Genomic DNA, 135,266 nt, shown 5'->3' with positions numbered 1-135,266 from the left:
TTTGAGTGGGACTGGTCCGTCCGTCAAAACTAGAGGAATCAACCCACTTAGATGAAAACTGAGTCTTAACCACTCTGTAAATAATGCCATCCACACTCTGGACTCCACCTTATTCACCCGCGCCTCCAGACTAAGGGCAGAATTAGATACTCCTTTGGATACCTGGAGGACCGCTCTTAGAAATTTAGTTTGAATAACTTCTAATGAGGCAAAATTTGAACAAGGTCCCAACTGAGCTCCAAAAAGCAACTGAGCTAATGATTTAGCCTGAAACAGCCTAACAGCTGCTCGCACAAAGTGCCCCCCCACTCCAGACCAATAAAATATCATAATTGCAGTGGTACTTCACTGTGCTTTTTGCACTACATAATCCAGATGTGCTTTTCTCCCCCCAGAAGCCTGAAACACCACCCCCAAGTATGTAAAGCATTTAACCTGTTTGATCGCATTACCATTAATTTTCAACTTATATCATTTGGGTCTCTTAGAGAAAACCATTACTTTGGTTTTCTGAAAATTTATTGATAAACAATCTTCAAGACGGAACTGGGTAAGCACTTTTAGAGCTCTCCTAAAGTGTATAGATGATAAAGATAGAATTACTGTGTCATCTGCATAGAGAGGTATATACATCGGTCTTCTTGCAAACTTAGAAGGGTGCATGTCTGCCCTGTACAAATACTGGATGAATGAATGTATAGAAACATTAACTAATGGGCACTAAAACACAACCTTGTCTGACACCTATATCTGTGGAAATTGAATTTGAAAGGTCACCACTGGGATTACATCTCACACGGAGAGAAGTATTACTATGTAATTTGTAGATCAATAGTAATCAGCATTTAGCAATCGAGGTTGCCCTAACCTTTGAACATAACAGACCTCCTGAGATAGAATCAAAGGCAAATTTAAAATCACAGAGTGGCCAGCTCTAAAGCCGGCCTGCTCTTCAGCTAGAATTTATTCTTGTTCCAACCAGTCTTGCAACTTCCACTACAGATTTCTTGTGTAAAATTTGCTGATAATACTCAGCAAATGTATTGACTTGCAGTGGTCCGGATCACCTCCCCCCCACACACACTTTTAAAAGATGCAAATACAATTATTATAGACCTAAAGACAACTACACAATGTATGACATGTTGAACAGTGGAATTCAGGCAGTTCTGAAATGCCGGCACCATTGAGTGCTTATAAAAAATCATCCATTGTGTTGCACAAGAACTTTCTTGTGTGAATACTGAACATTGTACAATTGTCCTTCCATGATGCTACTTACATTGGAAAGAATGTAAGCAAAAGCACTGAAAGCAAAAGTTTCTTTTACAAAGCTTATCAAAAGCACAGACAGTGAGAAACATGATACAGAAGGCAGTGGGGGTTTCCACAGTTAGAGAGGAATCAAAAGAAAAAGTGGAAAGTTTGATAAGGGCTAATGAGTATACCTATACCAAATAGCAGGAAGGTTAATTTTACAAAAGGACTGCCAGTGTTGAAAAATCAGTGTTGAAAATTCCATTTATTACTGACAGATTTATCTGGCAGGCTCAGAAATTTCTGGAGAAATATGAGGTTAAATCTACACTCAAAAAATTGAAACAACAATTGGTTAGCTCTTGATTATGTGATAAGAAGTGTGAGCTTAAAGACTGTGTTATTTGCGAAAGGGGAGAAGATTGGTGGTGTCCCCTGAGCAAAGAGGCACCTTTTAAAAGTGGTGTTTCTCTTTATTTAGCAGGGGGGCAAGCAACTGGCCCTATCCACCGCCAGCACAGCATCTTTCCAGTGGTTTTTGCTCGTGTCTTTTTCCTTCTCCTTCTCCTTCGACTGTGAGCCCTTTGGGGACAGGGAGCCATTTTATTTCTGTCTGCTTACCTATCTACCTACCCACCCACCTATCTATGTAAACCACTTTGGTAACTTTTTGTTGAAAAACAGTATATAAATATTCATCATATTTGTATTCATAGTAAAAAAAAAGGGGGGGGTGATTTATAAGTGTTTGGAATGCTCCTTCTTTTATATAGGTGAAACAGGATGACCTTTAAGAGATACTGTAGATATAGTGAGCATTTGTCTATACCAAAGAGAGGCATGCTGGACGAGTGGTTGCAACTAAAATCTCTGTATTGATAGTGGAAATAAATTTGCAGAAGCGTAAAATAAAGGAGGCAAGGAATATAGAGAAGTTAAAGCCAGATATTAATGTAAAGGAGGAGATGCTTGTAGCTATAATATTCATTAGTTTTTGAATGATGGAAGCTATTTTAATTATTCTTCCCCTGCAGCTGTGATGTTTCTCACCCCCTCTACACACACACACACACACACACACACACCCTGCTTACTGTTTATCGTGCGGGAAGGAATTTAAGAACTGAGACATTCAGTCTGTATTAATAACTGAAGATGGTGTATTTACACTGAAAACTGTTTTGCTTTTAACCTGCAACACCTGTAACATCTGGTGGATATTTTATCTTTGAGCAATAAAGAGGTCTTGGTAGAAAGAACTATCAAAAACATGTTAAAAATTTATATTTTTGAATGGTCATTTTAATGAACTTCTGTACCTCATCCACGTTCTGATTTGTGAGACTTTTCTAATTAAAGCAAGAAGATAAATTTTAAAAGCTCTCAGGAAAATATTCTTTTCCCTCTAGAAGCATAGTAATTTTTTTTAAGGAGGTAGTCTGGTAATGTTAATTTGGCTACTTGACAAGGCTTGTCTATCAGCCAGAAAAAGACCTGGCAGGAATATTTCATTTTTGTACCAAAAGCTCTCAAGATTTCACTTGATTTTTTGCAGATGATTTGAAGCTGTGTTGTCCATTGAAAACAGCAAAGGGCAGCTGGGAATTGGTGAATAGTCCAGCTTTCAAATACAATTTATTTGAGAAAACAGCACTACAATAATAATGAGAAGGGTATTCACACTGAAGACTGTCCTTTAATCGCTATTCCAAATGTAAAAAGCCAGAGACATTGCAAGGATCTTATTTAAGCAATTCATTCACAGGATAGTAATTAGATTTTAATTTACTAATATAGAATTATTTAGCTAGTATAGATTTAACAATTATTTAACTGCATCATATCACTCAAGTAAGTGTGATCAGTTTGCTCTTCATAGGTGACTATATAGTATCCTAAAGGTAAAGTGTGTCGTCAAGTTGATGTCAACTCCTGGCGCCCACAGAGCCCTGTGGTTCTCCTTGGTAGAATACAGGAGGGCTTTACCATTGCCTCCTCCCCCGCAGTATGAGATGATGCCTTTCAGCATCTTCCTATATTGCTGCTGCCCGATATAGGTATTTCCCATAGTCTGGGGAACTTACCAGCGGGGATTCGAACCAACAACCTCTGGCTTGCTAATCAAGTCATTTCCCCGCTGCACCCTAGTAAGCAACTAATTTCTAAATACATCTGCTGTATCTTTATTGCATTTTTCCCCGTAACCGTGGTGCTTTATGGCAGACCATGTGATGCTTTATGCCAGCATTACTGAGTTCATATAGTCCATTGTAGTTTCTGCAGCATACTAAAGTGTCTCAGATTGTTTCTGCTGTTCTGACAACACAGTAGCCCTATTTAGACATTACATTGCAGGAGTGCAAAGATGTCTATACACTGGTACTGTACATGTTTTTATGGTGGGTTTTTATTTTACTTTTTTGGTATCTATGTTCATTTTAAAAGTGAACCTGGGTACAGGGCACCTGAAATGCAGGGTACAGATAGGAGGTGTACTGCTGTACCTGCATTCAACGTAACATTTGAATGACTGTACCTGTGTACAGAGCTCAGCTGAAGCTACTACACACACACACACACACACACACACTCATCCCTGTAAACCAAAGATTTTTTGCTTTAATTTGTTAGCTGCTTTTGGCACTTGTTTTTTGGTTGGAAAGATGAGATACCAATACCTTAAATAGACAAATGCAATTTCAGTTAGGATTGGGAAAAGACCCCACCTGAAAACCCACTTGATCAGCTTTATCTAGGGAACATGACTATCAGCTGCGCATCACTCCTCCTTGGGCTCCTTCCCCATAGCGCCTAAATACTGTTCCTCTATCCTTGCAGTCTTATGAAAGCTCTCTGTTCCTGTTTTCAAGATAACTCCCTTGGGGATCCCTCCATTGTCATCCCAGTTTTTGTTCTGGCAATGTGTCACACCAACCTGTCAGTGCATCAAAGCTTGGGTATGCTGACGGGTCCTTCTGGTTTGCATCAGGTGCAGACTATGTGGGGAAATTAGGTTTTCTTCACTGTTGGTAAATGTGGGGGTGAGTCAGCTGGGACCCTACTTGGGGTTGCAGGTGGAAGGGCAATCAGGGCCTGGGAACCTCAACACCTGTATTATCTACTCTGACTGACAGTGGCTTTCTAGGATTTCGAAGATTTATTCTTCAGTGGCGTTCCTTAGGCAGCTATTTATACACAGGGTAACTTGTATCCATATTTCATTCCTAGGACCCAGTAAATGTTGTCTTCTAAGGGTTCATAGTTACTAGCTTTGCCATGGGCTTAGCAGCCTCTGAAAAGTACTGTGTCTGTTAGACTAACATGCTAAGCCCATGGGGAGGCTAGTAACTAAAAGCCCTTAGAACTGTGGTTCCCAAACTGGGTGCCTCCAGATGTTGCTGAACTACAACTCCCATCAGCCCCATCAGCTACAATTTTTGTGGCTGGGGATGATGGGAGCTGTAACTCAGCAACATCTGGAAGCTCCTGGTTTGGGAACCAACCATTGCCTTAGAAGATAATAGTGTACTACCATATCTGACAACATGTCCCTATTTTCCCATTCACCTGAATGGGAAAATAGGGACATGCTAGCAGGTATGTGTACTACTTGCCCTGTGTATTAAAAGTTGCCTTAGGAATGCCACTGAAGAAGACTACGAGTTGAAATGCATTTGGCTGGCAACTACAAATGGGTGATAATTACAGCACCTCACAAATCACATCAATACAAGGACTCTGAACATGAAGCTAGGCTCCATGAGAGCTCATGTGTTAGGAATATAGGAACATAGGAAGCTGCCTTCTAATGAGTCAGAGCATTAGTCCATCTAGCTCAGTATTGTCTACACAGACAGGCAGTGGTTTCTCCAAGGCTGCAGATGGGAGTCTCTCTTAGTCCTAGCTGGAGATGTCAGGCAGGGAACTTGGAAGCTTCTGCATGCAAGCATACAGATGCTCTTCCCAGAGCGGCCCCATCCCCTAAGGCGGATATCTTACAGTGTTCATGTAGTCTTTCATTCAAATACCAATCAGTGCGGACCCTGCTTAGCAGAACAAAAAACTAAATCTAAAACTGGAGATTTTGTTGAGAGTGTCAACAAGTGTGTGGATCAAGGTGATCCAGTTGACATAGTCTACCTGGACTTCCAAAAAGCTTTTGACAAAGTTCCTCATCAAAGGCTCCTGAGGAAACTTAGCTGTCATGGGATAAAGGGACAAGTACATGTGTGGATTGCTAACTGGTTGAAAGACAGGAAACAGAGGGTAGGTATAAATGGAGAGTCTTCACAATGGAGGGAAGTAAGAAGTGGGGTCCCCCAGGGATCTGTACTGGGACCGGTGCTTTTTAATTTATTCATAAATGATCTAGAAGCAGGGGTAAGCAGCGACGTGGCCAAATTTGCAGATGATACCAAACTCTTCCGGGTAGTGAAATCTCAAACGGATTGTGAGCAGCTCCAAAAGGATCTCTCCAACCTGGGGAGTGGGCGACAAAATGGCAAATGCAGTTCAATGTTAGCAAGTGTAAAGTGATGCACATTGGGACGAAAACCCCCAAATTCAAGTATATGCTGATGGGATCCGAGCTGTCGGTGACGGACCAGGAGAGGGATCTTGGGGTTGTGGTTGACAGCTCGTTGAAAGTGTCGACTCAATGTGCGGCAGCTGTGAAAAAGACAAATTCTATGCTAGGGATCATTAGGAAGGGCATTGAAAATAAAACGGCTAACATTATAATGCTCTTATACAAAACTATGGTGCGACCACACTTGGAGTACTGCATACAGTTCTGGTCACCACATCTTTAAAAGGACATTGTTGAACTGGAGAAGGTACAGAAAAGGGCAACCAAGATGATCAGGGGACTAGAGCACCTTTCCTATGAGGCAAGACTACAACACCTGGGGCTTTTTAGTTTAGAAAAAAGACGACTGCGGGGAGACATGATAGAGGTCTATAAAATCATGCATGGTGTGGAGAAAGTGGAGAGAGAGAGATTCTTTTCCCTCTCACACAACACTAGAACCAGGGGTCACTCCATGAAATTGATTGCCAGAAGGTCTAGGACCAACAAACGGATGTACTTTTTCACACAACGCGTGATCCACTTGTGGAACTCTCTGCCACAGGATGTGGTGACAGCCAACAACCTGGATGGCTTTAAGAGGGGTTTGGATGACTTCATGGAGCAGAGGTCTATCAATGGCTACTAGTTGGAGGGCTGTAGGCCACCTCCTGCCTCAAGGGCAGGGTGCCTCTGAGTACCAGTTGCAGGGGAGTAATGGCAGGTGAGAGGGCATGCCCTCAACTCCTGACTGTAGGCTCCCAATGGCATCTGGTGGGCCACTGTGTGAAACAGGATGCTGGACTAGATGGGCCTTGGGCCTGATCCAGCAGGGCTGTTCTTATGTTCTTTTGGAGGACCTTGAACAAAACTTCCCCTCAGACCTCGGTCCCACACTGAAGGCCCGGCACCGATTGGCGCCCTTACCGACGACTGCACCTCTGGCTTGCCCTGGTCCTTTTAAGCCAAAACACCCCAGACCTCATCTCTCACGTGGACTCTGGAGCCCGGCTGATGAAACTGGCCCCCACACAGCTGCAGCTTGTCCAGGCAATCAGGACTGTGTCTCAAGCTCAAGCCAGCAGCAGGAATTCCAGCAGCCGGTCTTCTCTGTTGGTCAAGGCCAACAAAGGAACGAGGCAGGGCCGATGCAGCAAACCTTCCGGCTCAGGCCAGGGAGATTCAGATGGGGAAAGAGTCCCCAGCCTCTCAGCTAGCACCCTGTCCCCAGTCTTCCTCCTGCTTAACAGAGGAAGGTAGGAGATACAACAAGCCTGCTATTGCACAAGAGCATCTCTGCACAGGGGCCCTAGTCCAAGTAATATTGGCAAGACCAAGATGGCAAAGAGGCTCCTATGCTCTTTCTGTCTGGTGAGTAAAAAAGGATAAAGATGCCAGAATTTTCAGTCAGCACTTTCTAGCAGCATTTAATTCCCATGTGATTTTAAAATGGCAGTTTAAAACATCTTACTATAGCTAACCTAAGGAGAATTGGATTTTTAATGCTATGTTTTGTGAATTACCTCAGCAGTCTACAAGATACACTATACATACAAACAAACTGCTAATGCCTTTCTAATGACCTATATCAGCTTTGAAAAGCCTATATTTCTATGCTGTATCACCACAGGCTGACCAGAACTGAAATGGTTTCCAGAAGTTCCATAAACATCCTCAGACAAGTATCCAAATGAACAGGAGCCAAAATCTTGTTTCCTGCCTGGAACTAGTGTTGTGGTGCAGAGATCTGCAGATGATTATGATTATTATTATTGTATTCAGAGAACAGTAATACTGTGGCATGTTTTAAAATGAGTTTTCTACCTAAGCTGCAAACAGTTCAAAATACCATCTAAAATGTTAAACTCTTGTCATATTTATTGATAATAATGTAAGATGGATATGCAAAACAAAAATTTAAAATTATGGTTTTATGTTTACCAATTTTTAGTTTTTCTTTGCGCAATAAAAGGTCTTTTGTTGAGAGTTTGGAGTTAATATGCGCATTGCATCGTCGACATATCAACTTATTTAAAATTTGAATTTTTCAAGGTATCAATAGCACACCATGGTCCCCTTACTTTAATGTTCAGGAGCTAACCATGATGCAACGTACTGGCATGTTTGCTAATTTTGGTTAGCTGAGACCCAAACAGCTTGTAACCATGGTCACAAACTGGTTTGAAACTGACTATAACTAGTGGAAATGCTGGCACAAACATCATTATTATTAAGAATGGCTGATATACTGCTCAAAATTCCATCTGCATTTTAACAAAATGTGTGTGGCATGACCCAGGCCACACAGGGTCCCACTGCGTATATGCGGTAGCCTCCAAAATGGCTACCATGCTGGGGAATAGGCCCAGAAAGGGCCGAAGACTGCCTGAACTGGGTGATTTTTACATAAAGGAAGGCTGGCAGGGGAGGCAGGTGGACCCTGCAGACCCCCCCCCCCACACACACACCTCAGATAATCCCCTTGCAGGGGGTAAGTTTAAAAGAAAACGAAAACAATTGGGGAGGATTTGACCCCCCTAAAACCAAACCAAATGGGGGGATGGGGGGGGCAAAACCAAACTACCTCAGTCGGGTTCAGGTCCAGTTCAAACTCGGCAGGCAGTTTTGTGCACACCCCTACAACCTGGCTGGGAATGTGTCTTCTGCCTTTTAAAGCAGGGAGAGCCACTCCCGGCCGCACTGTGAACATGGTGCTGTCTGGAATGTGCTCACAAACAGGGTGTGTGGTCCCGTTTGTGAGCAAAACCATGCCCCCTGCATCAGACGCAGAGGGTGTGGCTGGGGCGTGAGGCGCGGCCCCTGAGTATGGCGGCCCTGGTTATTTGGACCCGTTTGCCAATGGTGGCTCTGTCTCTGAACCGCAGCATGTATGAGTAGGAGGCACATCAGGAAATACTGCTCTTGAGGCATTCAGCATAATTTTGAACATTCATTAGTGGCGCATGAGTGAGGATTTAGGATGTAGCCCTTGTGTTTGATTTGTCTGGCAATGCAACAAGGAGCAAAGGGCCCAAAGTAATTGCGTAAGACCCGATTTGTAGTGTATGGCATCTGACACAGTGTTTAGAGCATGATGACACAGCATGCTGAAGTTTAATGGGGTTGAATTGCAAAGTCCTAACAACACCAAGTGAGGGAGGTTGTTCTGGAGTCTTGAGAATGGAAACGCTTGTGGCCATGATTAAGCTGATGACAACTGTGTCAACCTCTCCAGTTAACCTGGAATTGGCCCAGGTTGGCTGCAGTCACTGAAAATAATATATGGTAATAGTGCTCTGTGAGAACAGCTCCCCCAAGTTTATAGCCAGGTCAGTTTGACTTGGGCTACAGACCAGATTGCTAAAAGCATTCTCATTACAGTGACAATGTATTAGAAATTCATCCAAATAACATAAATAAGAGAGAAAAGTAGGATTGCTGAAATAATTTTACATGCTATTTAAAATCTCCTCTTTCAGGCGGAATAATTACTCCTTTAAGTTTCCTCTACCAGCAAACTGAAGGATTATGTCATCCCAACACAGAAAGTCTACTATTCTTTGGTAGCTGTCTGTCTTTATGATTACAGCCTACTGGGTACCATGTTAAGATATTAGCACTGTAATAGTCATGCTAGAAGAGAACAACAGGAAGAGAAAGCACTTGGACCTCCTACCAAACTGACAGGCTTCCTTGCCCAAAAGCTTTTGACTTCCATAGGCTGCAAACACCATAATTACAATCAGTATCAATTGTTTCTGGCATACTCTGCATCTGTGGAATGACAGCTGGTTGCTTCCCTCCCCCTACAAATTAGCATCAAAGTGATTTCAAGGACAGCTCAGCTAGAAACTTCTCCAATGGAATTTGGTATGTCTGCAAAATGAAAATGCGAGACTAAGATGTTTCTGAACCTAGCTCAAGTTATACAGAGATTTCTAAGGAGTTTAGTATAAAAACTGCCCAGATTTAGTTGATTCCCAGAAGTTGGCCCTATAATTTGGTTGTTGAAGGTGAGCAGTTTATTTTCTACAAAAAGTTTATGTCCCACTGTCAATCCTGAAAGCTGCAGCCCAAAGTGGCTTAAAATAAAATACAAAACAATACTATCGCTACTACTACATTAATAGAATCTTTAGGCAAAAACAAATAGTAGTTGTAGCAATAAGCTAGAAGCTTCCTCAAACAGCCAAAGACAAAACAGCACAACCAAGACACCAGCCAGTTCCAAAAGCTTTATAAAAAGCCAGATCTTAACCTGGCATCTGAAGGATTGGAAGGCAGAGACCTCGTGGAAGGAAGTTCCATAATGTTGGAGTCACCACTGAAAAAACCCTGCTAGTAGACTCCCAACAGGGGTATAGCTATAACTGAGCTTGGGGCAGGGAAACCAATGTCCCTAGGCCCCTGATGGTAGGGATGTGCACAGAACCGCAGCGGGGCAGTTCGAAGATGGTGGAGGTCTCCCTTTAAGAGTGTGGGGAGGGTGTACTTATCCCTCCCACCATTTCCCCCCCCCCGTCAGCATTGGGTTTTTTAAGAGCCCATCAGGGCAGCAGTGTACCTCCCTGCTGCCCCGTTGCCCTCGTCTTCCAGATATGACCAGAAATTGCTGACGCACCTGCGTCATAATAAAGGGCCTCTGAACCGGTTCTGTGCACATCTCTACCTAAGGGTGGGTGATCCATTGGTTGGGTGACAGCTCGCTCTTCACTCTACTCCTTCCACTTCCTCAACACACTGGCACATTATTGTCTCCTGACTGAGGACTTATCTCAGCTTCAAGCACGACAAGCCCTCTCCTGGAGGTCTACAGTATATATATGTAGGTAGTAGGTATTTATGTGTTTATATCTGTATCTATATCTATATATGAGCCGGGGGGATGTACACGTGCAAGTGTTTGTGTGTATGTATGGGAAATGTTCATATCAGTGAGAGAGAGGGTGTGCTGAGAATGTCCTGTTTTATATAAGTGTATATCCTTACACTTCTTCTGCAGCAAAGACATGGGGGCAGGGGCACATCTTAACTTTTGTCCCATGGCCTTGCTAAACCTCTGACTCCCACCTCACCTACAAAGGCAAAGGCACATGAAGCAGAGCCTCGGATGAAGAAGGAAGTATGCAGAGAGGCAGGGGCGTAACTATAATAGGGCAAGGGAAGACAGTTGTCTGGGGGCCCACGGCCTTGGGGGGGCCCCCAGAGGCAAGTCACATGACTGACTCCCCCAGCTGCACACTCGCCTGGGCTTCCTTCAGTTGTATTCATCCTCCAAAATTGATGTGAGTGTTAAGACCTGGAGCTACAACAGCATGGGGCTATTCTCATGATCTGCAAAATTCAGGCTAGGAGAGCTTAGCCCAATTTTTGCAAATTGTAAGAACCACCGGGCTCGGCTGCAAGCCCGGTGGTTCTAGAGTGGGTAACCCGCTCAAGAACCCCTGCCCTAAAACTAGGTTTGTGGAGTGAGCGCTCCACAAACCTGGTTTTCTAGACCATGAGTAGCTGTGCCACGGCTTCGCGCCATGCCTACTCATGAGTAGACCCCCAGCAGAGAGGCGAAAAGCCACCTCCCGGCTCCGGGGGTCACGTCAGCATGCCCTGAGCACATCCTGGAGCTTGTGGAGGCCAACCGGCCCCCGGTCCCCGCAGCTCCCACCGGCTCCGTCACGGAGCCAGCAATCATGTGGGCGGCCGATCTGGCCTCCCAGGGCTCCCAGCAGGATCATCTGCGGGGAGAGCGGGCTTAGCTCGCTCTCCCCGCTCTGCTTCCAAAACCGGGTCTCACCGATCATGAGACCCGGGTCCATGTCTTTCTCTAGTACCATTAAATGACTTGCATCATCCACAATTCAGCCTCATTTAAGATTTCTTTACTTCATGAGCTGAGCTTTAGTGAAAATTTAAAAAAAATTTGTCTCTGGGCCCACTCCAACCTTGCTATGCCCCTGCAGAGAGGTGCAGTTGCTACTCTGGAGGAATGCGGCACATGCTCAAATTAGCCAGCAATTTAGGTTTTGGTGGGCACTTGGGCAAGATACTCTCAGGAGGCTTCCCTCTCTGAGTGCAATTTTGTCTCACTTCTTGCATTTCAGGGCAATTCCCCCCCACTGTTTTTCTTCCTCCCTCTCTGCCCATGTTTACCATGTATATGCTGCAACTGAGAATATGTCCACTTTTGCACATAACGGCAAACTGCGGGTCCAATATACCCATGGTTTGCCCCATTCCCCCCACCGCACTCCCGGACTATCCCAATCTTGGAGTTTGGGAGACTGAAAGCGGGGAGGAACTGTCTGTGTGGGTTTCCTTCTTCTTCTGAAGGACAGCCATTGCAGCCAATTGGAGAAGGAGAGAGGGAGGATCTTCCTATTCTCAACTTCGGTTTCAAACAGTGGCAGCCTTCGGATGACATAATGCCACTTCCTGACCAGAGGTTTCAGCAGTGAAACTGAAGTGCAACCGAGGGTTGAAATTCATTGGGTTGGAAACCTTGGGTCTCTTCTTAATGGAACTGTGGGTTCCCCCATTCGGATGACCACAAACCTGAACCTCTGGTATGGTTGCCTCCAGTTTGGTGTGATGTCTGAAGGTGGCCTTAGACCTCATGCATCTGAAGGGCTGGGCTTTAGCCCACAAAAGCTTGTGATGCAATAAATATGTTAGTCTTTAAGGTGCCACATAACGCACTGTTGAGTTTCCGGCAATAGACTAATTAACCATTGGAGGCTACCCTTCTGAAAGTTGTTAGATTTAAGAACTGAGAGGTTTGGTGTGTGTTTTTTCCTAAAAGGTCAGTAGAATGATTTCAAGACATGTAAGACTCATCCTTATTTTTCATCATTGCTTTCTCTCCTCAGGAATCCATTTCCACTAAGGTAGCCAAGCTTAAAACTGTCCTGAATGCTCTGGCTGGACGTTGGGCTGCACAAATTTTGACACTGATGGATCTTTTCCTTTGCCTACATAGAAATGTAAGTATTTTGACAGACAAAGAGATTTCATGGAGAGTGGAGTTTTTCACTTGGGGTTTAGCTGGAAGCTGGCATGTAGCCACAAATGGTTGCTAAAAACTATGCAAGTAGATTTGGGTTTCTGAAACTGGTATGAGTTCTTGGATTTCATAGCAGTGTTTTTTCTTCAAGTTCAATTTGAGATCCTAATGTACACATAGAGTTCTGTACGAGCAGGGGACTTGCCCCATTCTTCTTTATTTTGGAGGTGCTAGAGCTCAAGTCTGCATGGAAATCGCTACCTCTGAAATAGAAATCACGGCACCCCATAGCTTTGTCATGATCCATCGTGCATTCACACTAATGGGTAATGTGCCTGTGCAGGAAGAATTCTAGAGCTCCATGCAGCACTCCAGATTTCCCTCACATGCCTTCATGCTGGTGGAGGGAGGCAATCTACATATGCCATAGGGCATGTTATTAGCAAATACTTTAGATGGTATAGGAATGAACTCAGCAGTCTGAGCGGGATTTGGAGCTATCTCCACATCGATTCTGACTCTAATTCAGAAAGAACTATATGTTATGCTAACTGCATCATTTGTGTTTCTGTCTTTGTTTTGTGAAATTGGACAATAATATGCATGGGGGAGTGAGGTCTGATTGAGATTAGAGCATGTGGTGTGGGGCAGGGGTAACCTTAAAGGTCACCTCCTCCCATGGTTGTAATCCATGAAGGGGTCTGCTCCAGCAGGTATTTAACCTTAAATGCTCCCCCATCCCAGTAGCTTGATCCTTAGATGGCTTTAAAAGGGGTATAGACACTTGAATTGAGTTTAGGTCCATCTGCAGTGAATAGTACTTCTGACTGCACAGGCAGTCAGCCATCACAGCAGTGGTGGGCAGCTGCCTTCATGTTATTTTGTGGGTTTCCCAGAAGTCTCTGCTTGGCCACTGTTGGAAACAGGGTACTGAACAGGGTGCTTGATGGGTCTTTGGTCTCATCTAGCAGGGGTCTTCTTAATGCTCTAGAGCTTTATTGCCAAAGATATCAAGAGTTGGCCAGGAGTAAGGAAGATGCTCAGCACACTGATTTTATATTAACCATTATTCTTTATTAGACCTCACAGAGGTGTCAACTACACATACAAATACATTAGAAAGATACCCTCTTACAGTAATGTTTCACATTTGGACTGGATCCCAAGAGGGCTGCAAACATTTCCGTACATTCTACAAACCAACAGTTGCGGTAGCCTTTCTACAGTGTGACCAAGCCCTTAAAAAAAACACAACCAACTGCAATAAGTGTAGATTAAAACAAAAAACAAAACAAAAAACAAAACAAAAAACAGGAAGACATGAAAACCAAACAGTTAACTCTTGAAATTGTTTGGAGAGATCATGATAAATGTATATAAAGAGCCTTTCAGAAGCATGTATGCACTGTTGTTTATGAAACAATGTCTGCCGGATTATACAGTTTGCACAGACTGAGCAACATGGCTAAGTGGGCCTGTGAGAGTTGTGAACTAGCAAGATCTGATTTTGGAAGCATGAAGACCTCCATTTGCTTGGACTTCCTGTGTGTCCATGGAAAGCCTACAAGAGCTAAATGGGGAGAATGAGTGGTATTGCTAAAGTATTTGGTGGGGATGGGGGAAATTCTGCAACACTGATGTAACATACACAGTATGAAATATTCTTTACTTGTCATCAAGTCATGACATTTTGCATGTTTGAGGAACACAGGGAAACAAATAAACACTGTACACATGCAGACATTTACAGCCCAATTTGCAAAGTGTTGTGCTGGTACATTGCCCATTTGCCTTGGCAGGACTTGCGCCACCAAAGAGCGTTGAGGATTGTGGACTTGGGGAGAAAGAGAAACCCTGTGGCTGAATGTGAGCAAAGAGGCCCTTCAGTACTGTTTTACTTTATGCAATGGGAACCAATAGTTTTCATTCATGAATGGAAATTCCAGTGCCCTCATGTAGGCTTCTATGGTAAATTTATCTTCTAAACCCTGATGTTGATCATCCTCGTAACCTAAAGTGTAAGTGGGTCAGTTCATATCCTTTCTCTGAAAGAACCACCCTGTGGGAAACAGATGACTATTACTCTCAACATTTAGCGCTTTGACAGTTGAATAAAGAGAAAGAATATTTATATGGTATTTTTTATTTATTTATGCTTTATTTATTGTTAAATTTGTATACCGCCTTTCATGAAAAACAATCCCGAGGTGGTAGATGGTTACCTACAACATCGTAGACTTCCTGGGGGCACCCATCCTGTTATCGGCCAGTCCTCTGTCCCGTTAACTTTGAACTAGATTCTGTTGAACACAGTCAGAAAGGTGCTGGCCAGAGACAGGTGATACTGGAAGTCTGCATTCAATTTTGGTCCCCGAGCCTCTGAGGATACAGTTGGTTAAAAGTGTGTATAGTTCCAAAGGCTCCCAGAGCTACGTAAAACACATCACCACATTCTATTTTTTTTAAATCAACAGATATCTTTTATCATTAAGGAATCCTGTGCTTGGCTGGCAAACATATCTCGAAACATACGCTGTAATACGCCAGCTGGTTGCTTCCGTTGCTTCATAACTCTCCTTTGGTTGAAATTGATTTTTCATCATTTGAAATTGGTTAGAGATGCATTAGAGTCACTCTGTCATCCCTCAAAGTAAAGGTTGCTTTCATTTACTGTGTAGTGTAAGGAAGCTTGCCCATGTGTAAGTTTTGATGCAGGCAAGTCCCTTGTTTAAGGCTCCGATCCTCAATGGGGCTTGTGCCGGCGGAGCGCTTTGGGGATTGGGCTGCAAGTGGAAATAAACCTAAATTACAACACAGTTTTGGTAGACTGCTTACAACAGGCATTAAGCTCATGGACCCGTTACAAGAAAGTAGCAAAAAAGGCATTAAGGCACACAAAATCACCTACATGCACAGCCTGCTCCCAGCACACAACCTGTGCTAACACAGAAGACTTCCATGTGACCTATTGGTTGTGTGCCACCCCTTTGCCGGCATCTAAACTGAATTCTGCAATAGCAAAGTGCTGTTCATAAATCAAGGGCAATGGAGCACTGTGTTTTCTCCTTTGGAAGTTAATCCCCAGAACACCCCACCTGCAGCAAGATTTGAATGCAAAACATAGGTGGTATTGTACAGGCCAAGGTAGATGGGATTTCCATTGCCATGAATGGCGAATGGATCTCTGGCCTCAAAGGATGCTTTGCCTTCACAGACTGAGGAAATGTTCTGTGGATATTCCCACTGATATGCACAGAGCATTTGTAATCATAGGAGAAAACAGGGGCAATCTCTGCATGTGTGAAGCTCTAGATCATGAGCCCAGTGCCTCAACTGAATATGTATGATGGTAATTCTCTTATATTTAGCAGGGGGAGAGCAACTGGTCCTATCCAGCCCTCTGGACAGCATCCCTCCAGTGGCTATTGCTGGTATCTGCCTTATGATTCTTTTTATATTGTGAGCCCTTTGGGGACAGGGGACCATCTTATTTATGTATTATTTATTTCTCTGTGTAAATGGCTTTGAGAACTTTGGTTGAAGAGTGGTATTTAAATATATGTATTGGAAGTAGTAGTATACTTGGAATTGGGTCGTCCATATGCCATCTTGTTCTGGTGGGTCTCCTGACCCTCAGAAATGGATTCAGGGGTCACAGGAGGCTGCTATGGTGAGGAGGGGGCCTTAGGGGCCAACCCTTAGTATTGAATGGTTTGGATTGCATATCAACACATTACACATTGAAATAAATGTTCAAGGCTGCCATGATGTCCTTCAGTACTAACATCTATCTGTAGCCAAAGTACTTGAGTTGGAGCAGGCTTACATTAATGTCAGTATGGATGATGGCCTATCACAAAATATTTTAGCTGAGCAATGTTATGGATTAATCTGGGGGCTTATTATTCACATGTTATGTTTTTAAACGTGTATAGCTAAAAATGTAAAGTTTGGATGTAATGAAACCATTATTGCAGACACAGGTCTCATGCAGGTAAATCTGACTGTGGCTGTTGCTCCTGGTTGTATGTACAGTCTTTGGCAAACCTGAGTTTGCAGCCACATCATGAGGGGAAAAACATTTACATTTAAAATGGAAGCCTTTTAACAGTGATTGTTTTCCTCACACTTCCCTAATGAAAGTCAAATGATTCCCAGGTTCGTGCCAAGCACATGTTGCCAAAGTCTATGTGCAAGTTAAGTGTAACATATGCTTCTCAGAGCATAATATACTTCCTAGCAAAAGTATCCTATTTAGTGGCCCTTATAAAATAAGCAGGTGTGGTAAGCAAAGCAAAGCATTACTCAGGAGCAGCCAAAAGGAAGAAATTAGATCATTTTGAACTAAGAATGCATAAATCAAATTATTTCTTCTTTAGTATTTTCCTCTTTGAGGATGTTTTTGTTTATGTCCTCCAATGCAATCCACATGTTAGTGTTAAGTCTGGGATTTAAGATTTACTTGGATTTAAGATGATCATCTGCGAATTGTCAATACACGTATTTAGAATGTCAATTTATATTTGTGGAAACACGAAGGTCACTGCAGAAAACTGTTAGACACACCAAAAGGGGCAGGGAGATACTTGAGAAAGGGCAGTCATGATCACACAGATCATGGTGGCCACTTATATGTTCTCCCGGAGCAATCCCACGGGTTGCTACATGTATGAACCTCAGTATTTGAGGTGTGACAGTTGTAATCGAACTGCAGGTGTCATGCAGCACAAGACTAATTTTCTCATGCCTTCCAACAGGAAGGATGTCAATGAAGCTATGCTCATGCAGTCTAGGGCTTTTTCCAGACAGTGCCTTAAAATAGTGCCTGTTACTGGTAAGCAGGAAGCACTTATACTAGCAGATGTTGCAGTCCCTCATTATATGTTCGTTCTATACATAATGGAAGGGGAGGTGAATTTTTAAATACCTATTGACTGACTGACAATTCATACTGGAGACATGTATCCTAGTGTTTGAAAACAGGAGTACACAGCTGGTGGGGAATAAGAAATGAGAAAACCAAAGGAATTTTTTTGGGGGGGAAATATTTTAGGGAATTTGACTTTTTTAAATGACCCAGAGAAGAAACATGTATAGCTAACTGCCATGATATCACAGGGGCCATTCAATAGGTGCCCATGACAGGAGCACAACCAAGATAACCAAGGAGGGCTATGAAACACACATTTAGAAATGTTGGTTGTGTTTGGCTTGCAAATGTAAGGCTATGTTGATGCATATAGTTGAAATTAGCTACAATGCAAGATTGGTTTGCCTTGCTGAAAATAAAGAATTTAAGAGCTTACATGTGTGAAGCAGAGAACTTATGGTTATGTTGCAGGTTAAATATTTCTGGTTATTGACAAAAAAACAAAAATATGCACCATTAATGCAACTGGAATGCGGCTGGGTACTGAAGATAGTTTTTCTAGTGACTTGAAGATGGTATGTCAGAGCTATAATTGCCCAAGAATGCACATGCTCATTTCTTCTGTCCCAGGATGGCCTCTGTCTGAACAAAATAGCTACGTGTGTTCTGATTGTGATTGAGCTGTACAATATATGAATAAAGGCCCATCTATACTTTTAACTGTATATTTAGAAGGGCAAGATGAAGTCCTTAGTCAAACTCCCCCTTCTCTTCCAAATGTTTGCTGGAAGTAAATTATGAAGAGACTCAAAAGAACCTGATTTAAGATGTGCAGAAATTAATTTGCAAAATGGAAACAACTTTGGAAGGTGGCAGAGACCACCTGGACTTCAAACACCTTTCTGACTAGAGACCATAGTGGCTGGTCAGCAACTATTTTTTTCTGGAACACCACTTTGAGAATTGAGTGAGGGATGGTGAGCAGCAGAGTGCCTCTTGGGATCACGTTTGGCTGAGGTCCATCCAGTTGCCTACCATAGTGGGACAGAAGGAAAACAATACGTTCCCAATGGGCAATGATTACTTGGTGCAATGATTCAGATGTTCTGCCTTCAAGTCTCTGAAAAGCTAATGGTGCTGATCCAGCTACAGTTAGTCATGAATAAGTCACATTGGAAATGGGTCTAACTTGAACTTAGTCACGATTATGTTGCTAAACTGGGGCCACTGTATACCTAGCTCCAGTCTTCCTCGAGAAATGAAAGCATCATCTAGTTTTTTCTCTGTCAGAGTGGTATCTCTACACTGTTTTGTATGTAGTCAAGTTTCAGATAGTCTTATAACCTCCTTTATGTAAAAGTCAAACAAAAACGGTATGTAAGATACTGTGCATGAACAACAGTAATCCTATAGAATATTGCAATATTGTGATAAGCAAAAATGTCTATTGTAGGATTATGATGAGTACAAGTTTGCATTTAGGATGTTATTTTTTCTAATGAAACAGGAATTTGATGTACATGATTTACAAGTTGTGTGTATATAACTGAAGTAAATGGTTTGTGAGAAAAATCACAGATGAAAAATTGTGACTTATTAAATAGCGCAAAAAAAAAAAAAAAGCCAGAAAAACACATTTCCCAGTCCCCCTTTTAAAAATAACCACCAAATGCACTGGCATTTCAACTAGAATGACCATTGGAAGCCAGAACAATGGAAATTCTGCTTGGGTGAACTTTAAAGTATGTGAAATACTTGGGTGAACTGGAGTGGTATTTTTAAAAGAGGAATCAGTGGTATATACTGTGTCTTTAATAAATTATTACAATTGGTTTCCAGACTAAAAGCAGTTTTAAAACACATTAAATAGACTGGTTATACTTCCATCAGAACCATTTTTTCTTATCTAGTTAAAAGTATCTCTAATTGGGTTTAACTGTTTTTTTAAAAACCCAAAGGTGTCATTTTTGCACATTTTTTAAGTTTGTGAAAACCATATAACTTTTTAAAAATCACACATACAGACTCACCAAGAGCACACACACAATTTCAGCTTCACATAATGTTAGCCATGTATTTTAAACTCTTTCTCAAAAATGGGACCTGTTTTGAGGAAGCTCATGAACATCACTTGCTGGACAAAGAACCGTGGCATAAAATGTGCATCCAGAGTGTGGATGCCATTGGAACAGCATTGCTTTTCAATGTGGTGCTCATTCAGATGCACATGCACATCCACCTTCTGGTGCAATTTACACACAAACTTTTAAAGCTTGACTAGAGTTGGATCGGGGTATTAACATGCTTGTTTGGAGACAGATTGTGTTAGGGCATTTTCACACGTGAACCTTGTCAGGTCCCCCCTCTTCCATTTCCTCCAGCTCTCATGCAGATTTAAATAAATATTGGACAGGATCAGTCTAAGTTAGTCATGGCTAAGCTCCACTGAAAGAATGGGATTTAAATTAGTCATGACTAACTTACCTTATTGATTTTTATGGTGCTTAGTCATGACTAACTAATCTGGATGCTGCCCACTAGCCAAATATACACTTACTTTTTTTAATGGCACACCTCTGCATGTTATCCCTTGTTGCTAATACTCGTACATGCACATGATTGGCACAAGGAAGGTGCAAGGGTGCTTTTGTTGTGATATATGAAGATGCTCTCAGGCGCTGAAAGCAGAACTTTGAATGGAGTGGTGGCAATTAATCTTCTGAATGGCAACCTGTATTAAAAATAAATCACTCCCTTGTTTACATCAGGGCAGGATTTAACGTTTTCAAAAATTTGGTGCAATAACTTCTGGGACTACGATATTGATATAATTTATATTACTAAATATGATTTATGTTTTTGTATGTGGAGCATTTAATAGCTGGAGCTCCATATCCTGCTGCTAAGTTCCATGTACACATCTTGTCACAAAAGCAAGGTTGTCCCCTGCATTTAACAAAATGGGAGCTTATGAGAAGCTCCATGTGTGCACTGGAACTCCCACCCACCCACCCCCCCCACACACACACATGGGTGCAGTCCACTGTGCTATTTGTTCATCCCAGTTGTCTTTTTGTTATAGCCCAGAGTGAGACTCATCGAAGCACAAGGAGCTTACACCGCAGAAGTACTTGGAATATCCCACTATTCAGCTCCCGATATTCAAAGTCGCACCTAGCATTACTATACATTTTGTCAGTTCTGTCTCCCTTCAGATTTTACATGTGAACAGTCTCCCACTTTAACAGATATCTCCCTTTGACAAAAAGTTGAAAAAACCATGGCTAGACATGTTTCTATAGTATTAAGCAAAATCTATATATTTTTCACTTTCTTACCTTAAAAATATGCATATGTTTTCTTCTATATATATTTTTTTAGTCAAGTACTTTCTTAAACAAAACAATAGCACCACTTTGGCATTGTTGACCAAATCAGTAAAAGGTAAAGGGAAATTGGCTACATCATTCTTTTCTGAATGTCATTTGTTAAGCTCTTGCTGGAAATGGAAGAGCCCTGAATACAGCAGAAGACTTCATATGTATCTACATTCATCCGTTCCAGCCACCATCCAAACATCTATCCAAAGGACTGCTAGTTACAAATAAAGTGTACCCTGTACTGTATATCCATGCAGATGGGCAGGGACTATAGCTCATTTGTGGAGCATAGATTTTGCATGTCCACATAGATGGCTAACACAAGGACTTTGAACCATCTGCATCCATTCTGCATCCATTTTCATGCAGCACAATCCTACGCATGTTTTCCTGGAAATAAGTCCTCTTGAGTTCAGCAGGACATACTGTCTTGTAAATATGGATAGGATTGCAGCCCTAAACTGGCTTGTGTGCATGGAAAGCATTTGAAGTCAGCATGATTTATCTGCATGGATGGACATGCTTTTAGGGATGTGCATAAAGCTGCAGTCCCATGTGAGAGATGCATGGAATCATTCTATTTATTGGTTGGGGACTCATTTCTCATATTCTCCTCTCCTCTGAGACAGTATTGGTTCAAACCACTTGTGGGTTGCGGTCAGCATTACTTGTTAGACTGTTCCTATTTATGTTACAATATAAATGACTAATATTGTTCCCTATAACAGGGGTTCCCAGATACTGTTGACTACAACTCCCATTATCCCTAGCTACAATGGCCAGGGATGAGGGAAGTTGTAGTCAAGTGCATCTGGAAATCCTTGTTACAGTGAACTCTGGTCATAAGTTGTTTACAGAGCACTAGGATGAGTACTGCTGTTTTGAAGAATGGAGGGTGATACTTTCTGTGACTCAAGTTACATACTCTGCAGAATCATGTGATGCTGTTCATACTGGACTGTATTTATTTGGACTGCAGAGATCACATGGATCTCAAGTTCCAATGCTCCCCCAGATAAAGCACTCCCTGTGTGTAGAACATTAGTATGTCTGGGAGAAAGAACCATTTTTCTTTTGTATGCTATTTATCTTCGTATGCTATTATTTCTCTGTGTAAACCACCCAGAGCCATTTTTGGAAGAGCGGTATAGAAATCAAATTATTAATCATAATCATAATAATAATCATAATCATAATCACCTGTGTTCAGGGAGATGTATATATGGAGGAGCATTAAAAAACAGGATCTGCAACTTTTATAAACCAGATCTTGGAAGACTTAAGGAAATCACTAGGGAATCAGGAGAAGGTTTCTCCTAGAGCCGGGCTCTTCTCTGACAATATGGCACCAGAGCTCTATGGCAGGATTGCCTGCAGAAGCTGGGTAGTGAATTCTATCAGAAAGGAGGAAGAAGCTAAGCACTGAGAGTAGCAGTGTTACACGGTAGTGGCTGCAATCCCCAGAGTCTGCTGAACTCTAGAGTCATGCAGGTTGATTCCCATTTCACTTTTAGAAGACAGAGAGTTCGGTTCAGGCAAATAACGGCCCTTTCATGAGTGCCCCAGGAACGTGCAGGGCTGCTACTTGGCTCAAAGCCCCCATGTGCTCCTCTCTCGGCCCTTTTGTCTGAGCTGGGCCCTGACGTAACTTGCCCTATAAATGTGAAGGGAACAACTGCATTTCTTTCCCAGAAGAGATTTATGGAGACCCAAATTTCAGACTTGGTTCCAGAGTTTGTGCCTCTCCCTCTGGAAACAGAGGCATGGCTTGCCCTGTCAATTTTATATTTTCATGTATCATGCAGAGGAACAGGAATCAATATCTTCCAGACATCAATCACTGTCTTCTAAAAGTCCATGGCTGCAGTCCTGTGCATGGTTAGGTTTTCTTCCCATTCTCAGCCAGCTGCTTGAGAACTCTTTCCAAGTGGTAGAAACCCATGCCGCAGGGGCACATGCATAACATGAGCACATGGGCAAGACCAGTCATGCAAGACTTTCCCACTTGACCAGTATTCTCTGTCTTGGTGGAGTGCTGATGATGTGTGTTTAGTTCCTTCCACATGCTTGCATTAATTAATCACACATGATGCAAGCTCTACAGCATGGGACCATACCACGTGGAAGCAGCTCCGAAATTGCTGACTGCCTAGGTGGAGTCCTTAGACTTCTTAAATGCCACTGAAACAAATGAGATTTGAACTGCTTAGCTCTGAGTAGGACTGCTGCTGAAACCATTTTTTTAAACCTGTAGGATGCAGCAGCCAGTGCAACTCTACTGGTCTCAACAGACTCTTGTTGCTTATTCTAGTTGTGGAGCACTAATTAGGCTCAAGCCACACTGTAGCTTTGCAGTGGCTCCAAGAGTTGATTCCCAAACTAGCTAAGAACAAGATGTCAACTTCTCTGTAGTGGTACAAACAAACCACTCTTTGGGCCATTGCCACATTAGGGCTTTATGGAGTCTGAAAATTTCCATCATTTTGGGATATTAGTGTCACTACAAGTACATTTTTAATATTTTAAATTTAAATTTGATTTTTATAAAATAAAATTGCATGCTTTATAAAATTCCTTCCTTTTCAACTTTGGCATTGTTCCCACTCCACTCCAAGGTTATCATTTTGCTTTTACCTCTTACAGTTTTGGCCAGACCCTTTCATATAACAAGCTACAAAATAGCACCGTTGTACTATGATACATACTGTTGATATATGTGTATTACTGATATGCTAAATGTCTACATATTGCATTACATGGAGGAAAAGACATTTTATTCATATTGTTGCAAACTAACTCATGACCTGAAAGAATCTCTGAGGATTTGAGAGAGCCTCTATATGGTCTCAGCTGATTCTGAACAAAAAGGAATCCTATTGTTCAAGTTGAGTCTATTTGCATTTTTACTGTGTTGCATGGGGAAGGCAAAGCTTTGCCTTACCAACTGTCATCCTGATCCACACTTTGTTGCAGACGGGGGCTCCCATGTGTGCGGGCTGCTCTATTCACTTCAGTAGCTAAGAGAAACTTCATGCACACATGAGGGATGCTCCAGGTATAGCAGCGACCTCCATGGAAGCAAATGGTACTTCCTGAACATGCAGAAGTTCCATGTGCATACTGCGACACACGTGAAGCTCTGCCTGAGGTGAATTTATGTAACCCACATGCTGCCAAAATGCCACAGGTGGAATTAATGTGTTACTTTACTGCTGCTGCTACTGGGAATGCCAAACTGTGCAAATACGAAAGGGGCAAACAAACAATGTTATCAGACACTGTAAGACAAACAGTCTGCTTTTATGGAAGTGCAAATATTTAAAAAAAAGAAAGAAAGAGCCTACTTAGACAAGGCTGGTGAATGACTTCAACAGCCAGGGTTCATAAGTTAATTTAGTGCAATTGGATCCATCAAAGGCCTGTAGGTTGGTTGGCCTTTGAGGGGCACAAAGGACTTTAAAGAATTTACTGTGTGTGTTTGTATGTGTGTTTGTGTGTGCCGGACATTATATATATTTATATAGCTATATAGCAGATGAATGATTGGAACAGCAATCTACCAGTCTCAGAAACATTTCAGCACTGAGGTGGTTTCTATTGGAATGTTTACTTGCATTGTTCATTGGGAGAATGCCCATTGGTGGAGATTTCATCAAGCTTATTGAACTCTATCATTTTGTCCAATGTTTGACAATTTATTTACAGCAAAGTATCCTGCTGATGGCACATTCATTCTTCACTCTTATGGGTGGTATTTTCTTACATTCTATAGTTCCGGTTTCCTGTGTTTCCTCTACTTGTGTTCTTCAAATGCACTTCCTGAAAATGAAAGAAAAAGAATGTATTTATGGATAGCTTTGATAGCTGTTTGCAGTCCTATCCTGGAGGGGGGCAATTATTTTACAAATGGTGATGGGAAAATGGCAACTTTCCCAAGGTCATCTGCTGTTCTGCTGAGTCCGTACATGAGCCAGGATTTGAACTGAAATCTATTAAACCAAGTCCACCATGCTACTTGTTGCACTAAAGTGGGTTCCCAAATTGGTGTCCATTAGGTAGGGCTGTGCAAAGATTTGGCTTTGAATCACCCCCCACTCTGAAGGGAGACGGCAGCTCCCAGTACTTACCTCCATGCAGAGTGTTCCTGTGCACAGTATGGGAAGGGCAAAGAAATTTAGACCTTTGGAGAGGCAATTAAAAAGAGATTTAGAGGTGCATGGGATGCACTGGAAAATGTAGTCCTTCCTAGCACTTTCCCCATAGGGACTACATTTCCCACATGACTTGCTACATGCCTTTCACAACAACACTGGAGTTTTGTGCAGCTCTGAATCCCTTTAAAGCCCACCACCACCACCACCACTGTACTATGCACAGGGCAACTCTGTGCAGAGGTAAGCACTGGAAGCCACCACCTGTGCATGCTTGAAGTTGAAATCCTACACATTTCAAACTGCTCTTATACTTCCCTTTGCAAGCACATTAATAGAAAATTCTATTACATATATTACACTTACAGGAAAGTTCTGTTTACACTTATAGGATTTCACTTACAGGAAAGTTCAAGAATTATCTTGAACTTTCCTGTAAGTGTAATCTATGCAGAATGATTTTGCCCAGTCAACGACGGGCCTCACCTACTAGTTTAAAATAAATGGAAGCATCTGGTTCATGTTTTGATCATCTTCCAGAGTCTTAATGAAACTTTTCCATGCAGTCAATGATATCAGTAGAACAAAATCACTCTGAGAGTTTGGTCTAATTCCCATCGGTAGATTTTTCTTCAGCTGATTATGCTCATGTTCCTTGGTAGGTGCTAGGCTCTGGTAGTACCTCCTGGGCAATGATTGGCTTGTGGGCAGCTCAAGAAAGACTACACAATTGCCAGCTTATTTATCATGCTTGCTTGCTTGCTTGATTGGTCTATCTGTCTATCTATCTATCTATCTAACAAACATATTTGTATACTGCCCAACACTGGCATCTCTGGGCCATCCAGACATGTCTATTTGACATTCTGGGCCATCCTGCCTCTAAGATAAGGGAGAGCCTATGATACAAAAGACCACAATAAAATCATGGTAAAATACTGTATGCAGCATGTTTTTTTAGAAAAAAGTCCCATCTATTTAAATAGGTGCCATTGGGGAGTTAGCCATCATGTGATAGCTACTGAGTGCCCACGGACCTCAGAAGAGTCTACTGTTGATCCCTGTGGCCACTAATGTGCTCAGAAATCTTGTGTGGTGGCAGCAGAGTGATTCTGTTGGGGCCCACTCCAGTAGGAGAGGACCCATGGAGGGTTGTTTGCCAGCAGCCCACTGAAACCACGAGCCTCCTCTGAACTTACTACCAGGTAAGTGTGCATAAAGAAGGGGGGAAACAAAGCTGGTTAAAGATAAATGGATAATTGTTATAGGTTATTGAAATTTAAAATATATGCAGGATATGAATATATTAATCACTTTGAATTTATGGGAAGAGTTGTCCTTTCTTGAGTGAAGCAAAATGATAGCAAAGATGTCTGGATGTTAGGACAAGGATTTAATGATGTTATTAACCTTAAGATTTAAACTGAAGGGGAGTGGGTTTGAGGGCAACTGATTTGTGGAGGTGCTTAAATCACACAGAAGTCAATATGTTTGCATACTGTGTCATGTCCCTTATGAGGAACTCTTGGACTCATAATAGAATGCAATGTTTTGTGAAAAGCTGTGTTACCAATGGGCAGCTATGAGGAATACAAAAGCCTACACAGGAGGTTGGAAAACTGCTGCTTTTTCCACACTACAGGCTGGAAACTTGCTACATTTTTTTTTGAAGTGGGAAAACAAAGGAAGCTATATTTTAACTGATGTCCATGCAACTTTGGAAAAAGTCCTGAAGATTTAAGGATTCAAAATAGGCAAGGATTCAAAATGAGGGGTGGGGGGGGGGATCTTACTTTTTCTTCATTATGAGAGGAAGACAAAACTTTTCATGCTTGAATAACATGATCCTAAGTGTAATTTCATATGCAAATGGATTCCTTGCACTGTGGCCATTGAAACTTTTAATAAGTACTTCCTAATGACCTTAACATGAGGTTATTATTAAAGGGTGTATGCTAAAGTTCTCCAAAGCACCTGCTTTCATTGGCAAGCATTGGTGGCTGTGTTTTTATCGACTTGAAATCATCCTATGATGTTGACCTACTTCTAGTAACCTAGTTCCAGTTCGTGGGTCTATATTAAATAGGGGCAGAAACGTTTAGTCTAGGTCTTCCAAACTTTATTCAGGCGCACAATGGGAGGGATGCTGATCCTTTTGTCATGAGACAAAACTAATATCCTTCTCTGAATGCTCAGTCTGGCTTGGGTTTTCAGTGATGCTTATATGCCTAATTAGGCCTTAGAGCCTCATTTTACCACCAGTAACTCTGAATTTGAAAAACACTGGTCTTGTCCAGTGTGCCAGTCCACATTCATGCTACAGATTAATTCATGGTCCTCTGCACGCAGCCCACATAATAGTGTGCAAGGAACAACATCTGTCCTTGCTGCAGCCTCTGATCTTCCCCCACTACTGAGATGGCTTCACCTAGACTGCCATCAGAAGCCACCTAATGGCGATGTGGGGAAGTAACTTGCCTAGAGAGCAAGAGGTTGCTAGTTCGAATCCCCGCTGGTATGTTTCCCAGACTATGGGAAACACCTATATCGGCAATATAGGAAGATGCTGAAAGGAGGCATCTCATACTGCACAGGACATAGCAATGGTAAACCCCTCTTGTATTCTACCAAAGACAACCACATGGCTCTGTGGTCGCCAGAAGTCGACATCGACTCGACGACATAAATTTACCTTTAGATTGCCATCACCAGGAGTGCAGCTAGGTTATTTCAGATTCTGGATCTAATGACCTTACCAGGTCATTAGACCCCTCCCTTGTTACAGCCCCTCTATCAATAAAAATGCACACAGAAGAAAAATAAATAATAGCTAAATAAGATAAATTAATAAATAATAGATAAATAAGATGAGAGTGAAGAGGGGGTTTTCTGGCCAGCCAAACTCAAAGTTGTGGCTTAATGTGAATCTTCCATCACAGTCAGTGATGACCACCCCACCCTGCACACATGTCCTAACCTGTATCTTGCAGGCTTCAGCTACAGCTGAAGAAAAGGAGCCCAGCCCTTTGAGGCACTAAAAAGGAGCCTTGGAGTTGTAGTTCAGCCCGGCTGCAGGGGGAGAACCTGGCACAGCCTCTGACCTGTGGCTCTTCCAGTGAATCCCTGGCTGCTGCTTTTCAGATTCTCCAGCAAGAAGGTGGAAGAAAGAAGAAGAAAGCTCTGTGGCTTGGGGTGAGGACAGCTTCAGGTGTTCTCTGCTCTCTTCCAGAGACAAGCCAGGGGCTACCACCACTCCATCTTTGCTGTGGCTGCTGTTGCTTGGTTTTAGAGAGGTAGCAGCTGCTGATCTAAAACCAAGAGTGCTGGCAGTGTCCAGAAAAGTGTGAGGCTGTCTTGGCAATGGTGGGGAGAAGGGTGGTGCTCGTGAGGGAGGCAGGGCTGATGTCACTGTTGGGGGCAGCACTGGTGTCAAGGAGCAGCACTACCGCGGGAGGTGCCCCAGTATGTATCTTGCTTGGGTTGCCATTTGGGCTAGGACTGGCCCTGCTGTTATGGGATTAAATTTAAACATATGAAATTACTTGATTATTGAGTCAAATCACTGGCCCATCTAGCATTTTAGTATCTGCCCTTGAATTGCAGCAGCTTCCCAAAGAGTCTTTTCCAGTCTTTATGGGAAGGACTCCTCTAACTGCAGTTGGTAGGAACTCTAACTGGAGTTCCTTAGATCCTCTAACTGGAGATGGTAGGAACTCAACCCTGGAACTTATGAATGCAAAATGTGATCTTAAATATTGGCTGCCAGCCTCTGCCAGCCCATGTTTACCAGATGTTTATCATCTTAAGGATCACCAAAATGTCAGAAACAAGGGACATCTTGGGGCACGTATTTAGGAGGAGGATGATGATAAAATTAATAAATAATTCCTAGGTGTGTGAATGCATGAAGAGTGAATTATACATGGAAAATTTGGGGTTATTTGGTTATCTTTGCAATGATGCTGGACTTAAATCTTCAGGTGCAACAATGTTGTAGGTTGTATTCTGTCATGTTCTGCCTACCTTTTGTGCTTTAGGCATATCAGTGTGGCGTTGAGCTCGTACAGACCGTGCTGATTTAGGTGGTTTGCTAGGAGCGCAGTACATCTCCAGCCGTCTCAGTTCACAGCTCTGGAAGCAGCATTCATCTACTATTCCTTTGGTGGGAAGTGGACGTCTGTTGCCTCCATACCCCGCTGGTTTACCTAAATGTGACAAAATAAATAAATATTTTTGCTGATGTAGGTAGCAAAAGCTGCAAGATTTTAGTATTTGAATATGATTCACTGGGTGGGCCCACAGAATGAGAAGCATAGAGGAAGTGTTACAGTACCTTTTACCAAATAGTCTAATGACTACCAGTAAAGTAGTCAGTGGGTAGTAATTAGTAGTCATTAAAAATATTGCTCACAAGCCAACACTGCATATGGAGCTTAATGCGCATATAGAGAGCTTAGAATGTAGATGTACAATATATATTAAAAATACAAAGATGATTGGGTTGTATCTTACTCAAGATCACAATTGTTAGGTCAGTTCCATATAACTTAGATTATTGTAACATGGTACATGTATACTATGTTTACTAGTGGCGGGGGGATGAAATGTGTAATTTGTCTCTCTTTCAAAACCATGGGCCATCAAAGTTTGTAGGAAAAAAACTTCTTCTACAACAATGTGAGAATTCATATTTGGTACACTTGTAGCTCAGGACCAGAGCTGTCCCTAGGCTAAATAGTACCATGGGCAAGCAGTGACTTCAGGGCTTCTCCCCCACTCCTCACATGGTTAGTTTACCAGTGTTGATAAGTTGAGTGATTTGTGCAAACTCAGTTCAGTGTCCTCTTCAGGTTGGTACCCTGGCCCCTTAGGCCTGGCCCTGCTTTGGACACCCTGATTCACAGAAAAGGCTTTGACCCCACCTTCCTGCTAACTGGGCAAAGAGGCACCTTTTAAAAGTGGTGATTCTCTTTATTTAGCAGGGAGAGAGCTACTGGCCCTATCCAAGCCGATCACAGCATCCCTCCGGTGGCTGTTGATGGTGTCTGTCTTATCTTCCTTCCTTCCTTCCTTCCTTCCTTCCTTCCTTCCTTCCTTCCTTCCTTCCTTCCTTCCTTCCCAACCGCTTTGGAAACTTTTGTTGGAAAGCAGTATATATATATTTGTTGTTGTTGAAAATGGATCACTGTAGATCTCCCTCTCAAAGGGCAGGGTCGAGGGCCTAAAATATGTCTCCAAATTTGGTACTTTCACATAACACAGAAAGCTGAAATGTGGCACATACACAGATTAAGAGATGGTTATTAGAAAAAAGGGGTGTATCTCTTCCTCAAAAAGGGAATCCAAAAGGGTTAATGCTTAACATTATCTAGAATTCTCTATGCTGAGTCACATGTAGCCCAAGCCACACTGGCCGACATCCAGACTAAGTTACTCAGTAGCACTGCTCAGGAGTTCCTCTAAAGACTACATAATTTCAATAGACATGTGTACTCAGGATGTTAGCCACTGATTACTAGAACATGGAACTAGAAAAGTCTGAACATGGGAAGTTAGTAAATCTCTCCTCAGAAGGAGGGCATGAAGGGCATTCTGAAATAGTTAAAGTAGTGATGAGCAGTAAGTGCTTGCAGGGTTCCTATTGAGGATCTTAGAGGAAGGACCTCTAATTGCTGTTTCCTTTCCAAGAGCCATGTATCACTCCCAGATTATGACACTTTATAAAGTGACACCTTATCACTTATGGCTGGATAAGGGAGAATAAACTGAAGCTGAATCCAGATAAGACGGAGGTACTTATTGTGCGGGGTCAGAACCCTAGAGACAATTTTGATCTACCTGTTCTAGATGGGGTCACACTTCCCCAAAAGGAACAGTTTCACAGTCTGGGAGTGCTTCTGGATCAACGTCTCTCCTTGGTTTCTCAGGTTGAGGCGGTGGCCAGGGGCGCTTTCTATCAGCTTCGGCTGATACGCCAGCTGTGCCCGTTTCTTGAGATCAATGACCTCAAAACAGTGGTACATTTGTTGGTAACCTCCAGATTTGACTTTTCTAATGCACTCTACATGGGGCTGCCTTTGTACATAGTCCAGAAACTTCAGTTGGTTCAGAATGCGGCAGCCAGGTTGGTCTCTGGGTCATCTTGGAGAGATGGCATTATTCCTCTGTTGAAGGAGCTACACTGGCTGCCAATAGGTTTCCGGGCAAAATACAAAGTGCTAGTTATAACTTATAAAGCCCTAAATGGCTTGGGCCCTGGGTATTTAAGAGAGCATATTCTTCGCTATGAGCCCCACCGCCCATTGAGGTCACTTGAGGAGGTCCGTCTCCAGTTGCCGCCAACTCTTTTGGTGGCTACACAGAGACGGGCCTTCTCGGCTGCTGCCCCGAGGTTGTGGAATGCGCTCCCTGCTGGGATACGAGCCTCCCCATCTCTGGCAATTTTTTAAAAACTTCTGAAAACACATCTCTTCAACCAGGCTTTCTCAGCTTTTTAAAACATGTTTTTAAATTGTTCTGATTATTTAATTGCTGTTTTACGATGTTTTTAATTGTTAATCATTGTTTTATGCTTTATAATTTTTGTTTTAATTATTAACTGATTTTAATTGTGTTTTAATGTAAACCGCCCTGAGCCTTTTGGAAGGGCAGTATAAAAGTCTTAATAATAAATATAATAAATAAATAAATAACACCCCTACCCATGGGTGCACCTAGGTAATTTTGGTGCTTGGACCTGAAGGGCTTCAGAGGTAGCTTTGAAGGACCTGAAGGGCTTCGAAGGTACCCCCCCAGTGAGGCACTACCTTGGCGTGGTTGTGGGGGTTGTGTGCTCTCAGGAAGGTGAGAGCTATGCCAGAGGTCCAACCATACTGGCCAGGTCTCACCAGAGGAGCCAGACAAAGAGTGCTTCTCCCATCAACAATATGGTGAGACATAACTTTAATAAATCAAGGACCGCGCCAGGTGCTGGAGTCCCTGGACATCTGGTGGCAAGTGGGCTACAGGACTCAGGATCTTCAGTTGAGCAACTAGGGCTGGAGACTGCAAGTTTACTGGAAGAAACGTCACTTAACCAAAAAAAATATACGAAAAATGCCAACAAGGAAATAATGATCTGCTATTACAAGTCTAGTCCAACTAGAAGAGGTTATTTAAAAAGAATGCACCAAATTTGGAAAGAGAAGCATCCAGATACAGAAATAACAGAACAAAGGCTAGCAGACCAGAGAAGATACATAATAAAAAATAACATACTGTATTCACAGGAGCTGAGCTGGAAGAACTGCAAAGAGCAACACAGGCTCAATATATGGAAGAAGAATTACCACCAACTGAAGAAGTTGCTCAGGCGCAGGTGGAGGAGGTGTTGGAAATAGAGGATGCCACTGTTGCTGAACTGTTTCAAAATCAAAACCAGGCAACCTCCCCTTTGCCTTCACCTCAAAAACCTGAATGCCATTTAACAGAAAAGCAACAAGAACCAAAGCAAAAAATAACTGAGCATATGAACCAAACAACCACCAGGGTTCGACTTCCAGCTCTCAAAACAGTTGCCCCAAAAAAACTTGCTCAGGCATTAAAAGATATCAGTGCTGCACTTGCAGAAATAACCACCAATAATTTGCAAGAAACAAACCAACTAATGTACAGTGCAGCAACAATAACAACACAAGAGCTCGGATATAAGATCAGTGGACCTGTAAAAAAAGAAAGCAGTACATCACCTAAATGGAACATTAGATTAGAAAATAAAATCGCTAGGCTTGGATCAGATGCTAGTAAATTGAAAGATATGAAAGACAAGAAGCTGAAGAATGAAAACACCAAACAGTACCTGATCCAAAAATACCACCTAGATCCAAGGAGAATTAGAGAAGTCCTGGAAATAATAAAGCAGCAAATAACAGCAGTGTCAAAGAAGATTAGCAGATACGAAGCCAGAATTACACAACACAGACAGAATATCCAATTCCAGTCGAATCAGAGACGTTTCTACCAAAGCACAGAAGGAGAAACTGCAAGAAACTTAGAAACACCAAATAAAGAAGAAACAGTGCAATTCTGGGGAAAATTATGGGACAATCCAATAGATTATAATAATAAAGCAGGCTGGATGAAAGAGGTCAAAAAATGTAACCAACAAATGCAAGATCTAATAATAACACCAGAATTAATAAGTGAAAGAGCAAAGAAAATTAAAAATTGGACTGCGCCAGGGAACGATGAACTGCATGGCTTTTGGCTTAAACACCTAACAAGCCTTCATAAACAACTATCAAAACAGTTCAATCACATTTTGCAAGGAGGTGATATTGAACAATGGCTAACAACAGGGAAAACTCATCTCATAATGAAAGACCCAGCAAAAGGTGGAGTGCCAAGTAATTATAGACCGATAACCTGCCTGCCAACCATGTTCAAATTATTAACTGGAATAATAACAGATGAAGTGATGCAACACTTATTAACTAACAAACAGCTTCCAGTTGAACAGAAAGGAAATTGCCCGAACACCAGAGGCACAAAAGACCAGCTGCTAATTGACAAAATGATTTTAGAAAATTGCAAGAGAAGAAAAACCAATCTAAGTGTTGCATGGATTGACTACAAGAAAGCCTTTGATTCATTGCCTCACACATGGATACTAAAATGTTTAGAAACAACTGGTGTCAGCAAAAACATTCAGATATTTATAAAAAAAAGCAATGAACATGTGGAGTACACAGTTAACAATCAAAGGTGAGACACTTGGACAGGTTAGCATTAGAAGAGGCATTTTCCAAGGGGACTCACTATCCCCTCTGTTTGTAATCTCCATGATCCCACTTTCACAAATATTAAACAGAACAGGCCTTGCATACCAAACATCTAAAACATCAAGTAAAATCAACCATCTGCTGTACATGGACGATCTGAAGTTGTATGGAAAGTCCCAGTCAGAAATTGAATCACTGCTAAACACTGTCTGTATATTCAGTAGCGATATAGCAATGGAGTTTGGACTAGACAAGTGTACTGCATTAATAATGAGCAGAGTAAAAATAAGAAAAACAGAAGGAATAGAACTGCCCAATGGAAGCAAAATCAAGAACCTGGAAGAGAAAGAACTTTACAAATACTTGGGCATTCTCCAGGCTGATAACATTGCACACACTGAAGTTAAAAGAAAGATTGGAAGTGAATACTTCAGGAGAGTTAGAAAAATCCTCAAGTCCAAACTCAATGGCGGGAACACCATACAAGCCATAAACACCTGGGCTATACCTGTTATCAGATACACTATAGGAATAATAGACTGGACCCAGGCAGACCTAGAGACTCTAGATCGTAAGACCAGGAAAATCATGACCATCAATCATGCTCTGCACCCCCGCAGTAATGTAGAGAGGCTATACTTCCCTCGCAGCCCAGGTGGAAGAGGAATGCTGCAAGTCCATCAAACAGTAGAGGAGGAGAAAAGAGGCCTTGAAGAATATATCAAGGACAGTGAAGAAGATGCACTTCAAATGGTCAATAATAAGAAACTATTCAACACCAATGAAAGAAAGCAGGCCTACAAGAAAGAACAAGTCAAGAACCGAGCAGAAAAATGGAAAAATAAGCCCCTGCATGGTCAATATTTGCACATTATAAGTGGAAAAACCCCCACCAGCCACGAGTTAAGATTAAAAAGTTACAATTTTTAAAATAAGTTAAAGGTGCATATCTTTTTTTGGAACCACAATGCCTCCAAGGTCCAGGGGAGCCTCTAAAATCCAGGGGGGGGCCTCCTGCAGCCACCCCACCCTACTGCTACCCTGTGGGGCTGAACTGCGGCACTGAAAACTCCAAGCATTCTAGCCACGCCATGTGCATGACTGGTGTGTGGGGGGTGTGGGGGTTTGCCGAACAGGCTCTATTATGTCTAAACTGTTCTTTAGCACTGACTTTAAAATATCTGATGAAATGGGCATGAATCTGCAATGGTTTCTGCTGAAATAGATTTGTTAGCCTTTGAGATGCCACAAGCCCTTTTGTGGCACCTTAAGAGCTAACAAATGTATCTCAGCAGAAGCTTCTGTGGACTAATGCCCACTTCACTAAATGCATGAAATCATACATCTTCATGACCAGTACCAGAGAAATCATCTTCTTTCTGTTAGGGATGTGCACGGAACTGGCTGGTCTGGTTTGGTTTGGTTTGGGTCTGGACCGGACTTGAACCCGACCGGACCAGTTCAGTGCAGCACCCCTTAGAAACACCCCCCCCAGTCCGGTGTGGGGTGGGTGGGTTGGGATTGTTAATTTTTTTTAACCTTTAGCCTCTTCGGGGGGCTTCCTCTGGGCTGCGGTGGGGGGGTGGTCTGTGAAGTTTCCCCCTCCCCCCGCTGTGGCCCATTCTTTATTCAGTCCATTCGGGCCTCTATATTTTTGTGTGGTGGCCATTTTGCCTGCTACTGCGCATGTGCAAATGGCCTCTGTGAGGCCCTGGGCCATGCCAGGCCTTGCAGAATCCATATGCACATGTGCGGTGGTGGGCAAAATGGCCACCGCACAAAAATACGGAGGCCTGAATGGGCCGAATAAAGTGGCTGAATGGGCCACGGTGGTGATGACCAAGGCCGGCGGGGGGAGGGAGAACCTTCACGGACCCCCCACAGGCTAGAGGAAGCTCCCCAAAGGGGCTAAAGCTAAAAAAGCTTTATTTTTTAATTGCTAACCCCCCGAACTATCGAGGTTCCCCTGAACCATCAAGGTCGGACTTAACGGGGGTATGTGTGTTTCGGTTTGACTTTGAATGGTTGAACCTGTTTGCCTTGTTCAACCCCAACAGGTCAAACCTGTCAGGGTAGAACTTGAACCTGGTCGAACCCTACATTATATCTTAGTTTTTGGTTGCCTAAGCTACTCCTTTGGGAGCCCTTTTGTTTCACATTTCCTCTGAATAGCTGGAAGAACATCCTTCTCAGGCCCAGTCCCCTTTGTCCATTTTGAAACATAAGGTTTTCATGCCTTTGGGGTCCTGCATTGGACAAAGCCCTAAAAGAGGTCCTGTCTCCTCTAGTCAGTTGTTGACCTGACCATTTGTTTGTGGCTCTTACCAGTCCTCAGATATTGTATGTATATTTCTTTAATTAATTTAATTTAATTTAATTTATTTAACATATTTTTATACTGCCCAAAACCTACGTCTCTGGTCGGTTTACAACAAAATTTAAATTGTTAACCTGGTTCTGCTGTAGGGGACCTTGTTAGGAATTACCTTGTTCTGGTAGAATCACCTGGTTCACATTGTTAGGAATTTCACTTATGACCCATAGAACACATTTTAATGTTAATATCTTGATCTTGTGCACTAAACTGAGCTACCATAAATCATAGCAGGAAGAGCCAGTGTACTAGTAATTGGATTGGACCAACTTGCAGTATCTCAAATCACAGCTTGCGCAAAGACTGGCATTATTAATATGAGAAAAGCAGTAGAGAATGCACTCTTGTTGACCAAGTAATTACTAATGAAAAGCACATGGGACCTATAATAGACAGATTTCTAGCAAAAAATAAAATAAATCAACATGGCTGTTTAGCCAGCTTCTACTTAGAACCAGCCATCTCCACTAGCTTTAGAAAATTTGAATGGATTTGAACAGCTTTTCCCAGGTTGTATATTAAACAAAGATCATGCTTACTTAATACTTTGCAAGTCACTGTAGCCTCCTAATATTTTATGCACCACCACAGTGGAGTATAAGCCTGCATGAATGAGCTGTTGGGGCACTTACTGCAGTCATACAAATAGGAACTATGTGCCCAACTGAAGCAGAATAAACAGGTCATATGCCACACAGGCTTATGAACACACCTCACAAAAGGGCTTTTGGCGGGGGAGGCGGAGAAGCAAAAATTGCTCCCTCCTCCCTCTCTGTCTTTTGTGGGAAACTTCACACGCAGTTTGTTTCCTGGCTGTTTGTGAGGGAAGAGCTCTTGCTCCATTCTTGATGCCTGTGCAGCATGTCAGCAATGGATTTTAAACAATCAATATGCCAACTAGCCAGAGATGTTACAGAAACAAAGAAAAAAGACAAAACATTTGAGATTTCCCTAGCTTCTAAGAGCCAAACTAGATGAGACATTGAGAGATCCCTGATTGGATGACCTGATTTAAAAAAAAGTTTGAAAACATAATTGGGGAGAGGGGGCTGAATTGAATTGTCTTAGGCTAGAAGGTACTTCTCTTCTTCCTCCTCCTAAAAGAAGCTGCAGGTGTATGTGATTGGATTGTTGGAGAAGGAGGGGTTAGCCCATTCCTCCTGCACAATTTTCCTGACCCAAATGCTATTTATCCCATGGGGCTCAGATTCATTCCAGTTCCCCCACTACTTTCTTCTAACAGGTTACTACTGCAGTGAATATTGGCAATGCTTTACTGAATAGTAACTTGCCAAAGCAGTAGGGTTCCATTTTCAAGCTTCCCAAACCCAGGTGGCATAATTTGCAAATTATGCAAATTATGTGTGACTAATTTGCATTTTATTTATTTATATATTTGACAGATTTGTATACTTCCCCGTCCTTCTCTGCCCTCCCATGTGATCAGATCCAGAGTAAAATCCGGGCAATCCAGGCAGCACATTTGAAATCCGTGTAAATCCTGGTGGAATTTAGCCAGAGGCGTAACTATAGGGGGGGCAGGGGGGCACGTGCCCCGGGCACCATCTTTTTGGGTTACGTGGGGGGCACCGTCATGACCCCGGCCGATCCAATTTTTTTAAAAAAATTTTTTTTTAAATACAAAGTTCTCTGGCTCAGAAGCGTCGGCGCCCCCTCCCCCACGAGCGCCAGCAGTCCCTTCTGCACCTGCGCCCCCCCCATTGCTTTGCTGGCCTGGCTGGCTTGGCGGGCGGCGCTCTGTCTGGAACTTCAGGCCAGTCACAGCCAGAAAGAGGCCCTATAGTGGCTTGGGTCTCTAGTCACGCACGCACACGCGACTCGGCCGGCGTGCCGAGTCGCGCTGCGCATGAATGCGGATGCGTCCATCCTCCCAGCTCGGTTCGCCCACATGGTGGGCTGGTGGTGCGGTCGCAAAGGAAAGCGTCGTTGCTGGGGCTGGGGCTGCAGCAGGCACAGGCAGGACGAGGACACACACGCCCCTCGCTCTCTTGCCCCTGCCGCGACCTTACCCAGGCTTGCAGCAGCCAGGCTGCAAAGCACCATCCCTGCCAGGGCCCAGGCTCCCATCGCAGCACGTCCAGATGGCTCCCCGAGACAAGGCGGCGGCGTGGCCCCGCGCGACGCTGCGGGAGTGGGCGGGCGCAGCAGAAGCCGGCGGGCTCTAGGAAACTGGAGCCGAGGGGCCGCCTCCCTTTCTCCCAAGACGCGAAGAACAGCTTAACCCGGTCGCTTCACAAAACGCCCTCTGACTGAGCCTGCTTGATCTTCGCCGGCGTTAGCAGGACCAGAATCCTCCACCTCTGTTCAGTTGGCAGTGCAGGGGTGGTTGGATAGCAACCGGGCTATCGACCCTCCAGCGTTGGCCTGGTCTCCCCAAGAATCGGCATCAACCTCAGAGGTGACTATTGAAAGGAATCCTGGCGATTTTAGCGGCTTAATATTGTGGTAAATAATGTTGGGGTGGGGGATAGTGTGAGTGAAAAAATCGGATCCCCAAGAATCCCTTCGGTCAGTGCTGGCAACCCTAACCTGGGCACTGGCTTTTCATTACAGACCAACATTTTGCTAAGTGGACAGAGGTGAGCAGATCAGTATATGTTTATGGGGAATTATTTTTTTTAAGGTCCTAAGGAATATATGGTTCTCTGGGTTAGAAATATTTTATTTCCTCTGTGAATGCTTGAATTTGTTTTTGGTGAATTCTAAATAGCCTCTATATTTAACCCCAAAATGGATATATGTATTTCTGTCTTCAAGGATTATGTTATATGGTTGGTTTTTAAATCCTGTGGTAGTCTCTGAATGTGTGGTGTGCACCTTCATGTTGTGTATGGTGTGTATACATATTGATGGAAGCATGTATTTAATCTTAGATTTACAAACCCACATTTAGCCATGGAAGTTTTATTTACAAGTTTTGTTACAGCAGCACCGGGAAGACATTTTAAAATGCAAACCCAGGCAAATTGGATGAGGAGTTTGATTTGTGTCAATCATTACTCTTTTCTTCCATCGGCTGGATTCAGTATTCGTTGTCCTGATTCTGAGCCATATGAAATCCGTCTGTTGATCCACAGGGTTGTTGTGAGGAAAAACCTAAGTATAATGTCATATGTATCATCATTGCATCATAATTCTGATGTTTGACATACAAGTTTTCTGAAACATGTGTGTCAGTCAGATTTATGTTGGAGGGGCGGCGGGGGGCACAATTTCAGTGCTTGCCCCGGGTGCCGTTTTCCCTAGTTACGCCTCTGAATTTAGCAGCTGGGTGGAGAAGCCAAAATCTGGTGGCTACCCTAAATTCCAGGGGACATGGCAAGGCTACACAGCAGGCATGTGATGGCTTGTAAGCCAGTCTTATGTAAAGACCTACCATGGAATGAGAATTTTACCACCTGATTTCTGAATGAAAAGCACCAGTTGCATAAACAAGAGGTTTTGCAGTATTGTGGCCAATAGAGTTTATTCTGAGAAACTGCTAATTCTGGAATCAAAAGGACTTCATACATATGCAACTCTTGCAGAATTATATACATTGCAAGTGAAGCTTGCATTGTATACCATCCTAAATTCTTGACTATTTTTTGGAAGTGTTCCCTCAAATCCAAGCCTGAAGAGGCAATGGAACTCCCACAACCCCATCATTCCACCCAACTACATTTGCTTTGGGCTGGAATGCTAGAATCTATTCTGAGGTAAAATTCATGTCCCATATTTTGATTGATAGTTACAAAATTGTCCTATGTTATCTTTTTGTGGTAATCATACTGTCCTTGACGCGATGTTTGCCAAGTTTCAGCTCTGTGGGTGACCTGGAAGCACCTTCATAATTTGAGAGCTTACTTTGACTCCATTGTTTATCAGGAGAGATGTACAAAGTGTCCCTCATTTTAGACTTTCTAGCAAACAACAGCCCTAGTCAGACACTATATTCTACCCATGTACAGATGCCTGTACACTCATATATGTTTTTGCATGAATTATTGTACCAGTGTTCATTCTAAAAGTGCACCTGGATACAGGCCCCTCAAATGCATGGTACAGATGGGAAGTGTAATGCTGTACCTGTGTTCAACATAGCATGTAAATAACTGTACCTGTGTACAGACCTGTACCAGTGTACACTGCATTTATTTAATCTGGGGAGGTCTGCTTATGGTTGACACTGGCTCTTCTGGAGGTGACTTTATTTTTATTTGTTTTTTATTTATTGTTTTTTACATTTATATTGTTTTTTACATTTATATCCCGCTCTTCCTCAAAGGAGCCCCAGAGTAGTGTACTACATACTTGTACTACATACTTGAGTTTCTCCTCACAACAACCCTGTGAAATAGGTTAGGCTGAGAGAGAAGTGACTGGCCCAGAGTCACCCAGCAAGTCTCATGGCTGAATGGGGATTGGGCCTTCTCTGTGGCTGCCCCAGGGCTTTGGAATGCACTCCCTGTCAAAAGAAGGTCTTCTCCATCTCTGATTGCTTTTAAAAAGTCCCTTAAGACACACCTGTTTCTTCAGGCTTTTAATTAAAATTAATTTTAAACTGATTAATTGTTTTTATCCTGTGAAATTATTTTGCTTCTCTCTGTGAAAATGTTTTTATTCTGTGAGTGTTTTAATTTTTTGTTTTATTTTTATATTGTAATTTGAGATGGTGTACACTGCCTAGAGATGTATATATATGGTGGTATATACGACAATCAATCAATCAATCAATCAATCAATCAATCAATCAATCAGAAATGCACACACTAACCCTCCAGAACAATAGGGGCTGCTCACAATGGGAAAACAATAAAATTCAAAACAGTAAAACAAATAAAACACAGTGTAGGATACAATCTGTTAAAACAGACCTAATTAAAAACTGCACACTCATTGTACAAGTGTTGAACATAATTTGAATAGGGCCAGGTGCATAGCTAGGGAAGAGGGGGCCTGTGTTCACCCCCAGCGGTCCTTCAGACTGAGGGAGATAATGAAGAAAATAGGGAGGGAAGGTTGCTGGGAGGGGGGGCTCTCAGGAGCTCAGGTGCCCAGATTCATTGAACTCATCCACTCAATTATAGCTACACCCCTGAATAGGGCTATAGTGAGCGAGGGCCAAACTAGATGTGACCAGAGGTGCTCTTACCCCTGGACTTTGGGGCTGAAGTCCATGGCCTCCACACACCCTGGGAGCCCCCAAATACTCTTTAGTCTGTCCTGGGTGGTGTGGTTTGTGCCTTCAAGAACCTACATGTTAAATAATGATGTCCAACTTGCAGAGGGGGGCCTCCAAAGGCCTTTAGGTCCAGGCTCCAAAACTACTTAGGTGCACCTCTGGATGTGACAGTGGGAGAACTGAGATTGGATCCAATCACATCTAGTTGTGTCTATTATGTATGCATTATGTGAGTATTTATTATCATGAGTATTATGAATGTACCAAATTTCCATTTCCTAGCTAATGTGGGAATAGTATAACTGGCGGTGGGGGTGGTGGAGAAATGCACACATGTCATGTTTTTCAAGTAATTGGTGTGCTTTATAAGATGCGTGTTAATTGTCCGGGTTGCACAGAGCACATATGAAGATCTATGCTCAGGCAATGCGTGTAGCAAAGAAGCAGTTCTTTTCTGTGTGCATTGCATCTGCAAGCTCATGTCCAGCAGAGCTGTCCAGGGTGTTTTTCACACAGCAGGTTTTACCTTGGGTTTACTGCAAGGCTTTATTGCGAATTCAAAGTTACCCACCAAAAATGACACAAAAAGTGTATTTATTTTTTTTGCCCTGGATATAAATTGGGCTGCACTATAACGTGCAATCAAAAACCTGAATCGTGTGCAAAGTGGTCCCTGATAGCTTAGAGGGTCTTTGGGGTAAATCTGGCTGATATGTGAACGCACACCCTCCATTCTGGAGGAGATGCAAGCTAAAAGCCCTGGGTGAAAAATGCCCTGGGTTGTGAGGGGACTAGTATGTACCCCTCCCCTCCACACTTGAATTGGAATTTAGAGTCATCAGTGACTCGCTGTGACACCTCTAATGAGTTTTATGCATATAAAATATCTCCAATTTAAGCTGAACTGGATCCCACAGTTATTGCAGAGTCTACTGTGGAGATGTCCAGCAACTCCTCTTGTATGGGTTAGGTTGGATCAGTTTCAGTTTGTGTCTCCCGAGGACATGCACAAGCAGAAGTTCACCTTACCACTGTTCTCTTGACCCATGTCCTACATGGCTTATACAATCTAGCAGGGAAGTTATTGAAGAGGGTCTTGTTAGTATCATCAGTGCCTCTCTGAGGGAGGGCAGAATGCCTCCTTGCCTTAAGGAGGCAATTGTTAGATTACATTTGAAGAAACCTGCACTGGATCCCTCAGAACTAGGCAATTATAGTCTTCAATCTTCCTTGGTTAGGCAAGGTGGTGGCTTCTCAACTCCAGTTAGTCTTGGAAGAAGCAGATTATCTGGACCCATTTTAAACTGGCTTTTGGGTAGTTTATGGGGTGGAGACTGCTTTGGTCAGCCAAATGGATGATCTCCAATTAGGAATCGACAGGAGGAGTATAACCCTGTTGGTCCTCTTGGATTTCTCAGTGGCTTTCAATACCATCAACCATGGTATCCTTCTGGACCACCTGAGGGGTCTGGGGGTGGGAGGCATTGCTTTGGAGTGGTTCCACTCCTACTTCTTGGGAAGATTCCAGATGGTGTCCCTTGGAGACTGTTGCTCTTCAAAGTGAGAACTATTGTATAGATATTGTATTGTATGGGCTCCATTCTATCTCTAATGCTTTTTAACATATTCATGAAGCAGCTGGGAGAGATCATCAGGAGATTTGGTGCTGGGTGGCATCAATATGCTAATGACAGCCAAATCTATTTCTCCAAGTCAACTTCTTCAGGAAATGGCTTAACCTCTCTAAATGCTTACTTGGAATCGGTAATGAGCTGGATGAGGGAGAACAAACTGAAATTGAATCCAAACAAGATGGAGTTACTTGTTGTGGGAGGCCAGAACTTAGGAAAGTGGTTTAGATCTGCCTGTTCTGGATGGGGTTACACTCCCCCTGAAAGATCACGCACGTAGCTTGGGAGTACTTCTGGACCCAAACCTCTCCCTGATATCTCAGGTTGAGGCAGTGGCCAGGAGTGCTTTTTTTAATCAGCTCTGGTTGATACACCAGCTACATCCATTTCATGAGAGAAATTACCTCAAAACAGTGGTGCATATGCTGGTAACATCCAGGCTTGACTACTGCAATGTGCTCTATGATGACCTGCCCTTGTACATAATTCAGAAACTGCAACTGGTGCAGAATGTGGCTGTCAGGCTGGTCTCAGGGGTAATCCGGTTGGTCTCTGGCACTTGCCATCGGCTCGCTTGCTGATGATCCAAAACCAGGCCTTTTCTCGGGTTGCCCTGATGCTCTGGAACACACTCCCAAGTGAAATCAGAATCTCCCCATCTCTGGTGGTTTTAAAACAACTTTTGAAAATACACCTGTTTTATCAGGCTTTTAGTTTATGATGTTTTAAAGTTTTATTTATGGTAATTTCAATCTGTTTATATGATTTTTAGGTTTTGTTTGTTGTTTTGGATTGTAAACCACCCTGATATTTTATATAGAGTGGCATATAAATGTGACAAACATTCAATCAATCAATCAAACAAACAAACAAACAAACTCAGCTGATGGGCACAAACTCATGAGGAGATACCCTCATAATTTCAGTACCTCAGATAATATGGCATATGTGTATACACACACACACACACACACACACACACTTATTGACTAGTGCAAATGTCCCGAAAAATTCAAACTGTATTGAGTTGGTTAATAAATATTTAATTTTGATCTGAATGAGCAGACTAAAAAATGAACTTGTCTTGAACCTCTTGTTCTGTGAAGTATTTCCTCTGTTTTAAAGATAAAGCTCAGTGACCCCCTGTCTCAGTTTGTCCAAGTTCATCTTCATGTTTGTTATTGAAACCACTTTCATTATAACTTTCCCACTTTCCTGGGAGGGGCCAATTGACTTGTGATGCAATTGTCCATGTGCCTAGAATCAACCGATATGACTGAAAATGGGCTTATGGAAAGTTCAGTGAGCACATTAGCTCATTGTGCACACGAGTTCTCTACATGTGGCCAGATCAATATTCACTGTGTGATTAGACAAATGGGGGTAAAAAGCCTCCCTCACCATCTGCAGAAAATCAATCTGGCAATATGACAGAGGTTCAGATTATTACTGCATGGCTGTTCAGTTTCTGTAGTGGAGAAATTGGTGCAAGCATCTTCTCCCATGGACCTAATGTAACATGTGCTATGTGTTAATGAAGCATATGCTAATCCCCTGCTAAGTGAGCAAAGAGGCACCCTTTTAAAGCGGTGATTCTCTTTATTGAGCAGGGGGAGAGCAACTGGCCCTCTCCATCCCCAGCACAGCATCCCTCCAGTGGCTGTTGCTGGTGTCTATCTTATGTTTCTCTTTTAGATTATGAGGTCTTGGGAGTCAGAGAGCCATTTATTTATTTATATCGATGTAAACCGCTTTGGGAACTTTTTGTTGAAAAACTGTTTATAAATATTGGTCACATTCTTATTTGTATGTGATACGCACACTTCATGCAGATGCTTAGCCAGCTTTTGACAGGAAAGAACGATGCAGATTGTGCCTTCATGTGAAGAGTCTGCATCACATGCTATATTAGGGGTATGTGTGCATGCCTGCTACCTTATCATGGGAACTGGGCTTAAGAGAAGCAAATGTATGAACTAAGCAAAGCAGCCAGCCAGAAAAGGAACCACTCACTGACTGGGAGGAGGTAGGAGATGGGTGGTGTAGCCATGCTCCGATGGCGGCCACACCTGCCCACCCACCCGCATCAATGTACATACACCAGCACGAGGGACATGACTGGCTTCAAAAGCCAGGAGGGATGCCCAGTGCCCCTTCCAGCCAGCAAGAGGTTCATTCATCAACTGGATGCCCGGGGAGGGGGCAAGGTAGCTGAGCGGACTGGGGACCATCCCTGGACCCGGACAGCCCGGGGACATTTGTCCCCCACCACTCCATAGTGGCTACTGTACTGGTCAAGAGGGAGAAGCCAACATGTGTTTAATTGTTTCAAAACCTAAAAGGATCCTGTACAGAGGGCAGAATAGGCTCCAGTCTCCTTGCAGACACATTTTGAGATAATAATACAGAAAGACACAAAATCTTTACTACAACTGAATCCTGTAGCCACCCATTGGATTACTAATATGGAAGCTCCATTCAGATGTTAAAATTTGTGCCGCTGTAGCCCTGTACAGTGGCACAGAGGGGGAGGAAGCACCACCCCTGCCGCATCACTCACCACCTCTCCCTGCCACTCACACGTACAGTGGGTCTTGTTTGAAGAGAGAAGAGACCTAAGAGTGATGGTGGATGCTTCTGTGATTGCGAGACTGGATCCCACTAGTACAAATAGTGGCTTAGCCAGAGATGGTTTTACCACTCAGTGCTTGTGTGTGTTGGTAGGATGCTGACAAGTCAGTGTGTTAAACAAGTTCGTAATACGAATACGTAATAATCCTTTCCCTTCTAATCATTTCTTTCTGCAGACGTTTCCTCCAATTCAGATTCAAAGATTAAATCCAAGGTACAAAAAGGAGTAATCCAAACTCTTGCAGTGCATCTCTGATGAAGCCTAATCCCACCCCCACAAAATGCGACCTATCCTAAATATGCTTAATTTGGAAGTAAGTCCCACTGAGAACAAATGAGCAATGGTATGCTTAGTTGCCTTCAGTGTTGGCACTAGAAAAAGAAATTGAGAGGGATCACAGAAGGGACAATATGCATTTCTGGGTGGGTGAGCTATGTCCCACATGTTAAGAACAGCCCTGCTGGATCAGACCCAAGACCTGTCTAGTCCAGCATCCTGTGTCACACAGTGGCCCACCAGATGCCTCTGGGGAGCCCACAGGCCTGAGGTAGATGAGGGCAGGCCCTCTCTCCTGATGTTGCTCCCCGGCAACTGGTATTTAGAGGCATCTTGTGTCTTAGGCTGGAGGTGGCCTACAGACTAGTAACCATTGACAGACCTGTTCTCCATGAATTTATATAACCCCATTTTAAAGCCACCCAGGCTGGTGGCTATCGCCACATCTTGTGGCAGATCACCACATCTTGTGGCAGAGCCAGAGTGGTATAGTGGTTAGAGTGCTGGACTAGGACTGGGGAGACCCGAGTTCAAATCCCCATTCAGCCATGAGACTTGCTGGGTGACTCTGGGCCAGTCACTTCTCTCTCAGCCTAACCTACTTCACAGGGTTGTTGTGAGGAAAAACTTAAGTATGTAGTACACCGTTCTGGGATCCTTGGCGGAAGAGCGGAATATAAATAATAATAATTCCATAGATTAATTATGCACTGTATGAAAAAGTACTTCCTTTTGTTCATCCCTAAATTTCCTGGCCTTCAATTTCATGGGATGACTCCTGGTTCTAGAGATATGAGCGAGGAATAAAAATTACTCTCTGCCCACTCTCTACTCCACACATAATTTTATACACTTTGATAGTGTCCCTCTGTAGTTGCCTCTTTTCCAAACTAAAAAGCCTCAGATGCTGAAGCCTTGCCCCATAAGGAAGGTGCTCCAGGCCCCTGACAATCTTGGTTTCCCTCTTCTGCACCTTTTCCAGTTCTTCAATGTCCTTCTTAAGATATGGTATGGTAACCAGAACTGTACGCAGTACTCCAAATGTGGCCATAGATTTATATAAGGGCATTATAGTATTAGCATTTTTATTTTCAAACCCCTTCCTCATGATCCCTAGCATGGAATTTGCCTTTTTCACAGCTGCCATGCACTGAGTCAACACTTTCAATTAGCTGTCCACCATGACCTTAAGATCTCTCTCCTGGTCAGTCACTGACAGATCAGCCCCCATCTGTGTATATGTGAAAGTGGAGTTTTTTTGCCCCAACATGCATCACTTTACACTTAGTTACATTGAACAACATTTGTCAATTAGTTGCCCACTCCCCCAGTTTGGAGAGATCCTTTTGGAGCTCCTCACAATCTGTTTTGGATTTCACTACCCTAAATAGTTTAATGTCATCTGCAAATTTGCAAATATATAAATAACAAATAACAAATAATAAAATGTGCTGATGGCACACAGGGCTTTTTGGGATGTGTGCCACCCCGGCATGAAGCTGGAAGTGGTGGAAGAGCATAGGTAAGCACCTGTTCTCCCTTTTCTTAAGGTTCCCTTCCTAATTTTCCTAAAAGTGTTTGAACTGTGCCTCAAACCTCAGTTCGGGCACATCCCTATGATCTGCAACCTTTGCACCAGGCAGGCAAGTCACCATGCAGTCACCATAGCATGTGTCACAAACCCATCTCTCTATTCCTCTAATGGTTGAATCGCCCACTACTAGGAGGCCCCCCCTGACCCCCTGGAGGAGTATCCTTTGTAGGAGAGGGTATGGGCACATCACCCAAGGAGGGGAGCATTCCCCAGTTCCTCAGACTGATGTCCTCCTTTCCTGAAACCTTCATGACAGTAGAGGAGCTGTCAGCCTGGGAGTGGGATGCCTTTATCACATCCCTGAGGGTCTCATCCAGGTACCTCTCTGCCTCCCTGAGCTTCTCCAGTTCAGCCACCTTGGTTACAGGTGAACAAACATGTTCTTTGAGAGTCAGGAGCTCTTTACACCAAGCACACACCCACAACTTCCACCCCTCAGGCAGACAGTCATACATGCACCACTCCGTGCAATACACTGGGAAGCACCCCCTCCCCTGCTGGTATTCTACTTTCATAACTGGTTTTATTGTCTATTTAGAATATACAGAGCTTGTTTACTTGGAAGCTAGATCTTAATCTTAGATCTTAATCTAACAGAAACCTTAGATTTCTGAAACAGAAATGAGGGGGCAGATGGGGGAAAGCTACTTGTCTGAGGGAATGTTTGCTCCACCTTCTGGCGCTACCCTGGGTTGCCTTTGAAACATATAACTACTGAACTAGTATTCCAAAACAATCTGCTGGAATGAACTAGTGTGCGGGAATAAATCCATTAAAGGGTTTTAGTAAGGCTCTGGGAATGGCCTCTTCCAAAACGCCACTTCTCTGAGGTCTAATAATTGCCGCATCTCAGCATTGGGATTGTGGAGTGTGTTCTCGTGAGTCAGAATCAGAGCGCTGTGTACACTAGTGTAATTTGACAGAGATTTATAAAATAATGCACGGCATGGAGCAATAGATAGAGAGGTCTTTTTCTCTGTTTCCCATAATGCTAGAAGGTGGGGCTACCCAATGAAACTGATTGGCAATAGCTTCAAAACAGACAAAAGAAAGTACTTCTTTGCACAATACATTACTGGGTAGCTTTAAAGGGGATTAGACAAATTCACAGAGAATATGTTTATCAATGACCATTAGCCATGATAACTCAATGGAACATCCATGATCAAACACAATTGCTACGGAACACTACTTGCTGGAAAGCATCAACTGAGAAAGGCTATTACTAGAGAGCTGGTGCAACATTGCATCTAAGAGTCTGAGCTGTAAATCAAGAATTCTGTGGTTTGAATCTTGCTTCTGCCATGAACTCACGACATGGCCTGAGGCAAGTCACTTCCTCTCAGCCTTAGCTGCAATATGAAGATAATAAAATGTACTGTACTTTATGGGGCTGTTGTAAGGATTACATGTGAAGTGCTTTCCACACTCAAAAAGCACAATACTTTATTTTTATTTTATTATATTATATTATTATGCTATTTACACACAGTCATAGATGTTATTGACTGGATTTAGTACTTTAATTATCGGGCCCTTTCCAAGGGTCTAGGGTAACTAAAGAAACATTAAAGATATCGTCATAGTATTCATGCTGTCCTGAGAAGTGTGGTCTTCTGTAGTTGATGTATTGTAATTTTATCAATGCCCAAGGTGTTGAGATGGTGTTCAAGTTATTATTTATTTATTTATTTATTTACACAGTCAGACAGGTGTTATTGACTGGTTTGTTTTATCCAGACATCAAGGCCTTCCCAAGGACCTGGGATGGCTGAATTTTATCATCAAAATATTTATTTATTTACACAGTCTATTTCCAACACTTCCTCCACCTGTGCCTGAGCAACTGCTTCAGTTGGTGGTAATTCTTCTTCCATATATTGAGCCTGTGTTGCTCTTTGCAGTTCTTCCAGCTCAACTCCTGTGAATACTTTATTTCTTATTATGAATCTTCTCTGGTCTGCTAGCCTTTGTTCTGTTATTTCCATATTTAGATGCTTCTCTTTCCAAATTTGGTGCATTCTTTTTAAATAACCTCTTCTAGTTGGACTAGACTTGTAATAGCAGATCATTATTTCCTTGTTGGCATTTTTTGTATTTTTTTTTCCGGTTAAGTGACGTTTCTTCCAGTAACCTTGCTGTCTCCAGCCCTGGTTGCTCAACTGAAGACCCTGAGTCCTGTAGCCCACTTGCCACCAGATGTCCAGGGACTCCAGCACCTGGCACGGTCCTTGTTGACCCAGGCGACAACCGATCCGGTATAGATTTATTAAAGTTACGTCTCACCATATTGTTGATGGGAGAGGCACTCTTCGTCTGGCTCCTCTGGTGAGACCTTTCCAGTATGGTTGGACCTCTGGCATAGCGATCACCTTCCTCAGCGCACGCAAGCCCCACAACCATGCCAACGTAGTGCCTCACTGGGGGATGATGATGATGATGATTTTATTTATTTTCATGCTATGTTTGTGGACTTCCTGGAGACATCTGGTTGGCTACTGTGGGAAACAGAATACTGAACATGCCAGGCTTTGGTGTGATCCAACCGGGCCCTTCTTATTTCTTACAGGTTCTGTCTCATTCATACATAGTCCAATCTATCATAATTTCTGTGCACAATGAACATGAGAACATAAGAACACCCCTGCTGGATCAGGCTCAGGGCCTATCTAGTCTAGCATCCTGTTTCCCACAGTGGCCCACCCAATGCCTCTGAGAAGCCCACAGGCAAGAGCTGAGGACATGCCCTCTCTCCTGCTGTTGCTCTCCTGCAACTGGTATTTAGAGGCATCTTGCCTCTGAGGTCTTGCTTTGCTGGATTTTAGTGGGACATCCAGTGTGCTTTGCTGGAGTTCCGTGGGGCATATTTCCCAACTAAGCATAGTGAGGATCAGGCAGGCAGCACATTTCAGTGCTCTTGAAATAGGCCTGAAATGTATTTACAAAGCTAATGGTCTATGTTTATAATTTGCTAAATTAAATAAGTCTATAATTTTATTGAATCATCAGCTAATCTGGCAGCATAAGTTTATATCCTAAAATTAAATATTAGTGAAAAGGTGCATCTAGAAAATGTTATTTTTATCAAAATTGTATTTCTTGCCTAAGGACAATTTGGGAAATGCAATACTTGGTGTGTGTATGTTGTAGGAATTGCCCAAGTTTGGCCAAGCGATTTTCAATGAATCCATACTAGTCTTTGGGGATTTTGAATCATCAAACTTCCAGAAGAAAATGAAGACACCTGTGAGTACTGCAAAGGAAATGTCTTTATATTGTGTTTTTTATATATTAAAAATCTTTGCTTGTCAGGGCTCCATATGCAAACTCTAAATGAAGTGCTTCAATCTCACTTTGAATTGTTTGTGCTTTAAATTTTTAAAAAGCTGATTCTGGATTTGACCACCTGAATTTTTTAAAAATTTGTCCTTATATTTTAGCAATGATGCTTGTAAAGGGCTTCTCTTTTGCCAAGTGCAGCATATGTTTGCACAATGGATGAATGTACTTGCATTAAACTCTTATTTTTTTAACTAGTTATTGTGAAACATTTTGTTCTCATAAATCCTAAGAGAGTTAAAGCAAGCAAGCATGTATGCTGAGTTTGCAAAGAGCATATAAAATATGGACTCTCTCAGAGTACTACTAGCTAAAATACCATTCCAGATTATTAGAGGAATTCAGGCCCAGTTGTTATGCCTGCTCCTAATTAAAATAATCAATGCAATAATTCAATTTCAATGGAGATGCTGTCTGATTACTATGGAAAGAACAATTGGCAGGATGAAAATACATACAACACAGGCAACAGGACCAGGCCTGGCATCAGCAGTCAGTGTGATTGGTCATCTGCTGCGGCCAATGCACTGGTGGTGTGTACATATGTGTGCATGCGCACCACTGATTGGAACTGCTTCCTGCTGCTGCTCCTCTTTGCCATAGCTGACTCTTGCATGCCTGCCTACCATCTGCTTAATAAAAAGGATGCTGATGGCTGCTGAGGGAAGACCATGCCTTGGTGATCTAGCACCCCATGAGGCTTTTTTTAGAGAGACAGGAGCACGGGAACAGCAAGCACTGCTAAAATAGCAAGAAATAGCAAGAAACATTCAAATTATGTGCAGCACTGCAGCAAGGAGAAAGAGGAGGAACAGCTGTTTCTGGTTGCTTAGTACAGGGTTGGCCAACTTACTTACTTACTTATTCGATTTCTATACCGCCCTTCCAAAAATGGCTCAGGGCAGTTTACACAGAGAAATAATAAATAACTAAGATGGATCCCTGTCCCCAAAGGGCTCACAATCTAAACTTGGGACTCTCCCAATGTAGGACTACAATTCCATGGCTAGGGATGATGGGAATTGTAGTCCAACAGCAGCTGGAGGGCTTCAGGTTGGCCACCTATGCTTAATAGGAGGGGATCTTCCCAGTCCTTTATATTTTAAGGGTTCCCACTGATGGCCTCTTAAGGGCCCTCCAAACTTGTGGTACCACTGAACAGTATCTAACCGGTTGTTTCTGTTCCAAAATATTTAAACATCTGTTCTGAAACACCTGAGAGCGTCACACTGGTGGCGCCACTGTCTTTTTCAATGTTTAAAGGTTTTGTTTTGTATTGTTAAGAGGAGACAGAAAGAGAAAAGGAGAAGAACATAGAGACCAGATGCAAATGAAAACAGAGCTCCATTATCTTTAATGACTGTGTAGGTGGGAAGTTCAGCAGATGAAAGTGATTACACAGAAAAACTGCTTCTTCTGAAATTCCCTTTTCCACTCACTATTAAAGGTGAAGGAGTTCAGTCCTTCAAATTGTACCTGTTGTGTGTTTGGTGTGCTTCTCCAATCATGTATTTCATTCCTTCCAATTCCACTGCTACCTCTTTCTGGGGGCCAGTGATACCAGCATGGAAAAGAATGAAATAATTCCTTATAGTTCCTCTACAAATATTACCAGAGCGGCATTGAATCCTTTAGCGGTGTACACTGGTCAGGGCTCTAGAACCACAAAATATCCTGGTTGTTTTGCACTAGCTGGGGTTAGATTTTGGCAGATCCAGGAAACAAGATTTGGACGTTTGGGCTGGGAGGCAGGACATACATCTCAGAAACAACAAACGAATAGCAAGATATGTAGGAAGTTCTTCTGATGTTTCTTTGATATTGGTGGCAATCCTGGAATGCCTGTATGATCTTGACCTGGTTGTAATCAACAGCTTGCGTTAATTTTTAATTTGTTTGCTAGACAACTTGTCTCATAATGGTGCAGGGTAATAGACTTTCCTTCTCAAGGAATCTGCTTTCCACAGCAATTTTTAAGCATTGCTTAATGTTAAAAAAAAAAAAAGGTTCTACTCTCTCTTAAACTTGCTATAAACTCTGTACTTTGGAAACTGTTTACTCTCACATGTAGTTGCACTGCATTATGCCCTCTTTTTAAGGCTGCTGATGGGAAGCTATGATGTCCACATGATGTGGCCTGTGTCTTTTGCACAGTGGCTTCTGAAGCTACCTTGGCTGGTGTGAAGAGCAAGACCTATGGGCAGTATCAATTTGAGATGTGAGGCAGACATTTTATAGCGCTTAGGCTTCTTTGGAGACAAGAGCCAACAAAAGAGTGGGAACTGCTATGATGTATTGCTGTTAGACCAATACAATGCTCTAGAGGGCCAGAGTGTTGCCAACTTGTCAGAATTTACAAGCCTAGGTCAGATTCCATGGCTGGAAATGGTTTTCTATACTCTGCCAGGGGAAGAAGAAAAAAAGATACTTTGGCAAGAAAAATGCTGTGCTGGACACAAAAGGAATTTTGAAGAGAATTGCCAGATTTATCAAGGACTGTGATAAGATAATTAGAAGTTGGTAGATGATTGCTGCATTTTGGTTCAAGAAGAGGTCAAGAGTCAAGGGTGCAGCTATAATTGAGCAGATGGGTTCAGAGAACCTGGGCTCTGCAGCTCTTGAGGTCCTCCCAGCTCCACCCCTTCCTATGTTCTTCATTATATCCCTCACTCCGAGGGGCTGCCAGGGAGAAGGGCGAACACAGGCCCCCTCTCCCCTCGCTCTGCCCCTGCCAAGAGTTTTTATGCAGCAGACCTTAGGCATTTTGTGCGTCAGACAGAGGTTAAGGTCTGCACACTTCCTGCTGTTCACTCATCCCCTGTCACGCTTCTGCTTATTCTTCCAACTGACTACTGGAGCCTTTTGGGGACACTTGCTGTCATTCACTACCACTACCACTATTTATATACCGCTTTTCAACAAAAGTTTTCAAAGTGGTTTACCTAGAAAGATAAATAAATAATAATTAAGATGATTTCCTGTCCCAAAGGGTTCACAATCTCACTCGGCAAAGAGGCACCGTTTTTAACATGGTGATTCTCTTTATTTATCAGAGGGAGAGTAACTGGCCTTATCCACCCCCAGCACAGTACCTCCAGTGACCGTTGCCGGTGTCTGTCTTATGTTTCTTTTTAGATTGTGAGCCCTTTGGGGACAGGGAGCCATCTCATTTATTTATTATTTCTCTGTGTAAACCACCCTGAGCCATTTTTGGAAGGGCGGTATAGAAATCGAATAAATAAATGAATGAAAGAACAGCTCTGAACATTGCATGAGAAATGCTTGTGCATTTTTAAAAAAGGAACACCTTTGTAATTCAACTGGTCCAACTCAGTTCAGATAAACTCCAGTGTATGCTACACATCTACGAATCCTTTCTCATGATCAGGGAGGAGGGCTTGGTGGCAGCGAAGGCAGCAGAAGCTCACCTTCCCCGTAGATGATCCGGCTGCCAGGGATGAGAAGGTCAGGGTGCACAATCCCACATGCCCAGATGGTCCATGGTTTCCCTGGGTAGTGCGGAGGTGCGGGGGTTGGGTCACATCATCCTGGCCCCTGGAACTCCCACGATGCCCTGCACAGGTGTGTGGTGCATTGTGGGGATCCCTGGGGATCCCCCCCAGTGCTGGCCGGGAGTCCGCTCTCATGGTGCCGACACGAGAGCACTTAGCTCGAGTTAAGGGCGTCCTCGTGCCCGTAACCCTAGCTAAATGGTGGGCTCCCTCAGTGGGTTTGCCCCTGTGCCGCCTCTGGGAGCTGCGGGATTCCTGGCAGTTCTCTCACACAGACAAGACTGGGCTTGGCTGCCTTAGCCCACTCTTGGCTGCGCATGAGAATAGCCTCTATGAAAAGGAAGAATGAAATCGGCTCTGTGAACGAAGAATTGGGTCGGTTTTAACCCCAGTCTTCTCTAGAGATTGCCATTTTGTACCCAGAATGTTTGGGGCAATATGCTAAAAATCATTGTAAACCGCTTAGAGAGCTTTGGCTATAGAGCGGTATATAAATGTAAATGCTATTATTATTGCTATTTTGGTGCCTGAGGCTAGTAAAAGCAAATAGAGCCCCTTCCACTGTACCTGAGAAAAATATAATAATATACTAAGTAACTATTTGTTACTTGAGGTGGGCTACCTCACCCTAGCTTTGGTTTTCTCTGTCACTCCAAGAGATAATTCCATAACTTCCATGGTACAGTGTGTTGCTGTAACCAAACACCCATTGATGCCCCTTGCATTTTTACATTCATGTTATGGCTTTATTTTATTTTATATTTATTTATTTATTTATTTAGTTAGTTAGTTAGTTAGTTAGTTAGTTAGTAAGTACATTTATATACTTCCCCATACAAAAATGTCCCTGGGCAGTTCACAATATAAAATCTTTAAAACATTAACATAATTAAAGCAATTTAAAATACAATAAAAACTCTAAAACCAAAGCTTTCAAACTATAAACTAAAAAGCCTGACTAAACAGGTATGTTTTTAGGTCCTTCTTAAAAACATTCAGAGAAGGGGAAACTCTAATTTCATTAGGAAGCGCGTTCCAGAGTCCTGGGACAACTTTAGAAAAGACCTGGTCTTGGGCCGCCACCAATCAAGCACAACTTTTGTTTTAGAATTTTTTTACACTGTCTTTATACTACTTTCTCCGCAGGAAAAAAAAGGACCGGCCAATGATATCATTATGATTGTTCCATAGATTTATTTCCTAATCCTAAAGGCATGCATAGTAGTGACACCGTACTTGTGTAAACTGCAACCAGACCTCCCCAGATGATCTTAACCAGCAGTGGGGTTGATGAAAAAAATGGCGCTCTCTTAAATACCTTGTACCCAAGCCATTTATTATTATTATTATTATTTTATTTTATTTTATTTTATTTTATTTTTACATTTATATCCCGCTCTTCCTCCAAGGAGCCCAGAGCGGTGTACTACATACTTGAGTTTCTCTTTCACAACAACCCTGTGAAGTAGGTTAGGCTGAGAGAGAAGTGACTGGCCCAGAGTCACCCAGCTAGTATCATGGCTGAAAGTTTAGGGCTTTATAGGTAATAACCAGCACCATGTATTGCACCCAGAAACCTTTTGGCAGCCAGTGTACTTATTTTAAAATGGGTGTAATATGATCTCTTCTGGCAACCCTGGAGCCTGGCTGCTGCATTCTGTACCAGCTGAAGTTTCCGAACTACGTACAAAGGCAGCCCAACATAGAGTGCATTGCAGTAGTCAAGCCAGGATGTTACTAGCATATGCGCCACTGTTTTAAGGTTGTTTATCTCCAGAAATGGATGTTGCTGAAGAATCAGCCAAAGCTGATAGAAAGCACTCCTGGCCACTACCTCAACCTGAGAAATCAGGGAGAGGTTTGGGTCCAGAAGTACTCCTAGACTACATACCTGCTCTTTCCAGGGGAGTGCAACCTCGTCCAGAACAGGCAGATCTAAACTACTTCCTAAGTTCTTGACCTCCCACAATTAGTACCTCCGTCTTGCTTGGATTCAGCCTCAGTTTGTTCAGTTTATAGAGACATAAGGAGTCTTTACCAATTAGTTTAATTACAATAGCTCAGTAGACACTTGTGTAATCAAGAGAAAGTCAAGTGTCTAAGTTCTGTTCAAATCTGTAATGCTTATCCAAACTTCAGCTTAGTTTATATAAAGACTAGATTCCCTGAAACCCCCCACTGGCTTGCTTTTTTCAATACCACCTATTTTGAGGTCCTGGTAATGGTGGACCCTCAATCTCTCCTGCTGCAGTGAGACATGTCTGAGACATTTCCACATTCTTATTTGTTAGTCTTTCAGTGTTCAATAAGTTTGCTTTCCCCTTATGGTTCAGTTTCTAAAGTAATCATAGTAATTCCTTTCTTGCACTATTTCTACTCCAAGTTTTCTGAGAGTTTGACATGAGTCCTAAGAACATTTAAAGATGTTTCTCAGTGATACTTTATTGTTTTTTAACTGGCGACTGTTCCTTGGATTCAATCTCTGGATTAAACAAACACAATAAATTATAGAAAGGCAGGATCATGCTGAAGTTTGATCCAGAAAAGAGTATGAAGTTTTCTCTTAAAAATTTCTGTGCTTGGTCTAACTTCTATAATTCCTCCAAATACCACTCTACCGAAAATACACAACTTTTCTTTTAGAATTTTTTTACACTGTCTTTTTACTACTTTCTCCACAGGAAAAAAAAAAAGTCTGGCCAATGATATCATGATGGTTGTTCCATAGATTTATTTCCTAATCCTAAAGGCATGCATAGTAGTGACACCGTACTTGTACTGCTGTAGCTACAAGGGCAAGTAGAGTGGAGCATCCACTTTAATTGACTACCCAGCCCAAAAGCTATTATTACTTTTCAACAGGGTAATACTCTATTTCATGTACAGCTCTGTCCCAACATTGTTGACTTTCTATTGGTTGAAAATCCATTACAACAACTGACAAATTAATAATGCCTTGTTCTGCCCCCATCTGGCTCTTTCCACGTTCTGATCTCTAACTACCTTTTTTGTGACAGCATGGGCACCAATAACAACCTTGCACAATAACAATGTAGGTGTGCCAAATCTGGCAATGCTAGTTGGTGCTCATGTTGTCCCTCTGGCATTGCAATGTCCTTGTTTGGCTTGTAATACCAACAGATTGTCACTAGCTGTGCTGTTACATTGGTGCAGCAATCATTCATTTCAGTTCTAACTACTGCTTTGAACAGAGGTAGGTGAAGGTAAAGGTAAAGTGTGCTGTCAAGTCAGTTTTGACTCCTGGCGACCACAGAGCCCTGTGGTTGTGTTTTGGTAGAATACAGGAGGGGTTTAACATTGCCTTCTCCCGCACAGTGTGAGATGATGCATCTTCCTATATCACTGCTGCCCGATATAGGTGTTTCCCATAGTCTGGGAAACATATCAGCGGGGATTTGAACCGGCAACCTCCGGCTTGATAATCAAGTCATTTCCCCACTGTGCCATTAGGTGGCTACATGGACTGAATCCTGAGACATGTAGTGGCTTCTGCTGATAGGTGCTTATAGCAAGAAAACATTCTTACTGGCATTCAATGCTCAAAATAAATGATTTCCCCCACTCAGAGTTTCCCCCACTCAAAGTACCTTTATGAATTGCCCTGCATGAGAAGTAAAGCAAGTGTACCTATTTTCATCGGACTTATGCTGCAGGATAAAGAATGGGCACACCGTTTTTGTGTGTGGCCCAGTTAAGATGTTTGGCAACCCCACATTATAGCTTGTGGGAGAGCATGGGGCTGCTGGAGGGTTTGTCATCTGGCTGGGGTTGTAAGGATTTGTGAATGGCTGGTGAGATTTGTGCAATCATAGAGACTTGGAAAAGGCTCATGGGATGATCATTCAACTCATAATGGTCACATGTATGACTCCCACATTCCTATATATGGTGCCTCCAGGGCACAGAATTGTATCTACGGTGCTTCCATGCTTTCTTGACCAGGTTGTGAGCCTACTAGCAATGCAGTGTATTGCTGCAGGTGATTGCAAGAGGGACAGTGAGCATCTGAATTGCTCATATACATACTCCTGGAATTTTATATCATACTCATAATATTTCTGCTCACATACGGAGGCCCATTTAAACTGGGCCTGTGTGTGTGAGTATAAAATTACAGTATTGTTTGTTTATGCTTGGGAAATTCATAGGAATTCATGATACTGCATATCCAGAGGCTATGAACAATCGATCAGCATGGCTCCACTCTTGACCAAGACCCATAGGAGCAGCTGTGCTAGATTTTTGCCTCTGGACCATGGTATGCGCAGGGTTTACCAGGGCTCTGCTTCATGCGCTGGTTCACAGGGCAGTGCAAATCTGTGGATCACACTCATACATTCCAATGCAGTCTATTTAGTACATGGGGTATTAATAGAATTTGCATCTATGGGATTTGCTAAGCACAAAGATTTTTTAAAAATTAAATGGCCATGTTAGAAATATATGGTCTAAAATGGAACGGGTGAATAAGTTTCCATTGTGCTATATTGAAATTACATTTTTGAAGCTGTTACTAAGAATATCGTTCACCCACTTTTTTATAAGGTAAAGGCTAGATAAACGGAAAGCAATTGCTGTGAAGCATTGCAGAAAGAAGAAAAGGAATAAAGTTCATACATGTATAAAGATAGGATTATTGTGTAATTAGTCCTGGCAACCCTGTGGCTGTGCCCACATTAATCTATGAAAGATCTTCACTGTTCTGTTTAGAGAGGAGGTCACTACCCTTGTTGTTCTTGACTGTTTTAGAGTCATTTCTGCCTATCAATCCTGTCATCCTTAAAGTTGAAGGACTGAGAGATGTAGTGCATCTGTCCTTCCAGTGGGAGAGGGAAGTCTGGGAGTTTGACAGCATTCCACGCAAACTAGTTTTTCTTTTGGCCGTGTGAGGCTGGAGACAGGCAACATCTTATTTTTGGAGAGTAATGTGAAAGAAGCATTGTTTCCCACGATGTATATGCTCAGCCCACACTCACATCTATTTACAGGCTTTGCAAGTTTTTATCCTGCTTCAGAAACCGGCAATGCCATATTGACTCTAGGGCACTGTGTCTGCATTTGACTCTGGGGGAAAGGAAATGAGTGTGTGCACACCACAGGCAGCAATGATGCCATGGATATCTGGGGGGGGGGTTGGGGGTGGGCAAGAAGAGAGTTCAGCAACCCTCTGGATTGGTTCGGAGGCTAACAGAACTGCCATAGATTTCCTGGTGATTATTGGAAATGATACCGGAGATGTTCATGGTTTGTTATTGTGAAAAACATTAGGGCAGGAGAATATCTTGGAATAGCTTCTGTCAGATTTGACAACTCAGCTGGGGAATGTGTGTTCCCCTTCCCCCAGAATTTTTAATTAACTCATAAAGTATAGAAATTAGAGAACTCTGATACTCCACACTAGACAGCAGGAGGCCTAGAAAGATCTTCAAGGCCAATCTTAGTAGGCTATGGATGCCAGACCTGGACTCATAATATTGTGGAAGAGGACCAATGTACAGAAAAATTCTACTTGGTGTACTCTAACTGGTTGCTTCTGACTGGCTCCTATGAATCTCACAAGATCTGGACACCTCATCAATACAAAATGATGGGCAGCATCCAGACGAAGTCAATCACGGCTAAGGAACTTAGGTTAGTCATGACTAACTCATTGATTTCAGTGGTGCTTAGTCATGCCTTGCTAGTCTAGACTAGGGTTGCGTGTTTTGTATTTTTTCTGTTTTGATTTGTACCAATTCCAAATCAACCCCATTTTGATTTTGTCCAAAATTAAGCCTTCCGAATCACCCCAGTTTTGTTTTGTATCCGAATTAATCCGAATCTGAATCCGAATTAATTCAGATTTTAAAAAATGGGTCACATGGTCAAAAGAGTGGGTGGAGGTTATAGTGCCCAATGAGTGGAAGCTACCACAAAAATTTCAAAGGAATTGGGCAAACTGATGATTTTTGGTGAATTTTTGAAGTTGGTGTGTCTTTCTGATTTTCCCCATAGGGTATGATGGAGGTTTCAGGAAAAGTATAGCTTCATGCGGGGGGGGAGGGGTGGCTCCGAGTGGAGTGTGGTTGGTGGTAGTGCCCAGTTGGTACAAGGAAGCTGCCACAATTTTTTCAGAGGAATTTGGCAAACGGCTGATTTTTAAAGAATTAATGAAATTACACGTCTTTCAGATTTTCCTCGTAGGGTATAATGGAGGTTTCTGCAGTCCCATAACTCCACTTGAGGGGCACTGGGGTGGCCCTGAGCAAGTGGCGGTGTAGTGCACATAAGGTGCCAACCACCCACATGGGTTGCCAACCCATGAACTACAGGGTTTTGTTGTTCTAGAGGTGTTCTGAGAGTAGCTCCTCTAGTAGCATATGAGAGTGGCTTCATGGTTTTTCATTCAAAATCTCATTTGCTACCAGAGAATCTAAACACAACACCTCAGAAACAACAAAGGCCAGTACCCCAATGGGTTAGTAATCCAGGGGCGTGGTTGGCACCCTCTGTGCACTACACCACCACTCACTTCAGGCCATCCCAGTGCCACCCAAATAGAGTTATGGGGCTGCTGAAACCTCCATTATTCCCTATGGGGAAAAATCTTAAAGATGCATAAACCTCAGAAATTCCTAAGAAATCAGTACTTTGCCCTATTTGGAATCTGGGTGCACCACCCTTGGGGCACTGCCACCCTACCCACTGTTTTGCCCCTGAAGCCCCACATAAACAAGCTGAAAGAGTGAAGAGAAGGATGAACAACAACGACAATTTTTTGGCACAATTATTTGAGAATTTCCCTGTGGCACTAGCACAGCAGCACAACACATTTGTGGATTCAAGCAATCTTTCAATAAAAACACTCCCTCCCCATGGAACAGTGACCACAGGTCATTTGAGATAGCAAGATAGACGGATGAACCAGCGTGGTGTAGTGGTTAGAGTGCTGGACTAGGACCAGAGAGACCCGAGTTCAAATCTCCATTCAGCCATGAAACTAGCTGGGTGACTCTGGGCCAGTCACTTCTCTCAGCCTAACTTACTTCACAGGGTTGTTGTGAGGAGAACCCTAAGTATGTAGTACACTGCTCTGGGCTCCTTGGAGGAAGAGTGGGATAAAAATGTAAATAAATAAATAAAAATAAAATAAAACTGCCTTGGTACTATGGAACAGCTTCAAATGTTCATTTAACTGAAGTGGAGTGAGCCGTAGCCCAAACAAATCAGCCTACTGTTCAGAATTGTTGAGGTTTATTATCACTGCATTTAAGAAAGTGCAAAACCATGGGTCATGGTTACAAGAAAGAGAGAAGCAACTAAGATTCCTGGGGATGTCAATAGATTGACAGGGGTATTCCCCACCCCCCTCCTTTTGTCTCCTGTAGTCCCATGTGGATGACCTGTCCCTGCAATGGCAAAAGTTGTGAACGACTGGCTTAGACATCATGTCTCACCAAATTACATTGTGGCCTAAATTACATTAGACTGCTCAACTTGAGCAACAAAACTTAGACACCACTATAACTCATAAAAATCAGAAGAAAAACAAAATAGCTCTTCAAAAGACCCCTGAACAACAGATTCTTTCTAAACCTTTGGAAAGAAAAACCTGTGTAATTTCAGAACTTTCCTAACCAGCTTCTCAAAAAGCTTCTCCACACAATTTATACCATGGCTTTTAGCAAGAGCTTTGGAATTGCATTGAGCTCCCAAAGATATTTGGGTATTTCTGACTCAAAATGCTGTCTTCCAAATCCCTTTGCAAGATCAGTTTGCATTTCAATCACACTGAATACAACACATACTTAACTAAACCATTCATGCTAAACAGCTTTTTGCATATCTTATCTTCTGCTAATCACTCAGTGCCTCAGCTGGAGTGGAGAGAGTCAGAGAAGTCAATTTCAATTGCAATGCTTTTCCGAAGAACAAAGCATTCTGTCGAAAACACAGTCATTTTGATTTGGAAACAAAAATCTCTGTTTTTTAATTCTTGATTTTGTTTTGGTTACAAAACCTCCGAAATTGCCATTTTTGGGCACAAAACGTTTTGTACCCGAATCGAAATGCACAAGCCTAGTCGCTGCCCAGTGTGGTGGGACATAAGTTTGCAAAGCATTCTTAAGCATCATCTACTACCATTTTAGCTTCAGCCCTGCACCCCACCCCCAATAATTGGCTTGTTTGCAGTAGCTCAGTCCAGGCCTCCCTGGGTTCTGGTCAAACTTCTCTTGCTGTTGGCTTGGGCCCTGCCAAAGGCCCTCCATTCCCTCAGGCTGCTCTGGCTCTAGGCCTTCCTCCCTTCCCAAGCAGAGAATGAGAGGAAGATGGGAATTACAGCCGTCTATTTGTTTTCGCTCCAGTTAGAAGCCAGCTCAGGTACAGTACGTGCTGAGAATGGGATAGGGAGAGAAGGGTGGCGGTGATGGTTATTGTGGTCAAGAAATACAGAGGAGCTCTCTGGTCCTCTACAAATGGCTCTTTGGTGAAACCAAAGCCCTCTGTTCATGCTCAGAGGTTGTTTTTGTGGCTGAGCATTCAAATTCTAAAGAGAATGAAGGTAGGAGCAGATCTGGGCCTGGAGGCTGCTGGTTTACAAGGGTGGCTCCAAAGAGATGGCAAGTGCCCCCTCAGAGAGCTAGTTGCCCACTAACTGTCCCTATTTCTGTTTCAGAAATCTAACATGCAAGACACAGCTCGCTCACCCCTAAATGCATGTGCCCGTCCCCCACTCACACCTGTTTTGTTTGGTACTGTCACTGCTGATCAAATGTTACAAGAAGCAATTACTGAACAGCCAAGCAGCAGCTGCTTTCACTTCTTTTTGCCAAGGCACTGGAAGGCTGGGCCAATTGGAGCAGGTAGCAAGCATGGCCTGTCCCCCTTGCTAAGCAGGGCTCACCTGGGTTTGCATTTGAATGGAAGACTATGAGGTCATTCACACAATCAAAAACTGTGTGCAGCAGAAGCCTATTATTTCAGTAGTGGTGGAGACTGGAACTGGGAATGGTACTATAAAGATGGAAGTGGAAAAGACATTCCGTCATTTTGGTTGCCTCTTGCCATTGTGCAATTTATCCTAAATCAGTGGTTTCTTTTGTTCTCCAAGAAGAATACTTAAGAGACCTCCATGCATTTCTGGATGGAAGTCATCAATCACCATCAGACATTGGTCTTAAAACTTTCACTGTATCTCTTTGGCATCTCTCTTGATAACAGCAGGATACCTTTCCCAGTAAGACTACCTTTCTCACACTCTTGCAAGACTGAATTTGGCTAGTCAAAAATAAGAAAAGGCTCCCTGAAAATAAGTAAGACACAGCTTCCACAAATACATGAATTTCTAATACTTGAGGCCCGTTGACTGGGCAAAGTCATTTTGCATAGATTACACTGCTAGGAAAGTTCAAGAAAGTGGGAACATAGGAAGCTGCCTTATACTGAGTCAGACCATTGGTCTATCTAGTGCAGTATTGTCTACACAGACTCACTGGCAGCAACTTCTCCAAGGTTGCAGGCAGGAGTTTCTCTCAGCCCTATCTTGGAGATGCCAGGGAGGGAACTTGGAACCTTCACACAACCATGCAGATGCTCTTTCCCAGAGCAGCTCTATCTCCTAAGGGGAATATCTTGCTCATACATGGAGTCTCCCATTTAAATCCAAACCGGGGCAGACCCTGCTTAGCAAAGGGGACAATTAATGCTTGCTACCACAAGACCAGCTCTCCTCCCTGTCACATAATTTTTTTAATTAATGTGCTTGCAAAAGGAAAGTAAAAGAACAGTTTTAAATCTGTAGGATTTTAGCTTTAAACATTGTTCATTTTATGAATAATTACCATAAAGTTGAATCATAGTAAATCATAGTATCATAGTAAATTTGAATCCGAGAAAGATCTTCTGCTTCTCTTGGGCATGATTTCATTTTTGAATTATCGATCTGATTATTGAGTGTTAAAAATGTGTTGAGAACAATAACAGTTAAAATGTGACCATTATATTAGTCATTTCTGCTAATTAAATAAATAAATACAAAACCTCCACATTTAATCCTTCCCCCCAACATATTCATTATAACTAAAAATAGTTCATTCAGCTAATTTAAGTGGGAGGATTGGTATATGCCAAATGTGGTTCTTGTAGGTAATTAGGAGGTATTAAGTCTTTATTTTGCACAAAGAAATGCACAGACTCTTTGAAATATATAAGATAGTACTATTGTATGTTGAGAACACAAGAACAGCCCTGCTGGATCAGACCAACCTATCTAGTCCAGCATCCTATTTCCCAAGTGGCCCACCAGATGGCTCTGAAAAGCCCACAAGCAAGAGCTGAGGGCATGCCCTCTCTCTTACTGCTACTCCCCTGCAACTGGTATTGAGGCATCTTGCTCTTAGGCTGGAGGTGGCCTATAGCCCTCAGTCTAGTAGCCATTGATAGCCACTGATAGACTCAGACTAGTAGTCATTGATTTTGTCTAAGCCATCCAAGCTGTTGGCCATCACCACATCCCATGGCAGAGAATTCCATGTTCTCATCAAGTTACACATGGTGGATACACCAAGCCTCACCATGTGCACTTGGAGTTCATGCATGCAAGGGCTGACCTGCTGTCTATATCCTGGAATGCTCCACCCATACAGGGATCCTCCTTACATCCATTGAGCATTCCCAGGCTCATACAAGAGAGTGGGGCAACCTCCCAGGACGTGGCTTGCTTTCAGGGGCGTAGCTAGGGGAGAGGGGGCCCGTGTTCATCCCTCTCTCGGGCGGCCCCCCAGAGTGAGGGAGACAATGAAGAAAATAGGGAGGGAGGGATCTGGAGGGCCCTCAGGAGCTGGGGGCCCGTGTTCTTTGAACCCTTTCGTTCAATTATAGCTACGCCCCTGCTTGCTTTGCACACTGGAGACCCCCTGAGCATAGCTAAGCTATTTAAACTTAGCATAAGTTTACTGGAGACTCCCTAAGCATAGCTAAGCTGTTTATGCTACTGAACCTTATCCAGTTTGTACCTCTTCCCCATGTGCCAGTGAAGCAATGCAGAATGTGCAGCCTGGCTTTCCCAAAGTGCAGCTTGGCTTTCCCACCTACAGAAGGGAAAGGGTTGCTGTGCACTCAGATGGGAGACACATCAGCAACGGAACATGTGCCTGGTTCTGAACTGTGGCCAACACATTTATTATTCTGGAATAAGCAGAGAAATATTAGCTTTGAAAGAGACTGATTCCTTCAGATTTTTCTGTTTTCTTCACATTTCAAAATTGTACATGTGTGTATGAACACTTTTGGCCAAAGAGACACATTTTTAAAAGGATTTCATCACCACTCCTTTCTTCATATGTCAACTTTTGCTGCACCTCACTGCATCTCTGAACATTTGTTAATAACTTCCTGGCATTGAGCTATCTGCAGTTGGCTGCTGCATTCTGTGTATTGTTGTTTATCCCTCTAGCAGTCAGACAGCAGGCCATTAAAAATAAATTGCAATATGTGGAACACTTTCCCATCACCTTTTCATTTCCTTAAGAACTTTCAACAATTAAAAGTTGACGGAATGATGCTGATGTGCAAGCTAAATTTATATTAATACATTCATATAAATGTACTATGTAGCATTAATGCTATCATATAAATCAGTGTTTCTCAACCACCGGTCCGTAGACCAGTGCCGGTCCACAAGGCGTTGGGTACTGGTCAGCGAGACATCACTAATAAAAATCACCTCCCCCCCCCAAAAAAAAACACACAACAATTTTGGGTTGGTAGGGGCCACCAGGAACTCTCCGGAGCTCATTTCCAGGCAGCCCTCGCTGCTAGATAACGTTCATTTCACTTCCTCAAAATGAACTTTATCCAGCAGTGAGGGCTGCCTGGAAATGAGCTCCAGAGAGCTGCCCAAATTGTTTTTTGGGGGGTCTCTGGGGGTGGGGGTGGAGGCGAGGGGGTGACCCCCTTACTAACTGCTGGTCCAGGAAACGGGAAATCAATAATGTACCGGTCCATGACTCCAAAAACGTTGAGAAACACTGATATAAATGTGCTTGGAAAAAGGCACTTTTTCAGTGGTGGCTCTCTCATATTTAGCAGAAGGAGAGCATCTGTCCCTATCCAACCCAGCATAATGTTGCTCCACAAGCTATTGCTGTGGGTCTCCCTTGCATTTCTTTGTAGAATGTGAGTCCTTTGTAGAATGTGAGTCCTAACTATCTTATTCCCTTGTCCCCTGCTTTGAGGACTTGTTTTTGGTTGCAGAGCTATACATAAATATTCTTAATAATACTGGCTGACATGATGAGCAGAGTAATGTGGGCGGTACTGAACCACTAGCACTGCTCTGGACATAAAACAACACCCGCATTGTTGTGCTAGAGTGCTCTGGTGCTAATACATAAAGTTGTGCAATCACAGCATTACTCGGCCCATTCTGTCAGCCAGTATTTGGCTTCTAAACAGGAAGGGCTGTGTAATCCAGAATCCATCTGCACCTTGAATATACAGGTGTGTGACAAGGCACAAATATATCTGCATAAGAATGGCTAACTGGGTATTTGAACCTGCTTGCTTACCACTTGCTTACTAGTGTGTGAAGTGGTTAGAGTGTTAGATTAGGGAAGGGGAGACCTGAGTTCAAATTCCCATTCAGCCACAAAACGCACTGGATAACTCTGGGCCAGTCACTTATTTCACATCCAATCCTACCTCACAGGGTATTGTGGGGATAACCATAACCAGCAATAACCAGAGAGCCAGCATCGTGTAGTGGTTAGAGTGCTGGACTAGGACCGGGGAGACCCAAGTTCAAATCCCCATTCAGCCATGAGACTTGTTGGGTGACTCTGGGCCAGTCACTTCTCTCTCAGCCTAACCTACTTCACAGAGTTATTGTGAGGAGAAACTTAAGTATGTAGTACACTGCTCTGGGCTCCTTGGAGGAAGAGCGGGATATAAAATGTAAAAAAAGATAATAATTACCATGTACACTACTTTGGAAACCTGGAAACCTACCCCACAGGGTCGTTGTGAGTACAGACATAATCATGTACACTGCTCTGGGCTCCTGGGAGGAAGTGCAGGATATAAATGTAATAACTAAATAATGCCCTTGACTGACATCCTAACAACATGCTTGTTGAAGGACATCTTACTAGTGTAAAACTGTTGCACTAGCTATTTGTGCTAAGTCTGGAGCTTTTGTTCCAGACAAGTATTGCACAACCACAAGCATGCTTGCACAACAGTTGTGCAACCTGCAGCGTGTCTTATTTGTTTTAAAGGGAACTTTTGTGCAAGAGCAATATCACGCTATAGTGAAATTCCGCAAATCCCTGTTAACACAGCCAAGGGCCCATTCATTCATTATGTTCAACACTCGTACAGCGAATGTACAGTGTACACAGGAACAGATATGTACACAAGTACAGTCACATGTTATATTGAACCCAGGTACAGAAGTACACTTAAAATTTATGCCATGCATTTGAAGGACCTGTATCCAGGATCACACAGATACAGTCATTCACACAAACACTTGTATGAGTGTACAGACAATTGTACACTTGTACAGCATAATGTCTGAATTGGGCTTATGCAATCTTTTTGTGTTGGCTCAGCTTCGGAAGCACTTTGTTAAGATGTTTGCCATTTTGCTGTGGTTTCCCCAGCACCCCCAAATGGCAGTGAATAAAATGGAGCAGGAGTGGAATAATTCACAACACAATGACATCCTATCGTGTGTTTTTAATTTGCTAGATGTTCTAGAGGAGATGAGATCTGGGACTGCTCCTGTTGGTGGCAGCTGTGCAGTCTCTGTTTCAGCATTGTGGCTCTGTCCTTTTCCAGCAATCTGAATCCTTAGACTTGTTTTGCAAGCACAGTCAGATATTCAGAACTTGAGACCCACAGACCTTATTCAAAGTCATCTGCTCAGCGCTACAGGCTGCACTTTCTAGCAACAATGTGATCCCAGTGATCCTAGCATTAGCAACCTCAGAGTTAGGCCTTGTTTGTGTGTATCAACTTCATACTGAAGAAAGTTGGTTTGAGGTGTGGTAAAACCCCTGGTGGAGGGTTGTTAGATATTTTTAAATGCTTGAAAACTGTTGCTGCACAGTAGGAAGAGAAGACACTTATACGTTGTGAAAACAGGGGAGACTGCTTACAAAATTAGGCCATATGCACAATCCAAAACTCTTCTACTCGGGTTTGGGATCTGTGTGTGCTCCCAATTTTTGGGTGTGTGTGGAAGCAAAGTTAGAAGAAAACCTGGGCAGAAGTGATTGTGTGGAAGCAAGGTGGGAGGAAAAGCTACCCAGGTTTTCCTCCAACCTTGATCCCACACAATCACTTCTGCCCAGGTTTTCCTCCTACCTTGCTTCCATACAACTGAAAATTGGGAGCACACACAGCTCCCAAACCTGGGTAGTTTTTGATTGTGTGAATGGCCTCTATGTGTAAATCAACAATTTTGGATGCATACTGTCTATTAATAGTTTATTCTGCAGTGGTGAGACCTTATTTAGAATACTGTGTCCAGTTCTGGGCACTCCATTTTAAGGACACTGATAAACTGGAACAGGTGCAGGAGAGGGCAACAAAGATGGCAAGGGGTCTGGAAACCCAGTCTGAATGGTTAAAGGAGCTGGTTATGTTTAGCCTGGAGAATAAAGATTTCCATAAAAGTTTCCATACAACTGAAAATTGGAAGCACACACACCTCCCAAGCCCAGGTAGTTTTTGATTGTGTGAATGACCTCAATCTGTAACTCGTTCCATCTGTGTGCCACATAGAGTTCCAAGTCCATCCTAATTAAACGTATGTGTGAGCTGAGAGGTGTATTCATCAGAATTACTTGTCATTACTCAATAATGCAGCAACGAGAGAGAGATTATCCTTGCCTTCTTTCCAAGGTGACGTCACTATATTAAGTCTTGGATGCTGATAATCGGGACTTAGGAAAGGTTTTATGTTCTTAGCACCAGCATTTGAAAATCTGATGCTTATTTTAATGCAATAAGAGGCGATAGAGCTTTAAAAATTAATATTTATCTTGAAAGATCAGTAGCAAATCTTTTTCTCCCCCCCCACTTTGATACGGTGGGGGTCTGGAGGGAGAGAGAAAGGGGTGATCTAAGGATAAACAAGCTCCGAGCTGCAGTGTTCCACAGTTGCTCTGTCACATCTGGCAAGGATCTAGAATATCATTCAAACTGATACGCTGTAAAAATGCAGCATGCCGGAGTACAAACATAACATTTTAGTGCTGAAGCTGGCAATAATTATGGAATCATTTAATAGAGCAGACATTCTTAATTTATGAGTTCAGATTGTAAGCTTTCATGTCAGATGTTGCACCGGGTGAAAATTTAGTAGCAATGATATAGCACTTCTGAGCTTTCACTCCAACCCTGAAGAAGAGAGTGAGCTCCTGACATTACATTGAGACATGTTTGAAGGACGTCTTGTACTTTCCTACAGCAGCACTCATGCACTCTTTAGTTCCCTATAGGCCCCTTCTCAGTTACCACGACCAGCAAACACCTTGTAATAAGTCTGAACTATCCAGCTCACCTCCTGCTTAGCCATTTAAACCCTATTCCTGGACCAAATTCCCAGGACCACCTGTTTGGCACCCAGCACAAGTCAGATTTGACTGAGAAAGCCAGAATTCCATTGCTTCAGAAAATAAGCTTTTTTCAGAGTCAGCAATGTCATTCTATTTACATCAGGGGTGAAAAAAATCTCAGGCTCTTCCCCTCTTTGCATTTTGCTCTTGCAACTCCCTGTGACAGTTCCTTATGTGGAATGCCCTTCCCAGAGAACGCACACCTGGTTCCTTCTTTGATGTATTTAGGGTACCAGGTGAATCTTGTAGAGTTGGTTTCTATTTTATGGTTTGGTTGGTTTTTTTATGATGAAAAAAAAACTTTGCTGAAAGCTGGCACAGAAAGAAACAAGTTTATTTGTTCGAATAAGAACAAATCTGCCTACTTTCCTAAAGTTTCCTTTCACTATCCCTACAAGTGGACTAAATTTGGTCCAGATTGGTTAGGCAGTTCACAAGTTAGCTCACGTGCCTCAAATGTTCATGCATCCGTCATCGTGAATCAGGATGGATGACATCATCACAAACTATGCATTTGAGGTGTCCCTATGTGTCCCTACAACTGTACCAATTTTGGTCCAAATTGGTTCATGGTTCCCACTTGCACCTCAAATGTTTATGTGTCTGCCATCTTGAATCAGGGTGGATAACATCATTACAAACTATGACCTTGAGCCATCCCTATGTGTCCCTACACCTGTAGCAAATTTGGTTCAAATTGGTTAGGTGGTTCACAAGTTAGCCCAATTGTGCCTCAAATGTTCATTTGTCTACCATCTTGAATTGGGGTGGATGGCATCGTCACAAATCATGCCGTTGAGGTGTCCCTGTGTGTCACTCACTACAACTGTACCAAATTTGGTTCAAATTGGTTAGGTGGACCACAAGCTAGCCCTCTTGTGCCTCGAATGTTTACATGGCCGCCATCATGAATCAAGGTGGATGACATAATCACAGATTATGCCATTGAGGTGTCCTGATGTGTCTCTACAGCTGTAGCAAATTTGGTTCAAATCAGTTAAGCAGTAAACAAGTTAGCCCACTTGTGCCTCAAAAGTGTATGTGTCCGCATCCAGATTGGGATGGATGACATAATCACAAACTACACAATTGAGGCATCCCTATGTGCCCCTACAGCTGTAGCAAATTTGTTTAAAATTGGTTAGGCAGTTCACAGAAAGGAGAGCTGGTCTTGTGGTAGCAAGCATGACTTGTCCCCTTAGCTAAGCAGGGTCCGCCTTGTTTGCATATGAATGGGAGACTAGAAGTGTGAACACTGTAAGATATTCCCCTCAGGGGATGGAGCTGCTCTGGGAAGAGCAGAAGGTTTCAAGTTCCCTCTCTGGCTTCTCCAAGATAGGGCTGAGAGGGATTCCTGCCTGCAACCTTGGAGAAGCTGCTGCCAGTCTGTGAAGACAATACTGAGCTAGATAGACCAATGGTCTCACTCTGTATATGACAGCTTCCTATGTTCCTATGAGGGCAGTAATGGAATTATTGACTTCTTGCGCAATCATAAGTCAAATGCCACTTCCATTGAAAATAATGGCACTGTCACTGCATGTGTTAGCATCCTGTATTAAGAAATTATGTGTCCCTACAACTGTACTCAATTTGGATCATATTGGTCCAGGCATTGCAAAGTTGAAGGGTGGGGGGACACACATACATGGATGGACACATGCACACATGGATTGAAAAACACACAGAATGCCGGGTGATCGCATAATAGAGATGTGCACGGAACCGCCGGCAGCTGGTTTGATGGTGGAGGTTTAGCTTTAAGGAGCAGGGAGAATGCTCACCCCCTCGCTGTATTTCCGTTGCTGGCGCTGTCTTAAAAAATGGTCCCACGGAGCAGCAGCGTACCTCCTTGCTGCCCCGGTGCAGGTCGGATCAGAAGTTCCCGGTGCGTGTGTGACATGCACGTGCAAGTGCGTAACATGCACTTCTGGTCCGACCTGCACCGGGGCAGAGAGCAGGTATGCTGCCACCCCACGGGAGTGTTTTTAAAAACTGTGCTGGTGGGGGAAATGTTGCGGGGGGGGGTAAGAGCACTCTTCCTGCTCCCCCTGCCGTTGGACTGGCCGAACTGCTGGTCCTTCAAACCTGTTTGGAGGTCCATATCGGGGCCTCTGAACCGGTTCATGCACATCTCTATCGCATAAGCCTACTGGAAAGTAGGCTAATAAATGCTTCCTATTCATTCCTCTCTAACTTGCTTGAAATCTGGCCACAGCTCTATTGTGTTGTGAGCTGTGTCAATCAGTTGTGCGATTTCAAGAGTCACAGGAAGAACATAGGCATTTTCTAGGTAAGATGAGCGGAACACACACACACACACACTGTGTACATACCTACCTCCTATTCGAATCCCCACTGGTATGTTTCCCAGGCTATGGAAAAGTCCTCTATTGGGCAGCAGCAATATAGGAAGATGCTGAAAGGCATCATCTCATACTGCTCGGGAGATGGCAATGGCAAACCCCTCCTGCATTCTACCAAAGACAACCACAGGGCTCTGTGGTCACCGGGAGTCGACACCAACTCGACAGCACAACTTTACTTTACTATACCTATTCCGATACATATACATAAATCCTGATTACTGGAATACTACACTGTAACAGATACAATATATACATCAAACTTGATACAATTACTTTTAGAAGTGAGCCAGTAGTTTGTACAAAAAATAGCATGCTGGCCTCCTACCAGCTGAATTTGGTAAATTGGATGGTTTAGTCATCATTTCCACCAGCACCTGGTACAGCTACTGAGAAAACAGGTACTCTACCCATTACATGGGGGTTGCTTCCACTTACCCTGCTTTAAATGGAAGTACAACAAGCCTGTGCCTTGGTGAAACAGAAAATATTAGACACCGAGCGGCAGGAAGATTTATCTAAGTCTCCGGGTTTCTACTCTAACGATACCACAAGGTACCTTGTTGCTCCTTTATCTTATCTGCAACTATTAGACATCCCCAGATATAGGTTGGCTTTTACACAGGCCAAATATAGATGCCTTCTCTCTGCTGTCCTTGAAGGTCGCTACAGTGGGACTCCTTATGCGGAGCGTCTATGCCCCTGTGGTGATGGGGAAGTTGAAACAATCGAACATGTTTTGCTTTATTGCTCCTTTTATAGGGACTTACGTTTAGAACTAATATCTCCAGTGTTGGCTCGTTTCCCAGGAAATTCGCCTAACCAACAAGTGGCTTTCCTGCTTGAGGACAGCATACCTGCCATTACTCAGAAAGTGGCGGGCTTTTGTGCAGCAGCTCGAAGAGTGCTCCAGTTTTTAATTAACAGTCCTAGAGCTACTCTATAACCTTTCAGTTATAATATTGTTGATGGGTTAGACTGTTGATGTGTTTTTTGTTTGTTTTTAAAAATTATTTATATTTTAATTGTAAACCCCCCCCCCGCTTGTTGTGCTGGTCATAGACCGTAATAAACTTTGAATGTCTGAATGTCTAGGTGCAGTTGCATGGGAGGACATTATTTCTGCATTAAAAAAAAATTCCAGCTGGCTGGAAATCCTTTACAGATGCTAAGGTTGTGCACACATCCATTCTCTGCAGGCAGGGAGGGTGCAGAAGGAAGGCAAGATCAAGCTTACCTTCTCCCCGATGAATCTGCTTGACGTGTGGGATGCACTGCTTGCATGCCCACATGATCACTGCTTGTGTGCCCACACGACCCATGCTGCTCCTGGCAGTGCAGATCTCTGGAGGCCATGAAAATGTCCTGGACTCCAGGAATCCCTAAATATACTATACGAGCAGTGCAGAATATTTAGGGATTCCCCTGTGAGTGGGGCACTCTAGGTGCCCAACTCTGCGCTCGGGCTGCATGTAATCCGAGTATATTCCTGACTCCGGTCCTGGGGTTGAGAGCGTGCTCGTGCCTTCTAACCCCGGTTAAGGGCTGGGGTTAAAACTTGGGCTTGTGGAGGAGGCAGCACCAGGATCAGCCTTGTTCCTGGCACTGAACACAAGCAGCCCAACCCAGGTTGGGCTGCTCGTGTGCACAGCCTCACTTTGTGTTGTCCTTGGTTACTTACTTTATATTCTTGATTTTTTTTGAATACGTAGGAGTTCTCAGTTGTGCAGTTAACATTCTGGCACCACACAGTCCACATGCCATTCATCAGGGTGGGGGAAAACCCTCACAAAGAAGTAAGTTCATAATTTGGAAAATCACCTTGAACTATATATATATAACATGCTAGTGAGATTTAAAATTACAGAATGTGTTTGCAAAACTGACATTGCTATGGTCATCGTTACACAATAGTCTGATGTCAGCCTCTTGACTGGAGTCATAATTGAGCAATGCCACTTGGATGAGAAAGTTCACATGCAAGAGCCTTTCCAGCAGTTCTAGGAATTTTATAACTTTTCAAAGCATTCAACATATTTCTTTTTGGGCAAAGGCATTGGCTTTTAAAAATTTTACTTTGGGTCACTGGGTAGCCTTTTCACTGGCTGTATGGAAACCAAACAGCAATCTGTTCCCTCCACGGGATTCTATTATAGAGATATAAAATAAGCTGGCATATTAAGATTTATAGAATCATAGAACTTGAGAGTAAGAAGAGATCTTTTGAGGTCTCGCAGTCTGGCTTCCTGTTTGGTGCAGGAAACTGCTACAGCATGCAGGACAGATGTCTCAGTCTGAAAATCTCCCATGAAGGAGAGCCCATGACTGTATGAAGCTGACTGTTCCACTACTGAACAACTCTTACAGTTAGAACATTCCTCACAATATCTAGCCTAAATCTACTTCCTTGTAATTTCAACCCATTGCTTCTAGTCCAACTCCTGAGCAACAGAGAACCAGCAGCGGCACTCTTAGGACTGGACTTCAGGGACAAAATCTGGTCTTCGAGGCCTCCGCCCAACATGCCTGCTATGCTTGCCCGCCGGGCCTGCCCATCACACTTGCCCACCGGGTCTCCTATACTCGGGGGGAGGGTAGCCTGAGACCCGAGAAGTCTTGCCTGCGGCCGATGGGCCACTTGCACTTGCGCAGTTTGATGGTGCAAGTGTCGCAAGTGTGTGACATCACAAATCTGTGACACTCGCACCTGCGCAGTGCGACTTGCAAGCATTGCAAATCATACACTTGTGACGCTCGCACCATCGCACTGCGCATGCGCGAGTGGCCCAGTGGCCTCGGGCAGGCCCACTCGGCTAGCCTCCCTGCCAAGCAAGGTAGGAGGAAAACCTGGGTAGAAGTGATTGTGTGGAAGAAAGGTAGGAGGAAAACCTGGATAGCATTTCCTCCTACCTTGCTTCCACATAATCACTTCTACCCAGGCTTTCCTCTTACCTTGCTTCCACACAACTGAAAATTGGGAGCACACACAGCTACCAAACCTGGGTAGAACACAGTTTTTGATTGTGTGAATGACCGCATAGTATTGTCTTGACAGCGTACAGATAAACTGTCTTTTGTAGTTTCTGGCACAGCAATCAGCTTACGAGGCTGATTTAGGGGGTTTGCGGGGAGAGGGGGCTTAGCCCGCTATCCCCACAGACGAGCAGACAGTCTGCTCTCAGTCACAGAGCTGGCCAGGGCTGGGGAGTTCGGGGGCCGTGCGGCCCCTGGAAGCTTCAGCATGCCCTGAGCGAGTGCAGCATGCCCTGAGCGAGTGCGCAGGGCATGCTGGAGAGACCCCCGAGCCGGGAGGCTGCTTTTCAGCCTCCCAGCTGGGGTCTACTCATGAGTAGCCACAGCGCGGAGCCATGCCACGGCAACTCATGATTGGGAAGCCCAGGTTAGCAGAGCTCTCGCTCCGCTAACCCAGGCTTTGGGGAGGGCTACTTAAGCGGGTGACCCACTTAAGAACCACCGGGTTCGCAGCTGAGCTCGGTGGTTCTCATGATGGGACGGAATCGGGCTAGCGGAGGCTAGCCCCAATTTCGTCCCATTGTGTGAATAGCCTCTACATGAATTTACCTGAAAACATTAAGCACATTCAATGCTTCACACATAGCTCCCACACCGAATACAGGAGATAAGTCTATCCGAAAAGAAGTGTATCAGGAAAGATAACAAGTGTATCAGGAAGCCTTAATCAAGCATATACTCTTGGGAATGTTAGTTGTTATTTCAGGATTTAGTATCATAGGACTCTAACCCCCTAATACTGTGCTATTGCAGCTAATAAAGATGCACCAGAGGTGCTCTTACCCCTGGTCTTTGGGGCTGAAGTCCAGGGCCTCCACAGCCCCTGGGAACCCCCAAATCCTCTTTAGTATGTCCCAGGTGGTGTGGTCGCTCTGCGGAGCATGATGATGCTTAATTTGCGGGGGGGGGGCTCCAAAGCCTTTAGGTCCAGGCTCCAAAATTACCTAGGTGCACCTCTGAAGTGCACACATGTAAGAAGGTCACGTAGCTGAGCAAAGGCTTGAAGTTGTGCGATCTCTTGCACTCTCAGTTCACGTGTGAAAGTGCTGGACGTGCACAGCAAGGATATTTGATAGCTTTGCATCGTCCCCTGCTATATGGACTGAGGAAGAGGCTTCACAGCAGGAGGCGTGCCACAGGTTTTACACACTCACCCGACTGCACCAACACAACACTAGCCTGGAACAAAAGCTCCAGACTTTGCAAAACTAGCCAGTGCAACATTCTTGCACTAGTGCAATATGTTTGCACCACCACAGTGTTAGTCTAGCTGTCAGCTTCTGGTTTCATGCATATTACAGACCTGCAAATCACTTGTGGGGGAAATCCTGTGACTGAAAAATGCAGTAAGCTCTCTATCTGACTTTGTTCTCTGGAACCAAAACAGCTGCCTAACTAACAAACATACTGGCTGACATCCTGACTAATGAAGCCAGGGGTGTCGCTACAGTTGAACAAGGGGGAGATGAATGTCCCTGGGCTCTTGAGGGAGAGATAGCCTGCAAACTGAGCAACGGCCGGCTCTTTGCTCTTCCCCTCCTGCCTCTCTGAAGAAGAAGGAAGGGAGGGTCTCCTGTTCTGCTTCTACAGTGCGCTTTCCAGATAACACGCTAACAGCAGTGTCACTGCTGTCCACTAAGTGTGCTTCCGTACTGACTGCCTGTGTTTCCACATCGCAGTCCCTGCACTCTCAGCAAGGTGCCATTCAGATTTCTGATGCCTTCTCTCGGATTTTATCCTCCCATTTTAGTCCTACAACATTGCATTTGCGTCACAAATAAATAGCTGTATTTTCTTGTTGAAGGAGGGTTGTGCAAGCTATTTATGTTTTCAAAACGATCCTGCCAAGCCGAAGCACCCGCGGGGCCCTGGGCGGCTGGATTGGCCGCCCACGCGATCACCAGCTCTGTCAAGGAGCCGGTAGGGCCTGCGGGGATCAGGGGCCTCCTGGCCTCCGGAAGTCCCAGGATGCCCCGGACGAGTGTGCGGGCATCCTGGGGAGACTCCCGAGACTGGGAGTCTTGTTTTAGCCTCCTGGCTGGGGTCTCATTACAAGTTGCTATGGTGCGGAGCTGCACCGTGGCGACTCACTATCGTCAAAATGGGCTTAGCGCTTGCTCCGCTAACCTGCCTCATTTAAGGGGGGCTTAAGCAGGCTAACCGCCAGGAGCCACACAGCTCCCGGCGTTTCCCATAACCACAGGAAAGCGGGCTGGGCTCCCTTAGCCCACTTTCCTGCGGTCGTGCAAATAGCCTCCTTATGTTTAAAAGACTGCACTAAGCACAGGGTTTTTCTTTTCTTTTCTTTTTTATTTTCTCCCTCCTCCTCCTCCTCCTCCTCCTCCTCCTCCTCCTCCTCCTCCTCCTCTTTTTGGGGGCAGTTTCCTGTTTTTGTATGTTGTATCGCATTTGGGGGTTCTTGAAAGTTGACTAGCAGGCCAGCACTCATAACCCAGACTAACCTTTATGTGCTCTTAAAATGTCAGGACAGGATATTTTCTTCCATTTCAACCATCATTCTTTTTAGCGAATGCCATAAATTATTAGCTTTCATGTGATGCCTCACATTGATGTCAGAAGCCAGATGATTTAATTCTAAGCATAGCAGCATGTTTCACATCACAGGAAGTCAGATCTTTAGGCCAGTCCTTATTTTGTTCACAATGGGTTGGTTTTTTTAAAGGCATTAATTCATATCTGATTGGTTTGTCCCAAAGGTTCAGTGAGCCAAATGCTGATTTTATTGGTTGCTAGCAGTAAAGCTGTGTGTTTTACTTGACCAGTTGTTCCAATGGAACATTCTGGGCAGTTGTGTCCTGTTCTCTGCTTGGAACAGAATGCAAATATTGTTCCGTGCACATCCCTACTAGCTACTTTCCATCTCTGACTGAAGAGGTATTTTCCCCTTTCTGGTCCTTCATGCCTTGCAATATTAACACAATAGAACCTCAATCTATAATCCATTTAAAAATTGTCAAATCAAGGAGAACGATCTGTCTTAGGTAACTCACACTCCCATGGATTATTTTGGCTTATTCCAAGTACTAAAATATTATTTGGAGAATGTGCTCAATTAACACTAAACTTTATCCAAGCTTTGATTGGATAGGGCCAAGCTATTGGGAGAGGAGAGCTGTGGTAGCAAGCATGACTTGTCTCCTTAGCTAACCAGGGTCCACCCTGGTTGCATATGAAAGGGAGACTAGAAGTGTGAGCACTGTAAGATATCTCCTTCAGGGGATGGAGCTGCTCTGGGAAGAGCAGAAGGTTTCAAGTTCCCTCTCTGGCTTCTCCAAGTTAGGGCTGAGAGAGATTCCTGCCTGCAACCTTGGAGAAGCTGCTGCCAGTCTGTGAAGACAATACTGAGCTAGATAGACCAATGGTCTGACTCTGTGTATGCTTCCTATGTTCCTATGTTCAAGCTGCATCCTTATTAACCTACAGGGCCTTCATGAGCTTCCAGTTACTAGACAAATTTTTGTAAGGAACTACCAAATGGATTATCCTCCTTTCAAATGAATCTCTTCTCTCTGTTGGTCATGTTGCTTAGTTCTCCAAGGCCCTTGCATGGTCCTCTACTTGGTCATGGAAAGTTGTGCAGATCCTGACTGTGACTTTTAACAGTAACATTCCACTAAGATCCTCAGACCATTGAACTTTTCGCTCTGTTTCCTATTTGGCCAGGACTTGAGCTTCACTGATTTTTGGTTTCTAACTGTATAGAATAATTTATGCAGTGTCAGTCTCTTTGACTAGCATCAAGATAAACAAGTCTGTCAAACTTTTATTTACCTCTAAAATGTTTATTTATTTTTACATTTATATCCTGCTCTTTCTCCAAGGAGCCCAGAGTGGTTATGTTTATCCTCACAAACCTGTGAGGTAGGTTAGGCTGAGCCCAGAGTCACCCAGTGGATTTCATGGCTGAATGGGGATTTAACTCGGGTCTTCCCAGTTCTAGTCCAACATGCTAACCCAGACCTGCTCAATTTAGGACCCCCCCCAGCTGTTTTTGAACTACAACTACCATAATCCCCAGCCAAAGTGGCTAATAACCAGGGTTTATGGGAATTGTAAGGCAACATCTTGCTGGAGGGCTGAAATTGAGCAGCCCTGCTCGAACCCCAACACCATGTTGGCTCTTATAAGAACATAAGAACAGCCCTGCTGGATCAGGCCCAAGGCCCATCTAGTCCAGCATCCAGTTTTGCACAGTGGCCCACCAGGTGCCGCTGGAAGTCTGCAGCAGGAGTTGAAGGCATGCCCTCTCTCCTGCTGTTACTCCCCTGCAACTGGTACTCAGAGGCATCCTGCCTTTGAGGCTGGAGGTGGCCTTTAGCCCTCCAACTAGTAGCCGATGATAGACCTCTCTTCTATAAAATTATCCAAATCCCTCTTAAAGCCATCCAGGCTTTTGGCTGTCACCACATCTCATGGCAGAGAATTCCACAAGTTGATTATACGTTGTGTGAAAAAGTACTTCCGTTTGTTGGTCCTAGATTTCCTGGCAATCAATTACATGGGATGACCCCTGGTTCTAGTGTTATGTGAGAGGGAGAAGAATTTCTCTCTATCCACTTTCTCCATACCATGCATATTTTTATAGACCTCTATCATGTCTCCCTGCAGTCATCTTTTTTCTAAACTAAAAAGCCCCAGGTGTTGTAGTCTTGGGTCATAAGGATGGTGCTCTAGGCCCTTGATCATCTTGATTGCCCTCTTCTGCACCTTTTTCCAGTTCTACAATGTCCTTTTTTTAGATGTGGTGACTCTCAATATATTGTTGCTATACCATAGATCTGGAAGATATATGGGAAGGTCTCTGTTTCTTACTTTTTGTTCAACACTTCTTGTCTATTAATCCTGCCTCTGTAAACTCCTTGTGACATTTGTTCTAAGCAAGTACAGTTGCATTGTTGGTATTATGCCCTCAGACTTCTTTTTTAAAAATTAAAACTGGGTGGTCTCTGGTTGTGTCATAACACAAAAATAATGATTTGAAATCAAAATCTGTTGTCTGTTGCTTGATTGTGAATAATGCCATCCGGCTGGATTTATTTTAAACTTTAAATCTCTTTTGACAGATTTAAGGTTCATCTGTTTTAAATAACATTTGAACTTTGGGAGTATTGGTGTTTGAATAGAGTAGTATAGCACTGCCCATCTTTATTCATCAAGATCTTTTTAAGAAAAGAGGCAGACAACTGTCACAGCACCAATAAACATAGGTTTACTTGTTCGTTCATAGTTCAAATAGGGGCAAAACATAATGTGCCACTATAATATTAACCAAAATATTACTTGAAGCAGTTAATCTGAAGCAGTCCCCTACTAACGAACCACTTTAGTGGTGATTCTCTTTATTGAGCAAGGGGAGAGCAACTGGCCCTATCCATCCCCAGCACATCATCCCTCCAGTGGCTGTTGCTGGTGTCCATCTTACATTTCTTTTTTAGACTGTGAGCTCTTTGGGGACAGGGAGACATTCTATATATATTTTATTTATTTATTTACTTTATTTATTTCTGTGTAAACCACTTTGGGAAACTTTTGTTGAAAAGCAGTATATAAATAGTTGTTGTTGTTGTTAACAACTACAATAATGCTGTTGCAACACTGCATTTGCAATAGATTCACAGAGTGACCCTATCCCCGTCATGTCTGCTGGATAGGACAGGATTGTCCATAAATCCTGTACCTACTGAGCTCACCATCAGGGAGAAAAATAATTTTTTGCACTGGTGGGAAGCTAGTACCAGTGTAATGCTGGTGGTGGTTCTCTGTCAGGGCAAGAGAGAAAGCCAACTCAGTTAGGGGCATGACAGAGGAGGAGGAGGAGTGTCCCTTAGTCTGAATCCTGTGCTTCCTTGAGAGTTGGTGCTATCCCTGATGGTGGCATAATACTATATCTGCAAAAGATGTGGCAGAAGTTAGAACATTCCCACTGAAAATTAAGAACATCAGAGGACTTCTTCCTTCTTCTCCCTCTTTGCCCCCACAGTCCCAATAGAGAACTGGATTATTCCCATTAATAGCAATAGCAATAGCACTTACATTTATATACCGCTTTATAGCCGGAGCTCTCTAAGCGGTTTACAATGATTTAGCATATTGCCCCCAATATTCTGGGTACTCATTTTACCGACCTCGGAAGGATGGAAGGCTGAGTCAACCTTGAGCCCCTGGTCAGGATCGAACTTGTAACCTTCTGGTTACAGGGCGGCAGTTTTACCACTGCGCCACCAGGGGCTCCTTTAACTTTGTTGTCAATCATGGCACCCTACTGTGGGTACCATATTTACCTGAAACCAAGACTAGATTTTTTCTAAGTTTTTTAAAGTTCGAAATTGGGGAGTCCTGTTCCTTTTCAGGTAAATACAAGTATAACCTGTATTTAACCTCTATTTTTTAAGGGAGTAATATTAAATTCAGAGCTGCCTTCTATTTGGGTAAATACAGAATACAACTACTGTATGGCCTACATACTGCTGCTACTACTGCTATTTATACACCACTTTTCAGCAGAAGTTCTCAAAACAGTTTACATAGAAAAATAAAGTCAATAAATAAGATGGTCCCCTGTCCCCAAAGGGCTCACAATCTTTAAAGAAACACAAGATAGACACCAGCAACAGCCACTGGAGGGATGCTGTGCTGTAGTTAGATAGGGACAGGTTGCCCCTACTGAAAATAAGAGAATCACCACTTTAAAAGGCTCCTCTTTGTTCATTTAGCAGGGGACAGACCAGAGAGGACCAGTCTCCAGAGACCACAGATAGTTAGTCTGACATCCAGACTAACTTGCACAATGGACAAAATTGTGCTGGTGCAAGAAGACTGCGTAGCTGTGCGAAATCACAGGGATGTGCAAAAGTGTGGTCTTGTGCTATTGCCCAAAAGTTCCCTGCAAAACACATAAGGCACGCCACAGGAGACTCACCCTGTGCTAGGAAACATGTCGGCACTAGCGTAACACTAGTCTGGAACACAAGCTCCAGACTTAGCAAAACTAGCTAGTGCTGTAGCACTGTGCTACAGCAACACATTTGCACAAGCACTTTGTTCATCTGGATGTCACCCACCATATATCACTATGTGTCATGGAGCAACATCACTCAAACCCCAAATCTAGAGAGCTGGGAGCACACAAGCAGGGATTTTGGTGATGGGGTACTTTGCACAAGGAGACCCACAAAAAATTGAGAACTCTTGTCTTCATAGAAGTCTCCAGACAGTAACAATCACCAGCAACCTTAAGTGCACACCAACAAGAGCTGCAGGGACAATGAACCCCATACAGGTAAGCCAGGAACGGGGGAGGCCATATCTCCTCCATCCTTTCCTAAAAACCCTCTCAGACAAGAGGTGGGTGTGCAGAGTCACCCTGGTCTACAAGGTCTCCCCCTCCTGAAATGTGGGAACACTGAGTACTGACTTAACACCCCTTCTTTGCTCACCAAGCAGTAGCTGTGGCTGACATGATGCACAGCAGTATGGAGCTGCACCCCATGCTGGGGCTGCTGGGACTCGTGGGGCAGCTCCAACACTGTAGAGCAGGGATTCTCAACATTAGGTCCCCAGATGTTATTGGACTTCAGCTCCCATAATTCCCAAGCAAAGGCCACTGGGGCTGGGGATTATGGGAGCTGAAGTCCAATAACATCTGGGGACGCAACGTTGAGAATTCCTGCTATAGAGAACGGGCAGTTGCACAAGCAGCACTACCGCAGTTTCTCCCACTGTTGCAAACAAGAGAAAATGTGGCTGTGCTGCTTGCACCACCACCAACTTCTACAGCATTGGGGCTGCCTTATGGGTTCGCAGCAGCCCTGACATGCTCTGCAAGCGCAGTAGCTCCAGACTGCTGCACACCATGTCAGCCATCATCCACTATATAGGGGATACAGAATAAGTATGCAGTTTATGGAATGGGGAAGGAGCTGTTGTTGTGATAGTGAGCATGAATTGTCCCCTTTGCTGCGCAGGTCTGCCTTGGTTTGCATCTGGACTACATATGAGCACTGTCCGCTGTAAGATATTCCCCTTAGGGGATGGGGCCACAGCTCTGTGGAAGAGCACCTGCTTGCCTGAAGAAGGTCTCAGGCTCACTCCCTGGCATCTCCTGGGAGAGACTCCTGCCAGTCAGTGTAGACAATAATGGGTTAGATGGACCAAGGGTCTGATTTAAGGCAGCTCCTACTGTATGTCCCTATGGGATCCCTGTTGACACAAACTCTCAAATGCAGATAAGCTCCCACCATGGATTAGTAAAGGCAATGGGAAGCCCAACAACTTTTGTTGGTGAACATCAAGCACTCTGCTCCACCTGTTGCCACCGCTGGACAAACACTCCTGAGCCAGTTTTTACCCATCATCTAAGTAAAGGACATGAGCCAGGACACATAGAAGAGAACAAATAATTCTGCAGATAGAGTTCTAATGCAACATCTGAAGTGAATGGACAAATATGTTGCAATGACTCCATCATTTTCTCCAGTCGGCAAAGCTCCAAATTGTAGCCATTCGGTGGACTGTCAAAGGAAAACCGGGAAGCCAGGCTGAGGCAGGTGGAATGCACACGACAGCCCCTTCAGTTTCATTCAGGAAACGATTATGAACTCTGAGACACCCCCAGACCTATTTCAATTGCTACCCCTGCTAACTGAGCAAAGAGATACCTTTTAAAGTGGTGATTCTCTTATATTTAGTGGGGGAAAGCAACTGGCCCTATCCAGCCCCAGCACAGAATCCGTCCAGTGGCTGTTGCTGGTATCTGCCTTATATTTCTTTTTAGCATGTGAGCCCTTTGGGGATAGGAGGCCATCTTATGTATGTATTATATATTTTTCTGTGTAAACTACTTTGAGAACTTTGGCTGAAGAATGGTATATAAGTAGTAGCAGTCGTAGTAGTCGTCATCATCATAGTAGTAGTAGATATTTCCCCTAGGGGATAGGGCTGCTCTGGGAAGAGCATCTGCATACTAGCATGCAGAAGGTTCCAAGTTCCCTCTCTGGCATCTCCAGCTAGGGCTGAGAGAGACTCTTGCCTACAACCTTGGAGAAGCTGCTGCCAGTCTTTGTAGTCATTACCAGTTTAGATGAACTAATGGTCTGATTCAGTAGAAGGCAGCTTCCTAGGTTGTAGTAGTAGTAGTAGTAGTAGTAGTAGTAGTAGCAGTAGCAGCAGCAGCAGCAGCAGATGCCGTAGTAGTGGTACCCCCCATTATACATAACCACCTGCATGTCTCCCTGCAGGGAACCTGACAGCCATTCAACATGCAGAGAGTCAACAATTCTGCCTTCCACAGGTGGCCTGTAGACCACCACTGAGACATTTGCTGTGCCTCTGAGGAGCTGCCACTTTTGACCTTTTACGGGCCTTGTACCTTTCCAGAGAGCAGAACAGGAGCCAGTCAGTTGCTCCTAGCTGAGAAGCAGCTAATGGGAGTTATAGCCTTCTCCTGTTTGTTCCCTGCAGCTGGTAGTCAAATGTAAGCTGCCTGCATAAAATGAAGGTTCCATTTTGCCATATAGCTAAAAAGCAGTGGTTGACATCGTGTACATGGTTATGGAGGCGGTGCACACCATGGTGATGCTACTGTAGGCTTGGAAGGCAGTGAGGGTGCTGCTGCTTATGCAAGTAGCCTTGCCACCATTTCTTCCATTTGGCATAATGGCAAGCAGCAGGCAGCAGAATCTTTGCTGCCTTCCGAGCCCACAGTAGTATCATTGCAGGGTGCACCAGCTCTGTAAGGGTGCATGCATATGTAAGCCAGTAAACATCTCTAAGAAGGCCAAGCTTTCCCCCCCGCGAAAGTTGCACTCCCTCCTCCGGTTTAATTTTAGTGTATATCTTGACTGGGCTCAATGGTATCCTTCAAGTCTTTTAATAACACCGCTTAACGTTTACACAAGGCAAGGGTTCCCAACCACAATACATTGTGGCTGAGAGTTATGGGAGTTGTAGTTCAGGAACATCCGAAGGGCCACAGGGTGGGAACCCCAACATAAGGCATTTCAAGTGCTCAGAACATCTGAGCTCATTGATGGTGTTTAAGGCTGATAGGATAATCCATTTATTTATGTATTTAGTCATTTATTTATTTAGTCATTTAGTCATTTACTTACTTACTTACTTATTTGATTTCTATACTACCCTTCCAAAAATTGCTCAGGGCGGTTTACACAGAGGGGTCTTTGTTAGGAGTCTTTGGTTCTCTGTTGTGAATTGTAGTGCACTTGACGAGCTCATGTGTCCCTTAACTTTGCTTATCTGTTAGTTTGCAAGATGAGGACAAGAGTCCATGGTACTAGCATGAGAGTGAACTTTGATTTGTCTCCATTAACCCCAAGAAACCTTGAATGATTAAATGTCTTCAAGGATAGTCCAGTCTCAGGATAAGTGGGGCAGAACTATCCCCAAAGCCCTAATTCCCCCTGGTGCTGCAGAGACAAGCCACCACAATAGCCCTCAGGATATGGTGAAAGATTGGAATAATGGCTGCCTTGACCCCTTCCCTTGGAACGCTGACAGATATCCCAGTGAAGAGGTCCCAGGACTGGATGAAATGAGATTGGGTACTAGAGAGGTCCACTAGGGCAACTTCTGAGAATGCTGCTCTAAAGATAGACAAGCCATTACGAACATGCTTGGAAAGACACAAGGCTAAGCATGGGATACGAATGGCAAAGAAACATACAACAAATGAACTGCAAACTTATCTACTCATAGCAAACAGAAACCTCTCTCTTTCCCTCCCTCCCTCCCTCCCTGCCTTTTTAAAAAACCTTCTGTCATTCCTAAATAACACAACTATTAAAAATTGGCAAGATCAGACTAAGTAGAGTTTCTGGCCCACACCACTGGTTTGGAAATTGCAACCACAGCAATTAGCATTTCCAGTTTCCAGTTCACAGAAGGTCAGGCAATTGGGTTATCCTTGGAGCAGTTGTACATTACCTCAAAGAAAAGAAAAAACAGAAAGGAGACAGTCAGAGAGACTTTGCACTCTTGACCTGGCAGAAGCTCTGAGAAAATATTCTCCTCAACCAGTTATCTTTTTGTTTATTTCAGTTAACTCTCTACCTTTCAGCATATCCATGGTTAAAGTAGATCTGTTCCTCTGCTCCCATTTATGTCAAGCCTCCCACTGTTTCTGGGGATCAAACTAGATGATGTTCCTCTTACTGCATGCTTAAGTGGCATGCTTAAGAAAAGAAGCATCTCTTTAGTTACTTAAAATATCCGGGGCCTGGGCCCACAGACCCCCTTTTGATAATTAAACTCAATCATACTCCCCCCAATAATAATTGCATATGTTTTAAAAGGTCTTTAATATTATAATACAGAAGCAATGAAGGTGGAAGCAGCAGAGAGCTAGGTGAGGCTAGGAGCTCTTCCATGCTCTGTCCAGGGCGCTTTCCACATGACATGCTGCAACAGTTTCGTAATGTGTCTGCTAAGTATGCTTCTGTACTGCCCGCAATCTGACATCTCTTGCAGCGAGGTGCCGCCCATATTTCTGATGCCCCATTTTGGGTTTTATTGCTGCGCTGCAGCACTACAAAGTTGCATCTGCATTGCAGGAAAGTAGTAGTATTTTTCAGTTGTAGGTAGGTTGCAACGATGTTGACTCGGTGTAAATGGTGTGCTATGGACGGTTCATGGTGTATGTGATCTGTCCATATCACCCCTTTGATTTTACAGTATTTGTCTCTGTTTATTTGTTTGTTTCATACATTTCTATACCACCCAGAACGCTGAGGTTGAGCTCAGCTCGAGCTGAGCCGGCTTTCACACCCTTAACCCTGCTTAGCAAAGGGGAGAAATCATGCTTGCTTTCCTCCATGCAATGGAGGTATAGAATTATAAGGATTGCTCAAACACCACTATCATATCAAAACTGTTGAAACAGACCAACTGAAAGCTATCAACAATAAGTTCTGAACAGTTTTCAGTTTCAACCAAACTATCTATGCACACGATGCATCCCATTTGTGCCAGATTTATTCCAAACAGAAAAGTGAACCATACAGGTGAAACTCGGAAAATTAGAATATCGTGCAAAAGTCCATTAATTTCAGTAATGCAAATTAAAAGGTGAAACTGATATATGAGACAGACGCATTACATGCAAAGCGAGATAAGTCAAGCCTTAATTTGTTATAATTGTGATGATCATGGCGTACAGCTCATGAAAACCCCAAATCCACAATCCCAGAAAATTAGAATATTACATGGAACCAAGAAGACAAGGATTGTAGAATAGAACAATATCGGACCTCTGAAAAGTATACAGTGTACTGTGCTTGATTGGCCAGCAAATTCGCCTGACCTGACCCCATGGAGAATCTATGGGGCATTGCCAAGAGAAGGATGAGAGACATGAGACCAAACAATGCAGAATTGCTGAAGGCCGCTAATGAAGCATCCTGGTCTTCCATAACACCTCATCAGTGCCACAGGCTGATAGCATCCATGCCACGCCGCATTGAGGCAGTAATTGCTGCAAAAGGGGCCCAAACCAAGTACTGAATACATATGCATGCTTATACTTTTCAGAGGTCCGATATTGTTCTATTCTACAATCCTTGTCTTCTTGGTTCCATGTAATATTCTAATTTTCTGGGATTGTGGATTTGGGGTTTTCATGAGCTGTACGCCATGATCATCACAATTATAACAAATTAAGGCTTGACTTATCTCGCTTTGCATGTAATGCATCTGTCTCATATATCAGTTTCACCTTTTAATTTGCATTACTGAAATTAATGGACTTTTGCACGATATTCTAATTTTCCAAGTTTCACCTGTACAGTTGTGGTGGAATATATCCGTAAGATTGGGAACTAAGATTACGCGAATAAACTCCCTCAGAAACAGCAGCCCAAGAAGACACCAATAGATAAAAAAACCAGCAAAAACATTCTACAAACCAAAACCCAACACAGATGAAAAGTCTTCCAATGAGATTGTGATTAAAACATCTATATTCATAAACTTCCAGTACAAGCTTAAACTATTCATCACTTTCAGCATGTGCTGCTATGCAGCAATGTGCTTGATTTTCTTTCTTAAACAATATGCCTGAGGTCCAATTTGGATTGGGACTATGGTGAGGCGGATGCCCCCACTAAGGGCTCACAATCTAAAAAGAAACATAAGACAGCCACCAGCCACAGCCACTGGAAGGATGCTGTGCTGGGGATGGATAGAGCCAGTTGCTCTCCCCCTGCTCAGTAAAGAGAACCACCACTTTTAAAAGGTGCCTCTGCTCAGTTAGCAAAGATAACCCCTAAGATAATTTGGGGACTGGAGCAAAACATAATTTTGGAGCCCTCCATCTGTATCCCCCAAAATGATGCGAGTAGATTACAGAAGTAATAGTATATTGCGGGTCCTAAGCCTTGTAGGGCCCTGGGGCAATTTGGCCCCTTTGCCCCTCCCTCTGTACCCTTGGACACAATGAGCCAAGGGTATCCTCAAGGGTGGCTCCAGAGTGTGTGTGGGGTGTGTGTCACCTGACAAGTATTTTACCCCCCTCCCTCCCTTTCTGTTTCAGAAATCTAACATGTGGGACACAGCTCACCCACTCTGAAATGCACTTTGCCCCTTCTGTGCCCCCTTCCATTTTTCTTCTAGTGCTGCCACTGGGTATCCTCAATGGTGCCTCGGTTTACTATTCAATATAATAAACTGGATTGAGCCCTTAGTCTGATTAAGAAAACACCAGAACAATCAACTAAACTAAAGACAGGGATGCAAGGTTACCCAAACCCTGAATTTAATCTAATCAGAACTTGCTGCTGGGATAGGTAGAAAATAAATATATTGGTACTGAAATTCAAAGTATTTGGGGAAAAATTGTTGCATGCAGTGATGCTGGGTGACCACACCAGGAATAACTGGACTGGCAGCCAAGCATCAGTTTGAATAAAATCCCGTAACGTAAGTAGTACTTGTCTTTGAACGTTGTTGGTGTGATTATGTAGTCTGATTTAGAGAAACGAGAAAAAATGGCCTAGATTTTCCAAAAGGTAATATCTGAACTCACGAACATAAGCAGGGCTGAATAATAATAAGAAAAATCCACTTGTTACTTTATGACTCTCCCCACTTATCCATTGCCTGCTCCTAAATTACACAAAGAGAAATTAGATACATTTTCAGTAGCTCATTCTCAAATCTTTTGCATGAGTCACTATTACTCCTTTTGCCAAGCTAAATATGTCTGAGAAAGGTTGGAAACTTTAATGGAAAGAAACATAAAACTCAAAATATGTAAAGGGGGTGGGAATCAAATCCTTTCATGGATGCCTGTTGAATCATAATTCAGCAATTTAAGGGATGCAGAAGGGAGATGTTATAGCTCAGTTGAAAGGGCTTTGTGTCATAATGTTGAGCATGCTAATTTGAAATCAAATAGATGGAGCAATTAGCTTTCCATTAGCCTTGAGGGACTGGTGAAGTCAAGTAGGCAGCTGCCTCATTATTAGACTCTTTGAAAAAAGAGAGAAGAGGCTTTACATGGAAATAATGGCCAGCATCCTGACTAACGAAGCATTGGTGCTTTCTGAGATTTGCTGGTGCTGAGAATGTGATTAATTAACTCAGCATCAGTACTCACGGGGGGGGGGGGGGGGAGGGTGGATCTCGGCAAACTTTCCTTCCCCCAGAAGTCACCTGAATATATGTCCCCGAGGGTTCTGCAACACAAAGGACTTCCAGGAAGAGGGGAGATCACCAACATTATTGCATCTATGGAACACTCTAACATGAGGGCAGGGCAGATGCTATCCAAAGTTTTTTTTTAAAAAAACATATATTAAAAAAATGGATACAAAAAGTTGTGTATAGAAAAGTCAGTATTAAAACTGTACAGCTTTCGTATTTAAAATCAAATTTATTTATTTTAAAATCAAAAGGTAACGTAAGAGACAATATAAGATGCACAAAAAGGTAGGAGTATAATATACAAGCCACAATTTCCCCCTAGAAATTCAAGTGACCAGATTCAGATTCAGAAATGTCTGATTCAGACTTCAAAAAACAGTTTCTGATTCAGAAAACAGTTTGTGGTTTCCCCTCTCTTATTCCCCCCCTCCACAAAGTTAGTATAGATGCTAGACAGAAGAAAGCCCCTCATATTCATGTCAGGAGTTATTGTGCAGGAATACCTGCTATCCCACCCACAGATGGGTTACTAAGCTGCACTGGAAGGTGTGGTGAGGAACACAGAGAGAATGCTAGTCCAACATCAGAACCAGGCTGGGACAGGACACTGGAGGCAAGACGTGATCCAGGCTAGAGAGAGAAACAACTCTGGAGCACTGCTCCTGCATTGGAACATAGGAAGCTGCCTTCTACCATGTCAGACCATTGGTCCATCTAGACTGGTAATGTCTACACAGACTGGCAGCAGCTCCTCCAAGGTTGCAGGCAGGAGTCTCTCTCAGACCTAGCTGGAGATTCCAGGGAGGGAACATGAAACTTTTTGCATACAAGCATGCAGGTGCTCTTCCCAGAGTGGCCCCATCCCCTGAGGGGAATATCTCACAGTGCTCACAAGTTATCTCCCATTCAAATGTAAACCTGGGCTTATCAAAGGGGACAATTCATGCTTGCTACCACAAGACTAGTCTGCAGCCTACTGAGGACTGAAATACTCTTGCAGGCAATACTCTTGCATTCTCTTGTCCGGGAGGTGGCCTGTGTCCAGCCCTGCTAGCGGCCCCTCCAGTGATGCCCCATGCATGTGATGTCATGTATACGGGGGCGTGGCTTGGGCTCCAGAGAGCCCCAAGTGAGCTCTCCCCTGCCCACATCCGTGCTCCGGAGAGTCTGAGTGAACTCTTCCCCCATCCATTTCAGGCAGCGTTTGCTGCTTGACAGCCTTTATTTCCTTTTCTGTCCCTCTAATGCAGGGTTTCTCAACGTGTGGGTCCCCAGATGTTACTGGACTTCAGCTCCCATAATCCCCTGCCCCAGTGGCCTTTGGTTGGGGATTATGGGAGTTAAAGTCCAATTACATCTGGGGACCCACACGTTGAGAATCCCTGCTCTAATGAGAGGGAAAAATAAAAATAAATGCTGTCAGGCAGCAAGCACTGCCTGAAATGGATGGGGGAGAGCTCGCTCATGCTATCCCGAGTCCGGGCCATGCCCCCTTTGCATGTGACATCACATTTTGTTGCCCTAGGTGAAGTCTGACTTTGGTGCCTTCTCATCCGAGAAGTGTGGCGCCCTGGCTTTACCTGGAGCCGGGGTCTGGCCTGGCCTGACTTCTGCTCCCAGTCTGCATGTGGTGGAGGGTCGCTGAGGGAAAAGAGTTGAGGAGCACATCTCGGAGCCCGCCCGATGCCCACCCTTCCTCTATTGCTGCTGCCTACCTCCAGGGCCAGATAATGACATACTGAGACCCTAAGCTGTGGCTCAAAAGACCCCATAGCACTACTTCTTGCTGTTATTTTAGCAACAAGGACAATTAAAATAGAAACAATAAAGCTTTATTTTTACGTGGCAAAGATGCTGCGAAAAACGAATCCTCTAACAAAACTAGTTATCTTGCAATAAGCCTATTTGCACTAGAAAGTACTTTAAAATGAAAATATATTCCATAAAACATTTTGTCAATGTTTGGTATTCAGAGGCCCCTTATAATGTTTGGCCTTAAGTTGTAGCTTTCTTAGCTTGTGCCTAAACTTATTTATTTAAAATTATTATATCCCACCCCTCCAGCACACTATTGCTCGGGGTGGCTCACAACATTAATTGTTGTTTTTAATTGTGTTTTTAATCATTTTAATGTTTTAAATTTTAAATTGTTGTAATGTTTTAACCATTTTATTTGGTTTTTTTAAATTATTTTGTTGTAAACCACCCCCAGACTTGTGTTTTGGGCGGTATATAAATGTGTCAAATAAATGAATGAATGAAATGAAATGAAATGAAATGAAAGATTAAAAAACAAGTTTAAAGACCAGGCTAAAACCACATTTAAAAGTACATCAAAACAATTCAAATTAAAAATTATTAATAAAAAGCTAAAAACCGAGGACTAAATCCAGTACCAGAGGTGCACCTAGGTAATTTTGGAGTCTGGACTTAAAAGCCTTTGGAGGCCCCTCACCTTGCTGGATCCCCCCTCCCTCTGGAGCCCCCCCCCCAGCTGCAAGTTGAGCATCATCACCTACAAGCCTTTGAAGGCCCCCCCCTAAGTTAAGCTTAACCCCCCCCACACACACAGAGCGTGACACATGCAGTACTTGTTAACACATGGGTTCTAGAGGGCACAAACAGCAACTGAACGCACAAGAATGTAAGGATATGAAACATTTCAATACACAACTTAACACATTCCCACCCCACATATTTCATTCCTCATTCCCCGCTCTATCTCTAAAGCTGAGCTCATGCTTGATGCCTGCACGGGTCACAGTCATGACTGGACGCCCGGTGCAGCACAGGTTGATGGAGCAGCAACCACACCAGCCAGGACAGACTAAAGTAGATATGGGGACCCCCAGGGGGTGTGGAGGCCTTGGACCTCAGCCCGGACGTCCAGGTACAAGAGTGCCTCTGTCTGGTACTGCTTCCCTCCCCTCAGCAGAACAGGCCCTGTGTTCCTCAGGACCAACCAACTTCTCTGTCACCCTGAGAGGCTGCACTTAAGTGGATTCTCCCCACTTAATCCCTGTTTTGGGTCCAGGCACTTAAGACACTAGGGTGTTTTCCACACAGGGCTTTTAGCTTGCATCTCCTCTATGATGAAAGGTGTGCGTATCGGCCAGATTTACCCCCAAGTCCCAGTGAGCTATCAGGTAGCCCTTCACACATGATTTGGGTTTTTCATTGCATGTTAGAGTGTAGCCCGATTCATACCCAGGGTAAAAAAAAACCACCCCACTTTTTGCATCTTTTTTTGGAGGGGGAGGACTTCGAAAACACCAAGGATGGAAGCTCCTGCCTGAGCAGCTGAGGCAGTAGCAAAGCAGAGGAAGGCAGGCAGGGAATGGGGAAAGACAGAGGTGGTGTAGGGGAGGAGGAAAGCAAGCCAGAGACCAGTCAGGAGGCGGGTCCTGCTCACTCTCACCCAGGGAACTGTGGTGCCAGCACTGGTGCAGCAAAACACCCCCCTTCTTTCCCTTCTTCGGGAAGGCAGGATTGTGGGTAGGCAGGCAAGCAGGCAAGTTGCAGCAGTGGTGCCCATATTGCCCCAAACATGGATACCTGAATGGTGTCCCAGGGGCATAGCAAAGTCGGAGTGGGCCCGGAGACAAGATTTTAAAATGTCCCCCCCTTACTGAAGCTCAGCTCATGAAGAAAAGAAATCTTAAATGAGGCTGAATAGTGGTAACAAAAAGCATATATATATATATATATATATATATATATATATATGCCACAATAGAACATCATCCTAAATTATTTTATTTTATTTTATAAATTGTGGACGATGCAAGTCATTTAATGGTACTAGAGAAAGACATGCTGTTTTGGTAGCTCCAGGTCTTAACACTCACATCAATTTTGGAGGATGAACACAACGGAAGGAAGCTCGGGCGGGTGTGCAGCTGGGGGAGTCAGTCATGTGACTTGCCTCTGGGGGGGTCCCCAAGATAGTGCCCCCCCCAAGATAGTGGGCCCCCAGACAACTGTCTTCCCTTGCCCTATTATAGTTACGCCCCTGTGGTGTACTGCAGAGTGGGGCGGCCCAGTACCTGCACCCATCAACATTTGATTCATTTACTTGGGCAGGAAGGTGGATGGATGGTGCCCCCCCCCAAGAATTGGTACCTCAGGTAACCACCTGGATCTGCCTAGTGGATGGGTTGACCCTGGCAACAAGGCCGAAAGACTAGCTGGAATCCAGTCCATCTATGGAATATTTATGCTAGTTTTACCCTTTGGAGCCCATGTAACTGGGCTCTGGATTGCAGCTGGATTGCCTTACATAGGTTGCCTTATATGCTTCAGCATTTGAGCAAAAGGTTTTAATTAAGAGACTGTGTGGTCCTGGTTGACTGTATGCTTTGTCTGAGCGACTCTTGCTACCCCTGCTCAACTATTGCAAAGCCATTAATAATATCAGGACAAATAGAGAATATCATGTACAAAGGTTTTGGCTGATTGTATAACAGACGATGCCAGAAGTAAAGCAAGTCAAGGATTTCTTGTTATTTAAGGTTCTGTGAAAAAGTGAGAAGGGCAAGGATGCCAAGAAGGGATGCTGAGCTTGCCAAAGGCTTCTTTAAGGGACTGTTGCCAACCTGACACTAAACAATGCATTGACAATATACACAACAAGCTTCAGTTCAGGATTCAGTTCAGAGTTTTTTTTCCCCAGTTTGACCTAACACATTAATAAAATATCAGAGGAGAGGTTGCTGTGCCTTCTTTGAAATAAAGGGCAAATGGGATTTCAGCATTTTTAAAAAATACTAATTTATATTCTGCATCAAAGGCAACACATGGAGATTTATCTGCCTGAAATGTTGCCTTTGGCTGCTGCTCCAATTCAAACCTCCATTGTAGCCATAGTAAGTTTACCAAATGAAACACATAATTCTTTTTAGAAGGGGCAGATAGGTGGATTCAAAAAAAATTTACCCAGTGAGACTTGTCTTTTGCTGTTGCCAACTGATGGGAATCTAGCAGAAACAGGTTGTCAGAAGCTGACAACTGAAGATAGGTTTTATTATCACCACTCTAGTGGGCTCTATTTGAGCAGCTGATCCAAGGAATAGTAGCTGTGGAATCCACTGCTTCAAGCAACTGTGGACCCCTTCAGGTAACTAACTTACTTCCTTGCTTCCTTCCTCTCTATCTCCTGCTAACTGAGCAAAGAGGCACCTTTTAAAAGTGGTGGTTCTCTTTTTTTAGCAGGGGGAGAGTAACTGGCCCTCTCCAACCCCAGCACAACATCCCACCAGTGGCTGTTGCTGGTGGCTGTCTTATGTTTCTTTTTTAGATTGTGAGCCTTTTAGGGACAGGGAGCCATTTTATTTATTTATTTATATCTCTGTAAACCGCTTTGGGAACTTGTATATAAATATTCGTTGTATTCGTATTCGAATCCCACCACTACTCTTGTCACCTCTGAGGAGAGAGAGACATCACTGCAAATGTCTACTCTTTACAAAAAAAAATTAGAGTCAGAGTGCATATAAGCAACAACATAGATACAACACACCGAAAAATATTGAACAGGCAAATACATATAGTGCTGATGAGTCACAGAGAGGACAGACCCTAGGCAGGGGAAGCCAGATGCGGCATTGAAGCTGGAACATCAGCAGCGACAGTGGTAGTGGCAGTGGGCAGAGGAGGGCACCCTGGGCGGGAGATGCGGGAAAGAAAAATGGGTAGCAGCCCCATGCTCTGCCACAGTAGATAAGGTGGGCGATTGTGCCTAAGAAGGGGAAGAGAGGGCCAAGAGACAGGAAAGGCAGTAAGGCAGCAGAAAGGAGGAGGGGCAGCAGCGGACAGCAGCAGGCAGTGAGGTCATGCCCATGGTGGAGGCAGGTCTGCATGCCCGCATTTGCCATCCTGTGGAGCACTCGCCACCTGAAGCCATCACTTCAGTTTGCCTCATGGTTCCCCCTGATACTGTCAGTCCTTTCCAATGCCTGGTATATACAAGTTTGGCTTCTATGAATATAATCGACAGCTATGGAACAATGTTTAACACAGTCTGAAAGAAAACCATTGGCTCAACTGCAAATAAATAAGGATGGAATATTTCATTAAAGTTATCAATCACTGTCCTCCAAAACTGAAGCTCTCTCCTGCATAGCCATCACAGATGAAGAAAACCAGCTCTGTCACCCTGACAGAGCCAACATTTACTTTCATTAAACTTCAGCCATGTTCTACCATAAATAATAAATATTTGATTACCCAAGTCCAGTTCCCATGCTTTCCACCTTACATTCTCCCAAGAGTCTCCACCTGATTTCCAAATCTTCCCCACAGATGTTGGGAGCACATCATGTGAGAATCGAGTCCAGGAACCAGATTTGGGTGGCTTATGTTCAGTCCCAACATATTCCTGACGTTTTTCCAGACTGGCTGGTGGTCATGTGAACCCCACTGTTTGAATTCTGCAACTATTCCCCATGCCTCCAATTAGAAAATTGCCACTGCAATTTATATATCCCCATGGATTCTGTTCAGGACCTATGACACATCTAGTATTGCCAGGGTTACCATAGCCCACCAAGTACTCAAGCTAAGTAAGCATTCCAAGTCCAGTTATTAATTCCTCTCATTGTCAGGGACTAATAACTTCCAGCACTTCCTCAGAATACACTTTGCACTGGTTAAATTAGAAACTTCTGAGAATGAGTTGATCATTGACCACTGTTGTGACTACATTAGATGCACTTTACTTGAGGCTGTCGCTGAAGACCATATGGAAACTTCAGTTGGAAGAGAATGCACCTGCCAGGGTGCTGACGTGGGTTCAGATGTCATCAGCACATTATACCTGTGCTGCAGTAGCTGCACTGGTTACCAATTTCTTTCCAGGTGCTATTCAAAGTGCTGGTGGTCACCTTTAAAGCTCTAAATGGCCTGGTCTCAAGATACCCAAAGGACTAGCATCTCACACACATGTCTGCCTACCCTATAAGATCATTCAGGGTGGCCTGTTTGCATATCTCACAATCTGTGGTTGTTCAACTGAGCAAAGTGCCCTTTTAAAGTGGTTATTCTTTTTATTGAGCAGGGGGGAGCAACTGGCCCTATCCATCCCCAGCAAGCATCCCTCCAGTGGCTGTTGCTGGTTACCTGTCTTACGTTCCTTTTTTTAGACTGTGAGCCCTTTGGGGACAGGGAGCCATTTTATTTATTTGTATCTATGTAAACTGCTTTGGGAAACTTTGTTGAAAAGCGGTATATAAATATTTGTATGGTTACATGCAAGTGGGCTTACTCTTTTATTGCCCCCACCCTATGGAACTCCCTCCCACTGGAAATCTGTATGCCACCCTTGTGGCTCACCTATAAAAAGGCATTCAAAACCTGGTTATTTAAACAGGCTGAGGACCATGTTTTAGTGCCTGCACTGCTATTGTGAGTACTGTTTTTGTTATTTATGATTGTTAATTGTGCTCTGTGGAAGATTTAATTTTATGCTTCTTTTGATATTTGAATTTTGGGCTGTTTTATGAATTGCTGTTTTAATTGTTAAATCTTTACTAAAATACATACAATACATCAATATTATGTACTCCATCATGAACTTGTGGGAAAGGCAGGATAAAAATCTTTGACAATCAAGTACATAAACTGCAGGAATTGTATGGCCACAAACCTGGTGATTACTGTTCTTTGTCTTTCTGCTCTGCAAGGTTCAAATTCCTCCATATAAACTTCCTTTCCAGATAGCACTGGAAGCAATGTGGTGGATCACAGTACTAGGATGCTTGCTCGGTTAGTTTTATGATTTGCTGACAAACCTAAAGTCCCATGGATTCAATATGGAATCCATGGAGAGGAGAGCTGGTCTTGTGGTAGCAAGCATGACTTGTCCCCTTAGCTAAGCAGGATCCACCTTGGTTGTATATGAATGGGAGACTTGATGTGTGAGCCCTGTAAGATATTCCCTTTAGGGATGCAGCCGCACTGGGAAGAGCATCTAGGTTCCAAGTTCCCTCTATGGCACCTCCAAGATAGGGCTAAGAGATATTCCTGCCTGCAACCTTGGAGAAGCCACTGCCACTCTGTGAAGACAATACTGAGCTAGATAGACCAATGGTCTGACCCAGTATATGACCGTTTCCTGTGTTCCTATGATTCTTAAAGAGCAGTCCTACCCCAATCTGAAGCTCACACACAATCACTCACCCCTCCTGCTACCTTGATTTTTGAATTCACATGACCGCCAATTGAGAGTGCATATGGCTCTTCCATTCTGGCTGGACACTCCTCTGACCCTCTCAAGGGTCATGTGAACAGCCTTCTTGAATATTTTGGGCAAGTCCATCAGCATCCTCAGGGATACAGATTGCCTTTTTGTTGTCTTTATACCCCTGCTAACTGAGCAAAGAGAACACCTTTTAAAGTGGTGATTCTCTGACATTTAGCAGGGAAAGAGCAACTGGCTCTATCCAACCCCAACACAGTATCCATCCAGTGGCGGTTGCTGGTATCTGCCATATTTATTTTTAGATTGTGAGCCCTTTGGGAACAGGGGACCATCTTATTTATGTTTATGTGTAAACCACTTTGAGAAATTTGGTTGAAGCATGGTATATAAATATTCGTAGTAGTAGTAGTAGTAGTAGTAGTAGTAGTAGTAGTAGTGGTTGTATTACTGACAAGAAAGCCAACAGTCAAATGACATCATGGATATTTCTCTAATGATGGTCACAGAGTGCCGAGTGCTGAATATCAGAGAAACCAAAATCTGCCCAGTTCTTTTATGAAATTCCTTCTTCTGTTCAAGGAAGCATCTGTTAGATCATTTTTCTAAACCAGTGCCAAACCTTTCAACTTTTCTTTTTTATTGCAAGTGATGCTTCAGAAGGTTTGCTTTAAGCAACTTGTGTAACTGGAAAAGTGCATTTCGTTTTGTGAAAGTGAACATCATGCCTTCATTGGAGGGTTTCTCATGGTTCCTCTCTATTTAAATATAGTGCGATTTATCTTGGTCACATGCAAGACATTGAAGCAATTATCATGGCTCCTGATCAGTGGGCATCTACTGAATCCCTGCTAACTGGACAAAGAGGCACCATTGAAGTGGTGGCTATCTTACATTTAGCAGCAGAAAGAAGTTCAAGTGTCCCACAAGGCTCTTTGCCTTGTGTTTTTAAAACAATTGCTACCCTCCCAAAGGGGATCATGATCTTCTCACTCCTTTTTGTTACGTAAACCACTTAGAATTATTTTTTGTTGAAAGGTGGTGTATATATGGCTGGTATCTGGACTAACACCCATTTTTTGTGTGGGAGCATCTTTATTAGTTATACTAGCACAGTGGATGTCAGCCAATATAAGCAGCTAACATGCCCCACAGCATAACACGAGTATTGCAGAACCACCAGTGTCACGGCAGGGCTCCTCTGACACATGCAGCAATGGCGCTGCCCAAGAAGACATTACTGGAACTATTTACCAATTGGGCAATTGCATGTTGCACCCTACTTTCACTGGGAATTATGGAAGTAGTGTTGCAATGTGTGATGGTATAAGAGGTCTGTAGTTCTGGTACTGCCCTTTTGTGGAGGACCATCATTGCACATGTTAGAGACCCACACTGAATCAGGTGGTTCTGCAATGCTTGGGTTATGCTGCAAGAGGAGAGCTGGTCTTGTGGTAGCAAGCATGACTTGTCCTCTCAGCTAAGCAGGATCCGCCTTGGTTGCATATGAATGAGAGACTTGATGTGTGAGCCCTGTAAGATATTCCCTTTAGGGGATGCAGCTGCTCTGGGAAGAGCAGAAGGTTCCAAGTTCCTTCCCTGGCATCTCCAAGATAGGGCTGAGAAAGATTCCTGCCAGCAACCTTGGAGAAGCCGCTGCCAGTCTGTGTAGACAATACTGAGCTAGATGGACCTATAGTCTGACTCAGTATATGGCTGCTTCCTATGTTCCTATGTTCCAGTAATGATATTCAGGAACACCTCTTCTTATGTTTGTTGTCTCAGACACCATTGGATACATTAAAATGTATTTAATATGTAAATGTAAACTGGGGGGGGGGAGCACAGTGTGAATTCTTTGGATGCTTGTTAGTGATATAGGAGACCCTTCACTTTTGCAGATGCGTCTCCTGCGGTTTTGCCCATTTGCAGGGAACTTCCTTGCAATTCCTACCAATGTAGTTATTGGTATACAAGGAAGTTCCCTGCAAAAAGGCAAAACCTCAGGAGATGTACCAGCAAAAGTGAAGGGTCTCCTGTACTGCTAAGAAGCATCCAAAGAACTTAGTTTTTGCAGGGGTAGTTTCAGTCATTTGTGGGGTTTTCCTACATAGGAAACCCCTTTAACGGTCCCCTGACTAAATGGGTATACCTGGAGCAGCCTGCGAATGCCAGCTGAGATATGGTAGGCAGGCTGCTCCGGGGGGTTTAAATATCGAACCCCATGTGCCAGCTGAGAAGTGGTGAGAGACTGGACATCAAAACTTTAACCCTGCCAGAATAACCTGCATGCTTCTCAGCTGGTGTGTGTGCTGGTCCAGGAAGTTAAACTATCCAATCTTCCGCCATTTCTCAGTTGGTGCTTAGGGTTAGATATTTAAGCTTTAAACCTCCTGTTGCTTTCCAGGAACCTAACCCCATTTTGTGTGTGTGGTTAGGTTTGGTATTTGAATATCACTGTTAACATTTGCAGAACTTTCCTGGAACCTTGCCCCAACAATATTCAGGGGTCTCCTGTATACATTTTCTGTCTCAAATCTGGTGCACTAGTTATGGATCTCTGGCATTACATTATTACTCTTACATTGTAGGAAATTTTGTCTTGATTACCTGTAGTTCTCCTGAAAAACACATAAGATTTCAGCCCCCACCCCCCAGCTGTTTGGGCCCTAAGGACTATCAAGCCTGGATACAAAGGCTTATATTTTGTATCTTAAGTTGCCAGGCATCTTATTGTGAGCTTGGAAAGCCACAATTTAACCATGCCATGGAATTTGGGCTATTGGGCAGTGAGTTTTAGCAGCAAATAACAGAATGCTATACCAAAAAAAAAAAGGCAACTTGGAAACATTTGATGCTATTTGGCAACCAGATCTAGATTGCTGTGCTTAGGGAAGTCAGATTTGTTCTTTATCCCCTAGCTGCTCTTGGCCAGCTCTTTCTTCTGTGTTTTTCATTTCTCTCTCTCTGGTTTCCCTTGAGTTTCATATCTGTGGACAAGTTTTTGGAAGGTGTGTTTCTCTTCTTCAGTCATGCTCTGATTTATCAATACACTGAAAGCCAGAGCAGCACCCTTGCCACACCCACGACTACCATAATGGACTCAACATTGAGCTTCCTTTAAATATGATGCAAATAGCAAAAATTGATTTGTGCACATCCCTACTGCCAACCTTGCAGGCCTAGAATCGAGTCTTCAGAAATCAGCATCAATCTCCAGGTAACTACTGAAAGCAATCCTGGAGATTTTAGTGGTTTGATATTGTGAAGATTTTGGACAAAATACTGGGGAGGAAAAATCTCCAGTCAGAGTAGACAACACTAGTAGGGTCTAGGTAGGCTGAACACATATTTCTGTGTCAAAAATGGATTTGCAGCACTACTTCCACTCTGCAGTAGATATTACATGTTCTGGGGACACATTAGACCGACTATCTTTGACCCTTCCTGTTTCTGTTGAAACTGGGCATGTGCTTCTCAAAAAGTGGGGCGCTAACAACATTGCACATGTGCAGTCGTTGTGCAGCTTTACCTCTGTTGTCAAGAACGTCAGCATGTCTCCATTAATAAATGTGACTATTTGAGTGTGGGACAAGTACAGGTTGACCACAGATGGATGATCACATGATGTGAACTCTTAATAAAAAGTATTTAAACAAGGTGTGACAATCCTCCCTTCATCTGGAAGCACACAATAGCTGGCTTCCTGACTAATGTTGCACATGTGCAGGATATCTGTTCCCACTTCTGAAGCACAAGTGCTTACATGTGGGGGGAGTGGGGTACAATTTTTGCTGATCTACCCTTTCCCTGGAAGCACGTGGTGCAACACACAAATATGACCCTGAGGGTTGTGCGATCTTCCGTGACATATTTGTGCCTTGTACAAAGTACTTCCAGGGGAAGGGGAGATTGGGAATCCTCTCCCGACAGCATGCACAGCTGAAGCAGGAATGCATCTGCTGCATGTGTGCTGCTTTTAGCTGCATATTCTCAGTGTTAGAATGTCAGCCTTTCTGTCTTTCTCTTCTTTAAATCAGGACTACCAGGAGACAAAAATAAGCACATGCATTTTTGCCAATAGCAGTATTGTATTATATAGCTTTAGATCACTCCTTTGAATCAGGCAACATGACTATCAATTTATATATATGTAGTGGAAGCACAGAAACATTCAGACCCAACAAATCAGAAACCACACCTGCCAGGCCTCAATCATAGCTTAATCATTAGGCAAAATTTCCTGTTCTCTTTTAGTTTCAGCTGTTTAAAGTTATTTCCACAGCAATTGGGCGAGCAGTCATAAAGTAAATATTCAAGTTGAATGAGGTGGGTTGGGGCTGGGCTGGGCTCAGTTTTGCAAACAATTTCCACAGCCTTCAAAAAGTGTTCCCCACTTCAGGGTGCTACTGAAAAGCATAAACATGTTTGCTGGGGGAGAGGTGGTTGGAATTTCTGGATTCTGTGAACAGCCATGAAAACAATCTGAAGCAGTGGAAAGTAGAGGGGGTTTCAGAGACCTTATTGTGGACTTTCCATCAAGGTTTTTACATCCAAACAGAACATAACAAAGATCTGAGTTCAGCATTACATTGGATGTGATATGAGAACCCATGGAGCTATTGTTCTTTCTGGCCCACTTTATCCCTTGATCTTGGGATAGATTATGATTTAGAAACCACATACAACCTATAATATTTAACAACAACAAAAAAAGATGCTAAAACCCTCAGGCCCTTTGTTTTTGCTAATTTTCTCACCATGGGACAATTGGCAATACTGGCTTGTATCAGTAAACCTGGGGCATATCCCAGTGTTCAAATGATAGGGAGGCCAGTGGGGCCACATGCCAGCCCTCAAAGTTATTGCTTTTAGAAGGAAACATGGGGCTATGATTTGCCTACATGGGGGAGATTCAAGAGGGCTGTGGGTTACATTAAGGACCCCTCCTAACTTTCTGTCCATAATTAGAGCACTGGCATATCATCCAGTGTATTCAATGAGTAGGTAGAATACCAACATTCTTGCTTCTGACATCAGATAGAACAACTTTACAAGGATGTACTAGGATTTGCGATTCTGAAAATTGTATTTGGGAGGTGAATATTTATGACAGCACAAAACCCAGGATCTAAAGCATCTCCATGTATGTGTGTTCCAAAGCCGGTTGGGGTAAAGAGTAGAAGAACGGATGCCACAAGCCATTTACAACCATGTGGGGTGGGACGTGGAAAAGATAACATTCTGCTTTCCTAAAGGTAGCCCTATTTGTACACTTGAAGGGGAAAAAAAGATGATACTGGATCTTTTTCAGTGGCTAGGATGTCTCTTTGTCAGCCAAATGATGGTCTCTCGCTAACCCTGAGCACGGACTGACTCAGATGGCAAAGTAAGGTCAACTGAATAAGCATTTCCTGAGTAGCTTGTTTTCTTTGCAGATCTCCCATCCAAGCAATAAGTGCCAGACTTGACCTCACATAAAACATTAACTGTATTGCTGGCAGCTGGAAGGTGATCTCTCTGCAACTGCAGGACTCAGTCCAGTGGCCAATGGACACATATCCCCATAGCAAAACACCACCACACACAATAAGCACTAAGTCATTGTAGTATGCTTGTTGGCATTCTCAGCCGAGAATGCCAAGGACAGAATCAGCATGTAGAATGAACTGCCCTCTCTCACCCCTAAAGATGGTCCCTCCAGGTCAGGGTTGAGGCCCATTGGCGGAGTGGTGTGGGGAAGCTTGCTTTGCCGCTGCCCATGCTGCACTTGCTCTGTGAATAAACAGAGGACTTCAGTCTGCTAGACTGTCAATCCCAAACCCATCACGAGCATGTACTCAGAATTTACAGGCACTTATTGCTTAAACATTGGTGGTCAGAAGCTTGAATATCGTGAGTGCTAATCAAGATAGTTTTAGGGTATGTATTTTGACTGCATGTCTACCCTGCAGTCTTCTACTTGCTTCACTGATATTCCCAGGAAACCCTGGGAATCAGTATTCCTTCAGGAGTGCTAGGGATCTCTAACAAAGCATTTGTACTAAACTACAATTCCCAGAATTCCTTCAGGGAAGCCATGACAATTACCCTAAGACAAGAATAATAATTTTGTGTAGATAATATGCTCTAACTGAATCCCGCCTTTTATTATGCAAAAAGATGTAGGCACTTTAGTTCTCTAAAGAAACCAGTTCCTACTCCAGGAAGAGTCACATGTTATGTTCAACACATGTACAATCTGTGGACAGTGTACACAAGTTCAGATCTGCACTCACATACAGTTATTCACACAGGTTATGTTCAATGCACATAGGCTACCTATCGATGTCTTGCATCTGAGGGGGCCTGTGTCCACGTTCACTTTTTAAATTAATGCTTGTACAGACTCCTGTACACACAAACAACGTAATGACTAAAGAGGACTTATATTAGAAGTAGACAAGAGTGTGAGACACTGGGGGTTGTGATATCATCAGTCTGGTAGATGAATTGGATAAATTATCTGAAGTGCTAGCTCATTATTCTGATTTTCAGTTCACCTAGGTTGCTTCCACACTAGGGCCAATACCATCACTCCGGAATTGCTTTTCTGCTATCAGCTGGAAGCAGAATTAAAATTGTGGCTCCTCATGGCATTTACTATGGCACTATATTATCCAGCAAGGCCCATCTCTATGGTTAAGATCCTTAATCTATGCAGTCAAAGGGCATAGCAATCACTGGTGTTACTTTTTCTGCATTGTTCAAAAAGGGGAAACAAGGTGAGTAATGTTTGTAACTACACTCGTCACACACAAATAAGAGGCGTATTGCTTCCTATATGTATTAATCTAAAGAAATAATACAGACTATATCACTTCTTGGAGAATAAACATTATGCCTTTCCCCAAATCTAGGCTTTCAAGTCATGACCCATCACTCATTTGAAGTCACACTTAGAATAATGGACTTTTAACTTGGGTTGGATTTAGCCTTCTGTGCATGAAAGGAACATAATATTGATTTAACTCCAAACGGAAAGTGCAGAAGCTTCCTTTTCAGTTTAATTATTGCATTGATTGCAATTGCAAGGAACAGACCTCAGAAGGGAATTACCAACAGAAAATGATTATTACCAAAACACAAATTAGACCCCTTACACAAGAGAAAGCTGGGTGACCTTCCTTCCACATCTGTAAAATATCCATAGTTTGTACCTCTCTTCCCTCCTCCCTAAACAGGGATGTCAAGAATACTTTTTTGGTCTCTAATCTAATGGTTTTCAAACTTTTTAGCTTGAGGGAACTGGTTCCATGATTACTTGTTTGCCAACAAACCCCTGCATGTCATCTGGGCAACCCCACTGCATTGTAGAGATACTGGAGTAAGTTCTTGAATGCACGTCCCACTCATGTGGGGTATTGCCCTGGTCTGTGGTCCATCTTGCTCAGTATTGTCGACACTGACTGGCAGTGTCTTCCCAGGGTTTCCTAGGGATTGGGCCAGGGACGTGCTTCATGCAAAGGAGCATGGCCACTTCCTAATCTTGGGACCTTCTGCATGTGCTCCTCTGCCACTGAGCTACAGCGCCTTCTGAGGAGCATGTCCTCTAGAGCAGGGGTCTCCATTGTGGTTGGGGGAAGATGAAACTTATATAGAAGGCCCTAGTTATCTGCGGATTTGCAGATGGTGGTTTCTAGTATCTGCTAATGAGTCTTCGAGACCCAGTTTCTTTATCTGTGGTAATAAAAATAGGCGATTTTTGCCTACTCATGGTTCTTGGGCCACCAAAAGTGATTTCTGGAGAGTGCCGTACTGCTTTTATTTCTGCTTTCCTCCCATGTTTTTTGTGTGATTGTTGGTGATTTTGTGTGTGCAGGAACCTAACCCCCAGATTCTCATAGGGTTAAGGTTTCATTACTTGCAGTTTCTGTATTTGCAATTGTAGGTGAGAACACAACCCCTGTAGATAAAGTGGGTCTCCTGTAGATCAACAGTACCTGAGAACCCAAGGTTGGGAATGCCCACTCTATATCACCACTCAATACTCCCCTTGCAATTTGGTAAATTGCAATTTGGTAGCAATTAGTAAGTCACATTAGTAAGTCACAAAATTGCAATTTGGTAGCAATTAGTAAGTCACTTTTCAGGGACATTTGTCTGCTATTACTGATATTAATATTAAGGAATCCCTGGAACATAATGTGAAAACCTCTGTTCTAATGCATCACATCTTAATGTTGTTCATGTAATATGTATAATGAGGAGATAATTGTTGTGTATCAATATAAATCTTTCTTTCCATTCACAAATGCTAGTTTTAGAGTCACCTGGACTAATGGATCCAATTAATTAATCTGATCACAGAATCACTGCTATGTGTGATCAGCAAAAGGCCTACTGCATGTCAAATGTCAGGACCTTCCACAACATGAGAAGGCAAGGCAGTGTTAAGGTTACCGTTTATGAAAAGCTTGACATCCATTTAAGTATGAATGGTAACTCAGAGAAAGCAGAGAAGGGGGATTTTTCAACATAGAGAGTTTTAAGAAGGTAGTCATGCAATGGAAGGAGTCATGCAATTGTAAGTTCTTTCCAGGCCTATCTTAAGTAATACCCTAAATCAAATTTCATCAACTTAAGGAAAATATTGGAGACTATTCCACCCTCCTCCCCAGTAGCTTGTTGCATTCTTGATTTGTGTATAGAAACTTGGGTCTGGATCAGAGCAATAGTCTATGAAAAGCTATAGCAAGAGGATGGCAAAAGAAGTCCAGTGTTTAACATTTAATTCAGAACAACATACTTGCGAGTGAGCTACACTCAATTCTATAGCTTACTCTTTTGAACAGGCTATACAACCTGGGCCCTCCTGCAGACGTTGGACTACGACTCCCATTATCCATGACTATTGGCCACAGTGGCTGTGAACGATGGGAGTTGTAGTCCTAAAACAGCTTCAGGGCCAAAGTTATGCAGCCCTGTTTTTGAACATTACTGCTTTTTCTTCCATAAATCTTATCCTTCTTGAGTTTATCCTTGCATGGACAAGGTCATGGGGCACTTCACATGGCCACAAATTATTGTACAATTATTATATATCTTGATGGCTTAAAATAGTTTTCAGCTATTGATAGTGGAGGCCAAATCGTTTTCATCAGAAGAGGGGAGTTCTTATTGCCAGGAGTAACCAACATGTGAAATGGACACCGAATTCAGCTTAAGAATAGGGTAGGAGATGTTACTACAAAGGCAGTTTGTAATATGATGTGCCATCCAGTTCTTAAAGTAAAGTGTGCCGTCGATTTCGACTCCTGGCGCCCACAGAGCCCTGTGGTTTTCTTTGGTAGAATACAGGAGGGGTTTACCATTGCCTCCTTCCGCGCAGTCTGAGATGATGCCTTTCAGCATCTTCCTATATCGCTGCTGCCCGATATAGTACCAGCAGGGATCTGAACTGGCAACCTTCTGCTTGTTAGTCAAGCATTTCCCCGCTGTGCCACTTAAGGTGACTGTAGTTCTTAGCTTGTTTAAAAGTGCTGCAGTGCAGTTACCAGATGGCATTATGTTGTCCCTTTCTAGTAAGGAATTACTCTGAAATCACCAAATACACCAAGAGGAAGGAAGAAGGAATTAGGGAGTGATTAAGAAGGCATAACATCACTGAAAAGGAAAAGGAACTCCTTTTTCTTTTAATTAAACTCATTAAAATCTTAAAATTTAATGAGTTTAAGCTTTTGGGTGGGGGGAGGTCCCTTGAATTCAGGCGAAATAGTGTGGTTTCCTCAACATTTGAGTTTCTTCCAGATTTGAAAAGTTCTGGGATTGAGATATCATAGTTTTATATAAGAACAGCCCTGCTGGATCTGGACCAAGGTCGATCTAGTCCAGTATCCTGTTTCTCAGACTGGCCCAACAGAAGCCTCTGGGAAGCCCACAAGCAGGAGATGAAAGCATACCCTCTTTTCTGCTGTACCTTGCCTGCAACTGCATCCTGCCCCTGAGCCTGGAGTTGCCAATAGCCATGTAGTCTAGCAGCCATTGATAAACCCGTCCTCCATGAATCTGTCCAAGCCCCCTTTAAAGCCATCCAAACTTGTGGCCATCACCACATCCTATGGCAGAAAATTCCACAGATTATACTCTACATGAGAAGTACTTCCTTTTGTCTGTCCTAAATCTCCTGGTAATCAGTTTCATGGGATGACCCCTGGCATTCATGCTGTGAGAGAGGGAGAAGCATTTCTCCCTATCCACTCTCTCCACATCATGCATAATTTTATAAACCTCTTCCACGCCTGCTCTGAGTTGAGTTTTGAAGTCTGATTGAAGTATTCATGTGCCTCCAATAGCTGCAACCCTTCAACCTCCTTAAAGATCATTGGGGTGGGGGGAGGGGGATATTAGGACTTTGAATGAGAGAAATAACAGTGGATGTTCAACTTACTGAAATAAAAACCTCTTTCTCCACACACAAACTGAAGAGCATCAACCAGTTCAGCACCACAAAGTGTCTCAGGGGGGCCAGCAGCAGCAGAGGAACTTAATGTAAGCAAACACAGGCCAAAGTAGAAGAGATGAACGTAGGACACGGTGTACATCTTCACCTGCCAAAGAAGCAAAAAGTACTGCATCAGAGCTTCCTGTTAAAATCCTGAAGTAAGATCTGCTCTGGACCCATCCTGCCCTTACTTCATTGTGCTGTGAGCCAATCCCCTTTACTCTGAGAGACAGTTGCTGCTTCACTTCAGGCCTGACTGCCTGCCATTTTCTTGGAGGCAGGTGAAGGAATTACACTGCCACCCACAATGTGACTAAAATTAGATTTGAACCAAATTGTGAGTGGAGGGTGGAGAGTTTCTCCTCAGGGGAAATGGGGAGATTTTCCTCTGTTATCTCCCTTGCATCTCTTTTGGGACCCTGGCTCCTCACTATGTAAATTCATTCATTCATTCATTCATTCATCCAATCAATCAATCAATTTATATACTGCCCTTCCTAAAGTGGCTCAGGTCAGGGCTGTTTACATTAAAATCAAAAACACAAAATAAAACAATTTAAAAACACACACAATTTAAATCAGATTTAAAACTCATTAAAATTAAAACTAGATATCATTAAAAGCCAGGCTAAAAAGATGGGCCTTTAAGGCTCCTCTGAAGGCCTCCAAGGATGATAATCCTCTAATATTCACGGAGAACATGTTTCACAACTTAGGGGTGACAACTGAGAAAGCCCGATACCTGGTTGCCATGAGGTGAACTGGTGGCACCCAACAATGGACCCGTTCTAAAGATCTTAATGAGTGGTGGGGATCTTGTAGAGAAAGGTGCTCTCCCAGGGAACCCAGAAAGCAATTCAGGCCATGCATGAAGTTTGCAAATTGCCATGCATGCAGATTTAATATTGCAATAATAATAATTTCAAGGAAAACAAACAAACAAACAAACAAAAAAGTTCAACATTCTGAAGAGTATCAGACATACACAGGAGTATCAACATACAGAAGGATTCTGTACTTCCTGGACTGCCTGCCACTGAATTTTGCCAAAAGCAAAACTGAAAGTAAATTTAGATGATCACCATCAGGCAAAGCATCTGAGAACTTTAACAAAAACAAAAAATATCTGATGAGTTTTGTTAAGGCTAGAGAAAGCTATGTGTGTATCGTGCATTCCTAGGAAGGAAGGAAGCTGCTTCCACAAACAAAGAATGCACTTTTAGTCATTTCCACTCAGTAGATGAACATTCAGACAGTTGAGGAGCATCTTCCATGTTTCACAATGTGATAATTCCTTCAGTGCAACAGAAGAGACCAGCTCAGACCAAACCATAGAGAGGGTGGCTCAGACCAGTCCAGAAATGTGTCGGCTCTTATGCCTGCCATGCTTCTTGCTGGCCACCTCTCCAACCATTTGCCCCGTGCCCTGCCACCTCCATTCTTCTTTTGCCATTGCCTGGCAACAGCTTTTATGCTGTTGATCAAGGTGATCAAGATTGGGAGAGAACCAGATTGGGGAATGCCCGCTTTCCACTGCGTCTTCTGGTCCCTGCTTTGTCGTCTTCTGGTCCCTGCTTTGTCTTCTGGTCCCTGCACAAAAAGGATGGGATGACAAGATGGGCACCGCGGGAGATGTCTCCAGCAATAAAGGACTGCAGAAGTATGTGCACAAACACATGAGTCCTGGTGATACCAGGAACTGGGCAACTCATTTGTTTCCCAACAAAGATCACGCATGCCAGGGAAATGATACCACGTCGCCTGGCAGAAAGACCAATGTGCCGACCCAGTGCAGAAACCCTGTCCATGGAAACCTTCCTGTTGTCTAGTCATATAGAAAAAGAGGTAACACATAACCCCACAAATCTCCTGCCTATATCTGTCAATTTGCTTGTTACTTGAGCAACCTGCAACACACACCTTGTTGGCATGCACGACCTTTAACTGCAGTTTCCATACAAGACATTTTGACAGCTTCCATTCAGGGAAGGGGAGGGGGTACATGTGAATGGAACCGTTTCATTAATAACACACCTGCTCAAATGTAGCTGCCCAGCAAGACATCCTTCCAAAGGTGTTGCACATGGTATGTGGTCGGTTAGCAGGACATTGTTTTCCCTAGATGCCTGGACATGCCTGTATTATTAAGGTTCCTGTGGACAGTGCTGCTCCCGCCAGCTGTATAGAGTACTCCCCTAAGCACTGTCTATCTATCTATCTATCTATCTATCTATCTATCTATCTATCTATCTATCTATCTACCTCAGTCTTGGGCTGCTGGCTTGGAGGTGCCCCAGACTGGTGTGGTGCCATGCACTCCAGCAAAGGAAAATTTACCATCAAAGGGATAATCCAAAGTTTGGGTTCAAAGATAGCTCTTAGAATTCTTAAGTGGTTCTGTTCTACTGTTTGTACTAGCTTGTAGGGGAAGGGGGCCCCAAGCTCTTCCCTTTGGGTACAAGCATGTAGTCTTGGCCATACCTCATGAAAAGAACTGTCCTGGGTTAAACCTGGATTATGTTTGGACAGGGACGGGCTCAAAAGTACTGTGTGACAACAACATGTGCAATAAATAGACATAGCCTGTTGCTGGAACCCTGCAAGCCCCAGGGGTGGGTACCCCAGCAACACTTTTCCTGGTCCTGGCAACTGCCATGATGCAGGAGTCCAAGTGCTCCCTCTGGCAGTCTGGTCTTGACGCAACATATACCCATGTGTTTTGGGGGTTTTTTTGCCCCTCACGACCTCCTGGCTTGCCAGGGATTGCTCTAATCCATGGATGCCCTGCCCCAGGATGCCCCATGGCAGCCAGTTTACATATGCCTCATTCTGAGCTGTTTGAATGTGGACAAGGATCTATCCCTGGTGTTTCCCTACTCTGCCCACTTGAGACTGCCCAGACACATGGAGCAGCCTCGACTCATTGGGAATCCGGAAGGGTTGAGTGGAAGGTATGGAGTATGTGTTCTATTAACAACAAGGGATAATGGGAGCACCACACCAGCGGGGGCCCCTAGAGTTGGATGGCCTACCTCACGAGAGTGCAGTCCAATGGAGACTCAAAGCTCACCCTGCGCCTTTGCCCACAAGCCAGAGGCTGCGAGACCGCTGCTCAGTGGTCATATTTGGGATGATTCCCGGGCTCACAGATTAACCACAGGTTCATCTACCTGAGGTTTCAGACTACGTCCAAAGCAGCGGTGGAGCGGGACCACCAGCGGCCCATGTGCGGCCGCAGCGGCCGCCCCCGCTAACCCCACCCCCTGTGTCTGACGTCACACGCGGGGCTAGCCACGCCCCCGCGTCTGATGTCAGATGCAGGGGGCATGGTGTGGCTTCTGAACGGAGCCTTGAGGCTCCGTTCAGGAGTTGCAGTTTAACTACCGAAGGGGCTGCGTGGCCCCTTTGGCAGTTAAACAAAGGAGCCCAGGAGCGAAGAGCACCAGCCTGAGTTTAGCTCCCGAAGGGGCTGCGCAGCCCCCGCTCGGGAGTTAAACTACCACCCCCGCATCTGACGTCAGATGCGGGGGGGCATGTCGAGGCCGCAAAGCGTGGCCCCTGATTGGGCACGGCATGGGTTCTTTGCACCCGTTCACCCAATAGTAGCTCCGCCCCTGGTCCAAAGGTGCTCCCCCCTCTTTCTACCCCACCTCACCCCTTCATCAATAAACTTGTTTGCTTTCTCCCTTCCATTTCAGGAACAGACAAAACAGACAAGTTTGTTGTTGGGAATTGTAATTTTTTAGTTTTTATTTATTGAGATTGTTTTTTATCTGTTTTATGAATTTTAACTGTCTTTTATTGTTTTTATATGTTATGTTTTAACTTTGTAGACTGCCCTTGTCTATATCAGGCAGCTTAGAAATATGATAGTTAGCTAGCTATCATAGATAGACAGACAGACAGACAGACAGACAGACAGACAGATAGATAGATAGATAGATAGATAGATAGATCTAACACTACAAATGGAACATCTGCATCACCTCAAACATAATTGCTCACCGCAAACACCGAAGGGATCCCAAGCAAAAGGCCCCAATGCTGGTGCAACTGGAGCTGCAAGCTAGATATTTGGCACAGAGGGAAAGCAGCATCTCTCTTGGCTGGTTTTCAAGAAGGGTTCAGAGTCCCATACGTGGGCCCAAGGGTATTCTGTTTATCTAAAAACCTCAAATCAGTAGAAGGTTTGGAGGATGTGATTTGTAAAGAAATCGTAGTGTGTCTAGGCCCTTTGCAAGCCTCCCTCTGCCCAATCTTAGGATTTTCCCTTTGGAGGTAGTTCCAAAAAATACACACTGGGGAAGTTCCATTTGATTCTACATTTGACTCACCCCAGGGGCAACTAGGTGAACAACTTTATTGATCCAACTTTATTGCTCAGCCAAATATAATGCTTCTTCCAATGAGCAGTGGTCTTTGTGTGCTAGTGCAGGCCGGGAGCTTGCATGGTAAAATATGACATCAATCAAACAATCAATCAATCTTTATTACGGTCATAGACCAGCATAAACTGCCCTGAGCCATTTTGGAAGCGCAGTATATAAATAGAATAAATAAAATAAAATAAAATAAAATAAAGTATAAGGGATGATTACATATTACACATAAAAATTAAAATTAAAATTAAAAGCTTAGGAGTGCACAGTGAAAGCATATAATGAAGGACTATGATAAAAGACTATAAGAATGAAATTAGAAGTAAAATTTTAAAATAAAACTATGGCTATCTAAAACAAAGCAAGACCACAGACTAACTGACCCTTAGTGGCCACGATCTGAAAATTGCAATTAAAAAAGGGTACAAATATTTATAAAAGGCATCATAAAAATATCATTTTAAAAGACCTAAAAGAGAGAAGCAAGAATGCATTGAAAAGTAATATGAAGAAACATGGAGGCATAATATCGTACAAAGGCAACTATAGACATAGTAAGAGTCTGATCAATTTAGGGCAAGGTAAAAAGCCAAGAAGCTGTGGGACTGTAGTACTGTAGGAGTGCTGGGCTCCCATAAAGTGCTCTGAGGCAGCAGGCAAAGGTGTGCTCAAGTTAGTCCATAAAGTTGGGCGCTTGGAATGAGCCAGTGGTCATCACTCGCTGGATTTTAATCGCTGACGTGCAGAACCTGGCAACACTGTAAAGTGGTGGTGGGGTTGCTATCAGATAGCAGTAAAGAGGCATAAAATTGGTCTGTATGATCAGGATACTTATGTAATAATGGTAGAATGAAGGTGGCACAAATGTCCCTGTGGTACAAACATGACAGGAGGAGGTGCCCGGTTGATTCTACTTGCCCTGCATCGCAGAGGCATTGACGTTCCAAGAGTGGGATCTTCCTGTATCGTCCCTCAAGCACGGCTCCAACGCTCCAGCATGAAGGCCCTCCTGTGCTTTGGGACTTCCAGTTGTGTTAGGTATGCCACAGGAGAGGCAGTATATCTGAGTCCTTCACTGATGAGGGGGAAACGTGCTGAAACTTTCAAATGCAGAACAAGAAACTGAACAGTTCATGAGGAAATAAGAACCCAAAGAAATAAGAACCCTAGAACTTGAAGCCTAGCAAAACAAAATCATCAGGTTCAAGGGTTCTTATTTATTTGATAAAGCTCTCCCCATGGGTTGTTCAGTTTCTTGTTCTGCATTTGAAAGTTTCAGCACTTTCCCCCCAACAGTGTTTCACTTACGTATATGGTTTGATGCCATGCTGCATTTTTGGGCTGATCTCCTCTTTGTCAGCCCTCCCACCACCTTTGCTTGTGAACATGCCTTGTGCAACTTTGCCTGTTGATGGCAGCCTAGGGGTTCCCTTGGCCCCTGAGGAGACCAAGGGTCCATTCACAACCCCTCAATTCCTGGGTATAGAGCTTGATTCCATCTTGAGTTTGTCTTGCCTATCCAAAACTAAGTTGGTGGCCATGAGGGAGCTTGTCTCTGCTTTCCTCTTTAGGAAGGTCACTCTACAGGTTCTTGTGGGCCATCTTAACTTTGCTTGCAGGGTCGTTGCTCCCAGAAGGGCTTTTTGTCATTGTATTCACTCTCTCATGACACAGCTTAAGATGCCACATATCAGACTGCTTTGGTGTGACTACCTTGCAGTTGTGCACATAGTTAATAGTCTACCAGATCACCTAGGGTCATGGCCTGGGTCAATATTTAAGTCCAACATTTCCTTTAAGGCTCACCATGTCCCAGCTTTAGATAATGATATTGCAGGTGACCTTTCGCACTTCCAGTTTTCCAGATACAAGGATCTCACACCGAAGGCAGATCCAGCACCACTACCACTTCCATGGAACATTTGGGTGTGTGGGGATGTGAGGTAGCCCCGGCTATGATGGCATCCTTGGTCGCCTCCACCAGGGCATAATACAAGTGGGGTTTTTCTCAGTTCTGGGAATGTTTAGGCTTCCAAGTACGGCAGGTTATCAGGATGTTTCTGCTGCTCATGTTTAAAAGTTGATGGTGTCTCTCAATGGGAAGGGTCCTTCTTCCCGCGCCATTCCAAGTATCTTGCCTTGATCACCTTCTTCTTCAAGGCGGCTGGTTCCAAGGACTCTTGTAGTGATTTTGGAGTTAGGAGAACAGTGCAAGGCTGGAGCAGGGAGGACTGTTGGTTCCCTGACACCAGGTTGCCACTGAAAGTTCCTTCTCTGGTTAAAGTCTTTTCTGTTTTGCCCCTGGTTTTCAGTTCAGCATTTGAAGTTTGCCTTTTTAGGGCAGCCTACCTATTACTTATTATTACTTATTACCTATTACTTATTATCATATTATGTGAAATCCCAGCTCCCTTGAGAAGTCCATATTACTGGGGAAAGTTGAAGGAAAGAGAAGAGGATGACCAGCAGCAAGATGGATGGACTCGGTTACGACATAAGAACAGCCCTGCTGGATCAGGCACAAAGCCCATCTAGTCCAGCATCCTGTTTCACACAGTAGCCCACCAGATGCCTCTGGGGAGCCCACAGGCAAGAGGTATGTGCATGCCCTATCTCCTGCTGTTGATCCCTGCAACTGGTATTGAGAGGCATTGTGCCTCTGAGGCTGGAGATGGCCCACATCCATCAGACTAGTAGCCATTTATAGACATGCCCTCCATGAATATATCTAAGCCCCTTTTAAAGCCATCCAAGCTGGTGACCATCATCACATCCCATGGCAAGGAATTCCATAGATTAATTACACACTGTGTGAAAAAGTACTTCCGCTTGTCAGTCCTAACAGCACTGAATGCACCACTGAGAGACTTTAAAGGCCAAGTAGAAGACAGATCATCCTGGAGAGAATCTATCTATGTGGTCGCTAAGAGTCGACACCAACTTGATGGCACTTAATCAATCAATCAATCAATCAATCAACCAACCACCTATTACTGTTTTTTGGTGTGCCCCAGTTGAGCAAGCTACTACCCTGCTCTTCTCTATTGATTTCTTCAATAGATGTTTGTGCAAGGATGACATAGTATTGCAGGAGGGAAGTCTGGGACTGCGTAATAGATTTTCCAGAACTGACCATTTGGATAAGGATGTGTCTATTTGGGTGAAGGGTGGGCAGGCAGAGGAGCTTTGCCCTGCTCAGCACTCCTGCACTATTTATTGCATAGGCCCAAGGGCTTTGGATTGCTGCTATTACAAAACAATGATCTGCCTCTCACCCAGTTTTAATTCTTGTCCATTTTCAGGGGTTCTCTGACCATGGCCAACCTTCCTCGGGATCATTTTGGCTCACACTCCTTAGGACTGGTGCTGCTTCTGTGGCAGCTCTGGAAGAAACAAGGGAGGAGGCCTTGAAACAGGGTGGTAGATAGACTTCTAGGGCATAAAAGATTCATGTCTGGAAGGGATTTAATTGGAACTCCCCCTTCCTTTTTTCATCCTACTCCGCACACTTCTAATCTTGCTCTTTGCTTCTCCAGATTCATCTATTATCGCTTGAGTTACTTTGGTCTGAATCACAGGACACAGTATCCCTTTGGGGGCATCACATTTGGGTTTTTGGCAGGGAACTGTCCTATACTGGGCATGTTGTAGGGGATGAGCTGGAGTGACCTGCTGCCCACCTTGAAGCCCTGGTGTCATGGCAGACACCACCTGGCCTGTTGGTCTTAGATCTGGGGGAAATGACCTGGCTCATGTATCCAGCCTGGAGCTCCTATTGGTGTTAGCAAGGGACTTGAACAAAATAATGGCTTTATGCCCTAGGGCCATCTTTGGTTTTGTTGAAATGCTGCCACTCTTTAGTTGACCAGGGAGTTATTCGCACATGGCTTCAAGCTGCGGGGTAAATGTTGAGCGAAGCCATGTTGAATCACACTCGTGGCATTGAGGGAAGCAGCCCATCCCCTCTACTCTCAGTTTTTGTTTTGATGCAAGTTCACATGTTTTCCTCTGTGTTTTCCTTCTAGCCAATGGGGGAGGGGGGAGGGAGAGAGAGAGATTACTAAAGAGCTACATCTGCCTTTCAAAGACAGTATCCCTCTTATCATGCTAATGATTCTAAGTCAGTGCCTCTCCCTACTTGCTCCTCAGTTGTCAGAAAAAGTAGCTTTAAACCAGCATTTAAAAAACCCGGAAATACCTGGAGATAAGCTAGAATTTGCAAGACAAAGCCCAACTTGTGTGTAGAGTGGGTCCAATGATCTTGACAGGCCTTTGGGGTAAGTTTGGCTGGTGTGTGAATGCACACACTCTCTCCTGAAGGCCTGTCTGTAAAGCCCTGTCTGTAAAGCCTCCCGCAGCTCAGGATGTGGGAACATTAAACCAGTCCAGGAAGAAAGCAAGTGCCAAAGTGGCTCAGATGCTCTCCTAGCGAGGGTTTTTCCCCTCAGCAAGCCAGAATTCCACATTGTCAGGCGTGACATCTTCAGCCAGGACAGCATCCATTTATCCCGGACTGGCAACAAGACTTATATAGTGCATTTGAAAGCGGGCATTGCCCTTGTTTTGGTCAGGCATCTGAGTGGCAGGCTAGGCGCTGCTTGTTAGTGCGCTTGCCTGTGGCAATGGAAGCTGGGGAGCAGCTTGGGGTTAACCCTTGGAAGGGAATTACTGAGCAGAATTAGGGTTGTTGTTGTTCTCCTTTTATTTTAGTGTTTTGGTTCCTGTTTATTTAAATGGTTAGGCCAAACAAGAAGGGAAGCACCACACCAACAACAATGGAAATGAAAAGCAGGAAGGGTGCAAAGATAAATTATTATTATTATTTAAAATCAACTTGTCTCGATGTGTCTCGATATCATTTGAAGTAGAATCCCTCTTCCTCAGGGGCAAATCTTATATAACACAATGTAAAGCTTCTCACAGACTGATGACAGTCAGAAATGTGTTCAGACTTTGTTTTTTCAATAAACCATCCTTGTACCATTCCTTAAATGGTTAAGATCTAGCCTGTATGTATGTATGTATGTATGTATGTATGTATGTCTACTACATTTATATCCCACTCTTCCTCGAAGGAGCCCAGAGTGGTGTTCATGATTATATTTATCTTCACAACAATCCTGTTAGGTAGGTTAGGCTGAGAGATAAGTAACTGGCCCCGAGTCACCCAGTGAGTTTCATGACTGAACGGGGGTTTGCTGAATGGGTGTGGGTCTGGGACAGACTTTGCTTGTCTTGGCTTTGCTTTGGCCCTTACACCTGGGTTCTCGTTGGCACCCTTCTTGGCAGTGCAACTGATGGCACTGCTGGGGAGGAGTGCGAATCCTGCTATTCTTAGATTGGGGTTTCTAGTTTAGGCTGATCTCCAGCTTCCCTTTATTCACATTGAAGGGCAAAGGCTCTGGCTTCCAGACAAGGCTTCAGCTCTTGTTTAGAAATTAAACACTCTTCACCACATTCCAGACAACAACAGGAACCAAAGCAAATCACATCACATGTCGCGAAGGGTCTTGTGACTCAGTACTGTGGAGTTAGTTTGAGGGTTCTCAAGAGAGATCCCATCCAACTCTAACATTCCATGAGTGTATGGAATACTTGGCTTTCTGAGGAGAACTGCTAACTGGGCAAGGAGGCACCTTTCTAAGTGGTGATTCTCTTTATATTAAGTAGGGAGGGGAAGGGAGCAACTGCCCCTACTCAGTGCCACCACAGCATCCTTCCAGTGGCTGCTGCTGGTTTCTACTTTGTATTTATTTTTTGATTGTGAGCCCTTTGAGGACAGGGGGCCATCTCCTTCTTCTTTTTCTATATAAATTGTTTTGAGAACTTTTGTTGAAAAGCAGCATATAAATAATAGTCTAAGTGGTGCTGCGGGGAAATGCTTGACTAACAAGCAGAAGGTTGCCGGTTCGAATCCCAACTGGTACTACATTGGGCAGCAGTGATATAGGAAGATGCTGAAAGGCATCATCTCATACTGCACAGGAGGAGGCAATGGTAAACCCCTCCTGTATTCTACCAAAGAAAACCACAGGGTTCTGTGGGCGCCAGGAGTCGAAATCAACTTGATGGCACACTTTACCTTAGAGAACTATGCCTGTCTTATTGCTGTGTACAAGTTTTTTACATTAAACACAGTGGAAACAGTCCATAGCTTCCAGAGACTTCCCAGACTTTCAGTAGTTTAAACTCTTCCTAACAATCTAAGCCAAACGGGGTTGCCAAAGTTCATACAAGGCAGGCTCCTGTGCCTTTGATAGGGTCACAAGCAGAAGTACTTCCCCCAGCCACAGTAGCATGGTAGCGGAAAAAGTTGCACCTGCCAAACTTCTCTTTGTGGTTCAACTATTAAAAGCATGATATATATCGATCCTGGCAACTCCTAGGTAAACCCATGAAACATTAATGTTGTCCGTTTAGAGAGTTTAAATCAACAGATAGCATGGTCCAACTGCGAATGGCAAGGCCAAGTGGGTTGGGTGTGGTCCAGCTACCAAAGCAACTCTAAAACCCTGTGTAAATGCGGTTTAAATTAGGATTAGCAGCTGCTTTGTGTTACTGGAGCAGCACAAAGCAGCTGCATCATACTGATCTTTCCTGGACATCAGTGACAATTTAATCACATTCTTCACAGAACGTTTGAAGAAACAGACGGAAATAATCTATTTATTGTAAACACAAGCACCATCTAACCGCAAGAAGGGCAGAAGCATTTTTGCTGGCTTGTTGGCCTCGGCACCTCAGCACCTTCTAGACTGAATTCTGGTTTTCATATAAGCAGTCTATTTATATCCATAAACATGATTTTGCAACATTCCACCCTATTCTCCCGACATTCTGTCACACTGTCGTGTAATCAAGAGCCAAAAGGATGGCACTATTAAGTGGTGCAGCGGGGAAATGCTTGACTAACAAGCAGAAGGTTGCCGGTTCGAATCCCCGCTGGTACTATATCGGGCAGCAGCAATATAGGAAGATGCTGAAAGGCATCATCTCACACTACGTGGGAGGAGGCAATGGTAAACCCCTTCTGTATAGGAAAACCACAGGGCTCTGTGGGCGCCAGGAGTCGAAATCGACTTGACAGCACACTTTACCTTTATGTAGACAGGGGCAGATAGATTCCCATGACTGGTGGTCACCAGGGATGGGAAGCTACAGATTTAGACCGAACCCCAGTGCTGTCTGAGTGCAGTCCTTTACTTTCTCCATATAAACAAATGGCTGCAGTTGTCTTCAATGTGGGGCAGGGAATAAAGCTTCAGTTGGAAACCAGTAGTTCTAAGGGCAAAACCTATCCTTAGGAACCCATGAAGTTGCTTTATACTGAGTCAGACCATTGGTCCATCTAACTCAGTATTGTCTACCTCGAAGTAGGCAATGCATGGCTCTCCAGATGTTGCTCAACTCCTTCACCCCCAGCCACAATTTATTACAGCTGGGGGTGGTATGAGTTGGAGTCCAGAAACATCTGGAGAGCAGGCAAACACTCTTGCCTGCGCTTGGTCCACACTGACAGGCAGCCACTCTCCAAGGTTTAGGAAGAAGTCTTTCCCACCTCTACCTGGAGACACCAAGGATTGAACCTGGGACCTTATGCATGCAGATCCTATGGTCTACCATGAGCAACAACTCTTCATCGGGCACAGTATGGCCTGGCCCTCACAGACAGGGGTCCACAGAGGGGTTCACTGTGGACCCATTACACACCCATTATAACGATGTGCATTTTCTAGCCAACAGCATAACTATATATGAGTCATTGCCTTCTATCCTCATGGTGACATTGCCATAGTGAAATCCAACACAAGGCCAAAGAGATACGTCAAGGGGGATTAAGAACCCCCCCCCCAATTTGTAATAAGAATCTTGCCTCAACTTTTGTCATGTTAAAAAGCAGTCTAGAAACTGAATGCATGAACATAACTCTGTGTGGCAGAAGAATCCTCTATAAATGGCACAGCACATGGCATTGTGCATTTAATCTTTAAGCAAGCTCTGAAGAGTCTGTATATTTAACATCACATCTAATAAATAACACCAAGACGTTTAGTAGAGAGGTAAGCCACTTGCTGATTTCATGGTTTTGCTTCTCAGGTTACAGCTGAAAGAAAGAAAGAAAGAAAGAAAGAAAGAAAGAAAGAAAGAAAGAAAGAAAGAAAGAAAACTCTACTTTCCTACTCTCAATGGAATGACGTTGCATATCTTAGAACTCCGTGTAATTAACAGTGTGTTCTTGAATCACATCTGGCCTTGCCTCAAGCATAAATCTCATTTAACAATGTTATCTATATTTTTGAGTGTTTGCAGCAGAGCTACATTGTGAGAGAAATATAACCTCATCCTAGGACAAGAGACAAGGTCACCATGCCCCCCCCCGACTCCTTTGGTGCAAGCCAAGAGAGTGACACAATGCAAAGAACTTCCAACACTTCCCTCCAAATTATAAAACAAATCAAGAATTTACTGAGTTTGGCAAAGAGTCATGGACCATACAAACCTCAACTGTAACACATATAACAATCCCTTAAAGATCATTCAGAACATTGATAGCACATCTTGTTTTGTAACTTTACAGTACTTTTCTATGTAAATGGGACGGTGGGAGACATAAGAAGATACTTACAACGATCTAACAATTTGGCCGCTGGTCTTTTCAACAGGTCAGGGTGTGTCCAATTTATTGTGTGTCCAAATTGCATGGGAAACAGGGGCCTTTAAATACATGCCCTGGCACATGGGTGGAGTTTATGGGAGCATCTGATTACATTTGGACTCTGAATCCAACTCGGTACAGTGCAAGACTGTCTAAACAACCCTATAATGAATGACCAATTGTATTTCACAGCTGGAATTGCCAGGGATCTCTCCTTCAGGAGAAGATCCAACATCTACTGCATTCAGAGAGTAGCAGTCCAAAACAGTGGCACTGATGGAAGCCAACAGATGGCTCGCTCCGTGGCTTTTACACCTTCCTTGCCTCCCCCAGCTCCTCCCATTCGGCAAGCTTTAAATCAAGCAGCGCGTAGAAACGCTCATGCGGAATTTGGGTGGACGCTGATTCGTGACCATCTAAAACAATGACGCTTGCAGCTTACTGGAAACGCCTTGTAGTGACACAGCAGTGGCGGCAGGATTGCTTTACATTCAGTCACACAGCGTACAGTGGAATTCATACATTCCTTTCTATATCTCCTCAATTGCTTGGCTTCCTATGGAACTGTAAGGTGAAAGTATCCATCTGTGCAAAGGAAACACGTGTGTATAACTGTCACACTGTCAAAGAGAATAGAACCATAAATTAACGCTCAATATGATGGATGCCATCACAGTAACACAAAGATCTGAACAAGATGACTTAGGGCACTGACTGTATGGAGGGGTTTTCTGAGCAACACTCAGAAGCTACACCAGTGTGCCGAGTGCTTCTAGTCCATATGGAGGAGTATGGTTTTATAGAATGAATGCAGGTGGTAGAATCCAAAAGAATGTCTGCAATGGAACCTTCCTCCCATAGTATTTCATAGCTCTTTTTCAATATGCCTTTCCCTCACTAAGAACAGGGCTAAAACTAAAATCTCAAGTTCATGCATTAGGGACCAAGTCCGTAGGAATTCACTCAATAGCTTGCATTATTCTTATTATTCTGATGATGATGCTTCACTGCATCTATGGTGAGGCTGCCTTCTGTTATAAATAAAGTCAGTTCCATTGACTTCAATAGACCACTACTAGATGGCAGAAATTAGGGGTGGTCTGTACCATATTTGGGGATTTACATTAAAAATACTGGTTACTTTATCTGTTCCTCCCTCAAATAAACTGGATACCTCTTTGCATGTCCATATAGTTTTGGGGCTGTAATCCTGATCCTTCAATGGATATTGATTTCAGCAAGATTAGGATGACACCCTGTTTCTGCTGTACATTATGTTACTTACACCCTCCCTCTCTTTTAAAATGGATTATTTCTACTCAGACAAGTCAATTTTAAAAAACAAAATTGGCACCTCCTGTATTGGAGACTTTGTCAGCTGCATAAAACTCTGCCTGCAAGTGGGGGAAAAAAAACTTAATCCTTGAAGGATATAATTTTGCTGAGAATGGAAACTTATGTGAAGGCCAGCTGACAGAAACAGAGAGGTCAGTGAATCTACTGAAGCCAACTTTACCTAAAAAGAGTTTATGTTCCTCAGGAGCAATGAATAGTAATACAGTATAGAAATTCAAACTTTGCTTGACAAAACCCTCTCTGCAAAAGACAAAACAAAACTGGACAAAGAGGACATTTCCACTTTTTTTAATGCAGTTACTTAAACTTTCATGAATATGCATGGCCAGCAAAAACTGTACATGGTTTCTATTTTAGCAAAGGAAAAACAAACTTCACTTTTACTTTAACAGGAAAGCATAAAAAAAAGTAAATGTACAATAGTGCCAGTAGCAAACAGCTGCAACAAAAGTTGTACGTTGCTGCCTTCTGTGTTAACTCTGTGCATATAGGAGCCTTAGAGAATTGAACCAGCAGCAACCCAATATCTAATGGCTATCACAATGCACCTGCAGAGAATGGCTATCACATTTTTATCACATCTAATGGCTATCACATTTGCACCTGCAGAGAAACCCCAAACTTCTTATCCCATGCTCAGTAGCATCAGTTCTAGAAAATGATGTAAGTGGACATTTCAGATATGACACATCCAGAATTCTGCAAAAAGTTTCCCCAACACAAGTTGCATTCTTAAGTACCTGCAAGAGATTTACCTTTACAGTCACTTAGCTGTGCTCAGACCAACCATCATAAGCAGTCACTCCTCAGCTCTGCTCAGATTGTCTGCTCAGCATTTTAGCAATGATTCCCAGAAGAGAAATAATGCCACTGAAAAGTGCATAGCAGTCTTCTAACCAGAATCAGATCACACACATAATAAAATAACACCCCCCAAAAGAGAAATCAAATAGGAAGAAAGATTTACCTTCAAGAAATCACAAAAGCAGCACTTAAATAATTGTGTTGAAAGACTGTTGATTTTTTCCATTGCTTCTTAAGTGCAAACTCTGGAAATGAATTGGTTAGCAGTAATAATGAGGGGGAAAAAGAAAAAGAAAAATCCAGAGAGAGGTGAGATGCTGAAAGCAATGTCACATTTCAATATTGAGGACTTTATTCCATTGCGCAGGCTCTATCTGCTCTGATTTTAGCAGTGACAGTGAGATTTAGCAAACAGAAGAGGGATTTAGAGAAAATCCTCACATTTATCTACATTACACAGACACTGTAGACAGGAAACAGCTGGGGGAACATTTGCCTTCTTTCTCTCTCTCTCCCTCTCTCTCTCCCTCTTCTGGTAAAGTTACCGAGTCAGGACTTTTTGGGCATGGTGACAAATAACATCATACCTTTGCATTTTGAAACTGGAGCACAAGCATGTTTTTTTCCTCCCTCCTTAGAAGAATGTACATCACTGATGGGGAGAAAAGAAATGGTTTAAGAAGTCAAAGAAGCTGAAGCTGCAATGGGAAACTCAATGTGGGATGGTCACGTTTCAGCCGGCTGTAGTACATGCATATATTGGCTCAGGCACCTTTGCACTGTGTGAGCTGAGAAGCCGGGCATGCCTGCGCCTTGTGCCGTAATCAAAACCAGCTCCTGATAACATTAACCCCGAATTTGTTATTTGCAGGCAGATAATGGTTTTTAGGGGGACTTCCTAGGTTTTACTAAACTGAAGGAATGAGATGACATAGGAAGCTGAATTATATAGAGTCAGACCATCTAGCTCCATATTGTCTACCCTGACTGGCAGCAGGTCTCCAGAGCTTCAGAATCATGATATACACTCAGATGATGCTTGTTGTTAGGGGGACTTCTGAACTTGTAGTAAACTGGATGAAAGAGATGCTACAGGGAGCTGCCTTAAACGGAGCCAGACCATTGCTCCATCTTGTCTGTACTGATTGGTAGTGGCTCTTCTCCAGGATTTTAGGTGATCTTTCTCAGCCCTACCTGGAGATGTTGGGGATTGGATCTTGGACCTTCTGCATGCAAAGCAGATGCTCTACCACTGAGTTACAACCCCTCCCCGAACTTTGTGACCACTTTGTGATCTTTATTTACTACCTGGAGAAGGAGAAATATGGGAGCAGCTTAAATGAACACAAGAGGTATGGTTGGGTATAGGTAAGGGGTTATTAGCTATAGGCATAAGATCAGTATTAACAGTACAGAGAAATGGCTCTTGAAATAAACCAGTGATAAAAGAACCCACTTGTCAGGGTGTTACAAGGTCTAGGCTGTTAACTAGAGGTGCATCTAGGTAACTTTGGAGCCTGGACCTAGAAGCATTTGGAGGGCCACCTCCCCTGCAAATTAAGCATCATCATACTCAGCTGTGCGACCACACCATCCAGGACAGACTAAAGAGGATTTGGGGGGGGCCCTGGGGCTGTTGTGGCCCTGGACTTCAGCCCCAAAGTCCAGGGGTAAGAGCGCCTCTACCGGTAACTAGAGCAGAATGTGGTCAGGACATGACCATAGGTCAGGAGAATACCCAGAAAAAGAGGTAGCTGTGGCAAGTTACAACCTGGCTAAAAAACACAGGGAGCCAGATACAAGTTCCATAGACAACAAGAATGAGGGCACGAAGGAGGAGGCAACAAGGATCAGGTGGACCAATGGACATGGAGGAGGGTGGATACAAGGAGAACAACCCCATCAGGATAAGCCAATCATAATGGAGAATACAATGCAATATACCATTAGTGAATATGGCATTTCATTCCTGTGGGGTGGGATTATAAAAAGTGTGCCTTGATGAAGAAATGGGGTCTGCCTTCAAGGCTGATCCATGTGTCTACCATCTTGGTTGACTCATGATACTTTAGGATGTCATTTCATAGGGTTTATCAGCTTAATTGACCTATTCCTTCCTTCCTTCCTTGAGCACATTTGTATACTGCTCAAAACTGACGACTCTTTAGGCATGCTATAGGTCTATCACTTAATGTGTGGTGCTGCAATCTGTTCTGCTTCTGTAAACTGCTACCTTAAACCATATGATGCAATAAATGTTACACATTTTACTTTACATGTGGTCTGTGTTTATTCTCTGGGCAGCAGGCAACCAACTGGAGAGAGACTCATAATTTTTATGTATTCATTTATTGTTAAATTTATATACTGCCTTTCATTCAAACAATCCCAAGGCGGTTTACACAGAGAAGTGTTGGGTTCTGCAACTGAGCGACTGGCCAAGCCTGTGACTGCAGACCTAATGATTAAAAGGGCTTATTAACAACTCCAACAGTGGGCTGGTACAAATTCCTACAAATGTCCTGCTGTCTTGACTGTGACAAGGTCATCGCTATCCTTTCACCAGGCTTAGTTATATTTCAATTATTATGTTCTATTATATCAATGAATGTTGGGTAGGTGGTAGGGCTGCTCACCATCTAGAGAAAACTGGCTTATTCTATTAAGAGCCCCAGGAATCAGCAGGCGAAGCTTTTCAGAGCATAGAAATAAGCATTATAACCTGCAACTGTCTTCAAGTCAGGCTGCTGTTAAAGGCACAGGAGCAAGAGCCAGTTAAAAAGTTGGCAACCTTAGTCAGCTAATTATTAATGTTGCCATTGTGTCACATGCCCCTCAACAGAAGATGCATGCCTTTTACAACTTTATTCCCTTCCCCTCCAATATGTGCATGCCAGCTGGCTGGGAACGTGCTCTCTTAGGTTATGATGTCATTCAAATCCATCAACTGTGTTAGTGGTTTGCAACATGCTCCAAGACAGCTGTTTTTATATTTAATGTATACTTGACTTTCAGGTCTGATTCGCCGATGATATAAAGATGCAATGTTATAGACAGACTTTGTATTTGTTGTTACCCTTTTTGTTTTGGGACTTGGTAATGAAATGACACTTGGGAATGACCACGTGCCAGAGAGAGAAACTTTATTTCAAAGCTGAACGCACGACACTTCTGCCTTTGATATTAGTCTGAAATCTTCTTATGCCATCAGAAAAGTCACTGCTGTTTCCATTTTACAGATGGAGCACCGAGAATAGCGGTTTGCACAGTGCTTTCTATTGAGTCTATGATTGATTTAAGAACTCAATCCAAGTTTCCAAAGTGCATATGACAGCCACATAAGAGTGTACGATTAAATATAAGAGCATAAGATTAGACTAAAAGTACATCTAACCCACTAGTCCTCATGTATATGACAGCCACTCAAAAATAAAAGTGCAAGATTAGAGAAGAAATACATCTAGTCCACTAGTCTAGAAGGACTCCAGTTGTGGCCAGACAGGTGCTCTAGGAGGCTCGTAAGCAGAACATAATGGTGTGACCATTATGACTTTTTGTTTAGCACCTCAGCTGGTAAGGAATTCTACATTGCCTCCAAACAGAGAGTTTTCATTCTTAGTAAATATATAAAAAAAGAAATTGATGGCCCTATCTGCTATATAGTCCTCTAATTCTTTTGAAAACAACCTGTAGGAACATAGGAAGCTGCCATATACTGAGTCAGACCATTGGTCTATCTAGCTCAGTTTTGTTTTCACAGACTGGCAGTGGCTTCTCCAAAGTTGCAGGCAGGAATCTCTCTCAACCCTCTCTTGGAGAAGCCAGGGAGGGAACTTGGAATCTTCTGCTCTTCCCAGAGCAGCTCCATCCCCTGAGGGGAATATCTTACAGTGCTCACACACCAAGTCTCCCATTCAGATGCAACCGGGGCAGACCCTGCTTAGCTAAGGGGACTAGTCATGCTTCCTACCACAAGACCAGCTCTCCTCTCTGCTACCTTTATGACTGTACCTGGAGTCATAAAAATATCTGGTAGCATTTAATTCTGTATGTTGTTTAAAAACATTTTTTGCATCAGTATACCACTTTATACAACATTAGTATACAGCTTTATACTATAATAATTCTCAAACAATTTACTTATTGGTGAATGATATTGTTTGGTTCTCTCACAATAATAGATCTAGAAGACTAGGTCAGGGATTCTCAACGTTGGGTCCCCAGATGTGATTGGATTTCAACTCCCATAATCCCCAACCAAAGGCCACTAGAGCTGGGGATTATGGGAGTTGAAGTCCAATAACATCTGGGGACCCAACGATAAGAATCCCTGGCACTAGGTGATGTTGATTGCATGGGCTGTATGAGAAGGATTTCCTTTTATTTGTCCTGTACATTTTACCCGTCTGTTTCACTGGATGACCATAAGTTATTTTGAGACTGTGTTATTTCTCTGTAAAAAGTGAGCACAATTTACACAATTTGAACCTTTCGAGTCAGGCAGTATATAAAATAAATAAATAAATAAATAATAATCCTACAAGTAGACATATATTAGTGATTCTCCCAGGAATCCCAGCTCTCTGAATCTGAGGATTCTCAGAGTATGTGAAGGAGGAAATCCCAAGTATCTTATGCATTTTTAAGTTGTCCATTCCTGGATGCCACTACATATCCCCTGCTATTTTGGCAAAGAGGCACCTTTTAACGTGGTGATTCTCTTTATTTAGCAGTGGGAGAGTAACGGCCCTGTCCACCCCCAGCACAGGACCTCCAGTGACTGTTGCTGGTGTCTATCTCATGTTTCTTTTTAGATTGTGAGCCCTTTGGGGACAGGGATCCATCTTATTTATTTATTATTTCTCTGTGTAAACTGCCCTGAGCCATTTTTGGAAGGGCGGTATAGAAATTGAATAAATAAATAATTAATAAATAAATATCCCCCCTCCTCCAGTCTGCGACTGGCTTGAATGCTCCATAACATTCTAGACATCCCCCTTATTTTAATCTTGCCAGGCTACTAACTGTGCATTCATGCATTTAGTCACATATGTGTCCTGATATAACCCACTCTATATGATAGCATCTTGTTTCATAGGTTTAAGAGGGTTGCTTTATGAAAATGGACCATCAAAGTCTTATCTCCTGAGTATTAATCAAAATAACATTGGTCCATCCCTAACTATTTCTCTGTTTCCCTCTAACTCTTCTGATCTCCTCAAATGAGGGTGACCTGATTCAAATAAAAATCCTCCAGTTTTAATAGCTGCATAGAAGAGGGAATTTTGTCAGGTGCAGCTTGTCACGTAGATATGAGAACAACTGTACTCAATACATTTCCCTTTTCTGTCTATCACATGTTGAACCCACGTTTTCTCCAAAGAACTCAGGGTAATATACAAAGCTGCTTCCTCCTCCTTTTACTACTACTTTTACTATGAATATTATTACTACTATGAATATTAATTTCACATGCTAGCAAGGAGGAGAACTGGTCTTGTGGCAGCAAGCATGACTGGTCACCTTAGCTAAGCAGGGTCTGCCCTGGTTGCATATGAATGGGAGACTACATGTCAGCATTGTAAGATATTCCCCTTAGGGGATAGAGCTGCTCTGGGAAGAGCATCTAGGTTCCAATTTCTCTCCCTGGCATCTCCGAAATAGGGAGAGATTCCTGCCTGCAACCTTGGAGAAGCTGCTGCCAGCATTGTAGACAATACTGATCTAGATGGACCAATGGTCTGACTCAGTATATGGCAGCTTCCTATGTTCCTAAAATAATGCTCAGGATCATCCAACACAGATTAGTGCTCTATGTGGAAAGGAAAATGCCGGATGTTCAATCTGGTTTCAGAAAAAGCTGAGGAACAAGAGGCATTATTGCTGGTGCATGCTGGATAATTAAGAAAGCCAAAAAATACCAAAAAGAAGTCAATATGTGCTTTATTGAATACAGAAATGCCTTCAATTGCATCAACCATGCCAAGTTGTGGAATATCATTAGGAAAATGGGCATCCTGGAACATTTCATTGCTCTCATGAGGAACCTATACACAGGACAGGAAGCCACAGTCCAGACAGAACATGGTGAAACAGACTGGTTCCAGATCAGCAAAGGAATAAGACAAGGATGTATAATTTCTCCTTATTTATTCAATTTGTATGCTGAACATACAGTGAGAGAAGCTGGACTGGAAGAAGATGAGCGTGGTTGGAAGTTGGAAGAATAATGCTGATGACACCACTCTGACAGCTGAGAATGTGGATGATTTGCAAGCTCTAGTAATGAAAGTCAAAGAGCACAGTGAAAAAAATGGGACGATGATTAAATGTAAAGAAGACTAAACTAATGACAACAGGTACAGCAACCAGCCTCAGGACTGAGAATGAAGACATTGAAGAGATGGATAGCATTTGCCTTTTAGGATCAACCATCAACAGTAAAGGATCCAGCAGTCAAGAAATACGCTGCAGACTAACCCTTGGTAGGGTTGCAATGAAGGCCTTGGAAAGGATATTTCGATGCTGTGATGTGTCTATACCTAGAAAGAGTAGAATCTTTCAAACAATGGTTTTTCCCATGACACTCTATGGATGCGAAAGCTGGACTTTGAAGAAGCAAGATAGAAAAAGTATTGATGCTTTTGAACTTTCGTGCTGGAGAAGACTTTTGAGGATACCAGGGACAGCCAGGAAAACAAACAAATGGATCCTAGAGCAAATCAATCCAGAATTTTCACTCCAGGCACAAATGACCAGGCTCAAACTATCATACTTAGGACACATTATGCGAAGATCCAGCTCCCTCGAGAAGTCCATAATGCTGGGGAAAGTTGAAGGAAAGAGAAGAAGAGGACGACCAGCAGCAAGGTGGATGGACTTGATTACAACAACCATTAATGCAGCACTGAGAGACCTTAAGTGCCAAGTTGAAGACAGATCATCCTGGATAGAGTCTATCTATGCGGTTGCTAAGAGTCAACACCTACTTGACCCCTCCCTCTCTCTCTCTCTCTGAAATTGCTTCCTGTTTCCAAAGGGCTCACAATCTAAAAAAGAAACATAACATAGACACCAGCAACAGCCACTGGAGGGATGCTGTGCTGGGGATGGTTAAGGCCAGTTGCTCTCCCCCTGCTAAATAAAGAGAATCACCACTTTAAAAAGGTGCCTCTTTGCTCAGTTAGCTGGTTTATCCTCATAACAGCCCTGTGAGATAGGTTAGGCTGGAAGACCATGACAGGCCACATGCCACCCTGTAAGCTTTATGGTGCTATTGTGCTGTAAGTCCAGCACTAGCCACTGTACAGCACAGTCCTCACACAGCCATTAAAGAGCCCTGTTTTCCTTTGCATCTGGTTGCCTTCTGCTCTGTTGGAGTCACCAGTGTTTGAACCTGCTCCTTTAGCTGTCCTTTTTGCCACAGTTTGACCTGCAGCAATTAGCAGGAAATGATGTTTGGTTTCATGCCAGGAAAAGTTGCACCCGATTTCTGTATTTTATTCTTCTTATTAAAAATATGTACATACTGCTTTTCTATATTTCTATCTATCTATATCTATAAATATCCAAGAGGCTTACAGAGTGAAAAGAATGAGAAAATGGTTTCCTGTCCCAAAAGGGCTTACAATCTAAACACACACACACACACAACACAACCAGCAACACACACACCACCACCACCACCAGCAACAGCCACTGGAAGCGATTTTATACTGGGGTATAAGAAGGTGCAGAACATTTTGAGCTTGAAACAGAACATTCCCTTTTTAAAAGGTCCTGTTTCAAGCTGGAAACAAAACAACCCCGTTGATCAAAGCATTTTCAAGCATCATTTTGGAGGTCTGTTTTTCCCTTGCTGATTGGTTTTCTGGCACTGGCTTCAGACTGGTGTGCATCTCCTTGCTTCTTGATTGGCTTGTTAGTATACAGGTTGAGTATCTCTAATCCAGACATCTGAAATCCGGAATGCTCCAAAATCCGGCAACCACCACGGTGTGCGCCTGTAACACCGACAAAACATTATTTTCATATGAAATCCTAATTTCATCTCCACCTAAAATGCCATGTTTGAGTCTAACATGACCAGCAACATTATTGCATTGAAAATTTTCTCACAATTAGTTTTCATTACATTTACAGCTACCTGTAGCTATCGTAAATTCAATACTTATTTGTTTTTATTCTTTAAATAAAACCTAACAAAAATAATACAGTGTACAGTAATCTTTCATGTTTAGACTTGGATCCCATGACCAAGATATCTCATTACAGTATGCAAATATTCCAAAATCCGGAAAAGTCCAAAATCTGGGACACTTCTGGTCCCAAGCAGTTTGGATTAGAGATACTCAACCTGTACAAATCAAGTGTTGTCATGTGCAACTGTGCCACCATTGGCTGGGGGGAGGGAGGAGGGACACAAAAGCGGGGAATTTCAAAATGTATTCAAAGGAACTGGGAGGCAGAGAAAACCCTAATGCCTCTCTTGAAGAGGATATATCAGCAGAGGAGGAAGGTAGGTTTGATTTTGTGGTTTTCTTTTCTCAGCACTGAGTATAATATTCTGTGCTAATGCTAATATAACTGTCTGGTTTTGCTGGATTGTCAAAGACAGAACTTGAGTGCCTGCATTCCTTGAGTTGTGATTTGTTTTGTTTGTGAGATAGTGTCGTGGCCAGAAATGGACAGTGGCAGCTCTCTCTCCCCCACTTCCCCATATCTCTCATATTTACTGGTGATTGCTGTGATGAGCTCCATGAGACTAACTTGTGCTTCACTCACTGCTCTGGTCTGCTCTGCAATCTGCATCACAAGGGGTCAAAATGTGTCTGAAGTTGCTCTAGTTGAGCTTATGGCTATGTTTTTTGCTAAGGGTGCTACTATAGCAGCTGTTGCAATGCTAGGAAGTAAGGAGTCATAAATGTGCCAACTTGTGCTAACTGCAGCTCACGCATTATGGCTGGCAGTGGATTCTTGGTCAGTGATTCTTTTTGGCCATTTTTGGACTGTGTTTGAAATGTGTGTTCTGTGTTTGGTGGGACAGATTCCCTTTTATTGTGTGCTTCTGCAATGTTTTTGAGGCAGGGCTGCAAAATATACCGCACTCTGTGAATGCAGTTTCTCCAACTGGATGCATCATGTCCCCTGTGCACTTGCACGTAAATGGATACACAACACTAAGGTACTGTGCACGACATAGCATCTAGCAGGTGGAATCCAGTCTTCAGCAATGTGTAATAGTTGGTGGGGGGACTTGGGCAGTAATCCTTGGTATGAAAATTGGTTCTTAGAAGTATATCCTTTTTTCATCTGCAAAATGTTGGAGCATATGGTAGTTGGTTCATCTGTACTAGTAATTGTTTTGTAGCTGCTTCCCTCATAGACACAGAGAAATCTTATGTAGATAGAAAGGAAAGGAAAGGAAAGGAAAGGAAAGATCATGCCGTTGAGTCAGTGTTGTCTCCTGGTGATCACAGAGCCATTTGGTTTTCTTGTAAGAATTCCGGAGGGGTTTACCATTGCCTCCTCCCTCACAGTATGAGATGATGCCTTTTCAGCACCTTCCTATATTGCTGCTGCCCGATATAAGTGTTTTCCATTAAATAAAGGTTTATTCAGAAACAACTCCATTATCTCCTTTCTCCCCCTTTCCCTTTCGGACTCCACCCTGCCCCCGCCCCCCCGGATCCCCACTGGCATGGAAAGCCCTATCAGTTGTTGCCATTGGGTAAGTTTGTTGGAAGCTTTGCATCCTCTTAGCAGTTCAAAAGGTGATTTTTTGTAGTAAAATGAGGAGTAGTTCAATAAGCAAATAGAGTTTCACAGACTGCCTCTTTCCAGGGTTGTTGTTGCATAGTAGTCGGTTGTAACCTTTCTTTCACTAATCTGTTCATTCTTTTCACTACGCCATTCCCTCAGGGATGGTACATGAAAACAGTCTTGTGTTTTGTTCCATTGTCATGCAAGTATTGCTCCATTCAAATTAGGTAAACTGTGCCACATTGTCAGTCAGCAGTTCCTTAGAAGGCCTTCCCTCACAAAAACTGCAGTCATGAACTGGATCACCCTGTTTGTAGTAAAGTTGTCAGCAAATCAAACTTCTGGCCATGGATCTCCCATGAATTTGGAATGGATCTCCCTGGATTTCCCTCTTGGCCCTACTGGATCATGCCCAAGGCCCACCATCCTTTCAGTCCAGCATCCTTTCCCACAATGGCCCACCAGATGCCTCTGAGAAGCCCACAGGCAAGAGGTGAGGGCATGCCTCTCACTTGCTGTTGCTCCCCTGCAACTAGTATTTAGAGGCATCTGAGGCTGGAGGTGACCTATAGCCACCAGACTAGTAGCCATTGATAGACCTGTCCCCATGAACTTGTCTAAGTCCCTTTTAAAGCCATCCAAGCTAGTGGCCATCACCACATCCTGTGGAAGAGAATTGCATAGATCAATTATGCATTGCGTGAAAAAGTACTTCCATTTGTTGGTCCAATTCTCTGGCCTTCAGTTTCATGGGAGGTCAGGAAATTTAGGACTGACAAAAGGAAGTATTTTTTCACAAAACAGCACATAATTAATCTATTGAATTCTCTGCCACGGGATGTGCTGATGATCACTAGCTTGGATGGCTTTAAAAGGGTCTTAGACAAATTCATGGAGGCCAGGTCTATCAATGGCTACTAGTCTGGTGGCTATAGGCCACCTCCAGCCTCAGAGACAAGATGCCTCTAAATACCAGATGCAGGGGAGCAACAGCAAGACAGAGGGCCTTAATAGGTCACCCCCCACTTTATAAGGTGGCTTTTAACCTGTATTAATTTATTTGCCTGTGCCATTTTAGTGGGTACTGCCTGCTATTTCCTCTAACTTACTAAAGATTCAGTTTTAAATTTCTGATTTTATTGTCTTTTATTTGTCTTATACTGTTGTTGTAAGGCACCTTGTGCATTCCTTAAAAGGTGGGGTACAAATATTTTAAATAACTAAAATTAAAAACATATTTCATTACTAAGTGCCAGCCTTACCAGTCTCAAAAACTGCAGTTCGGATGTCAAGTTTGTCTTGGATCATGTTGATAGTTATGAGGTTGGTAGGGTTGCCAATTTGTCAACTGTCCACTGTTCTTGTGCCTTTAACAGCAGCTTGCTGTGCAGGCACTAGTAGATGATA

General features: G+C 43.4%; 1 protein-coding gene across 6 annotated transcripts; it reads right to left on the bottom strand.

Moving 5' to 3' along the window:
* Nucleotides 1-13,873: 13,873 nt before the first annotated feature.
* On the bottom strand, nt 13,874-124,770 carry IGF1 (insulin like growth factor 1). Of its 6 annotated transcripts, none has more exons than XM_053257617.1 (6): nt 124,685-124,770; nt 108,849-109,008; nt 29,246-29,427; nt 24,835-24,890; nt 20,249-20,422; nt 13,874-15,604 (listed from the first exon to the last, which is right to left on the bottom strand). In XM_053257617.1, exons 1-5 carry the CDS (start codon nt 124,745-124,747, stop codon nt 20,275-20,277), a joined length of 609 nt encoding a protein of 202 aa, XP_053113592.1. In that variant the 5' UTR covers nt 124,748-124,770; the 3' UTR covers nt 13,874-15,604; nt 20,249-20,274. The 6 variants fall into 6 exon arrangements, with proteins under 6 accessions (XP_053113592.1, XP_053113591.1, XP_053113595.1 ...); XM_053257616.1 differs by lacking the exon at nt 124,685-124,770 and adding an exon at nt 124,261-124,598; XM_053257620.1 differs by lacking the exon at nt 124,685-124,770 and adding an exon at nt 124,049-124,143.
* Between the last annotated feature and the right edge of the window lie 10,496 nt (nt 124,771-135,266).

Source organism: Hemicordylus capensis, chromosome 5, assembly GCF_027244095.1.
Source record: "Hemicordylus capensis ecotype Gifberg chromosome 5, rHemCap1.1.pri, whole genome shotgun sequence".
NCBI classification, from domain to species: Eukaryota; Metazoa; Chordata; class Lepidosauria; order Squamata; family Cordylidae; genus Hemicordylus; species Hemicordylus capensis.
This window is presented reverse-complemented; position numbering and strand designations above follow the sequence as displayed.

Bases quoted from the DNA above. Each gene is read 5' to 3' on its own strand.
- IGF1 (XM_053257617.1), bottom strand. From the start codon at position 124,747: ATGTACATTCTTCTAAGGAGGGAGGAAAAAAACATGCTTGTGCTCCAG. The intron at 109,009-124,684 runs GTATGATGTTAT...CTTCTTTGGCAG, and splicing joins TCCAGTTTCAAAATGCAAAG to GTGAAGATGTACACCGTGTC. The intron at 20,423-24,834 runs GTAAGAAAATAC...TTTTTAATACAG, and splicing joins GGAAACCGGAACTATAGAAT to GTTGCCATTCAGAAGATTAA.